Source organism: Talpa europaea (assembly GCF_964194135.1).
Source record: "Talpa europaea genome assembly, chromosome: 7".
In the NCBI taxonomy this organism is placed as follows: Eukaryota; Metazoa; Chordata; class Mammalia; order Eulipotyphla; family Talpidae; genus Talpa; species Talpa europaea.
The window spans coordinates 1,326,000-1,460,864 of NC_140074.1; the positions used below are offsets into that span (position 1 = coordinate 1,326,000).

General features: G+C 66.7%; 2 protein-coding genes across 4 annotated transcripts; both read left to right on the plus strand.

Moving 5' to 3' along the window:
• Nucleotides 1-3,611: 3,611 nt before the first annotated feature.
• VAV2 (vav guanine nucleotide exchange factor 2) lies at nucleotides 3,612-87,714 on the plus strand (the record flags this gene model as incomplete). Of its 3 annotated transcripts, XM_084238800.1 has the most annotated exons (30): nucleotides 3,612-3,815; nucleotides 23,307-23,423; nucleotides 44,691-44,749; nucleotides 50,593-50,661; nucleotides 60,586-60,688; nucleotides 62,304-62,318; nucleotides 63,178-63,276; nucleotides 64,693-64,761; nucleotides 65,553-65,653; nucleotides 66,585-66,684; nucleotides 67,391-67,486; nucleotides 68,161-68,229; nucleotides 69,129-69,215; nucleotides 70,236-70,321; nucleotides 71,071-71,203; nucleotides 72,121-72,135; nucleotides 72,852-72,961; nucleotides 73,611-73,712; nucleotides 74,020-74,108; nucleotides 76,176-76,192; nucleotides 76,578-76,599; nucleotides 77,437-77,564; nucleotides 78,546-78,620; nucleotides 79,673-79,725; nucleotides 80,752-80,868; nucleotides 82,603-82,690; nucleotides 83,660-83,783; nucleotides 84,340-84,426; nucleotides 85,299-85,453; nucleotides 87,667-87,714. In XM_084238800.1, 30 exons carry the CDS (start codon nucleotides 3,612-3,614, stop codon nucleotides 87,712-87,714), a joined length of 2,637 nt encoding a protein of 878 aa, XP_084094926.1. The 3 variants fall into 3 exon arrangements, with proteins under 3 accessions (XP_084094926.1, XP_084094925.1, XP_084094927.1); XM_084238799.1 differs by lacking the exons at nucleotides 62,304-62,318; nucleotides 72,121-72,135; XM_084238801.1 differs by lacking the exons at nucleotides 62,304-62,318; nucleotides 72,121-72,135; nucleotides 84,340-84,426.
• Nucleotides 87,715-97,548: 9,834 nt separating this feature from the next.
• SARDH (sarcosine dehydrogenase) lies at nucleotides 97,549-131,076 on the plus strand. The gene is made up of 20 exons (XM_084238802.1): nucleotides 97,549-97,864; nucleotides 98,695-98,873; nucleotides 100,084-100,263; nucleotides 100,735-100,858; nucleotides 100,994-101,094; nucleotides 102,505-102,609; nucleotides 103,670-103,799; nucleotides 106,111-106,197; nucleotides 106,404-106,494; nucleotides 108,141-108,282; nucleotides 109,182-109,265; nucleotides 111,119-111,232; nucleotides 115,743-115,881; nucleotides 116,186-116,299; nucleotides 117,477-117,624; nucleotides 119,955-120,048; nucleotides 127,056-127,218; nucleotides 127,494-127,662; nucleotides 128,679-128,814; nucleotides 130,707-131,076. The coding sequence occupies exons 1-20, from the start codon at nucleotides 97,552-97,554 to the stop codon at nucleotides 130,830-130,832; spliced, it is 2,739 nt and encodes a 912-aa protein (XP_084094928.1). The 5' UTR covers nucleotides 97,549-97,551; the 3' UTR covers nucleotides 130,833-131,076.
• The last annotated feature ends 3,789 nt before the right edge of the window (nucleotides 131,077-134,865 follow it).

The window sequence follows — 134,865 nt, forward strand, 5'->3', positions numbered from 1 at the left end:
AGCTCCCTGGCTGGGGATCGAACTCGTGCTGCAGCAGCTGCCGACAGCCTCACAGCGCTGCGTCTCAACCCCGTGCGCCCCCAGGGAGGCCCTTTACCAAGTTTCTTTCAGCAACTGTTTTCTGAACCAGGAGGGGGCCAGGGTCTGTCCACGGTTTGAGGGGCTGCTGAGGACAGAGCTGAGGGAACCAGGGCCGGGAAGGTGGGGGTTGTTGAGGGACGGAGGAGAGGGGACCTAGGACCCCCGTCCATACTGCGGGGCGTGTGGCTGGCATCGGCATCCCCACCCTGGGTTTCCTCCATCCCAGTGACTGGGAGGCCCACCGTGCCCCTTCGCCCATCCCTGCCCTGGGCTCAGGGCTTCTCTCGAGGAAGAAGCCTCCACGACTGCTTGTGCCAGAGGTCGCCCCTCTGGAGGGTGCCCTCACTGTCATCTGTAGCCCCCCCAGGGGCCATCTACCTAGAATGAGAGGGGACCCGCGCCCCGGAGGTGTGCAGTGGGCGGTCCCGGAGGACGGGCTGAGTCCGGGGGGACATGGGTGGTGGCAGGACTTTTTGGAAGTTTTGGGTGGATCCTCCCTCCTTCCCTCCCAGCGAGGCGGGCCCCGGGAGGGGCACAGCACGGGATCGAGTCCCGATCAGGAGGCTGGGAGCCAGGCGGTGTTTGGTTCAGGACACACAGTGGCCGAACCTGGGGCTCCTGACTTGCCAGGTCACCGGTGCAGCAGCCCCAGGGCTGCCCGGGCGTCAGTGCCTCTCACCCGCCAGGGGGCAGCAGCCGAGCGCCTGCTGCCGAGTCCCTGCCCTGGGCTCCTGGTCTTGGGCGATTGGCAGGGAGGCGGGATGGTCAAAGGCAGTAGGGGGCAGAGGCCCTTTTCTCGCTGAGGAGCTATCTGTGCCCTGAGACACAGGCGATAACGGGACACCGTGAGCAGAGTGCCCAGAGGGGTGCAGGAGCCCCGCTCTGCCCAGGTGCTGTGCAAAACCTCCGAATGGTCAATTCCATGGTGCCTCCCAGCAATTCCCACAGGCTGCTCGGCCCCAGGCCCCAGGGGCTCTGCCAGGGAGAGGCCACGCAGGCTGGCAGAGTGGGCTGGGGTGCAGGCTCTGTCCCGCTGCCCCGTGGTTTCTCAGTGCCAAGGGGAGGAGACTGCCTGTGCCCTGCAGGGTGTGCGGGTCTGCTAGACTTAAGTGGCCTGTTCAGCCACCAGTATGGTTCCCTGCAGTTCTGCGTTCCCATGCAAAGGTCAGAAGTGTCCAGTCACAGTCACAGGAGCCAAACCTTACGAGGCGCCTCTCCTGTCACTCAAGAGCTGAAAGCGTGATCACTCTGGGAAGGGTGTGCATCAAGAGGTACGACCGGGGCGCCCGGGGGCGCTGAGGACGGGTGCATAAACTTACTTCCGACTCATACATCATGAGGTATGACTGGGAACACCCTGGGGGGGCCGAGGACCGATGTATGACAAGGGACCCCAGAGGCTGACCAGTGGACGCCTTGTTGATAAGGTTAGGACCGTGGCTGGGGGTCCGGGGTCCAGTTTCGATGACGACACTTGGTCATCCAGCTGATAACATGGTCAGCAGACGCGTGTCCCCCAAGCCCTAGATGACATTCCTGAGGTCACCATCCCCTTCTGCTTGTCCCCCTAGCGCGTGGAGCTGATGCGCTATGATTATTCTGTCAACGAAAATGGCCAGGAACTTGCTCTCAGCAGCATCCCGCCCTGTGCGGCCTGCTCCACCACAGCCGGCTCCTGTGACTCAGGGGGTGTGGTGCTGCCCGCAACAAGGATGTCCCTTTGCCCCAGGCAGGGTGTGCTCCATCCCACCCCAACGAGGGTCCCCTCCTGTGTCTGTGCGCTGAGGAGGAGGGACGAGGTGTCCCCCCGCCCCCCTCCCATCCCTGTTTTCCTGGAGGAAGGAGCCTGCCCCACCCCTGGGTCTGGAGCCAGCACTGGGAGGCCAGCTCCTCCCCCCCCTCTCCAGGGGCAGCTCCCGGCCTGTCCCCGCTGCTTCCTCCTCCGCTTGCGAAGGGGCAAGTCTGACTCTTCAGACTTCAGTTCCCAGAACAGGGGCCCAGGGGACCCTCTCTGGTTGGCAAGGGGGTGGGGGTGACACAGGAGCCGCTTGCGAAGGGGCAAGTCTGACTCTTCAGACTTCAGTTCCCAGAACAGGGGCCCAGGGGACCCTCTCTGGTTGGCAAGGGGGTGGGGGTGACACAGGAGCCTCTGGTCCCACCCCACAGGACTCCAAAGGAGGAGGGGACCAGCCCAGGGGCAGCGGCCCAGCGTCTCCCCAGCTAACGCTGGTCCAGTGTCCAGGCTGTTCCTCAGGGTAGGGGACGCTGCCCGGGGTGGAGCGGGTCTTGCAGAGGGACTGAGAAGCGCGCAGGCTGCCCAGCACGTGGGTGGGAGCCCGGATCTCCAAGCTGAGCCGGGAGCGTGTGCATCCACAGCCAGGTCAGCGCGGGTGCTGGACACCCCCTGAGGCTCAGGAGCCAGCTGCAAAGAAGAGTCCGGCTCCCTGGCCCAGGGGGCGGTGGGGCGGGTCAGCGGGCCCTCAGCCGCTGCAGCCGCGGGTCTGGTCACATCTTCCCTCTTTCCCACGCGCTGAGCGTGGTCCTTCTCCACTGGCCCCCGGGACGGGCTGCGGGGGCCAGGCCTCCGGGGCAGAAGGGCGGGGACCCTGGCTCTGCAGAGCGCACGGGTAGCTGGGTGCTCCCTGCAGGTCCACAGCCGGGCGGGGGGCCGGGGGGGCCACGGGGCGTCGGGTGTCTCGGCCCTCAGCCTCCAGCTGTGCCCCTGGGGCGCTCGCCGGGCCGCGGAGGAGCCGTGATCTCGCGCCCGGTGCGCCCCGCTCCTGGGTCTGTCTCTCCCCAGAGCCGCGCGGAGTCGCCCCGCGCGGCAGAAGCCGCCCCCTGTCCCCGCGGGCGGAGCAGCGCGGAGCCCCCCCGTCCGGGGCCCCTGGGAGAGCGTGGACGCCCCCCCCGCCCCCCGCCCCCCGCCCCCCGGGGGCCGCGCCGCAGCCTCCGCAAGTTTCGCGGGCGCCGCGAGGCAGGAAGTGGGGGGGCCGGGGCGGCGCTTGGGGCGCGGGGCGGCGCCTGGCGAGCCCCCGCCCCGCCCCGCCCCGGCGCGCCCCGCCCCCGGCCGCGCCCCCGCGCCCCCGCGCCCGGAGCCGCCGAGGGGAGGAGAGCCGCGGGCCGGGAGCGCGGAGCGGCGGGCGGGGGAACAAAGCGGGGCGCGAGGGCGCGAGGGCGCGAGGGCGCGGGCCGGGCGCGCGGAGCGAGCGACCCTCCGGGCCTTTGTCTCGGGCGGGGCCGGGGCGCGGCCGCGGCGCCCCGAGCGCAGAATGCGGCGCCCGGCGGGGCGGGGCGCGGGGCGCGGCGGCGGCTGGCGGCGCGGAGCCCGGCCCGGGGCCCGGGGGCGCCCGCGCGCGTGAGGGGCCGGCGCGGCCGCACGTGGCGGGGCGGCCCGCGGAGCCCGAGCCGCGCCGGGGCCGCGCAGGCCCCGCCGCCCGCGAGGCCCCGCCCCGCCCCGCCGCCGAGCCCCGCGCGGGCGGGCGGGATGCCCCGCGGCCGCCGCGCTCCGGCCCGGGCGCGGCGCTAGCGCCATGGAGCCGTGGCGGCAGTGCGGCCGCTGGCTCATCGACTGCAGGGTCCTGCCGCCCGGCCACCGCGCCGTGGGGCCCTCGGCCGCGGCCTTCGACCTGGCGCAGGCGCTGCGCGACGGCGTCCTGCTGTGCCAGCTGCTGCACAACCTCGCCCCGGGCTCCGTCGACCTCAAGGACATCAACTTCCGCCCGCAGATGTCCCAGGTGCGGCCGCGGGGCGCGGGCGCGGGCGGGGGGCGGGGGCGCGGGCGGGGGGCGCGGGCGGGGGGCGCGGGGCGCGGGCGGGGGGCGCGGGCGGGGGGCGCGGGGCGCGGGGCGCGGGCGCGGGGCGCGGGCGGGGGGCGCGGGCGGGGGGCGCGGGCGGGGGGCGCGGGGCGCGGGGCGCGGGGCGCGGGGCGCGGGGCGCGGGGCGCGGGCGGGGGGCGCGCCCCGGGGTCCGGAGCCGGCTCCTCGGGGGCGGCCCCGAGGCGCGAAGTTAGCCAAGTCCCCACGCCCGGGCGCGCCCGGCCCCCTGCGCGCCTCGCGGGTGGGGAGGGACCCGAACCGGGCCGGCGGCCGGCCCCGCCGCCCTCTCGCCGGACCTGGCGGCCGAGGCCCCGCGAGCGGCTGCCCTGCCCTCGGGGAGCCCCGCGCGCCCTCCGCCGGGCCGGGCCGGGGCGGGGGCCGGGGCGGGGCGGGGCCGGGGCCGGGCGCGTGGGGGGCCCGCGGGCGCGGCGCGGCGGGGCGGCGGGGCGCGCAGAGCCCGGAGCCCTCCCCGCGGGGGCAGCGGTCGGGAGCGCAGCCCGCGGAGGCAGGAGGCCCCCGGGACGGGCAACTCGGTGCAAGTGGGGAGACCCCCGTGGCTCCCCCGACACACTCCAGCCGGCCTTTGTGGCGGGCGAGCTGGTCGCGGCCGGCGGCAGGAAAATGTCCGCTGCTCGCCCGCGCTGCTGTCCTCGGCCCTTAAAGGGAACTTGGCTGAGACTTGAGCAGAAACCCGGCCCGTCCTGCCCTCCGGGCCGCCACGCACTCACCCCAGGCCCCGGGGAAGGGCCCCGGGCCAAGGACCAGGAGCCCACTCGGGTGGCCAGTGCTGTCCGGGAGTGGCCGCCCTGCCAGCCCGCCCTCCTCGTGCACAGGGGCCACTCGCTCGTGTGACGCTGGAAGCAGCGGGCAGCGTGAGTCACTGCTGGTGGCCCCTGCCCTGGCCTGTGACCCGTTTCCAAGGAGATGGGTCACCCCCTCCAGCGAGGATGGGGTGGCGGCTGGCAGAGGTTGTCCCTGAGGGGCGGGGGACTGTCCTCCCACTCAGTAATAACAGCCCAGGGCGAGGGGTCCAGCTCAGAGGGGCCGGCAGGGCCGGCGAGGCATGCTCTGGGGCCTGCTGGGGAGACTCCAGGCTCCAGGCTCCATCCTCCTGCCTCTGTCCTCACGTGCCCCTCCCCGTGCAGGGGTGCTGGGAAGTGCTTGCTCCGCTTTATGGCTGGAGAAACTGAGGCACGCAGGGTGGCTGTGGGCAGAGCTGGGCCTTGAGCCGGTGCTGGGCTTACTGGCCCCCGCAGGGCTCCTGGCTGGTTGGCAGGGAGGCCGGCCGGGGCCTGGCGAGTGGGCTGGGGCCTGGGCTGCCCCACCCAGCTGCGGCTTGGGCAGGGTGGGGAGGAGGCGCGTTAGCGTGGTAGGTGGCTGGTCTCAGCCCCCACTTTGGACGTGCAGAGACACTTCCTGGGGTCCCTGAAGCCATCGGGGTGCTGGGGAGAGCAACATGACACCCACACAGCCCCCGTGGGCCCCCCAGCTCAGCCCTGGTGATGGGGTGTCAGGCCCGGGTGGTAAGGAGAAAGGACGGCACGTTTCCAACTGAAGCCTGGTGCTGCCACCACCCCGGCGGCGGGCGCCTCTGAGGCCTCAGCTCCCCACCTGTGTTGTGAGGATTCAGTGAGCAGAGGCAGAGCTGCCCCTTCGTGCCACTGGGGACTTTGGGTGCTCTCGGGTCGCCCGAGGGTGCCCCTGGCAGTGCGGCCCCGCGTGGCTGAGGGCTGGGCTCCCACCTCAGCTCCTTGATCTGGGAGGGTGGGGCCAGTCAAACCCATCTCTGGACGCGTCGCTGGCCCCGGGGGCGCTCTGCGGGCCGGGCCGATGGTCTGGCTGTTGGGGGTGGGGAGGCCTTGGCGGCTTCTGTGCTGCTCCTCGCCCTGCGGGAAGCTTTCATCCCCGAGGTGTCGGGTCCCGAGGCGCTGGCCACGGCTCTTTTTTTACTGGTCCTGCCACCCCTAGGTATGGTGAGGCCGGTAAATCTCAGGGAGGGCGAGGGACTTGCCCCTGCCACACGCCCGGTGTGTGGCCAGAGGGATTGGAGCCCCGGTCTCCCTTCCAGGACGCTGGGCCGGGCACCCTTTGGACGGCCTCGCCCTAAGCTTTCTGGTAGATGGGCCTGGCTGCCGCCTGGCTGGGTGCTGTGCGGGACAGATGGGGGGTGCGTGCCCCCTCCACTTGCGGGTGCGTCTCCGTGTCTCCGTGTGTCCGGGCTGGCCGGCTCCGGGGGCCTGCAGCATGCCGCGCTGGCTGTTCTCGGGGACCTCCTGTTGTCACAGGCTCCTCCCCAGCCTCAGCTGGGTCCTCAACCCTCAGAGCATGTGGCTCGAGCATCTCCCGAGCACCTGCTGTGTGCAGAGCCTGGTGCTGGGGTGGCCTCAGGGAGACCCTGGCTGCTCCTGGGGCGCGCCGGAGCTGGCGGGATGCGCCTTATTATTCCGATTTTTTTTTATCCCAAATGCCCGGAGGCCGCCTCGGATTTAATTAAGCTAATCAGGCAAGGCCACAGTCTGCTGGTCCCCGGGAGCCGCGCCTGTCTGGAGCAGCTTCAGTTGTGGGGTCCCAAGGTCGCTGGTGTCCACAGACACCTCGCCTTTGGCTTGAAGCTCTGGGGCACCCCCCACGCCTCCTGGCAGGCCTCCTGCTACGGGGAAAAGACTGGTCCATCCTCGGGATCTGCAGAGAGGACTGGGAACAGGCCTGCCAGGGCCCCCCGCCCACACGCCCCCCTCCCCACCCGGTCCTGGCCTCGTGCCTGCCCGGGCCCAGGCTGGGTGATCTCCCCGCTTTCAGCCTGGCTGTAGTCTTGAGCCCTCCTCCAGGAAGCCTGCTCTGAGTTAGGCCCCATCCCCTGGTGCTGAGAGCCTGGCCCTTGGCCCCAGTGTCCAGGGCTGCTGGGGTGTAGGGGCAGGTCCTTGCACTTCCACACCTTTTTTTTTTTAAAGATTTATTTATTTATATACACAAGAACTGGGGTACAGGCCAGAGGTGTGGATGGTGAGAGGACTCCCTAGAGACAGAGTGGGGAGCGGAACAGGCAGATTGAAATCCACTGCTGAGGGGAGCAGCGGGGAGACAGGAGGGGTCTGCTGCGCCCTGTGGGTAGCCCCCTGGTTGGGGATTGAACTTGTGCTGCAGTGGCTGCAATTGCTTCATAGATTGTGTCTTAACCCCTGCACCACCAGGGAGGCCCCCACTTTCACACTTTTTAAACAGGCGCCTCACTTCGGGAACTTGGGGGCTCTTCAGTTGCCACCCCACACCTGGGGCCTGGATGTATTTTGAGTGAGACGGGCTGCACGTTCCCGTGTGATTGTATGTCCCCCCGGCTCCCAGACGGTGAACCTCAAGTCCTTCATCGTGGGGTCCTGCAGAGCCTTCCCCCTTCCCCCACCCCGTTCCACAGTTGGGGAGCCCACACTGCCAGGCGGCCTCCGTGCTTGCTGGGGCTGGGCGGGCCTGCCCGGCTCTGTTGCCCAGGGCGCCAGCAAGGGCAAGACCCAAAGATCAGGGGGACGAGAGGCCCGGGCCGCATGCGTGGGTGACAAGGCCGGGTCTGGAGAAGCCGCCTGTGGGGGGTCCCCAGGAGGCCCCAGGGTGGGGGCTGGGGGGTAAGACCCCGGGCTGCCGGGGCACAGAGACAGGAGGGCAGATTCCATGTTTTCTTTTCTTGGTGCGTTTGCTTTTTAAATGTTGAGCCCCTCAGGCCTCTGAGGAGCTGCGAAGGGCCCGGCTCTGCAGCATCAGCGAGTGTGGGCGCCCCTCCCCTGGCCTTCCCGCGCGCCCCTGAAGCACCCCGCTCGGCCCGCCCCTGGCTGTGTGCCTGCGCGTGCCTGGCTCTGCCCCTTCTCTTCAGGGTTTTATGATTTTGACCTTGACACGCGGAAGGCTGTGGCTCCTGTGCCTGCAGGCGCCATGCCTCTGGGGTCCTGGGAGGCCTGGCAGGCGAGGTGCAGGTGATGCTTCCGACGCTCGCCGTTAGAAGCGGGTCCCGGGCGGGTTGTAGGGGCCCGGCTCCCGCTTCGCTTCCGGTGCTGGCGGTCGCGTCCTCGCTCCCCTCGGCGCCCAGGCCTGGCGGGTGCCCACTCGAGCTTGTGCTGGCCTCGTGCCGCGTCCTGCGAGGACGTCCTTCCTTTCTGGCCCCGTGTCCCAGGCCGGCCGCGCCTCTGTCCTCGTCCCAGCGCGGCCTCGGCCGTTTCTCCAAGGGGAAGCCGTGCCCTGGTGGAGCGGGGTGCTGGGAAGCCAGAGTTTGGGTGCAGGTGCCCCCGTGCCAGGCCCTCTGGGACTCGGCCGGGGCGGTGCGGTCTCTGCACACAGGACGCCTCGCCCGGGCCAGGGCTGCCACACAGACGCCGTGGGCCCGGGCGGCCCAGGGACACGTGCGTGCCGTCCCTGTAGCGTGCCTTTTGTCTGGTCTGGGAGGGTCACCCCCAGAGGTGCCGAGATCAGATCTTTGGGGAAGCAAATGGTTCTTTTCACCATAAAGCGTAGGTGGGCCCGGGCGGTGGGCCTGGTTCTGGCCGCGCACCCCTCCTCACTGCCCCCCAGGCTTCCTTCTCCCCCAGGCCCTGCCCCCCCGGGCCCCAGCTGGGCCAGCCAGCACTTCCATTAGCAGCCCAGAGGCCTGGGGGCCAGGAGGCCTATGTCCCTGGGGCCCACCCTTGGGGTGCCAGTAACCCCCATGGTCCTGAGGAGCCTGTCGCGCCCTTAATTTAACATTTATTTAGGGAGAATGAGATTTGAATTTCATGAAATTTGATTTTGCCCCAAACATTTGAAAATGTCAGGCTGTCCGGAGCCCAACAGCCGCCTCGTAGCACCAGATGCTGTTCCGGCCGCGGGGCCTTTGCTGGCCGTGAGGCCCCATTGTGCACCCTCAGCCTCCCTTTGCCGCAGACCCTGGCAGCCTCCGTACACAGCACAGAGCAGCCCCCCACCCCCAGCTTTCCTTGGGCCAGGAAAGGGCTCAGGCCCTCCAGGCCTCACCCCAGCTCGGCGCCCGCATGGCTGCAGCCCTGCCCTGGGCCACTGCTCAAGTGAGGCAGCTGCATGCCGTGCCTGGGCCACACTCCGCCGTGCGGCTGCAGCGTGGCTCTGTGGAGGCGGAGGTGGTGTCCCGGCTGGCCAGGCCTCCTGGGCAGCCCCCTTCCCCATCCACCTTGCCTCACCTGTGGCTGCGGCCAGTGCTTGGCGCGTGAACGGGGAGGAGGGGAGGGCCCAGGGCCGGGGGCAGCTGCCCTGCCCCTTCCCTCAGGGTGCCGGGACGCCTGCTAGGAGGGTTCTCAGCCCCTTCTCTGCCGTTTCCATCCACGGAGCTCCTGGGTGGACTGGGCAGGAGAGGGGCCGGTGCAGGCCTTGCCATCTCTTCGGCTGTGGCCGGTGTTTAGCAGATGTGGACGGTGGGGTCCCTGGGGCAGGGCGACCGGGAGGGCTTCTTGGAGGAAGTGGCCTTTGAGCTGGTTTTGAAAATGGTTGCCTTGCACTGACTAAGGCTTGGAGGTGGGTGGTTCTGCAAGAGCAGGGGTCTGTGGCCTCCCACCTTGCCCCCAGATATTCGGTGTCCCCCCTGCCTCGCCACACCCCAACCTGGGATGGTCATTTACTGGCTGTCGGGCTTTGGCGTCTCCCTTGGGCCTCTGGAGACCGAATCTGGTGGGCGGCTGCGCCCGTTTGGTGGAGAGGGTCGCGCCGCCCCAGGCTGCCCAGCTGCCCGGGGGCCCAGGCTCTGTCCACAGGCCTGCGTGGGGACACTGCACCCAGGGAAGACCCGGACTGGTGGACTCTGCCCTCCTGGCCCTGGGGCCTCTGGGTCTCTGAACTTCCTTTCACCCAGAGTCCACCCAGAGCCCTGTCCTATGTCGGTGACCTTTTGGAGGGGCGCAGAAAGGACAACTCCCCGATAAATGAAGGGGCAGAGAGAGAGGGGCCGAGGCTCAGCAGGGCCTTGGGCGGCTACGGGCCTCTGCTGGCCTCGCCCGCCAGGCCGCGCCACCGTCTCCCCGGCCCGCCTGCTCCGGGGCCGTCAGCTCCAGGGTGGTCAGCTGGGCAAACTCACGGCAAAGCGAAGCCTGGTGGTCTCCGGCCCGGGACTCAGGCTGGGGCCCGACCAGCTTGGGCCAGCTCCTTGCTGTCTGCCTGTGAGCCGCCGAGCCCCCTGGCTCGAGTCTCTGCCACCAGGAAGTCTCGTGTCCACTGTCCTCCCCCTTGTCAACATCCTCTGCCTGAGCTCCGGATGGCTGCCCAGCATCCGCTGGGGGCGGGGGCTGCCCGGGGCCGGTCACCTCGCCCTGCGCCTGGCCTCGAGGGCTGCAGGCAGCGGGGCGGCCGCCAGCTTGACTTGGGGTGGGGGGTGGGGGTGGCACCCGGCGTCCTGAGCCTAGCTCACCACCCCCCACCCCACCTGGGGAGCTCCCCCGTCCCTCCGCTCCTGCACGCAGGGCTTGAAGCTCTTTGCAGCCTTGGCCCCTCCGCTGACTCGCCCCCTAACCCGACCGGGGAGAGCGGCCCTCTGCCCCTGCAGACCTGCTGTGCCTGGGCTCAGGACGCACCCACACTTGGGGCCCCACCCTCAGGTGCCCCGGCGCGGCCCTCTGAGAGCCCGTGCTCTCATCTGGGCAGCGTCCTGCAGCCGCGGCGGCTGCCTTTGGCTTCTGAATCCAGAAGATAAACAAGAGGGACGAGGCTTCGGCCGGGAGGGAGGCAGGCGGTGCCCGTGGCCGCAGCGGGGTTGCCTCGGTGCCGGAGACACGTGACGGCTTCTCCCGCGGGGTTTGTTTGTGGGTCTCTGGAGCGTCTCTGTAAGGATGAAAGCGTTGCTCTGCACACCTACTCCTCGTGCCCGAGGCCGCGGGGCGTGGACGCCGCCTGCTGCGCTTCTGTCTTGCCCTGCGTCGGGGCTGCACGTGCGTCTGTCGGGCACAGCCACCTCCGGCTCCCGGGGCCTTCCCAGGAGTGGGCGTCCCGGTGTCCAGGGCCGTCGCCTCCCTCTGAGGCGGGAGGGCTGTGTCCTGCTGTCCCTGCCCCAAGGACCCCCCTCCGCTTTGGCCCCCGGGGGGTGGCCGCCGCACAGATGGTGTCCCCAAGACTTGGGAGGTGGCAGAGTGGGGTGCCAGGAGGGAGTCCCCGGAGGAGCTGTTTTTGCAGGTGGCTGGGTTTGGATTCCAGATGTTTCTCTGCGCGGGGCCTCCCTCCTCCCGCTGTCCCCCATGGCCTGCACACTTGCAGTCGCCGCTTGTCGCACTCGTCCCGCCGGTGCGGCTCGCGCCTGCCAGGGTGGCTGGCCTGGCGGGGCGTGCAGGGCATGCCGGACACCAGGGCGAGGGCCGCTGCAGCCCCATCTGACGGCGAGGCCCTGGGCTCAGCGCCCCGCCCCGGGCAGAGTGCTGGCTGGGCGTGCGGGTGCGCAGCCCCCTCTGGGGCCTGGGATGCTGTCCCCCGCTCTGGCTTGTTTCGGGGCTTCAGTCCACGCCTCCTTGGAATGGCCGAGGGACTGGGGCCCCACATGCTGAAGGACCTTGTTTTGCTGCAGGGCTCTGGGCGCCTTGTCCTAGTGGGAACCCCTGCCCGCCGAGAGTCGGGGTCCTGGCCAAGAGTCGGGGGTCCCAAGGGAGCAGAGGCTCAGGGAGGCCAGTGGGTTCGACTCTGTCACCCCAGGACCCGATCTGGGGCCCTCCCTCTGTCCGGGTCCCCTGCTGGGTCTCTGCAGAATGGGAAGTGAAGCCGGGCAGGCGGCCAGAGCGTCCCCTGTGCTTCACCTGGGCATTCCAGCCGCTGCAGCGTCCGCTCTTCTCGCGCTTTGCCACCTGGTGTCCCCGGAAGGACTGGCCAGTGCCTGGACTGCCGCGTGGTGGTGGGCGGTGGTCAGCCCCTCCCACAGACCTGTCTCAGTGGGGCCACCGGGTGGGCGAGACGGGGCACGATCCTTGGGGGCTCGGCTGTGGGCCCGGCCGGGGCTGGGCAGCCCACGGGTCAGCTCTGCAGGTGGAGGTGCAGGGCTCACGGCAGGGAGGCGGAGGGAGCCGGGCCCTGGGCATCGCCGGCGCCAGGGTCCATGCGTGCCCTGGCACTCCCGCCCTCGCTGCCCTGGCCGCAGCTGCCGTCTCAGCCCGCGTGGGCAGCGCAGCCCCTGCTGGAAGGGAAGGGGCGCCGCAGAAGGACTTGGTCGCATCTCTGAGTGGAGTTTATGGCAGTTCGACTGTCTGAGCAGAGCGTCTGTGAGCCGGGGGGCCGAGGAGGGCAGAGCTGTGCCCTCGCGGGAGTGTGGGACGTGAGCGTGTGTGTGGGGGGCGTGAGCATGCCCTGCAGGAAGTGAGCGTGTCCTCTGCTGGGCATGAATCTCACCGGGTCCTGAGTGGCCCCAGCCCGGCTGCCCGCTGGGGAGGGGCTCCCTGACTGAAGCTCGGACCTGGCCCCTACTACGTGGCTGGGGCGCTGCTGGCCAAGCTTCTTAAACACCCTAGTGGCACCCCATCTGCACCCCGCCGCACCCACCCGGGTCGTAGCTCGTCTGTGAAGGGGCCACGGACTAGGGGAGGCCCGGAGCCCTGGGCTGCAGCACCAGCTCCCAGGGGACCCCGGAACGTGGTGGCAGTTTTCCAGCCTTCCCTCGGGAGAACACGAATGGATGTGAAATGTGGGGCCCTGGGTTCTGAGTGGCAGCGTGTTGTCAGGGCCCCTCTGGGCACAGGCGGCTCCTGCAGGACAGACCCCTGGCCCGAGGCCGCTGTGCCCGTGAAGTGGGTCACAGGCACGTCATTCACGGTCGGATGCCAGGGTGGGCCGACCCTCTCCTCCACGCCTTCCTGACGGGAGCGCGACTTGCCCGGATGTGGCCTCCGCAGGTTCTGCCGTGGCCCCCGTGTGGGGCCTGGGGACACGCAGGGCTGCAGTCTGGAGGCCGGGGAGGATGCGGCCAGGGGCAGCGGGCGCGGGGGGGGGGGGGGGGGGACGGGCGTGTGGCAGTCTGCGGGGGAGTGCGCCGGGCTGGCCTGCGTCGCTGTGGGGTGGTGGACTGCGTGGTGACCCCGCGGTTCGGGGTCTCCCTTGGGCCAGGACCTGGCCGGCCGCCCTGCCGGTGCCTCTCGGGAGCAGCCCTGGCCAGAGCCGGGACGCTCACCCCGCCTGGCCGTGCTCCGCGTGCGCCTGGTGCCTCCTGCTTCTCTTCCGGCCCCGGGGGGCGGGGGGCAGCCTCCAGGTGACTCTGAAGCAGAAAAGGTGACTTCAGTGAAAGGAAAACTGAAGTTGGGATGCCGGCGAGCTGCAGTTTCTAGAACGCGATTCCAGTAATTGTGCAAATGGAGCTGAGGCCAAAGGAGGCTCCGGCTCCCCGGATGCTGGTCCCACCTGCCGCCGCGCACCCGCCCCTTGGGCTCCCTCTCAGGGCCCTGGCGCCCTCCTGGTCCTGCCCCGCTGGTGAGGCCCTGGGCTTTCTAGCACGTCGTGGGACTTCCCGTGGTGCTGCCGCTAAAGGGCGGTCTGGAGGGGGGTGCTGAGGCTGCCCCCAGCCCCCGCTGGGCCCCTCCCCACAGCCCTTCTCCCTGAGCTCTGGACGCTGCCTTTGCCGGGGTCCGGGGCCTTCGGATGACAAAGCACCAGGCTCCCATCCCAGTTCAGGAGGGAAGAAGGACTCAGCCTGATGGGGGAGCCTGTCCTTTGGGGCCGGGGGCAGTGTGGGGGTGACCCTGACCCGCACTCTGGCTCACGCCTGACTTCCTGCTGTGCGGTGGGGGCGGGACTGAGGGGAGCGGTGCAGCGAACCCCACAGCTCACTGGGTGTGGGGGTGGCAGAGCCCCAGGCCAGTGCTCAGGGGGAGCCTCCGGTGAGGGGGTGCGTGTGTCCGAGCGCGCGGCCCTGGCTGTTGGGCCTTGTCCAGGGGTGGAGGCCTGTCCAGGGACGGGCGGGCAGGAAGTAGGCCTGCGTCTTGTGTGAGTTAGAGGTTAGAGGGTGACGTTCCCTGTGGGTCAGAGCTTCTGGGCTCGGCTGGGCCTGGGAGGGGCAGCGCTGACCTCCCCTTGCCCCACTGCAGCAGACGGTGTCTGGGCCCTGCTGACGCAAAGCGCAGGAATGTCAGGCCTCGCGACGGCCGGGGTGGGGGCCCCCGGGCCGGTGGGGGTCCAAGTCTTCCCTGCGGTCGTGACCCCGCCCCGGTGGAGTCTGAAACCCAGAAGTCCAGGTGTGGCCACTGCGCTCTCCGCTGAGGCGGGGGAGGGTCCCCTCGGTCCAGCCTCCGGTGCCCTGGGCGCTGGTGGCCAGGTCCCTCCCCTGTGGCCACTCGCCCCTGCCAGTCTCGCCTCCCTCTGGGCCTGGATGGAGGGCCCAGCCCGGGAGGTCTTTGCGGTGAGAGCTTCACTTTAGCCAAGTCTGCAAAGACCCGTTCTCCAAATAAGGTCACCTCCTGGAATTCTGGAGGTGGCCACGTGGAGACCTTTGTCTTTTTTTTTCTCTTGAGGGGATGGGACCCTTGGACCTGCTACCCCCACTTCCTCTTCGGTTCAGAAGACCCTGTTCAGAGGACCCTGGGCAGTGCTGGCTCCGGGCCTGGACTCCCCGGTGGGGAGGGGGCGGGGCGCAGGCCCTGCCTGGAGCAGCTAGGGCAGCTGGAGAAAGGCCCTGGGGCCAGGCTGAGGGGGGGCAGGACGGGGTGTGTGTGTGGGTGGGGGGGTGCTGAGGGTAGGCGGGCAGGTCTTGGTGGCCTTGAGTGGCCAGCAGGGTGGATGGGGTGAAGAAGCGCCCTGGAGGAAACATGGAGAGGAGCCCCACGGGGCTGGAGGGGGCTGGTGGGGGCTGGTGGGGCCGGGTCTAGACCCAGGCCAGGCCGCGCCCCTCCCTGGGGCTTTCCACCTGCATTTGCCTGAGAGGAGAGGGCGACAGGGCGCGGGGCCTGGTTCTGGAGATTTTGGAGTGCTCCTCCTCGGCGGCACTGGGCTCACGGCGCGTCCCTGCTGCCTTTGGCTGTCGCTTCCGTCTCCCGCCGCACCCAGGAGGCTCCTCCTGGAGCTTCTGGCCTGGGCATTCTGGTCCCTTCTGGCGCCTCGGGCTGTCCTGCCCCCGCAGCTGGTGGGCCCGCTGGTTCTCACCGCCTGGTTCTCACCGCCTGGATTCGGTCTGCTGCCCTCTCGCTTCCTGTGGCCTCCCGCCCCCTTCCCAAAATAGCAGTGGGTGGGAGCACCTTGCTGCTCAGCCTGGGAACCTGCGTTTTACCGGCCGCTGCCGGGATGGGCAGGGCCAGGTGCTGCCTTCTTGGTGTCCCCAAGGCTGGCCCAAGTGGGGTCAGCCGGTCCCTGGGGTGACGGTTGAGAGTGGCTGGATGGTTGAGTGGGCGGGTGGGTGGTGCATGGACGGGTGGGTGATGGATGGGTGGGTGAGGAGCTGTGTCCGGCTTGCCTGGTTCTTGTCGGCTCAGCCATCTTACTTGGGGGGGACCCGTCTCTGTCAGGGCTGCTGGGCAGGAGGGTCAGGTGTGGCCCCACAGCCTCCTGGACGGAGACAGCTGCTGGCTCACTTGGGTGTCTCTCCCGGGGGACAGAGTTGGTCTCTCTTGCAGGGTGAGACGGTGGCCACAACCCGAATGCCCGCGGAGGTGACTGGGTAAACTGGAGGCCTGAGCCCCCCAAGCCCCCCACTCCCAGCTCCTTGGTGCGTGCGGCGGTGGGGGGCTGCCTGTTCTCAGGGTGCGTTCCCAGCAGCCAGTTGTGTGAAATCAAAACAAAGCAGAGCTGAGAGACTGGACAGGGAGGAGCCCGGAATGGCGAGTGGTGTTTCGGGGCGCGAGTCCTGTGGGTTGAGTTTCCCCCATCTTCCCCGTCTGGGGGTGCTTCCTTCCGTACTTGGAGCAAAAGCCGCCGTTTGCTCCCTGGAGTGCGTCTGGCTCCCTCTTGTGAGGACGAGGAGGTCTCCCCAGGGCCAGTCCGGGCCGCAGTTTCCAGCCTGTGAAGTGCTGCTGGCGCCCCAGCCCAGAGGGCACCCCAGGGGCTTGGTCTCCAGAGTGAAACCAGAGATGAGCGGCTGTTGCAGGTGAGCGGCCTGGCAGGTGAGGGCACCTGGCTGGGCAGCCTGCCCGCCTCTGTGCCCGCAGGTGGGCCGCTGGTGCTCTGCTTTCCTTGGCAAGGACACCGTCAGCCGCTGCCCCCCCCCCCCCCCCCCCCGCCTCCCCCCCGCCCCCACCCCAGGGCGAGTCTGCAGCTGTGAGCATTCCTGACCCCAGCTCAGGGGAGAGCCCAGCTGCTTGCCTGGCAAACAATGGCGCCCCCTCCCCCTGCCCTCCCAGTGCTGGGGTGGCTGGAATTTCCAGAAAGTGCAGCCGCCCTTGGGGGCAGGTCTTCACACTTCCGGCTGTCTGGAGGCTGGCTGTGAGGGCCCGGCTGTGTTCTGGACAGGCCGGGAGCGCCTCTGAGCCCAGCCCGAAGTGGAGAAACCCCGAGCGCTGCAGAGAGCGCCTTCTCAGCAGGCAGGACCCTCCTGCCCACAGGCTTCGAGCCCCCTGGCCCGAGGCATCCCCCGGGAGCCAGAGTGTGCTCCCGACCCGGAGGCCCTGGCGCGAGGGGCTCATGGGAGGCCCGGGAGGACTGGAATCCACGCTGGCGGCCACGGGGACCAGCCGTTCCCCAGGCCTCCAAACCCTTTGTTTCCAATTGTGGTGACGTTTATATGACAAGATTTGCTGGCTTCGCCCTCCCCTAGCGCACAGGTGAGAGGCATTGGGTCGGTGCATCCACAGTGGTGTGCAGCCACCCCCCCCATCCGCCCCAGAGCTTTTCCACCTGTGAAACTGAAACTCTACACCCCTGAAATGAAATCTCGCCCCCCCCCCCAGCAGTTTACATCTTTGTGCCTTTGATTTCTTTGCTCTGGAGGGTTGCACAGTAGCTGGTGTCATGACTGGGTTGTTTTGCCGAGCACGGTGCCCTCTGGGTGCACCCACACTGCATCGTGTGCCCACATCCCCCTTTTCATGACCGAGTAATATTCCACCGCAGGCAGGCTGCTGTTGGTTCATCTTCCATCAGTGGCTACTTGGGCTGCTTCCTTTTCGGAACATAGCGGGACAGATATCTCTGGGAGACCCCCTGGCAGGTGTTTGGGTCCATACCCAGAAGAGGGACGGCTGGGTCAGGTGGTAGCTCCCGGTTTAGTTTCTGAGGACCCTCCCCACACTGACATCTGTGTTTTCAGTAGTGGCCTTCCTGATGGCCAGGAGGTGGTATCTTTTAAACCAGTGTGGAGGCCACGGAACCCCTCTTCATGAATGGGGAGAGGCCCACCTGCTCAGAACTCGGGGAGCTGGGGAAACAGGTGCTAGGAGGGGCAGAGTCCAGCCCAAGGTCACTGAGTGGAGCTGTGTCTGGGCCCTGCCCTGCCGTGAGGATGCTAACTGGGGCCACACAGGGGCAGATGGAAGCAGGGCCTGGAATCTAGAGGCCTCCAGGGTGTAGTTGACCCACAACACCTTGCCGCTGGGCCCTGGCCACTGTCCAGAGGAGGGGATGGAGCGGATACCGCGTCCGGGGCAGGGCGCAGGGTGATGGGCGATGAACGGACTCCGAGGCTGCGGAGCCCCGCGTGACAGGTGGGGAGGGGGCACTCCCCCGGGCACCTGAGCTCACTGGGCCTGCGGGGAGGGGCCCGCTGAGGGCTCTCGCTCCAGCAGCAGAGGCCGGCTGGGAAGTGGAGGGAAGCACCAGGAGAGCAGTTTCCTGCGGCTGGTGGCAGCCCTTGGGTGTGACCCGGACCTTGACGTCTGATTCCGGCCTCTCTGGGTCCCCCTGGCTGCCAGCCAGGGCCGGGCCCTTTGAGGATGGCTGGATGCCACTGCCAGCAGGCCGCGGGAGGAAGCCCGGGCCCCCGTGGCCATGCGCTTCTGAGCCTGGCCCTGTCGGCTCCCGTGGACCCGGCTCTGCCCCCGACGCTGCTTCTCCAGAGCTTGCTTTTCTCTCCCTGGAGGGAGCCTTATAAGAGTAAGCTCAGGGCGGACAGGGCCAGCTTGCGGCCGTCACCAGCCTGGCACAGCACCGCTGCCAGCGCGTCTCCCGTTGGCCGGAGAGCCTGACCAGCTCCCTGCGGGGACCGGCTTCCCAGGCCTGGCTTTCTCCCTGCTGGTTCTGGCCGGTGCGTCCAGACCTGGAGCTCGCCCAAGCAGGCCCTTACGTGAGGCCCTGATGCCCCCACAACGGGTGCCTGAGTTTGGGGGCCACTGCACCCTTGCTCTAGTCCTTTTCGGGGAGGCCGTGCAGTCCGGGGCCTGGGGCAGGCTTCCAGCCTCGTGTCAAGCGGACGTCGAGTTCCCCATTTTCCCTGAAGCCCCCCTCCCCTGTTTCACGGCACCAGCTGTCTGTGACATGGAAAGCAGGTGGTCAGCTCCCACGGTGACCCACGGAGGACAGCTGTGGTGAGGGGGAGGTGGGGGGAAGCGACTGGCGGCTCGGAGCCCTGGAGGGCACCGCCTGTCAGCAGTGTGTCCAGTGCCCAGAGGGCCAGGCTGGGGGGCAAAGCACAGGGGGAGTGAGGGGGCACAGGCTGGAGACTGGGGCTCGTGCCGAGTGCTCCCGGGAGTGACCATAGGCACTGGCAGAAGGTCAGGGTGCTCAGGTCTGAGCAGTGGGATGGGGTCAGCCTGTGCTGCCTCGGACGACCCTCTTCCAGTGCCGGACGTCAAGTGTGATTCGGTTGCACTTGGGTCTTCGCTGGGGGATTCCTGGCATCGCCCGGCAGCACCTTCCTCCGGGGAGAGCTGGGACCCCGAGCGACAGAGGAGCTGCCCAAGGAGATGCTGCTCTGTCCCCACCCTGAGGGCTTGACCCCGGCCTCCTCTGATGTCATTCTCAGGGGTGCTCCCCATCGCTTTGGGGGTCCCTCATGGGAGACAAGGAGGACTGACCCAGACTGCCCTCCTGGGCCCTCTGCCCCCACTCGGGGCCGCCAGTCCCTCAGCTGTCTCTCCCCGTGGGGGGGGGGCCTGGATGACCTGGACGGGACGGGATGGGGAGGGGCCTAGTACCGTGACCGCCGCGTGCGGCCCGGGGCTCTGCTATGGGAAAGTCAAAATATCGCCCCCGGTGTCTTAGCGCATGGAGGGGCAGCGGGCTGGAAATGCCAGAGGCCTGGGCCAGGCGGGAGGGAGGCTCGCGCTGCCTCGCTTCTCTGGGTGATCCGGGAGTGGCCGTGGGGCCAGCTGCCTGAGGGGCTGTGGGCCCCGTGCGCCCAGATCGGGGGCGAAGCTGGGAAGACTTCTGCGAGCACAAAGAAAATCCCGTCCTCCTCTGCCAGCGCCCCCTCCCTGAGCAGGGGTGTAGCGGGGCGAGCCAGCCCTGCACAAAGCAGCAGCTCCCTCTCATCCGTCAGCCCCGGCCCTGATGCGTGCGCAGCCGGGGAAATGGCCCGAGCGGGGAAAGTGTTCACGTTAAATCGTCCAGACATAATCGAATCCCCGACGCGCCGCCAATAAATCCCCGCCGGCCTGCGCCTTCCCTGCCGGGAGCTGTGGTGAGCGGCCCCGCGTGGGCGCCTGGCTGGGGCCGGCCGGCTTGGGGCTGCGCGGGGCAGCCCCTCCGGCTCCCACCTCCCGAGCCTCAGTGTCCTCCTCTGTGAAGTGGATGATAAGCGCTCCCTCCCCGGGCTCGCGGGCGGTCTGGCTTCTGGCCACGGTCACCTGCAGGTCACCTGTGCGTTCACGCCAACTTTGAAGGATCCCCTCTGGCGAGCAGCATCGATTAAATAGTCATGAAGCCACTTGTAAATGGCTCCTGGAAGGCGCGCACATGCGTAAAGCAAGAAATTAATTCGTTTTCCCATATTTTATTGATCAAAGGCGCCGTCAGCTGCCAGTCGCAGCCCCTGATCGGCAGCCGGCCCCAGGGGGCTCATGTCATCCTGGCAGCGGCTGTGATGGAGCCCCGGGAAGCGGGGCTCAGTGCCACTTGTTGAGATTATCACAGGAGAACTTGGTGCTGTTGGGGGAAATTTGAATATGGAGCCCCCGCCTCTCAGTGACATCCGCGGCCTTAGAAGGAAAACTCCTGTTCTCTGGACGGCCGGGGGCAGAGTGCTGTCTCTCCGGGGTGCTCTGGCGGCAGGGGGGGCTGGGGAGGACTCCTGGGTGGGCCGTGACCAGACTCCTGTCTCTGGCCCCTGGCAGTGGCTTTGGGGAGTCGGGCTGGTGTGTGGAGCCAGTGGGGGTGTAAAGGGCCCAGGTCCCTGGGGTGCCGCCCCGCTTCAGCTCTAGGTGACAGCCAGGAAGGCTGTAACCCCGAAGAAGGTGGCAGGGCCTGCACGGGCCTTCCTGCCTCACTCTTCAGGGCTGTACAGTGGGTGTGGGGGAGGCTCACGGGGGCGGGGGTGGCCTGAGCCCAGCTGCTTGGGCTGCAGGCCCCTCCTGATGTGGCTGGGGATGGGGCAGTGAGGACCCAGCCCCTTGGCCCCTGTCCTGGGCTGCGGCGGCCTCCCCCTCCCGCCTTGAGGCAGGGGCGCGGCCAGCAGCCGGTCGCACCGATGGCAGAGACTCTGGGGTCAGTCTGTGATGTGACCCCGGAGCCTCACTTTGTCCGTCCGTCCGTGGGGTGCGTGCTGACATTCCGTGCCTCCCGGGGGCGCCTGCCGCCTCGCCGCCCACGTGGCCCTCAGGCCACAGGACCTGGCGCCTGCCTGGGCCTCGGTCCCCCCCTTTGCACTGTCTTAGCTGAGGGCTGTGAGCAGTGGGACTGGGAGGGCCCGTGTGTGTTAGGTGCTGGGGGGTGTGACCTGGGGCCGAGGGTCCTGTGTCTCACCAGCGCGGCCGGGAGCTGCCCGTCCCTGGGGCCGGGTGGTGTCGCAGAGGCCAGAAGGGTGGGGCTGTCCCTGCACGTGCCTCCTCCTCAGGTTGGTTTCGGAGCCACTGGGCGTGTGGCTGCAGGGGAGCCAGGACCTGTCCCCCTCCCCCCCACCTCCTGCCCGATTAGCCGCCCCCCCAGGGCCCTGGGTGGGCCCGACGCTAAGTGACAGCTGACAACGAGCAGAGCTGAGCTGGGCGCCGCAGTGCCAGGGGCCGGGCAGCGGCCGAGCAGTGTCCTCACCTAATCTGATTTCAGCCGGATCTGGTCTCAGGAGCCGCCCACCGCTGCAGACCTGGGGATTGTCTGGGGCGGGAGTCCAGAGCCTTCCCGTGGTCTGGAGTAGGGGGCAGGTGCGGCGTGGTGCCGGGCTGCTGGCCTTGGGGCCCAGCTTCCTGGGACAGACCCGCCGTGGCCGCCGAGTGGGGCTCTGCCATGGAGCGTCCACCTCCAGGTGCTGGGAAGCAGTGGCTGCCCTTTGTGGGGAACCCTCAGGCCAAGAAAACAGGCGAATGCTGCTGGCCTCAGGCCTCTGCTGGCCGCAGGACCCGGCAGCTCTGGGCGCGCACGGGCCCCATTGGGCCCCACCTGCTGTCACTGAGCTGGGGCTAAGAGGTGTCCCCAGCAGATCTGCCATTTCCCGCTCACCTCTGCAGGGTTGCCCCCAGATTCTGAGCCCGCCCAGGTGTGAGCCAGGGACGCAGCCATGTGCCCTGTGCCACCGGCTCAGGGGAGGCGGGGAGGGAGGGGCACGGGCAGCAGGAACAGCGTAAGGGGAAAAAGAAGGGACCGGAATCCTGACGTGACCTGGCCCATGCGTGCTCTGCTCCCTCTCCACCTCCAGGCCTCAGTTTCCCTAATGGTGCAGTGAGAGAGGTCAAGCGACCTGTAACCTGTCCTTTATGAGCGTGGCAGGTGTGTCGCTGGCCCCGCGGGCCAGGACCCTCAGGCCCTGGAGGTGAGCCGCCCTCTCGGGCCTCCGGGCTCTGGAGCCTCAGCTCTGCCACCTTCTGGGGGCCTCTCTGCGCCGAGATGGGGAATAAAGGCATCCGTGGGCCAGGTGCACAGGGTGTGGGGAGGATGTGGTGCTGGGCCGGCCCCTTGGGGTCTGCGCCAGCACGGGGCCCTTTGGCCCCCGAGTCTCTCCCTGCGGCTCAGCTTCCAGAGGCCAGGGGGTGCCTGGTGGGTTCTGCAGGGCCAGGGCTGATGCTCCCTGGGCGCCCAAGTGGCTGCAGGGTGGGGCTGGGCCCGGCAGACGCTGTGGCCACGGGGTAGGGCGCTGGCCCCTCCCCAGCCCCAGAAGGAGGCCCGGCCTGGCTGGCTGCGGTTTTGGTCAGGAGCTGTGTAATTACCTCTAAAACGGGACGCCGAGGAGGAATTAAAATAAACGCTCAGTGGAAATTAGAGACAAACCATGTGCAAAAAATAGTGGGGCCCGCGGGGAGCAGGGTGTCCGTGGGAAGGAGGGCGTCCGAAGGGCCCGGGCGGGCAGCGTCAGACCCCTCACTGCCGGCTGAGGCGGGGCTTCTGAGACCGTGCGTGCGCTCGTGGTCCTGCCGGAGCCCGAGGCTGAGCTGTGGGCAGGCCGCAGGCCTTCATGGGCCCTGGCCCTCCCGTGGCCACTGGTCTGCTGGCCCCATCCCACGTCCGTGGCTCGTGGTGCCGCACCCCGGGCTCTGCCTTCGTGACGTCGTGTGCCGCTGTGCTCTTTGTTTAGATTGAAGTTTTATTATTGTGCTAAAATACACAAAACTCAAATTGCCTGCGCAGTCACTTCCAGGCGCGCAGTGCGGTGGTGGTGAGCGTGACGCCCGTGTTTCTCCCACAGCTCCTCGCCCCGCCTGACAGGGACCCGCCGCGCCGCGCCGGGCCTGCCCACCCCGCCCGCCCTCTCCCTCAGGATCCTTTGCCCCGAGGCCTCGCAGGAGTGAGGTCCCACACTGTCCTCGGGCGTGAGGCCACCCTGCCCGGCCATCTTTGACTGTTACGTGTGGTGAGACCACAGTCAGCGGGTGCCGCGCCCTCGCCTGCCCTGAGCCAGGCCGGCGCTCTCTCCCTGGGGACTGAGCTGGCTGCCCTGTTCACGCCCCCGGCGTGGCCAAGCCCGCTGTGGGCCGGGAGCGCCAGTGTCGGGGTGCCGGGGCACGGAGAAAGCCAGCCTCGTGCTCCCACCGCCCCGGGCCGGCTGGCTGGGTGCTCCAGGATCCCCCGGGGCTTCTGTGGGGCTCCTGGCTTTCGACTCTGTCACGTGAAGTGTTGAGCGTGGGTCTGTCACCAGAAAGTGTGCGTGTACGTGTAGGTGCATGTGGGCGTGTGCAGGAGTGTGCACATGGGTGCGTACAGTGCCAGTGCACACGTGTGTCCCCGTGCACACACCCACGTGCAGTCGTGATCCCGAACATGCAGGTGTTTCCCGTGCAGGCCTCTGTGTTCGTGCATGTGCTTGCGTGTGCGTGTGCGCATGTTCTGTCCACACCGGGCCGGCGTGCTATGCTCAGTCACGACCATCTGAGCCAGGAGCGGGGGGCGCGGGGCGGACCCCACGGGTGGCTGGGGCGATGCCGCTCCAGGTGCTGCCGGCTGACGTGTCCTCCCCTTCTGCAGTTCCTGTGCTTGAAGAACATCCGAACCTTCCTGAAGGTCTGCCACGACAAGTTCGGCTTGAGGAACAGTGAGCTCTTCGACCCCTTCGACCTTTTCGATGTCCGGGACTTCGGGAAGGTGAGTGGCCCGTCCCGGTGTCCCCCAGGCGCGGCGCCCAGGACTCCCCATCGGCCCGTGGTTGTCCTCACAGCGGGTTTGTCGGGCTGGGCACCACTGCCCCTCTCCCCTCAGCCTTTCGGGGAGGTCCGGAGACTCCAGGAGGGTGGAGGGGGGCAGGGCGCTGGGGGCCCCGAGAGCGTTGTCTGGCCCCGAGCCCCCGATGCTTCATCTGGAAGGACCACGTTCGCCCTGGAGCCGCGGGGCTGGCTGGGGCGGTGCGCTCAGCAGCTGCTGGAAGAGCCGCCTTCCTCCCGGTCAGCCGACCCTGCGTAGCTGCACCTGACTCTGAGCGGGCCGGGGGGTGGTCCCCTGTTTCCTGAGCTGCCCGGGGTCCTCTAGTCTGTGGCAGACAACCCTTAGAGTCTGTGCGGTTCTCATCCGTGGGGCTGGGGGCCGTGGCTCACCCTGGGCTCGGGGTACGTGGTGAAGGGTGCCGCTGAAAGCACCGCGGGCCGCGCCCCTCGCTTCCATGGACCGGCTGGGGCGTTGTCAGGAGGGCGGGGGGAGGGCGGCAGCATCCCATGTCCTGGTGCAGCCTGGGGGGGCTGCCGGCAGGCCCCTGCTTCACGCCAGGCCCAGGACCCCCGGGCAGTCCCCCACCTGCCGATGGAGCTCCCGGAAGGTGTTTGTCTGGGGACGTTCCAGGCGTTGGCGGGAAGCTCACCAGCTAGTGGCTTACGGGACGCAGAGGGCGCTTGGCGCCCCGGGCAGTCGCTGAGCAGCCCTTCCCGGGGCGGCCTCCAGTGGCATCCTGAGTGTCAGGTTGCGCCCACGGCCCGGCTTCTCAGCAGCGGCCTGCGCGGGCGCTCCTCCTGGGTCCACCGGGGCCAGCTGCCTCTCTGCGGCCTGTCGTCCTGCGGGCACACGGGGCCGGCTTCCCGCGGGTGCTCGGGCCAGGCCGGCGGGACGGTCTGGGCTTGTGGCTTTGCAGGCGCTGGGGCAGGGCCTGGGGTGAGGGCTCTTCTTCTGCCTCGCCTGGTCTCCCACTTGCTCTTAGAGGGTGCAGGACTGGGGGGGTCTGGGGACGAGCTGGCTGGTGTCTGCCCGGGCGCGGTCTTTCTGGGGTCAGTTTATCGCTGTGATGTCAGGTGTGGAGCTCGCAGGTCCTGGGGCTGGTGGGCTTATGACTCTTTCGGAACAGCCGTCTCTCACCTTCCCAAGTTGACCCTGATGTTGGGGTCCTTTCTTGGGAAGAAAAGGCATTCATTCATTCATTCATTCATTCCTTCCTTCCTTCCTCCACCTACCCACCCCCCACCCCTGCACCCCTCCACCCCCCACCATCCTCCCACGCACCCACCCGTCAAGCATTTAGTTGTCAAGGTGTTTATTAAGCACGCAGCGTGCTAGTGACGTTGTCAGTGATAAACGCAGACAGAGGTTTGCAGGGACCTGCCCCCGGGAGGCCCCGGGCAGCTGCTGTGCGCGGTGGCAGCAGGGAGGCGCGAGCGAGCAGGTGGAAACTCTAGACCCCTTCCAGGCAGGCGGCTCTGCCTGCGTCCAGCTGAGGTTCGTTGAGAGGCCGGTGTGCTAGAGCAGGAGGGCTGCTGTTGGGGGGTGCCGCACCCCCTCCCTGGCAGCCGCAGCGGCCCTTCAGCTGGCCCGGCCCTCGGGCCTCTCCTTCCCGCCCTCCTGCAGGGCAGGTGCAGAGGGGGCTGCTGTGGGGGTGCGCAGCATTCCAGGGAGGATTCCTCGAACCGGGGAGACCCCATGTGTGGCCTCAGGCAGGCCGCGGACAGGTGGACCCCAGGGCCAGCCGCCGAGGGAGCGGCCCCGCTCACGATGCCTCCCTCCCGGCTCCTCCCGTGCCGAGTCTGCCGAGGGGGGCTCCGAGGAGGCGTGTCGGGAGAGGGGTTTCCTGGCTGGATCCAGTGTGACTCGGGCCCTGGAGCTGTGGTTCCCGAACCACGACGGAGACGCTTAGTGGCCTGACGTGTGGCCGTGGTGTGCGCCAGCCGGGACCGTGAGGCCCTGGTCATTTGTGTATCTGGTTTTTCTTCAGCTGACCCACCCAGCGGGCTCCGGCAGGACCTGCGGGAGCCAGAGTCGGTTCCAGAAGGTTCTTTTGTTGGCCGCTGTCCCTGGTATTTTTCCGAAAGATCCGGTGAAAGATCTTAGGTTTCTGCTCAACCAGTCGGGGTAGGCTCCCCTGTGGCTGGCCGCGAAGGGCCGGCGGAGCATGAGCCCGTGGGGCTGGCTGGTGCCTCAGTCTCGCCGAGTGCTGCTCGGGCCCTTCTGGGGTGCCCGGGGGCCCGGGGGAGCATGTGGGGCTGTGTGGGCGCCCACAGAACTGCCTCTTGCAGGGCCCCGTTGCCATGTGCGGAGGCTGCTTGCGGGGCTCCGCGGGAGGGTCCTGGGGGGCGCCGGGCTCCTGGCTTTCTCCCAGAGCTGTTCCCTGGAGACTGGGTGCTGACGCCCACGCAGGAGCCCCGACTCCATGTGGAGCCCGGTCACAGCTCGGACCTGTGGCCTCCCCAGGACCCCCGCTTCCGGGACGGGAGGAGCCCTGAGGAGCGTTGCTCCGGCCCCGGGAGGGTGCGCTCCAGGCCCGCCCGCGTCCGGCCTCCACGGGAGGAAGCTCATGGACCGGCACGGACCGGCCCTGGCAGCTCCCGGGTCTGCCCAGCTCCGAGCAGCACCCGGGCCTGAGTGCCCTCGTCTGGACACGGGGGTCAGTCGCATCAACTCCCCGTGGACCAGAGGCCGGCGGATGGTGGTGTTCGCGAAGCCCTTTGTGAGGACGGGGTCCCCAGGTCGCCGCCGCGTGCCCCTCTGCGTGACCGCCACGTCCAGCTGCCACTTGTTTAACGGGGGTGGGGGGGAGACCGAGACTCTCCTGGGAGGTGGCGCTGTCCTTCTAGGCAGGGGACAAAGGGAAGGCGGGCAGAGGCTCGGAGAAGGGAGGGGCAGGAGGGAGGAGGCTGCGGGGGGAGCGGGGGAGGGGAAGGGCGGGGGTGGGGGTGGGTGGGGAGAAGCCTCTCCTGAGTGGCGGGGGGCTGGCCTGCTGGAGGCCGCTTGTCTTCCCGGCCTGCTGGCCGCTGCGCGCACCCCCGTGCCTGCACGCCCTTGGCACTACCTGCCAGCGTCGCAGCTCTGGCGGTGGGGTGCTGTGCTCTTTTGCGGGTCTCCGGGGGGCCCGGGGCCCCTGTGGTGGCCTGAGGTGGTGCCTCTCGGCCAGGAGCTGTACGGTTTGGTGGGTGCCCTCAGGGTAGGAGGCCCAGGGGCAGCGCCTCTCTGGGGGGGGGGACTCTGTGCAGCCGGTGGCCCCTGGGATCTCCCGGTGTGGCGCCCATCACCGTGTTGGGGACTGACCACCCCGGGCCTGCAGCCTCCACACTGCCCACGGGGGGCGCTCTTGGCGCCTGAGGAGGGTCCTCCATTCTGGCCCAGTTACAAGCACCCCCCGAGTGGCTCGTCCTCCTGTTGATCATTCATGAGGCGCTCGTGGGCTCGCAGCCCCCCAGGCGCACCCATGCTGGCTTCTGCTCTTTCAGGGGACCCCACAGTGAGGAGGGGAGCCCGGCGGGGAGGCAGGCATTTTCTTGCTGGCCCCGACTGCCACGGCAGGCGCCTTCCCCTGCCTGAGAAGGATCCTCTCGCTGCCCGCCGCACCGCCTTTCCGGCTGCGGGCCTCTCCTGCCCACCCGGACTTCCCCCCTCTGGCCCTGGGGCGGGGCTGCCGGCCCTCCTGGCCAGGGGCACGTCCCCATGATTCCAGCACCTTCCATGGGACCTGATAGCGGTGGCCCTGACTGGCTTCTTGCTGGACGCCCCCTCTGCGCCTGCTGGTCTCCACTCCTTCCGCTGCCCCCACCGGGAGTGCCCCAGGAAGCAGGGAGGTGTGGACTCCAGGAGATGCCACTGGGGCTGGGGCTGGGGGGGGCGGTGATGTTGAGGGGCTGCTGTGATGTGGCCCCGGGCCCCAGGCTTGGCCACGACTCCTCACTCCCAGGCTGTCCCGCCCGCCTGTGAAGTGGGTCTGCGGTGGGCTCCGGGATGCGGGAGGGGGGTGTGTGGTTGGCTCCGGGCTGCGGGAGGAAGGTGTGCAGCGAGCCTTGCACGGCTGGCGCGTGGGGGTGCTGTCCGCAGTCAGGGGTGGCGAGCGTGCTGGGTGTCCTTGTGCATCGGGGCGCCTTCCCCAGGCTGGGCTTGCTGGACAAGGGCGTCCTTGGGGCCTGAGCCCACCCTCCCGGCCCAGCCTGAGTGTCCCTGGCCTCCCAGGTGTCTGCTGGGGGGGCCGCGCTCTCGGCGCTGGCTCCGGATGTGGATGCTGAGCTAGCTGCACCCGCTCTTTGCGCTGTCGGGGAGAAGCTCCCGGCTCCTCTCGCATCTCCTCGCTCTAATTGCTTATTAAAATGCAGCCGCGCGGAGCGGGAGCAGCCCCGGCTGGGCGCAGACTGCTCTCCTGCTGGGAACCTCTCCCGCTTCATCTGTCCCTGTTGCCTTCGGGGGCCGCAGGCACCCGCTGTGTGCAGGGGCCTGGAGTGTGGACATGCATGTGCGCACACACACACAGAACACGTGCTCACACACACACAGGACATGTGCTCGCACATGCACACAGGACACGTGCTCACACACACACAAACACAGGACACGTGCTCACATGCACAGTTGGAGCACTGCACTGCTTGCACACACAGGACATGCTTGCACACACACATATACTGGACACGTGCTGCACACATATGCCCTCCCCCCGCAAGCACCCCTGTTTTCAGCGGGGTGCCTCCCTGCGGGGCCGTGGGCATCGTGGCTTGCAGGGCCTGAGGGTGGGAGGGCCGTTCAGTGTCTGGAGCCGAGGGTTGGGGAGCTGCGTGCCAGGAGGTGCTGGTCGGGCCTGGCGCCAGGACCCTGGGACCTCTGGGTCTTGTTTTGATGTCTGAGCCCCTCGGCGGCCTCCAGGGAGGGGGTGACCCCCAGAGGCGAGTTGCGTGCCCTGCTGTAGGTTGGGGAGGTTGGTCCCTGACCCCTGGTTGGTGGGGTGAGTCGGGAGCTTGATCCCTGTTTCAGGGAGCACAGTGCTGACTTGGGGGTCATGGCTGTTGGCCTTCTTTGAGGGGGAGGGTTGGAAACAGTCGGGGGTGCAGAGGAAGGGATTTGCCAATGTCTCTGGGGAAAGGTGGGGGCAGTGGGTGAGAATGGGGGGCAGGGGTGACCTGGACTGGAGGCAGTGTTTCAGCGAGTGCCGGGCTCTGAGGGTGACCCACACTCCAGGGCCCCCGGCCCGACTCCTGGAGGGGCTGCTCTGTCCTGCAGCCCGCGGCGTGGTCCCCAGCAAGCCTGTGCCTGCAGCCTCGGCCCAGTGCAGGACGCAGAGGGGCGCCTCTGCCGGACATCAGGCCCGGGAGGCCCACCACAGCCTGGCCTCTCCAGTGAGACACTGCCCCCTGCCCAGGTTGGCTCTGGAGTGCTGCCCCAGGGGTGCGCCTGAGCCCTTGAGGGGTTTTGAGGCTCTTTGGGGCTGAACAGGGCTGCTAGGCCGGGATGTGGTGGGGCTGCTGGTGTCCAGCTGGTCCAGCCTGACCCGCTGGCCGGGGCCCATTGCTCTGCCTCCTGGTGGTGGCGGGGGTCAGGGAGCAGCTGTGCCTGGACGCTGCTCTGGGTGGGCGGCTGCCGTGAGGGGGCTGTTCTTCCTGGAGCAGACGGTCCCTGTGGCCGGGGGACCTGCCTCGGGTAGAGGCGCCGCAGGTCAGGCGGTCAAGAGAGGCTTCCTGGAGGAGGTGCCGGCCCTTGAGGGCTGAGCCCTAGTTAAGCAGGTGAAGGGGCAGAGCGGGCAGGTCCAGGCAGCAGCGACGCCGAGCACAGGGTGGCCGGTGGGGCCGGTTGGGAGCCAGGGCGAGGGACGGGGCAGCCTGGGCCAGGGTGTCAGTAACTTCAAAAGCCCCGTCAAGGCTGTCTGCAGGCTGGCCCTGGTGGGCCCGGTGTCCACTCACACCCTTTCATTAGGCTTCTGCGCCCACTTCTGGGGGGGGGTCTCTGCCTGTCCGTGGGGCTGTCGTCACACCTGCTGGGGATGCCAGGGCACAGCCCACTGCCCGTGGCCAGTTCCCGTGGCGGATGGAGGTTCCCTGGGCCCTTAGTGGCAGTGGTCAGGGGGCCACTCTGGTCCTCACGTCAGGTTAGCCACACGCGCCTTTGTCACCTCTGTCTCCCGGGGGCCCCACCTAAGTGGCCGGGAGCTTGAATCTTCTCCCCGGGCCCTGTGTGGCTTGTACACACTGTATTTTTTTTTTTTATTGTCTGTGTCCGCAGTTAATTAAATTTTAATTGGCTAATTGTTTCTCCCCAGTGCCCCAAGACATTAATTGTTTTCACTGAAGCCTGACAATTAGATGTTTGCAGTTAAAAAAAAAAAAAAAGCTGAATGATACAAGGAGAAAGGAAAAAAGTCAAAATGTAAATAATTAATTGCAACAAAGTGTCCTTTCTTGGCTCCCTGGAAAGCCTCGCCAGGCTCCCTGGTCCCAGCACAGGGCCTCTGCAGCCTTCTGCGGCCAGTGGGGCGATTGGGTCAGCAGCAGGCAGGTCCCTGGGGTGGGGCAGCCCCTCTGGAGCCCCTGTGTGGCCGTGGCCTTGGGGCCGCCCCTGCAGCCAGGTGACGGGTGTGAGGGCAGAGTCCCAGCCCTGCAGCCACGGCGTGGGTTCCGCGAGCACCGCCCATCTGCTGTCTCTGCAGGGGAGGCGGGCGATCTCCTGTCCCTCTGTGGCTGGACAGGCCGGGCTCTGGTGGGTCCCTGCCTGGTCCATGTCACCTGGCAGGAGGGGGAGCTCAGGTGGGATCCCTGCAGCCACTCCTGCTTGGTCTGTGAAGCTGTGGAGCCTGTGGTCAGGTCCCTATAGTGGGCACAGCTTTCCTGCTGGACATTCAGCGATCTGGAGAAGACCCTCCCTCCCAGCCACGGCCACTCACTGGCTTGTCCATCCATCTGCCCACCCACACACTGAGACATCTGTGGTGTGCCCCCGGGCCAGCCGCAGGGAGATCGCTGGAACAGGTGTGTGCCCCTCCGGGAGGCTGAGCCCGGAGGCTGAGATCTTCAGGGACCCCCGCTCCGTCTGCATCTCTCGCTCTGGCTCCTCCAAGGACCCCTCGGAATCTCCTCCTCTTTCCTTTAGGGGCTGCACAGCTTCACAGATGATGCCTGTGAAACCGACCACTTTATTAATTAGTTTTTGATTTTTTAATTAATCGGAGGCTAACTGTGAGTTACAGCTCCAGAGAGCGAGTCTGATCCACGCCCCTCAGCAGCGGCCCACACGGAGATGTGCCAGCGGGGTGTGCCCAGGACGTGGTAACGGCCTCCAGGGACCCCAGTCAGTCCTTGGACCAGCCTGTTACCTGCAGGCAGCCGTGGCCGCCGGCACCGGGTGAGGATGGGACTGGCCCAGGGCGGCTGATGAAGGGGTGCTCCGTCTGCCTGGTCCGGCCCAGCCCAAGCCTCCAGGCCCGTGGGAAAAGCCCAGCGTGCGGTCACTGACCTGGCCTGCGAGGGGTGGACTTGGAGCAAGCGATGCCGGGCTCCCGGCCTGTGGCAGGTCCTCTGCCCGGCCTGAGGGCAGGCCCCCGGGATCTCTGCGCCAGCGCCTGGCGTGTGGTGCTGGGGTGCATCAGGTGACGCAGGCCTGGGCCCTCAGCCACCTGGGCCGACGAGCGGGCGGCCGTGGCCCTTCACCCTCTGCCTGGGGCGCCAGAGCAGCCGTGGGCTTTGCGTCAGGGACAGACCACGTCCATCTGGCTGCGGCTCCCGTGCTGGTTCCGGTTTGCATTCCTTTTCGATCTGGGACTGAAATATTTTAGCTGGTGGCAAAAATGGCCAAGTGCCCTTCCTCCCTCCCAAAATGAGAGGAATGTTCAAGAAAAATCCGCTCCTGGCATCTTCTCTTGCTAGCGGATGACCTCTGGCCCCTGGGCTACAAAGGCAGGGACGTCAGCCAGCTCCCTTGGCCCCCGGAGACGCCCAAGCCCCGCGGCCAAGACAGGCCCCAAGAGGCTGCTCCCTGATGGCGTGAAGCATGCGGGGTCCTGGAGCCCTGGGGTGCTCAGAGTCTGCTGTCCAGGCCCAGCGGGTGTCCAGGCCCAGGTCACATAACCTCCAGCATGGTGGTGGGGGTTGCTGGGGGACTCTGTGCCCCACCCATGGAAGGTTCCGGAGCAGGCAGTCATGGGTGCCCTTAGCGGGCAGGGACGCGTGGAAGGAGACTGGAGAGGAGGCCGTACCCCACCCTGACCGTGGCTGCGAGGGCCACAGCCGGCCGGCCGCACGGAGGACGTAGCGTGGAGGCAGCTAGCTCTGGTCTTCCGGGCTGCAGGCCGCGGGGTGTGGCGGGGTGCCGTGGACGGAGCCTGAGCGGCGGCCCCCGGAGCTTCCTCCCTGCTGCCTCCCTCTTGGGCGAGCCGTGTGGACTGGGCTGGAGGCCCTCCCTGGCGGGCGTGTGTCTCGAGGCCACACAGACTCCCTGCATCTCTGTCACAAACTCTCTTGAAGCCTGACTCCCAGAGCCAAGATGTTGGGGGGCGCTTAGGCCACAGGGGCGGAGCCCCTTAGGACCAGGGTCCTTTGGACGAGCCCCCAGAGCGCCGGCCCTCCTGCACGTGGGGACACGGCAATCTGGGGGCCCGGCATGGGCCTCAGGCGCCGGGGGCTGTGGCCTCAGGTGTGGGGGGCTCTGCTGGCTGAGCCCTGGCGGCTTGTGCTGCCGTCGCCACCCGCAGGACCGGCGGTGTCCGCCTCGCCCTCCCTGGGCCTCCCGGGCTTGGCTCTGGGGCCTCCGTGGGTGCCGCCGGAGCCGTGTCCTTGTCCAGAGGCGGGTGACCCCGGGCTCGGGGGGCGCGAGGGCCGCGTGGCGGCGGGGCGTGGCTGTGTTGGCCGAGGGCAGAGGCCGCTCCCCCGGGCTGGCCTCGGTGCCTGCGCTGGGTGGCGCGTGGGAGATTCCGTGTCTCTGGGACTTGGTGACAGTGACGGCGCTGCCCTTCTAGCAACCAGGATCGGCTCCCAGAGCTCCCTCCGGCAGGTCATAAAATCCTACTTGACAGTCCAACAGGAGGGTCATTCCTTGGGTCCGGGTGCCGGTGCCCCCTGGGGCTTCGCTTACTTCTCTGTGCTGGAGCGCGTGGGAGTCTCTCGGGTAGGGGCTCTGCTCAGACTTGGCCCGGCGGTGGGGCCCTATGGAGCGAGGGCTTCGGGGCGCAGTGACTAAGTCCTGGGCGGGGAGTGGCGGTGGGGCCTGCTTGGCTTTGGTGGCGAGAGATCGCAGGCCAGGCTGGGAGCCCGGGGGCCGCAGGCACAGGCCCATGGGGGTGCCCCTCGTCCTTCATGACTCCCCTGCCCGCCCGCCCGCCTGGAGCTCAGGGTCAGCTTTGACTCTGGCCCCGGATGGAGGAGGTGAGGCCCAGCGCGGTGGAGAGACTGCCTGGGGTCACACAGCCGCGGCGACTGCCCCCAGAATGCACCCGATGCCGTCAGCGTGACCCCGCCCCGGCGGCCTGTGTGCAGGGGCTCCGCTAAGCTGTGGGCCGCCCTAGGCCTGCTGCGTGAGGCGTGGGGCTGCTGGGGCTTCCTCCAGCCAGATCCCGGGGCCGCCCCTCTCCCTGCTGCCTCCCCTCCCACCCGCCCTCTCCTCCCAGCCCTCTCTGTTGGCTGGATGCTCTGGGGGGCAGGGCCCGAAGAGCGTTGCTGTTTGTTCTGGACTCCAGGCCGCGCCCCACCGGCCCTTCCCTTTCTGCAGAGAGGACTGACCCCAGGGACGTCTCTGTCTGGCCTTCCGCACCAGCGGGCCTGGCTGCCTTCACGTTTCTTCCTTCCACAGACCAGGCCCGGCTCCGCGTGGCCTTATCCTGCTCCCCCCTCATCCTCCCGCACCCCCGACTCCCGTGGCCATTCGGTTGCCACATCTGGTGGCCACAGCTGGCCTCCGTGGCTGTCTCCAGGTCTCAGGTCTGGGATTTGGGCGTCTCTATGGGCTCAGGTGTGGCCCCGCCCCTCTGTCCTGGCTGCTGGGGGTCTGGGGCCTGTGGGCGGGGAGGAAGGGGCCACCCGCGTCTGAGCACACCTGGCTCCATGTCCTGCGCTGCCAGCAAGCGGGGGTGGGGTGGGGTGGGGGGGCAGGCAGGCTCTGGGGGCCCTGAGCGGGGGAGCGCATCCGTGGCCGGTTGGAGCAGGACCGAAGCCAGCAGCCAGGAGACGGGGTGGGGGTGCAGGGCCCCTGGGGTGCGGTGGCCGGCCGGTGGTCGGCTTCCGTCCTTCCTGTCGCCAGAAGCCACCTGGCGGGACGGCCGCGCGCTCGAGGGGCCGGGTGTGCTTGTGAGCCTTGCTGGGGAAATGAATCGCACACCTGCGCCCCCACTACTGATCTGCCAGCTGCCTTTGGAGGGAGGCCCTGGAGGGCCTGCGTGGGGGTGAGGCGTGCTGTGCCTTTGTCTTTCTCCATCAAAAGAACATGCTCCCCACCCCCACCCCGCCGTGAATGTGGCTCCTTTACTACACGTGGGAGACACCTGAGCCCCGCCCGCCCCTCGCCCGCCCCGTCCCAGCCACGGGTCAGCTCAGCCTCCTGGCCTGGCCAGTCCTGGTGCTTGGGGGCCTGGGGTCAGGAGCCAGGGTGGGGACCCCTGGGTGCACTGGGTTCCTGGGGGAGGGTCTTTCCAGGGATTGGAGTCCCTCAGGGTTAAGACTTCCTGGCGTTAGTGGGGCTGACCCTTCCTCCCGCCTCGACCCCTCCAGTCCTGGGTGCTCTTGCTGCCCCCTGGGGTCCCCTTGGGCAGGGCACCGTGGGTGGGTTCTAAGTGCCCCCTCTGCCTGGCACAGCCGCCGTTCGGCTGAGTCCGTGGAGCCTGGGGGCCTGCCCGTGTCCCTCCCACTCCCTCCGCGGCGCCTCCTTGAGGAGCGGCTGTGGCTTGGGCGAGGACAGAGCGGGCGGCTGGTGGGCAGCGGGACAGCCCCTGGCTGCTCGAGGCTGCCCACTTGGGGGTGGCTGCAGGCCGGCGTGGGCAGGCCGGCTGGCCGCGGCGTCATCCCGCTCTCCTGCGTGTGTGTTTACCGGTGGCCCTGCGAGGGCTGGCTGGCGGCGTCCGCTCCCTCTCGGCCTCCTGCTCCTGTTTCCAAAATAAACAGGCCGGAGGCTGGGTGTGCAGGGCTGGCGTCAAGGCCAGGCCCCGGGACCACAGGAGGAAGCCCCGAGCCCGGCCGGGCGCTCAGTTTCACCCCCTCGATCCTCGCTGTGCGTGGGGCTCCTTGTGCCCGGACGTGCCGGGCTGGAGCCTCCCTGCGCTGGTGCCAGCCACCACCCTCGTGGGTCTCTGCTTGCCCCGCGGGGCGTGCACTTGGGGCTGCTAATTCACCCCTCTCCGTGGAGAAGGCCGTCGCGGGGTCGCGCTGGGGGCGGCCCCTTGTGTTGTTCAAGAGGAGTATGGAAGTTGCAGCCCGGTGGGGGCCGAGGCTCCCGGCCTCGTGTCCGTACCAGCACTCCAAGTGCTGATGAAGCACCGTGCTGGGGATCCCCGCTAGTTTAAGGGGTCAGGGAAGAAAGAGGACAGTGCTGTTTCCAGGTGCAGGGTCGCGCAGGCAGCTGAGCGCTGGTGTCTCCGGGCCTGGCCTGGCCCCCTCGCTCTCGGCAGCCTCCCGAGCTTGGCTGCTGCAATTACTCTAATTTCCTGGATGGGACGTGGAGGTGACTGGTCCAGGGCCATGGGCCAGGCTCCGCTTCTGGGCCTCTGTCTCCCAGTGGAGGGCAGGAGAGTGGGTGTGGTTGACACCCCTTCCTGATCCCCATCACCGGGGCTGCTTCCCTTATGCCGCCCACCAGGGACCCTGGGTTGCACCCTCAGGGTGCCCGGTGGGGTGCAGGCCACCAGATGCTTCATTCAAGTGCAGAGACCGCAGCTCCCTCCTGAGTGACTCCCGCGGCCTCTAGTCGGCGGGTGCGTGGGCTCTGCAGAGGATGAACTTGCGAGCCGACGGTCAGTCCCGCCAGCGGCTGCCCCCCCATGAGGAAATTACATGTTAGGAGCTTGAAGCCAGTGGAACGGGTCAGCCAGCTCGGGCTTATGACCCCGCCCCGGTGGGGGTAAAATCACGTTGTCTGGCGCCGGCCTCCAGAGGACAGGGCCCTGTTGTGCTGCGGGGCGGCGGGGGGGGGGCACCCTTGTGGCGTTGGGGGGGGGTCCGCCCTCATCCCGGGCAGACTGACGGGCCCAGTGCCTGTCGGGAGGGGCCGCCCTGACCCAAGGAGCCACTGGCCGTTCACACACCAGGCCCGCTGTCGTCTTTAGGTTGTGTTGATAAACGTAACAGGGTTTGCTTTCTTAAGCAATTTTAAAACAAGATTTATTTATTTATGCACACAAGAACTGGGGTACAGGCCAGAGATGCCAGTGAGTGAGCGGATTCACTGGAGACAGAGTGGGGAGCAGAACAGGCAGACTGAGGAAATCCACTGCTGAGGGGAGCAGTGGGGAGACAGGAGAGGTCTGCTGCGCCCTGTGGGGAGCTCCTTGGCTGGGGATCGAACTCGTGCTGCAGAGGCTGCGGACAGCTTCACAGGCTGCATCTTAACCTCTTGAACCACCAGGGAGGCTCTTCTTAAGCATTTTTAAAAAAAAAAGATTTATTATGCCCACAAGAACTGGGGCACAGGTCAGAGACACGGGGGGGGGGGGTGAGAGGATTCACCAGAGACAGAGCGGGGAGCAGAACAGGCAGATCTACTGAAACACACTGCTGAGGGGACCACGGGCGAGCCAGGAGGGGTCTGCTGCGCCCTGTGGGTAGCTCCCTGGCCAGCTGGGATGGAACTCGTGCTGCAGAGGCTGCGGACAGCTTCAGAGTGCGGTGCTCAACCCCTGGCGCCACCAGGGAGGCCCTTCTTAAGCATTTTTAAAAACTTAATGGAGGTGACGCTGGTTTGCCCGTCACCTACGCTCACTGTTCCCGAGGGAGGGTTCTGGGTGCGGAGCCCGCCCAGGTGGGTGGCGCTGGGGCGCCCTCCCCGCCCCGCCGGGGCCTGAGCTGGACAGCGTCCCGGGGCGGAGCAGCCTGCGCGGCCGGAAGTCGCGGGATGTGTGGGTGGGGGTGGCAGGGGCCAGGGGCTGAGCAGGAGCATGGGGATCCCCCAACCGCTCGTCGGAATCTCATTGGACCTGGGGGGTGCAGGGCACGGGAGGTCAAAGGTCGAGGCCTAACTGAGAAGGAGGCTGGTCAAGGGGGCGTCTGTCACCCCACTTCTCACCTCTCCTCTTCCCACACCCAGACGGGCCCCATTAAAGGCCCTGAGCCTGCGCCCACCACCCGCACCCGCTTTCTCACCTGACCCCGCCCCAGCCCCGCAGCGGCCCCGGCGTCTCCCGGTGACCGCGTCCCTCAGGGCCCGTGTCCAGGCGCCGCGCGGGGCCTCTGTCCTCTGCGGTCGGAGCAACAGCCGCTGGCTGCCCTTGAGGCACCCCAGATGGCGCTTAGGCACCCCAGTTGGCCCTTAGGCACCCCTAGTTGACCTGGAGGACCAGGGTGGGGGGGAGACTGCCCTGTCTGACCAGCGTTTCCTCGGGGACCCCACCCCGACGGGGCCCCGACGCACAGCCCACCTGCAGGCAGCACAGCCAGGACCTGACCCGGGGGTGGCCACTCTCCCCCGGGGCGAGCCTCCAGCACCGTCCCGCTGAGGGGGTTGTGGTGGGCTGGGGTGTTCACCTCGGATTTCCCCTTCAACTGCGGGGCGTGGCTGGGGTGGCTGCTTGTGTTCTGCCTGCCCCGGGCCGGAGACTGAGCCCCAGCAGGCGCCACCCCCCTTCCCCCCAGCCTGGTCTGGAGTCCTGTCGGGGGCGGGGCCCCGGGCTGCTCTGGATGCTCAGGACACGTGGTGGACAGCGGGCCTCTGTCACCCCCACTCCGGGGCTCACTTGGGCAGATGCCCCCTCTGGCCTCCGTCCCTCCTCTTTCAGCAGCGGCTCCCCACCTCCCCAGGGCTTTTGGGGATGTATGGGGACGAAGGTGAGAACAGAGCCGCGGGGGTGTCTGGCGAGCACTGTCACCCCGTTCCGGCCTCTGCGTCCCATGGCTCCACGCCGCCGTCCCTGGGCGCTGGGGGCTGGGAGGGGTCTACCCTGGGCTTTCCCTGGGGGAGGACTCGTGTGGTTGCTCCTGGGATGTGGGGGTCCACAGGGCAGGGGCTGCTGGCTGGTAACGGCTGTTTGCAGAGAGGTGGGTTCACAGCACCCAGAGGGGCCCAGCTGTCCACCTCCTAAGCCTGGCTGTCCCTGGACACACTCCTTGGGGCCCCTGGGTGGGTGGGTCCGGCAGCTGAGGCTTTGTCCCCCATGTGGGGTGCGCGTGTGTGTCTGGGGGCCTCTCTGTCCCCATCACCCCATCTCCAGCTCTGCTAGTTATGCTTCCAGGCAATTAGTTTCTGCAGGAAATCCCCGAGGGCTCCCTGGGGTGAAGAGGTCACTTTCTGCCAAATGGGCCCGCAGACGCCTCTGCCCGCCCCCACGGAGGCCAGGCCGGCTGTGACGCCCTGCTGCCCGGATGCCCCTGGCTCCCCCCCTCAGTGGGCCTGCAGTGGGGCCCTCTGTTGAGAGTCTGAGTCCCCCTGCCTGGGGTCTCAGCACCTGCCATCAACCCCCCTCTGTGACCTGGGAGAGCAGGACTGTCTGGGGTCTGAGAGGTCTCTGGGGGGCTGCATCACCCCAAAGCTGCCTCTGCACTTTGAGAACTCAGCCATGCCCTTCCTCTGCCCCCTGGCCCCAAGCTGGGGACTTAGGGTCTTGCTGGATCTGGGAGGCGGGTTTGCGTGAAGACCGTCCTCAGAGCAGCTGAGCCGAGACGCGCGGAGGGCGTTCTGGGTGGGGCTCCGACAGGCCAGGTTTCCGGAGGTGTCCCCTGCGAGGGCACGGGGGCTGATAGACGCCCTGGGCCAGGTCAGGACGGGCTAGGCTGGATCTGGGCTCCTGCCTGCTGCCCTCCTCCTAGGAGGTTCTGGTCACCGTGGTGTCTGAGCACAGCCCTCAGGCCGGGACTCGGGGGCCTGTGATTTGACCAGTCGAGGTCCCGGGACTGGTCCCGCCTCTCAGTGTCCCTGGGGACTGAGGGAGCACTGCTGAGTCCCTGCATAGCGTCCCCAGCAGCTGCAGTCCAGGCACCCGAGGGAGCCCCGCGTTTCTGGAGGGGGGGTGTTGGGGGCCGGATCTGCTCCTCCCCTACCCGTGCTGCAAGTTGGCGCTGGTGCGGGCAGAACACCTGCCACCTGGGGCACCCGTCGCCCGCCAGGGCAGTGACTCATCACTGCAACCACTCAGAGGAGGTGCCGCCGCTTGCCTGAGTTGGTTCGCCAGGCCCCCACCGTCCTCACACCTTTATCCCACCTTTGACCTGCCAGGGGAGGGCCTGCTCTGTGCTCCCCCGCGGCCCAGCCTCGCGGCTGCGCGTTCCAGCAGGGTGGGAGCGGCGGTGATGACGCGTGTGCATTCACAGACGGTGAGTGGCCATGGCGGCCACCCAGACAGCCGCCCAGAGCCTCCGCTGAGGCCGGGGGTGGGGGGGCCCGCTTGGCAGCCCTGCCCCGATGCCTGCAGGCCGGTCCCTCTGCTCCGCACGCCCCCCACCCCCCCAAACCCGTATCAGCCAATCCTTCGGAAGACGGGAGGAGCAGCAGAGCTGTCGGGTGGGGGTTGCAGGAATAAAATCACCTGGTCGGGACCCCCCTCGTGCTGGCTTTTGGTGACGTGGCCTCAAGGAGCTGGCGCCCAGTGGCACCCCGACGCGGAGGCTGGGTCCTGCCTGGAAGCTGCTGGGTGGCCTCTGCGAATCACTTACATCTTCCTAGCTGGGTTTTAGGTTTCCCGACTGTAAATTGGAGAATTTGGACCAGATGGTACAGGCTGCTTCCACTGAGGACTTTGAGTTTTCTCACCAATCGCTGCAAGCCTTCCCGTCGGGAGCAGCTGAAGCTTGGGTTCTCATCTGGCCCTCTCCCCGCCCCATGAGCACGGAGCTTGGTGGACACTGGGCAGCGCTGCGAGACTTGAGGCCGTCGGCCCGGGTGCTAGGCTGGGCCGGGGCTGTGCCCGCTGGTCGGCTGTGGTGGTGCAGGCTGCTTTGGGCTCGGTGCAGACAGTGGCAGAGGCTGCAACTGACTCCGCATTTGACTAGTGATGCCTGCAGGAGCACAGCAGGGGAGAGTTTGCCATTCTGATGTAATGAGCTTCCCTAATTTCAAAGCCAGGGAAACCCAGCCAGACTGAAGAGGCTGAGGCGCCCTGGCTGGCTTGGGACTCCTGCCCCCTGTCTGGCATGGAGCCCTGCTTGGCTTTTCCATCACCCACTCGCCAGGTCTTGAACAGCTTCTACAGTGCACAGGCACAGGTGGGTGCTTTGTAAACACGGGCTGGGGTGCTGCGGCTTCTCTCCACCCCGCCAGCGCCCTGTCCATGCAGAGGCCTTGGAGCAGCTTCCCAGGGGGGCGTGCGGCTCTGGCTCCCCGCAGCACCTGCCTCTTAGCCATTCCCACTGCGGACGCCCAGCCTCTGCTTCCAGCCTCCTCGCTCCTGGTTGCCACCATATATACCACTGGAACCTGTCCTGGCCACACCTCCTGCCCTGGCTTGGGCCTGGGTTCCTTCCGGAGGTGTCAGGGTGAGGCTCAGGGCTCTCCTACACCGGCCGGGACAGCCAGCCGGCGTCCCTGGTGGAGGCGGAGGGGCTGTGTCAGGTGGTGAGGGCGCCTACCCCCCATACCCACTCAGGGAGGCAGTGATGTCTGCACCCCCCACCTGACACAGCTTCAAAGCCACAGGGACTGGGGGCTGGCTCCCGCCCGTCCCTCCTCTTGGCCTCCATCAGTGATCAGTGGGTCTTACAGGCCCTGGGCTACCTAGAATCTGCCCCCCAACCCCTGACCCTGGGCGGTGTCCAGTCCCAGCGGGGATGTCCCCACCTCTGCTGCTCAGCCTCCTCTGAGGAGCCCACCTTGTGCACTGTGGCCCGGGACTTGTGGGTGTGGTCCTTGCTGGGGGGACTACACACTGGGGCCCAGCGTTTGGTTCCTGGTAGAGAAGTGGGGCTGACCCTCAGAGGAGGGGGTGAATGGGGAGCAAATCAAGGTCCAGTCTGCATCTGTCCTGGAGCTGTCCTGCCTGGGTGGGGAGAGCCAGGGCTGACGCCTAGCCTTTGGCTTCCTGCGTGGCTATGACTGTGCTCAAGCATGGTCTTCTGCCCCAGCCTCTCCAAGCTTCCATTTTCTCCACTGCACAACAGGGCAGTCTGCCCCCGTGGTGGCGGGTGGCCGCGGATACAGGCCAAGGGCATGGTAGCTGCTCAGAGTCCATGCCAGGGGCTGCACTGGACAGAGGGATGTGAAACTGCTGCCAGGGGCGCGTCATACACCCTGTCCTTATCAGGAGCCAGGCTGAGGGATCCCTTTTGTGGGCATTTGTCCATCCATCCGTCCATCATCTGTCCATCATCCGCCCATCATCCGCCCATCATTCCATCCGCCATCTGTGATCCTCTCTCGCTCCCTCCCTCCTGGAACCCCGAGTCGCCTACAGGGTGTAAGACACCACGACGGCGACCATCGGTCCCTGGGGCTCGGGGTGGTCTCTTGGTCTCTGCACTTGAGGGTCCCAGCAGACCCACTGGGAGTGGGCAAATGCAGCTCAATTTTGAGGCATGTTTCAGACACCGCAAAAACTTAGTTCAGGGGCAAGAAGGAGGAGCAGACCCCTTCTCAGCTGTCCAGACCCTCTTCTGCAGGTCGTCTTGTGTTCCCCGCCCCAGAGGCAGGCGCGTACAAGAGGCCGTTCCCCGTTTGTTCTGCATGTCCTGCCTTCTCCTTCCCTCCTCAGTGGCTGTCCAGCTCCGGCCCTCTTTCTAAGGCTCCTTCCCTGCGTGCCCCCCAAAGGGACTGAGTCCCTGCTCCAGCGAGGGGTGTCCATGCGCTGCCTGGCTGTCTTGCAGGTCCCCCCGAGTGCCCATCCTCATGCTGCTGAAGGACGCCCTCCCGCCGCAGGGTGGGGGGAGAGCCCACCTGTCGCGGTCGGGGGAGCCCTCCTGTCCCGGGGGGCGGGGAGCGCGGGGCCGAGAAGCGGCACTTTCTCGGCTTTGTTCTGGGGCCTGCTCGGTGGCAGCGTGATCCCTGCGTTTCATAATTAATCACCCCTCCTGGCGCTTGCCATTCTGCAGCAGCGCCCCCAGCTTCTCCTGGCCTTGCTCTCGGTGGGAGGACGGAGTGAGAAGCGGGTGCGGGCCCAGCTGGAGGAGGCGGCTTGGGCCGGCTGCAGCGCTCGCGGGAGGCGGGGGAGTGTCCGGGCAACGTCCGGAATGAGGGTGGCCCTCTCGCCGCTGGGCGGTGGAGCTGGGCTGGGAGGGCGTCCAGACGTGGGGTCGCAGCTGATACGGAGGGGCTGCGCTGGGCGCCCGGGTCTCCCGTTCACCGAGAGCGAGCAGCGGCCGGGGGCTGGGCCAGGAAGCCTCCTGTCAGCGTGGCCTTTGCGGGCACAGGGCCGAGGGCCCCGCTCACCTCCCAGCCACCACTCACCTGGCCGCCGGTGTGCAGGAGCCCTGGGCCTGGCCGAGCCTCCAGCTGCCCTTTGGGGGGACTCGTGTCCATGTTGTTCTTCCCGGTCTTCCCTGACCGCTTTGGTTCCTGGTGGACAGGACACGTGTGGGCCTCAGGGGGTGGCAGCTGCCTTGTGCTGCCCGCCGGCGGGCTTGTTCCGGCAGAGGGTGCAGGGCACGGACGTGGGGGGCCAGCACAGTGAACCGTGGGCTTTGGGGTGCTGGTGGTGCCCGATGCTCCCCCCCAGGGGCCAGGCCTCTCGAGGTTCCTCCTCCCATCATTTCCCTGCGCTCCCACCTGCACACACTCCTGCCCCCCCAAGCCCCCCCCCAGAGCTCCCTCCTGCAACCCCCCCAGCCCCCACCGTCTGGGGGCCAAGCCAGAAGCGGCTGCTGAGGAGCTGGCCCCGCGGCTGAGCTGCCGTATGTGGAGGGAGAGCTGGGGGAGCAGGTGTGTGTGTTTTCCTTTCACTCGTTAACCAGGACGCAGAGGCCAAGTGGAGATAAAAGTTAGGAAAATGTCATCCCTTGACATTTATGTTTTCAGAGGCCTGGGTGGAGGGTGGAGGCTTTTGATCACGGCCGGAGCACAGCAGCAGGGGGGCCCAGCTCCCCGGTCCCCACAGTGAGCAGACCATGCAGGAGGTGCCCGGGGTGCCCCCGCCCCATAGCTCTCTCGGGGCTGCTCCCAGCAGCCGCTGTCCTGGCTGGGCCCAGTGTGGCATCCCTGGGGGAGTCGGAGGCCGGGCGCCCCATTTAGGGAGCTGCCCCTGTCCGGTGCCGGGATCTGGAGCTGGGCCCTTCACAAACCACCGCGACAGGCCACGCCTGGAGCCCAGTGACCAAGGGTGCGGGGCGGAGGTCACAGGCCAACGCGGCAGGCCTGGTTCTGTGGGGGAGCACGGGACGGGGCCATGGCGGCGTCTGGCCCAGGCCCTAGCTCCCCGGCTCCCCTCTGTCTTGGAGCGCTACGCTCGGGACCAGGTGTGGTTTGCACCAGCTGCAGGTGGCCCTGGTTTCTGTCTCCAGGACCAACACTCACCTCGCTGACTGCGCTGTGGATGGTGCTGGAAAGGTCTGAGTGGCTCAGGGGTGGGGACCGCTTCCTCGGGGGGTGGCTCCAGGACCCAAGGTGGCCCAAAGGTCCAGCGGCGCCTTCGCAGAGCCTACCAGACAGCTCAGGACATGCAACCTCACTGTGACCTCCACCCTCCAGAGCACCTAGGATAACAGCCGGGCTGCTCCCTGTCCAGAGAGGCCCCTGTGGCTCAAGTCCAGGCCCCGGCCCAGCGGAACACGCCCCGAGTCAGGGCTGTGGGGCACAGAGGAGCCCTGTCCCGCCGAGTCCCAGCTCCCGCCCCGCCCAGACATAGAGGCCTGGAGGGCGACGCCCAGCACTGCGTGTGCCTTGGCGGACAGAGACTCTTCCCTGTGGCCCGCGCTCCCCTCCCTTAAGGGTGACTGTGCAGCCCAGCTGGGGCTCTGGCGCGTGTGCTCGGGCAGACTGGCCTGGTTGGGGCGTGGGGGTGCTCCAGGGTGACACTCAGGGAGGCCCATGCGGTGCCTTGGATGGCCAGTGCCCAGGGGTGTCTGTTAATTTCACAAGAGGTCATCACGTCTCGTCCCTGGTCATGCGCAGGCCCCACGTGTCCCCCATGTGCACACGCAGACTGTACCTGCACGTGTGGGGTGCACCTGCCAGCTCACGCACACCCAGCTCACGCACCGCACCCTCACAGGTGTGCATACATGTGTGTCATGCACACATACTGCTCACGTGTGTTCCTGTAGTAGCCTCAAAGTCAAGGCTGGCATGATGTCTAGCCGGGCAGGTGGCCATTATCCCGTGCTGCTGTCAGCAGCTTCCTGCTGCACCTGGGAGCCTGTGCCCTGCCTCGGTTTCCTCACCAGCGCTGCAGAGTCCCAGGCCCACTTGCTGCCTGTGCTTTGGAGATTGTGGAGTGATGGCACTTGGGCTTTGCGGCTGGGGCCCAGAGGTCCTGTGTGTGTCTGGAGGAGGCTGGTGGGGCCATGGGCAGGATTGGGCTGGCAGTGGCCTCTGGGGAAGAGTAGCCACTCGTGGCTGAGCACTTGGCACAGGTCTGCGGTCTGGGAGTGACCCCCAGGGACCCTCGTGCCAACTGTGCCTGGAGCTCTGTGCCCCAGCCCCCCAGGGAGCAGTGGTCAGAGGGAGAGGACTGGGCCCTGCACTTGGACCTCAGGCCACTGTGTGACTTTTCCCAAGTCACTCGGCCTCTCTGGGCCTGTGTCCCCGTCTCTGAAGCGGGTTCACCGACACGGGCAGTCCCTTGTGTCGTAGCTTCCAGGACAGCAGCTGGAGTGATGCTCAGTGAGCGTGGCCCACTAGCAGCCCCACCAGTGCCGTCTTTTTGGTGGGAAAATGAGATTTAGGAGGGGTCTAAGGGCTGGCACTGGAGGCCTGGGCCTAGCCCTGCTCCTCCCAGGCTCTGTGCTGAGCTCCACGGCCCCATGAGTGTCCACGCGCAACTTTGCTCACTTGACAGAGGGCGGGGCATCCGAGCAGTCCACGCCCTGTCGCTGCTGGTCGAGAGGCTGCAGGACTTGGGGGCTGCTCTGTCCGGGCCGGTCTCCTTGCCGCGCGTGGCCTTTCACTGGCCCCCCGTGAGATTACAGAGGCCTCTTTTTGTCTCCCCAGGTCATCTCTGCCGTGTCAAGGCTGTCCCAGCACAACATCGCACAGAACAAAGGGATCAGGTGAGCCCAGCCGTGGGCGCCAGCGCTGGCCAGGGCCGGGTGGAGCAGATGCCCCGGCCTGCATCTTTGTGGTGGATCTGGACGTGCCTTCGGCTGCCTTGCGGTGCTGGAGGGGCGGGAGGAGGGAGCCTGGCATACACCGGGGAGGGCTTGCGGGTGTGTTACTGATGGCTGCAAAATCTCTTTCGATTTAGGTAATAAGATCAGCAAATTAATCCTTTTACAGATCATTGCCCACCTAACTGCCCTCTCCAGGCGCCAGAACCCCTCTTGCCGGCTGCCGGTGCTGCTGTGTGGCCGGGCTGGGCGGCGCCAGGGTGGGTCGCGGTCCGGCTGTGCGGCCCTCTGCGCGGGCTGCTCTGTTCTCTTTCGCTCAGCCTCGATGGCAAAGCTTGGCCTCTGGGACCCCTTGAGGAGGCCCAGCTCTGGCCTCTAACGTGGGGGCGGCAGGCTGCTCCAGATGAGAACTGGCCGTTGCAGAAGCGACCTCGGCTCAGGTGTCCAGAGCCTTAAATGGGAACTGGGCTCCAGATTGGGAGGGTCGAGCCCAGGACCCTACTTTCCTCGACGTCCCTATAGGACTTAGGGGACTCTGGAGGGATCAAGAGGCTTGGGGGCCGAAAGGAGGCCTGCTGGGGTCCTGCTGACGTGCAGCGAGGCGTGAAGGGGGGTGAGGGAGGGACCCCGCCTGTGGGGTGGGCACAGGTGTGGGTACCTAGCCCGGGCGCCCCGTGAGGCTGGCGCCCCTTGGAGTCACTGGCGCAGTTGCGGCGTCCTCTGCGCCGTGTCCCCGATAGCTTGGAAATTCCTTTGAATCGCGTGTTTTGTTTCTTCTGAGGCGAAGTGCAGGCTAGGCTGTCTGCAGAGGCTCCTGAACTACACACTAAGCACGTGAAAGCGTATTTGTACCATGCTCGGGGCGCAAAGAATAAGTAAAACAAAACCCGTCCTCACCACCCGCTCGGTCCTGGAGCACCCGCGGGCCTCGGGCCTCCAGCCCTGGGCCGTTCTGTCTTTCTGGACGCTGTGGGGCAGCTCCGGCGGGGACGGCTCCGTCAGTCCCTCCGGCGTCCTCTGCCCACGAGCCGGGTCCCAGCCGCGCCTCCCCGCTGCGTCCTTCCTGCGCGTGTCCTGCCGCCCAGCCCTGGTGGGAGTGATGGGAGCCCTGAGCGTGGCCGTGAGGAGTGCGAGTCCGTCAGTGTCTCCCCTCATGGGCCCTGGCGCGGGAGCCCAGCCACGGCCCTCGTGGCATGGACACCGGCCTCCAGCAGCCTCGGCCAGTCCGAAGCCGCGCTCCGGCTCTGCAGGCCCATCCACCCCCTGCAGGTGCTGGGGGCCCTGGCCCTCGTTTACAACTGGCCAGGAGACCCTGCCTGTGGCTGGAGGGGACCCTGCCTGTGGCGGTGCCCTCGGGGGCTGGCCCTGTGCCAGGCCATCAGCATCTCCGTCAGCAAGGCTCTTGGGACAGCCGAGACCCCAAGACAGCCACCCCAGGCCCAGGCAGGACGTCCCAGGGCCCGGGGCTCCTCCGGAAGCTGGGCAGGGCCAGGCCTGGCGGGACGTGGGGCTGGGGTGCCCCTTACTGCACTGGAGCCGGGGGGCGGAGGGGAGGGCGAGGAGGAAGGTGTTCGCAGAGACCTCTGAGGTCTGGTCTCAGCGGCGCTTCGCCGCCCTCCGCCCACCCGCCTCTCCCTCTGCTCACTGAGCCCCACGACCTTCCCGGGTCCTCTCCTTCCACGTCCTGGCACAGACCCTCCCATGTCAGCCAGTGCGGCCCCCCGGGTAGCACGCCGAGCTGGGGTCATCTCCTGTGTCCACACCGTGGCTGAGCGGTTGCCGAGGCGCAGACCGCGCCCTTGGAGGGCAGCCCCTCACCTCTGCCCCGCCAAGTGTTTCTCCGTGGTGGCAACTACAGGCGGCTCCGGTTTGGCCCAGCCCTTTCCTTCCCTGAAAGCCCACGGGACACGCCTGCCACCCCAGCTCGTCCATCCTGCCCCCCTGGGTGGGAGCCCAGCGGGCGCCTTTAAAAATGATCATTTTCACAACCTCGCGCTTTGCGTAATGAACCGATTTGCCATAAAAGCCCCAGTTACGCTCCTCAGAGGCTGGAGAATTGGAGACTCGCTCTGAGCCCCCCGCCACCCGGTGCTGGCTGGGGTGGGCCGTGGTGGGCGTGCCGGGGCGGCCCCCAGCTCAGCCTGTGGGGCGCAGCCACGCCGGCCCTGCAGGTTAGGGGCCCTGAGGCTCTGGAAGGTCGGAAGGGAGGAGAGAATGTGGGCGAGTCTCAGCAACTGAGCCGGAGGCGAGGCCCAGGCGCCCTCAGTGCACAGGGGCCTCCGTCGGTCACTCGCCAGCAATGGCCCCTGCGGGGGTACGGGGGGTCGGTCCCGGAGCTGCTGTCCGTCCCTCTGCGCGGGGTGAGCCTGGCCCTGGGCCGTGTGGTTCGACCTGAAGCTTTGTGGGCTCCCCTGGCTGCCAGCCGGGCTGGGGCCGAAGGGTGGCCTCACACCCGGGCTGGTGCCTCTGGAGGGCCGACGTCAGACACCCTGGGGCTCAGTGCGGGGACTGTCCAGGCTTGCCCAGAGCAGCTCAGAGCTGGAACTTGTAGTCCTCCTGTGCTGACCTGCTCCGCCCTCCTGCCCTGGCCTGTCCCTGTTCTCCCGCCCTGACCTGTCCCCGACCTCTAGCCCTGACCTGTCCCTGTCCTCGTGTTCTGGCCTGTCTCAGTCCTCCTGGCCCGGCCTGGCCCCAGTTGGGTGCAGCCACTGTGTGCTGCTGTCCCTCAGGGAATGAGGGGACAGATCTGAGACCGGGGGGCAGACCAGAGGCACCCAGGTGGGTGGTCAGTGTGCCCTGCAGATGAGGAGGAAGGAGCGAGCCTTGTGGCCAGGTCTGGGGCACTGGGCCGAGAGGTGCTGGGGAAGCTCTGGGCTCGTCTGCAGAGAGGGTCAGGCTGGGGCAGCGCAGGCCCCATCTGGGCTCTGGCTGCGAGGGGCAGGCCCACGGTCGCCTAGGGCAGTGTCTCCAGGACGTCGTCCAGGGCACTCTCCGGCCCCAGGTGGACAGTGGGGGCTCCTGGAGGCTGGGGCCAGCGAGGCACTCATGTGGCCATTTCAGGGAGGAAACAGCTGGACACGTAGAAGTGGGGTGCAGGCCAGAGGTGCGGGGGGTGAGAGGGGTCCCAAGAGGCAGAATGGGGGCAGAACAGGCAAATCCACTGAAGCACACTGCTGAGGGGGCAGCAGGGAGTCAGGAGAGGTCTGCTGTGCCCTGTGGGCAGCTCCCTGGCCGGGGATTGAACTCCGTGTTGCAGTGGTGACAGCCTGAGAGTCACCCCCAGGCCACCATGGAGGCCCGGGTGCCTTCTATCCATGTTCAGAGCTGCCCTGGGGAGCAGCTGGGGTGTGGCGAGGCCAGCCAGGAATGTGGGGGGCGCTTGCTCTCCCAGGGGCGGCCTGGGAGAGCTGCAGTGGTTGTCTCCTGTGCCAGTCACCCCAAAGCACCCACAGTCCCAGCACGGTGAGAACCTGACCTGCTCTGTGTCCCAGCGGCCGCAGTGGCTCTTGCCTGCGCAAAGGGCGCCCCTGCCGCGAGGTGGTGGTGGGAGGTGATGGTGGTGCGTCTGGGGCGGCCCCTGGGCCAGCAGCTGGGGCCTGGCAGGGCCATCTGCACACTTGGCGCAGGGACGAGACGGGCACCTGCCATGCTGAGAGGCTTCCTGCTCTGGCAAGAGACGCCCGGGGGAGTAGGTGCGGCCTCGTGCACTAGATCTAGATCTAGTCCTCCCCAGAGGACTGCCCCCTGTGGCACCTGTGTCTGGGGGCCTCTCTGGCTGCTTTGTCCTCTAAGCCAGTCCTGGTTGCCCACTGCTCCAAGCCCGCCAAGAAACAGACTGTTCCCACCCGCTGAGCTCCGGGGTCCCGGCTGGCACGGCCCGTGTCCACCCGTGTCCACTTGCTGGCTTGGAGTGGCTCTGCAGAGGCCAGCACTTCCAGCAGCTTCTGGAAGAAGCCCTGGCAGGGGCCAGAGCCTGGTGTGTTTGCCCCAGAGTGAGCTGCACCCTGCCCCCTCCCCACACAAGAGCACTGCATCGGGGCTGTGCAAAGGCCAGCTCGGGGCAGCCCCCCAGGCTGTGAACAAGGGGACGGGGAGTGCCCTGAAGAAGGAAGCCAGCCCTCTGCTGCCTTTGCTCAGGGGCTGGGCTCAGACCCCTGAGGGTGCCCCGTTTTCTGATCTCTAGCTCTCCCCCCACCCACGGCCACACAGGAGGGCTGGATGCCGAAAGTGACCCCGTGGAGGAAGGAGTACTGTTTGGGGGGCCCTTTGAGAAGCAGAAGTGGGGCCGCGCTGTGTTGTGGGGGCCCTGTGGGGATTTCTGGACAGGCAGCTGCTGCTCTGCTTCCTGCACGGGCATCCCCTGAATTCCCTGGGTGTTGCAAGCAGGAAGCTCACCTCCCGTCCTCAGGAAGCGTCAAGGGTGGGCGGAGCCCAGCAGGGGCCGGCGCTCTGGCGGTTAACCCAGGGTTCAGGGTTCGCTCAGACAGCCCTCTGCTCCGTCCCCGCCCCCCTCTTGTACATCGCAGGTGACCCCAGCAGGTGGCCCCACCCGTCGGCACCTGCAGGTGGGGAGCCATTGCGGGGAGTCAGGGTGGAAGCCGCACCGTGGGGCCAGGACGCCCAGCTGGTGGCGGGACAGGAGGGGGGAGAAGTGGCCGCAGAGCCCCGTGGCCCCAGCCCCTCCTGGGCTTTCCGTGCCGGCTGGACCGGGCCCCAGAGGCGGCTCCGCTGCCCTCTGTGCACGCGTCTCCCGCACTACATCGGGGCCGGTGTTGCCAGTCACAACTGGGGGGACCTGAGTACTTCTGGGTGGTCTCTTGAAAGCTCCCCTTGAGGGTGCCTCCTCGTGTCCAGGGCAGGCTCGCCATCATGTTGTTTGGGGGAGGGAGCGCAGGAACACCTGGCGTGTGTCCCTCTGTCCACCCGCTCCCCTGTCCCGGCCCCCCAGCCCGGCCCTCCTCCCGCCCGGCCCCGTGCGCCCGCTCGCCTCGCTCGCCTCCTGCAGCCCGCAAACCCAGCCCCTCGACCTGCGTGTCCTCTGGACACCGCCGCCCCAGCATCCCCCGCCAGCACCTGCCCACCCGCCCACCCCCCGCCTGTCCATCCCCGTCCACCACTGTCCATCCTCCACCCGTTCCCCGCCCGCCAGCCCCCCAGCCACCCCCCATCCATCCGTCCCCCTGTCTGTCCACCCGTCCCTCTGTTGTGGGTGACGCTGAAGGAGAACCATTGTGCCCCCGGACGTGTCACCGCGTGACCCTGCTCCTGGTCACCTGACCATCTCCCGGGGCAGGTCACTGCCGGGAGGTGGCTGAGACGGGCCAGGCACTTTGGGGCTGCCCCGAGCACCCTGGGCTGGTGGGCTGAGGGTGGGCAGCCGTGGCTGATGCCACCAGCGCCCCCTGCACCCTCTCCTTTGGGTGGGGGCTGGCAGCTGCCCTCCTGGTCTTTGACTCACCTTGGGGAGGTCCGGGGAGCCCCACATTCCTATTTCTGGAATTGCCCCAAAGTCTGGGGGCAGGATTGTCAGCAGGACGCGCACCATCCCCTCCCTTGCCAAGAGGGGCCCTCGGGTGCAGGAGCGGGCATGGGCGCCCCCAGAGCCGGGCACAGGGTCCTTGCTCTGCACCCCCCGGGGCTGGTTCTGTGTGGCAGTTGCGGACCCTGCTCCTTGCTCCCCCGGCAGGGCCTGGGGGCTCTCATCCCAGGGGTCCGTGATGGGGCACGGGGGCGGGGGGCGGCGGCACTGCTACTGAGACCCACTCACCCGCCCTCCTCTCCCGCAGGCCTTTTCCCTCGGAGGAGACGGCAGAGAACGACGAGGATGTCTACCGCAGCCTGGAGGAGCTGGCAGAGTAAGGGGGCAGGCCTGGGCCGGAGGAGGGAGGGCAGGAGAACCTCTCCACGTGGAGGGGGTGTCGGGTCCTTGCTGGGGTACTGGGGCTTCTGCAGCCCCTCTGCCAGATGAGCTCTCGCTTCACACCTGCTCATTTCTAGAAGACTCCCGGCTTGTCCAGTGGCGTGGAGACTCGGGGGGCTCTTGCAGAGCTGCAGGGATGCGGGGGGAAGGGCTGGCCTGTCCCCGGGGCTGGGGTCCAGGCCAGGCTGGCGGGGGTTCGGGTAGCTGGTATCTCCAGAGCCAGCCCGAGCAGAGGATATAGCAGAGGCGGTTTGTGGGTTTGGGGGTCTAGAGCTGAACTTAGGCCTGCCCCTAAGCACAGGCGTCTCCCCTTCTGCACCCCACTTGGCCCTGCCCACTCCTCTAGGAGGGCCCTCCCCCCTGCCTGCCCATCCTGGCGCTTCTCCTCGTGGCTCTGGAGCCCGGTGCCCACTGGCTTCCCTGGGCTGGGGCTCCCCCAAACCCGTCCCGGCCAGTGGGGCCCGACGCTCAAAGGGCGGCCGACAGCTTTCCGGGAGGGCAGGGGGTGAGGAGGCAGGGCCCCAGCCTGCGGGAGGGAAGGCCCGGGGACGTGACCGGCCTGCCAGCCCTGGCCCACTGCCCTTGTGGGCGGGGGATGGGGGGACCTGCTTGGGGCCTGCCGGCCGGCCCGCACTGCTATTGGACAGTTGGACAGCGGGGCCCGGCTCCCCCGTAATGGGCGTGTCCTGGGCGGCCTCCGCCTCTCCCATCATCCTCCAGCCCAGGCGCGGGGTCGGCCACGACGGCCTCACTTGCTGGGGGGGCCCGTGTGCCCCTGCATGCGCGCCCTCTGGACCCCCCTGCAAGCCCGTCTTCTTGGTCTCCCGCCGAGGCGTGACTGGTCTGTGACGTGGCCATAGTTTCGGGTGCACCATGGTCCTTGAGTCGCCTCTGTTTTGAAGGGATCCCCGCAGTCAGCCCGGGTGACCCCCTCACGCCCAGGTGCTCGTTATTGTCCTCATGGTGAGGGTTTGTCAGACCTCCCCTCGGCAGCTGTCCCGCCACCCCGGTGTCCAGGCCACGGCTCCGGGGCCAGCACGCCGGGCCTGTTTGTTCAGGGGCGTCTCACGGCACCGTCAGCCTCCTCTACCCCGCCCCCCCGCCCCCCGAGACCGCCAGTCTGTCCCCGTGTCTGAATGTGATTTATGTGAACAACCCGCGGCCCCCGGGAAGCCCCATCAGCGCCTTGGCCACCTGGAGGGCCCGGGGGTGCTGGGGTGTCCGGTGCACTCCACTTGGGCTCCCGGCTGGAGGGCACCCCGAAGGGCCTGGGGCCTAGCACCCCTCGACTGGCTGCGCCTGCGGCTTAGGCTGTCTGGGTCAGGGGGACTGCAAGTTTCAGGCGGGTGGGCCGAGCTCTGGGGGCTCCTGGGCGCCAGCTGAGTGAGGGGCTGCTCACCCCACTCTAATGGGGACGGGCTCAGGGAGGCGCAGCTGGACATGGGCCCCTGGGGAGGGGACCCGCTGGCCTGGAACCTCCTTAACACAGTGCAGTCTTCTGCCCGTTGCCCGGTCTCCTGGGGGGGTCTGTGCAGCAGGTGCCCCCATTTTACAGGTCAGGAAACTGAGGCACGGGGGGGGGAAGCGGTGCCACATGGCCAGTCATGGCAGAGCCACGGTTTGCCCCCAGTCTAGGCCCTGGCCGCCCCCCGCGCGGCCCTCCTCCCGGCCAGCCAGGCGCCCTCCCCCGCCCAATTCCTGCAACTCGCTGCACCTGGTCCGGCGCGTTCGGGCCTGCGGTCCCGCCTGGAGTCAGCCACCCCGTCCCCTTCCCCTGCTCCGCCGCGGGGCCCGGGTCACCTCCTGTGCCCAGCCCGGAACGCGGCCTCCGGCGCAGCTCAGGAAGACAGGCCCGTGGCAGTTCCGGCGGCCGCATCCCTGCCGGCGCGGGTCGTAAATCACAGGCCGGGGCGCAGCTGAGTCTGGAGCTTGCGGTCGGGTCCCAGAGGCTCCAGCTTAATAAATTTTTCATGGTTCTCCCCCCTTTCCTTGCACTGAAAAGCAAGATTTCCTAGCATCCTGTCCCCACGGACTTGGGGTTGATGCCTAGCGATTACGGCAATTTCCAAGACAAGAGCAGGCGGCCCCCCTTTCCTGGCTGGCCTGGGGGAGCGGGGAGCAGGGGCGGAGCTGAGGCCAGGCTGCATGAGGGGGCCGGCTCGTCCCATCCTCGCCAGGGAGGCCACCTGGTGTGCCCCCGGCCCCTCCTGGACCCCTGACTCTCTGCCGGCGTGTGGCCGCAGGCCAGGGCCAGCGTGGTCCGCATGCGGGGTGTCCCATGTCTTCTCAAGGCCCAGCGAGGGAAATCCAAGTGCGCCGACCTGTGGTCCAGTCTTTCACCCTCTGGCTACTTAGCACTTTTGTGCCATCTCAGCACTGGGAGCGGCTATCAGGAAGGACACCCCTGCCCGGTGCCCTGCGCTATGCGGCCGTGTGGGCAGCTGGGGGGTTGGAGAGGCGGTCAGAGTGTCCCTGGAGATGGGCGAGGGTTGCCGTGTGGGACCCCCAGACTACGCCTTGGGGAGGACGTTCCTACGGCCCATCACTTCAGAGGGCCCGTGGGCCCCACGAGCTGCCGCTGCGCAGGGAAAGACCCTTCCCTACCTGGAGACTGTCCTGCTCCTGCCCTGCTTGTTCCTGATGCCCATCCGGCCCGGGACCCTCAATCCCTGCGCGTGGACAGTGACCCCAGCCTTAGTTTCCCCATGTGCAGCATGAGGAGCCGGCATCTGCGCCGGGCGCTGCTGGGAAGACGGACGGTGCTGCCCGGTGGGCTCTCCATGAGCGCCTGGGGTGGGGGTGCATAGCGTCCGTTTGCCAACCATCCAGTTTCCGGATGGCCGTGTGGCACTGTCCAGGACAAGCCGCCTCAGCCCCGTGTGATGGGCACTTTCTAGTGGCTACACCCCCCCCCCCGCCCCGGGTGCGCCCACCGTTTGTCCATTCCTTCGCTCAGCCAGTCAAGGCTCGCTCACAGGGGGCCTGAGCCGCCCGCCGCAGCGCCCGCCCGCCGTGGGGCCGCGTGCTCAGGCTGGCGTGGGGCTCAGGTTCTGCTCTCTTGGGCTGTGGCTCCCTCCTGGGCCGGTTGAACGCCGTGCAGCGACCTCACAGAGCAGCTGGCGGGGGAAATTAAGACAAAACGTTGCCGCTTGAAAATGCCTCATGAAGCGAACGGGCCCGGCAAGGCCTGGGATCTGCTGCCGTAGCCCCTGCTGCCCTTGTCCCTCTTGCGTGCCTGTGTCCTGGGGTGTTCCTGGGAGCCGGAGGGGTGCTACTCAGGTCTCACACCTGCCCAGATGCTGGGTGGCCCCAGGCCAGGTGCAGCGGCTGGGAGGCAGATTGGCACCCAGAAGAGGGATGAGCCCGGGAGCGCCCCATGGGGGCCTGGATGGGCTGGCCGAGTCCTGGCCTGGAAATCAGGGAAGCCTTCTCAGAAGAGGTGACGGCTGTGTCTTGAAGATCAGTTTCCACCTTCACCTGCACTCCATGCAGCCTGGCTGAATGGAGGGAGGAGGCTGGGCCCAGGGCGCACACGTGTCCCATTCTGGGCCCAGCTGGCCCCCGGCTATCTAGGCAGCATCCACTGGGGTCACACCTGGACAGGCCAGGCTGGGAGGGCTTCTTGTAGGAGGTGTCGCTGGAAGTGCATTTTGCAGGGTGCATAGGATTTGCCAAAGCACTCTTCAGGAATCCTGCCCTGTGCCTGCCAGGCCACTCTTGGCCTTATTTTGGCCTCAGTCCAGGCAGCCTGGGGCTCAACTATGTGTTAGAGTGACCCTGGGGGCAGGCGGCACTGGACTCTGGCCTCTGCTGACTGTGGTCTATACAAGCTGCCCGACACCCTTGCCCTTCCGGATAAGGCTGAGGGTGGGCTGGGCAGAGGGCAGCCCATCTGCACCCCTTCCTGCAAACAGGCCCCTGGCGTCCCCACCGCCCTCCTCATGGAGGCAGCTGGCCTCGGCCGGGGCCCTGACAGCCCCTCGCTCTGCTCCCCGCCACCCGAGACTCCTCGCTGGCCCCTTGGTGTGTGGGCCTGAGCAGAAAGGCCTGGGCCCGCCCAGCCAGCACTGCGGAAAGGCCTGGCTTCTCCATGAGACAAGGACCTTCCACCCACTAAATATGCAAATGTGTGCAGCAGCAGAGACCGCGACTGCACACAGGCTTACTTTCATTTTTAATCCCTACCAAACCGGGTCCACTCCGGGCCCAGCAGCCTGTCACATGATTCTGTGACCTGCAGGCCGGGAGGCTGCGTGGAAGGGGTCACGGATGTGTGGGCATCTTGCCACTGCTCAGGAGGGAGCGGGGCTGAGGACTTGTGGCCAGGGAGGGGGACTTGACTTCTGTCTAGTGAGGCCCCCTCCCAGCGTTTCTTCTGCTGCCGAGAGCACGGAGACCCCCACCCCAAGTTACGTGCTGTGGTCCGCACACACCTGACCCACCTGGCTCTTTAGAGGTCGTGCCAGGGACTGAACAAGCAGCTCATTAGATTTCACTGTAACGTTCCTGTCATCCACGGAACTTCTGCTAGAGTGACTACCAAACTCCTATTCATCCTGCAAAACCCAACCCATGGCTGCTCCCTCCAAGAAGCCATCCTAACCCTGCCCAGAGGCTCAGAAGCACCAGGATTTCCCCAGGCACTGCACTGTCACCATTTTCCTGTGTGTGCTGTGTCCCCACTGGAGATGCGCTCCCCATAAGGGAGGTCCCTAAGGAGATAGCACAGAAGAGCTGTGGCTTAGAGGAAGTGATGGAAGTGGGCAGTGAGGAGCCAAGTGTGCTCCCAGGTGCACTTCAGGGGATCCCCTTGGTGCCCAGGCACTGCCCCATCCGCTCAGGCTTCACAACAGCCCTGCGAGGTGGGAGCTTTTGCTCTTACTTTGCAGTTGAAATCAAGGCTCAGAGAGGGTAACCTGCCTGGGGTCACACAGCACTTTCCGTGGCAAAGGAGGGATGGAAACCCTAAGCTGACTGTCCCTGCGGCTGGCGCCCTGCCCCGTCGTGACTCTCCCTGGCGGTGGGGCTCGCCAGATGCTTGGACAGAAGCTCAGGGGGCCTACAGGCCCCCTGGGACTGGGTTGCTCTGTGCCCAGGGGCACTGGCTTGCCCTCTCCGCGCCGTGGCTTCCCCACCCGTCATAGGCTGGGGCGAGGGCGGGCGAGGCTGGTGTCCAGCAGCGTAGAGAGGCCTTTATCCCTCAGCGTCCACAGATCCCCACCTCACAGACCACAGCCGGCTCCTGAGCTCTGGGAGCCCCACCCTTGCCCCCGCCTGTGGCGTGGGGTTAGGTGTCCATTTGGTTTCCTAGGAACGCGTGAAGGGTGGGCTGTCCGGGGCGGGCGCCAGCCGCCTGTCCACAGTGATATTTTATGTCCGCTGCAGCCACGCGGGCCCGCCCAGGGCAGCAGGCCCAGTGTGTTCATTTGCTTTGGTTTTCTGTGGGTGGCAAGGGCGTGGCGGGCCTCTGCGAGCAGCTGACGGTCTGTAACAAAACTGGGGCGGCGGGCGAGTTCCTGGGCGGCTGGATGTGGGGCGGGGGTGCCGTCGGATCTGGAGGGCGGCAGGCCTGCCGGGGCCCCCCGGGAGATCCAGGCCATTGTGAGCACTGAAATAATTGTGGGGATTTAGCATCTGTCAGCGCAGCTGCCTCCTGGAAATTGCCTGAGTGAAAGGGGGCTGGGGGAGGCGGGAGGGGCTGGAGCGGCAGAGGCGTCCACGCCATGGCCAGCTGTGGTCTCGCGCGATCTGAGTCCAGTCCTGGCTCCTGCCCCAGTCCCAGCTCCTGTCCACATCATCCTCTCAGGCACCTGGACAGAGGGTGAGCGCTGAAACCTGCGAGGCCAGATGGGCTCCGGGGCGCCCACGTTCTGCACTTCCGCCTGGCCGTGTGGCTGGTGCACTGGCCTCTTGAGCTCCTGTGCTGGGGCCTCGCGCTCCCTCTCCGAGCAGGGCCACGCCCTGCGCCTCCTGAGCACCCACTGTGCACGAGGCGTGGGCTACCCGCTCACCTGTGGCCTTCAAGGGTTGGTGCCTCCCACCTTGCAGGTGGGGAACTGGCTTTGTGCATCCTGCCCGGAGGTGCAGAGCAAGCGATGGCAGGTCCATGGCCCTCTCAGACTGACTGATGCTTCCACCTGGGGGCTCACTGGCCAGCGTCCCTGATGGATAGGGGCCGGGCCCCCGGCCCTATGGCCGTTACTGACTGGCTCAGCGCCACTGTTTTCCAGGGAGTGTGGCCTCTGATTGTGTGGAACCTTCAGCTGCTGGAACCCCCACATCCACCTCTGTGGCCCCGATGCGGCTGGGGAAGAGTCAGGATGCAGCGGGGCAGCTCCCAGGGCCCACAGAGGGTGTGCAATTGCACGTGCGTGTGCTCGGCCGCCTGGTGGGCTTTGGGGTTGGCTGGACGTGGCTCAGGTGCACCAGCCTTGTGGGCCTCGAGATAGCCGGTCCTGCTGCGGCTCTGCAGGTCGTAGCTGCTGTCACAGGAGAAAAGACACCACAGCTCCTCTCGAGTTGGGCCCCCGCCTGGTCACTGCATTGTGTTCCAGGCCTGTCACGCGGGGGGCTTCATGGTAGGGTCCCACCCCCACACCTGTCCTGCCCCATCCCCTGTCTGACAGCCACAGGCATCAGGTGCCCTGGGCCCAGCTGGCCATGACATCAACTGACCTGCTTTAGCGGAGGCCTGTGACTTGTCATGCGTCCCTACCCTGCTGGGGACTCACTTTTGCAGACACCCTAGCTGGGACGCCGGTGAGGGCGGATTTCCCTGCCACTGTTGGCCGCCGGCGAGGGTCTCCTGGGGCCAGAGCCTGTCACGCACGTGGGTCTCAGGCAGAACCGACGCCCCCTCCCGCCTCGGCGGCGAGGCCTGAGGAGCAGAGTCCGTGCCTGGTCCTCCGTGGCCCTGGACCTAGCAGGTCATCGGCCTCGGATGCGTCCCGAGTAACCTCCAGCCTGACAGTCCTCGTTTCTTCGTTGCCGAGAAACAACTATGTTTGATTTTACTTTCGCAGTTTTGTTTTCATTAAAAAAAAAGCCGCTGGGTGGTTTATTTCTCCTTCTCCCAAGTGTGCGGTGGTGCCGGCCGCTCCTCTGCACACTTCCAGATGGTACGCGGGCGCCGAGCGGGCTGCTCGTGCTCACCGACCTGAGTCCCGGCGTGCCGGGGGCGCCTCTGCCAACTGCGTGCTCTGGGGCAGAGGGTGGGCTCCGCTGTGCTCCCCGGCGGACCCTGGAGGACGGACCGTGCGGAGCAGCCGGCAGGGTGGCGTCGGCATTTGGAGTTTCCGCCCCCTGGAGACCCCAGAATGCCGCTGTCCCTCTCGTGTCTGTCCCTCTCGTGTCTCTGGTGGCTCATCTGAACCCCAGGGAGTCAGGTGAGAGCAGGGAGAGCAAGGCGTGGGGAGCGTCTTCATTGATTTTGAGAAAGAGAAGCAGCAGCTGAGGACGAGGCAGTGGCTGTATCGGGGGAGCTGCCCGGTGCACCTTGCCAGTGAGTGAGTGTGCAGCGCGGGAGGCGGCTGCGTCGCTCACCCTCACCTGGACGGGAGGTGCTGCGGACGGTGAGGTCCGGACGTCACTGCCTTTGGCCCGAGGGCATCCTCTGTCACACAGAGTCTCCTCTCGCTGGTTCGCAGTGAGAGGAAAGACATGGAGGACTGAACGAGCAGCCAGAAAACGAGGCGGGACATGTGGAAGCTGGGACCCAGAGGAGGCAGGTGTCCTCAAGTCCTCCTAGACCTCACATACCCCGGAGAGACCCCCGGGGTTCCCCGCATAAAATGACAGAGCTTGGGCTCTTGGGGGAGGAGAGGCGTTGCGTCTCAGAGCTGGCTTGGGTGGGTAGTGGGGGCCGGAGAGGACTTGGGGCCGGTGGGGTGTCCGGGGACCCCACCAATGTGGGGTGAGGGAGGGGCCCCTCCAGGCCAGCTCTCATTCACCCCCCCTTCATTGTCGGCTCGTGGCCCACTGAACTGCTGCCAGGCTCCCCTCCTCACAGCCACGGGGCGCAGCCTGAGCCTGCGGAGAGGGTTGTCATCACGCGGCTGGCGCGCCCGTGCCCTCTGCGCCCCCCACCCCTGTGTCAGCGTGCTCGGCGTGGTGCTGGCCTCGCTCTGTTCAGGACAGAAATCTGGAGTGGCCTGGCCCCCCCGTAGTGGATGGAGTCCAGGTGCTGGATTTGTGGGGTTAGCATCTGGAGAGGCAGGGAAAGGTTGGGGTCAACATGAGTGACTGTCCCGGGGCCCACCCAGGGGCCTGGACCTGCGAGACGGTCAGTAAGGGAATCTGGAGTCACAGACGGGCTCCTGGCTGCCTCGCGGGCCCAGCCAGGGCTCTGTTCCCGTCGGACACTACCTTGTGCCAGGTCTGAGCTGTCCAGACACTGATGCCCAGGAGGGCAGCTCGGGGTGGACGCAGCTTGGGGGAGAGAAAGGCTGGGCCAGTGGTGCCCCGCCCTGCCTGCACGGATCTTGGGGGGTCTCTCGGTGATGTGGCCATGGGCTGTCTCCCTCCAGGGGTTCTATGGCTTAGAAAGATGGGGTCTTTCAAGTTTCCCTTGGGGTGGGCCCCTGAGGGCCGCCCCAGGCGCTGGCTCTGGATCGTGGCAACTGTGCCCTTCCCTGGCCTGTCACACAGCGATGGCCTGGCTGGCTGCTCCTCAGCCCTGGAGTGTCCGCAAGACAGGGAGGTGTTCCGGAGCAGCGACATTCTCGCCTTCCATTGCTCCTAGGCTGCTGCGGGCTCTGACCTCATGGGGCCAGGCTGCTGTCTGGGACTCCCCAGAGAAAAGCCCCAATGTGTCACCCGTAGACCCATTGCATCTGGCGCTGCCGGGGAGGTGCTGTCCAGCCTGAGTGTGTTGGAGGGCAGGTGCTCTGCCATCTTCGATGTCTCTGGACTCACACTTGGCCCCTTTGAGCCCCAGCTATGAGACAGCGGGCACAGAGGGTGGCCCCTGGCACTGCCCGCCTCTGGACGGCACCATCGCAGCAGCCAGGCCAGAGTGACTCCAGGGGCCTCTCCCGGGCCCCGGGAGATGGTGGGCGCTTGGGCTGCCCACTGACTGATGGTGGGATAAGTGCCCGCGGCTCTCGGGCTTGGTGCCTGGGGATCCAAAGCTGGGTCTGGGTTTGATCCGGGGAAGAGCTGGGCTCGCCCGCACCTGCAGGTGCCTGGGAGATGCAGCGAGAGGGAGGCCTGTGGCCACATGCTCCTCCCTGGTGGTCTCCAGAGGGATGTGCTTTGGACAGGGGCCCTGGAGAGGCCGGCGCGCCGTCTAGGCAGGGGGTCCGGACCTTGGTGGCTCCCTGACCTGAGTCTCAGGATAGAGGGACAGCGTAGGCCGAATCGAGGCGGGTCACGGCTGCAGAAGGCCTTGCTGTGCGGTGAGCCGTCACGGCCCTCGCAGACTGTGCGCTCCTGCTGCCCTCTGTGTCCTCCTGCCTGGTGGGCCCTGCCTGTGGGCGCTGGCCCTGGCCCTCACTCCTCCCCTGCAGGGGTTGCACGACTGGCTGGGCTGAGCGCTTGGGGCCCTGGGGCTAGGTGAGGGCCGGGAGGCAGGTGTGCAGGCCCAGAGCTAGGCCGTGCTGTCCACCAAGAACCCCGCCAAGCCGGGCGTCACTCCCGCCCCGGCGAGCATCCAGCGCCTGCTGGAGGGCTGGGGTCAGAGCTCAATCGCGTGGCCAGAGCAGGGGGTGACCTCCCCACACAGCCCTGGGAGGGGCTGCAGCCCAGAGGGGAGGTGGGGGTCCCTGCATGCGTCCCCTGGCGGGCTTGCTCTGCACCCCCAGTTCGGGGTGGCTGGACCCCCTCCCCCCCATGCCTTCTGACCCACCTCCTTCCGGTGCAGCGAGCACGACCTGGGGGAGGACATCTATGACTGCGTCCCGTGCGAGGATGAGGGTGATGACGTGTACGAGGACATCATCAAGGTGGAGATGCAGCAGCCCATGGTGAGCCCCCAGCCCTGTACCCCCGGCCTTCTCCTTGGTAGGGCCCCGGCCCTTTCTTTGAAACCCCTGAGCCATCTGCACCACCAAGAGGCACTGGTCCGGAGGAGAGGGCCCAGGGGTGCGCGCTGGTCCTTCCCGGCCCCCATGGGTCTCCTCTGGGCGTGTCCTGGTGACCCCTCTGCGGCCTGTGTGCATGCTCCCATCCTCCCTCCCAAATGGCCGGGGAGACCGGCGGCCACACGGCTGCTGTTGGGCCCTCCGGGTCGTGTTCCATGGCCTTCTCCAGAGGGCCCGCAGGCTCCCCGACCTGCCTGTGCAGGGAGCCTTGAAAGGCCCTTGGGTGCCAGCCCCACGCTGCAGGCGGCGTCCTGCCCCTTTATGCAGAGCGAGGGGACCAACATGGTCTCCATTAGCCAGCTGTGTGTCTTTTTTGTGGCGAGGGTATTTATTTCCAAGCTGGCATTGGCTAATAATCTCTTGGCTGCCACTTTGCTGCAGCGAGTTTATTGACAGCAGCTGCTATGCAGAAGGAGGGGGTCCTGCCAGGCTGGGATGAGGGATGGGGAGGTGGCCACAGCCTCCTGGGCCTCTAGGCCCTGGGGTGACTGAGATGCCCCTTGGCTGTGGTGGCTTCCGGTGCTGTTTGCTCTCGCAGCCGAGGTGGGGGTGCTCTACACGCAGGCTTCCGTGTTCCCCTCCAGACAGGAGCACCAGCTGGTGGTGGACAAGCCAAAAAGCTGGGGGGGCAGGTCCTGCAGGCCTTCCCAAGAGCCTTTCCCATGTGGATGGCACCTGCCCCTCTGCTGGCACCGCCCCCCACCTGCTCCTAGGAACGGCCTTCTCACTGTGTCTCCGAGAGGCTTGGGGGTGCCCCCTGCGTCGAGCAGGGCTCTGGCTTCCAGCAGGGTGTGGTCCAGGTCCGGCCAGGCTCCTCCCGAGCAGCTCCCTTCTAGCTTCCCAGGGCGGCCTTTGGTGGGAGGACGAGCCCCGGCCTGGCTCCTGGGATCCCGCTGAGCCTCCCCTGGGCTGGCCTGGAAGCTGGTGGCTGGGTTTGCCAGCAGATCCTTTGGAAACTGGACCGTCCTGAGGCTTCCTGGGGCAGGGGCTGGTGCTTCTCCAGGGGATGCTCCTGGGCCATAAAGCTGGAGAGACACCCCCCCCCCGCCCCCGCCCCGGCCACTCGGGGCCCGCCGCTGTCCCTGGTCCTGAAGCGCGCAGGCCAGGAGCTGGGCTGCACACAGAGCCCGGGAGCCCCACTCTGCTGGCATCCTGGCGCCTGGCACTGGCCTCACAGCTGTCCTGTCCACTCTGGCGGGCGGGTCTGCCTCCTGCCGGGCCATCTGGTTTATTCCCTCCCTGTCGGGGTGGCTCTGCGGGAACAGAGTGGAGGTAGCGGGTGGTGATGTGGCCAAGGGAAGAGGCCGGGACAGGCGGGGCCGCTGGAGCCGGCTGGGGGAGATGGAGCAGCTCTGGCCGGGCCGGTGCAGGCGGAGGGCCGCAGGGTGGTCTCGGGGCTGCTGGCCAGTGCGAACGAGTGCCCTGACTGCCCCAGCACGGCTGGAAGCGACAGGGCTGACACTGCTAACTGTTCTGTGTTCCCTCCCATGCTCTCCAGATTAGATACCTGCAGGTGAGTGCTAGCGGGGAGGCCCGGGAAGTCCCGCCAGCCCGTCCCGCTCTGCCTTTTGGGGCGGAGTCAGACCTCTGCAAAAGCGGGGGAGCCTGTCCCCAGGGCTGGGCGCCTCATTTACACATTTAGGGGGTCATGGCTCCTCACCCTCTCCACGAGCCCCGAGAGTAAGTGTGCAGCCCTGGCTGGGCAGTGGGGCTCTGCGGAGCCCGGCCCCTGGGCATGTGCCCACACCTTGGGCCTCGGTGACCCTGGCAGCGGTGCTGGGCACACACCCCGGAAGGGGCTTGCTCAGCCTAAGACTTCAGGAGAGCGTCAGAATAGTGCCCACTGCTGCCGCTTCCCCATGGCTTCACAAGCTCATGGTCAGGGTCACCTTCCCCGCAGGCCGGCAGCTGCCCCCTGGCCCTGGGCAGAGGTGGTGGACACTCGGGGAGGCCTGCCCGGGCCATGCTTGGTGTCTGTCTCCCAGGCACTTGCTGGCTGACATATTGGTGGACAGATAAGGGTCCTGAGGGTCTGGGCACGCTCTCCCCTGCCTCCCAGACAGTCTGCACACAGTAGGCACTTTAAGCAAAGTGACACCAGCTGTGTGTGCTGGGAGGGGCCTGCTGAAGGCCTCACCCTGGTCTGCTGAGGACAGACTTGGGAGCCTGGGTTCTAGAAACCTCTGTGCCTCTCTCCCTTATCACCAGGCCTCAAATTTCTTCCTCTACAGAGGGGGGCGGGAGGTGTTGGTCCCCTCCTTCTCCATCTGCCCCCGCCACTGTACACTCAGCGTCCCCAGGCCCCGTGGCCAGGCCCCACGTCAGCAGGCAGTGGCCGGGTGGGCCCTGCCTTACACCCGCCCTCTCTCTAGAAAATGGGCATGACGGAGGATGACAAGAGGAGCTGCTGCCTGCTCGAGATCCAGGAGACCGAGGCCAAGTACTACCGCACCCTGGAGGACATCGAGAAGGTGGGCCAGCGGCCAACGGGCCAGACTCCGGCAGGGCGGGCGATGGGGCGGGCGGGTGCTCTCCGTCAGGTCCCTCCCCAGGAGGAGGCGCCCTCACCTTCCCTCTGCAGCCCTTGCACTCTGCCTCTGCCCCGCCCTGGCTGCGGGCCCTGCTGGGTTGGTCCTTGTCCAGCGCCGTCACCCCGGCCCTCTGCCCCCAGCGCCACGCGGCCTGGCCTGGCTGGTCTCTGCCCCTGCTCCACATCAGCTGTGCTGGTGACGGCTTCTGCCCCGGAGCACATGAGCATCCTGGATGCGCTTTTACCTGGAGCTGAGCGCCTCCTGTGTGCCCTCTCGCCCGCGCCTGAGCGCCTCCTGGACTCTCACCTGGGCAGGCACTGCACTTCCTCCTCTGAGAAATGGGCTAGCAGCTGTGGGGGGCTGTGTGATGAGTCAGTCCCCTGGGCAGGCCTCTGCCCCCCGAGTGGCTGGCCATCTTCTGTCCCGCCCACCTCACCCGGCCTCCTGTGGGCAGCAGCTCGGGGCCATTCCTCAGGCCACTGCCAGGGCTCGCTGGGGAAAAGCCACCAGCATTGTTTTCCGGGGAGCAGCTCCCCAGAGCCCTGCAGGTCTCCCCATGGCCCCGTGCCCTGCTGGCCACACGGGTGTCAGTGAGGGGCTCCCCTCCCCACCCCCCGGGCGCAGCGCACGGGCTGAGAGGGTGTGCTCGGCCGATGTGGCGTGTGCAGCGGCCTTGGGGTGATCCTGCCAATAACCCTCCCCGGCCGTTGTCACCAGAGGGGAGCCGAGTCGCGGGGAGGCCAGTGCCAGCATCTCCTGAGCGGGCGGCTGAGCTGCCACATCCAGCCTCCAGGGCTTGTTCGCCAGCAGGGGTCTCCTGCTCCACGGGTGGCCTAGGAGAGGTCTTGGGCTCGGACACAGACACACTGGGCTGCCGGCCGGGACCCGGGCGAGGAAGGCGCAGGGAGGGGTTGGCCTGGTGGTCGGCCCTGCGGGGGCCTCCAAGACAGGCTGGGGCTGGAGGGCTCGGGCTGGAGATCACCCCTTGGCGCAGGCTCAGGAGTCCACATGTAGGTGGAGCCACGGGCTGCTCGCTGACCGCGGGTGTCCCTTTGGGTGTGGCCCACACCTGCCTCCCAGCCTCACCCCTGAAAAGTCCCAGACAGCGGTGGCAGCTGCAGCTCAGTCCTGTGGCGCGTGCAGTGGCTCCATGCAGTGCCCGCTGCGCTGCCCTTGTCCTGCCGGGTCTCCCCAGAATCCCACATTCTGCAGGATGCACTGGACACCCCATGTGCCAGGCCTGTGCAGCCGCCCCAGGGCGCCATGCGTCGACCCTGGGCCTTGGCGGGGCTTTTGGGGCCCCCGTGGTGGCGGCATCCTGCAGCCTGGGGTGCAGCGAGGGGTCCTCTCTTCCAGAACTACATGGGCCCCCTGAGGTTGGTGCTGAGCCCAGTGGAGATGGCGGCCATCTTCATCAACCTGGAGGTGAGGGTTCCCGCCCCGCCACGGCGCCTGGGTCCTGCCTCCTGCTCGGCCGGCGCCCCGTGGTCCGGAGAGCCTCGTCCCTGCCAGTGCCGCTGACTCTGGCCGTAGGGCTCCCGGCTGCTGGCAGGTGTGGCTCAGACACGCACCCCCGGGGGCGAGGGTTGAAGCAAGCCCCCCTGCTCCGTGGAGGGACTCGGGCAGGCGGGCCGCGGCAGATCACCTGGCATTGCCGGAGGGTCCGGGTGGGGTGATGGGCTCCCCGGATGCTGTCCCCTGCTTCCCGCTTAGCCCTGCCACCGGGGTGCTGAGAGCTGGTGTGATGCTTGCCAGCCCCTGGGCCACCACTGGGTGGGTGCTGGGCACAGGGACTGCCCCAGCTGGGGCTGTATGCAGTGGACAAATGACCAGGAACAGAAGGGAGTCAGGTTAGGGGTTCTGGGGGAGCCCTGGCTGCTGCCCGCTGGTCCCTGCCTGCTCTGAAAAGTGGGGAGACACCTCTGCAGGATAAGGCGCACAGGGCTGGAGTCAGCAGCCCCTGGCCCGTGTCCTGGGCTGCAGGGAGCCCCTGTGCCCTGCTCACCGGGGAGGGTCGCCGGGATGCCCTGGGCCCTGCCCTCGGCCCTTCCTGGCACCACGTCAGGGGCTGTCACGGTCACGGGGGATGAACGTGCACCCCCACAGCGGTGTCTGTCACCTGCGGGAGCGCAGCCGTCGTCATGAGGGTCCTGGGGAGGGGAGACCCACGTGCCGCGAGGGCGGGGCCTGACGTGCCCCCGTGGCCTCTGTGCCAGGAGCTCATCAAGGTGCACCACAGCTTCCTGAGGGCCATCGACGTGGCCATGATGGCGGGCGGCGGCACTCTGGCCAAGGTCTTCCTCGACTTCAAGGAAAGGTGAGTGGCTGGCCTCGTGGCTGCCTGGGGCTGGGCAGCGGGCAGCTCCCAGGCGGGGTCTCGCTGTGTCCTTTGGGCCTGTCCTCCCTTGGAAACTGAGGAAACAGAGCACCCGCCCTACCGTCACCTGGGGGCGCCCAACTCCGGATGGGAGGAGCCTTGCGGGCCCCGTCTGCCCGCGGCCCGGGCGCCTGGGGCTCAGCATTGTGCCTGCAGGAACCAGGCCCGGAAGGGGCACCCGGTGCGTCTGCCCCAGCAGCGCTGCACCAGGGGCAGAGCCCCGCCCTGTGCGGGCCTTTGGGAGGGGGTGGGGTGTGCAGGCAGGAGGCTGTGGCTGAGCCAGGCCCCAGGGCACCTCCCTGCGTGGGGCCAGCCAGCGAGGGGCCATGGGTCCCAGCCCCTGTCCTCTGGGCCACTGGGCTTGCAGGGGTGCTGGGCTCCCGGCCCTGCCCAGGATGCCTGGCGTCCACAGGACAGAGAGGCTCTGAGGCCAGCTTGAGCCCTCTGAGTCGTCCGAGCTGCCTGGATCCAGGCAGGAGGGGTCCTGACTCGGCACTGGGGACCAGGCCCAGCCTCCCCACCAGTGGCTGCAGCCCTTGTAGCTGGTGCCTCGACGGGCCTGGTGTCTGCCCCCTGTGGGCAGCGCCCTCCTCTCTGCTTTGCCTCTTTAGGGGTGGGGTAGGGGTGAGCACCATGTCCTGACCCTGGCCATGCCCTGGAGTAGAAGCTCGGTGGGGAACCTCCTTGGGCCAGGGGAGCAGTGGGGTACCCCTTCTTCCCAACATTTGGGGCCCCTCCTCCTAGCCTGGTGGTGGCTCTGGAAGGGGGAGGAAGCAGCACTGGGAAGGCCAGGCCCGAGCACGGGAGGCGGTGGGGCTGGGTGCTCATGGCTGGGGTGCCCGGCCCGGCTGAGCCCCCCGCGCACCCCCAGGCTCCTGATCTACGGGGAGTACTGCAGCCGCATGGAGCACGCCCAGACCACGCTGAACCAGCTCCTTGCCAGCCGGGAGGATTTCAGACAGAAAGTCGAGGTGACGGGCAGCCCCGCCGGCTGGGGGTCCCCGAGGTGGCAGCCCGTGGCCCCTGTTGTGGGGAGGTCGGGACAGGGCGTTTTTGTAGATGTTTCAGTGGATGGTTTTTCCCCTTTGGATTTTGTTGCACGGGGGTGCCTCTGGGTGCTGAGTCACCCTGGTTCTGGCCTATGTGGATGCCCCAGGGTCCCCGGGTAGCAGGAGCCATGGAGCCCCCCTTCTCCCCTTCGCACCCCAGGCTCTTATTCCCACATGAGCCCCCTCCAGGCCCCGTCCTCATGTCCCTTGTTGGGGCGCCAGGCTGCTCCCTTGGGGCAGGGACCCCATGTTGTTAGGCCTCCAGAGTGAATCCTGTGCAGGTCCCTTTGCCCCAGCAGTGCTGAGGCGGGTGTGCCCTTGGAGATGCAGGGTATCCCCAAGTGTCCGAGCTACCAGAGGGGAGCTGCCTCCTAGGAGCTGGATCCCTGCGGGTCTCTGGCCAGCTCAGGAGGAGCCAGTCCAGGCCCACTCAGAACCCGAGTCTTCTCGTGGTCACTGAGGACCCAAGCCTGCCCACCCTGGGAGCCACTGCCCAGTTCTGGGAGCCGGACTGGAGGCCAGGCCCCCGGGCCCTGGTTCAGAGCTTGGCCTCCCCCTGGCCTGGGCATGGGGTTGGCCTCTGGTGCCTGGGTGGGGTGCTCCCACTGACTGGCCCCCGACACCCCAGGAATGCACCCTGAAGGTCCAGGACGGCAAGTTCAAGCTGCAGGACCTGCTGGTGGTCCCCATGCAGAGGGTGCTGAAGTACCACCTCCTCCTGAAGGTGAGGCCCGGGCCCGGACCCCGGGTTTTGATTAGGCCAGGTGCCCTCCAGGGGACCGGAATGGAGCCCCTACATGAGTGGGGTGAGATGTGAGCCAACAAGCGACGAACCCGCTTAGGCTGTGACTGCTCGGTGTGTACGTGATTTGTGTGTGTGTGTGCATGCACGCGCGTGTGCATTGTAGGGCTCTCTCTCTATATTATGTCATACAAAGGAACACATTAAAACAGTTGCAAGATGTGGAAACCTGACAGAAAAGCTGAGGTCCTCCAGGCCCCGGGAGCACCTGCGGTTGATCACGTAAACCTCTGAGCTTCTTGGTGGCCATGGCAGAAGCGGAAATCAGGCAGACAGACCTGGGGAGGGGCTGGTTTCTGCCAGGTGCCCTGGGGGCCTCTAGTGAGTCAGCCGGTCCTGCTAGCTCAGCACGTTTCTTTGTGTCCCCCTGCGCATCTCCCATCAGCCACATGATTTGGGGATGTCCCTGCCGTGAAGTGGGGGTGGCCTGGAAGAGGGCCTGCTGTCGGTCTCCTGGGCCTAAATCTGGAACCAGAGCCTGGGCAGGCAGGGGGCACCTCTGTCCCTCTCTGTGTGCACCCCCATGCCAGCTGGGGACAAGGGCAGAGGCTGGTACCCCCAAGGAGAGACACATGTCCCCTCTTGCCCACCCCCAGGAACTTCTGAGCCATTCTGCTGACCGGCCCGAGAAGCAGCAGCTCAAAGAAGCACTGGAAGCCATGCAGGTGGGTGGGTAAACTGAGGCAGGGCACAGCTGGGCCAGCGTGAGGCTTGTTGCATGGAGGTCTTCAACTTGAATTGGGCTCTCTGGCAGGCCTGGCCCTGGGATCACTCATCCAGCAGCACTGTGGCAGGGCAGGGGTGACACCCACCCAGCAGCACTGTGGGTGGCGGGGGGAGCTGCAGGCCAGCTGGCCCCCCAGGAGCCCCTGCCACTGGCTGTCCCCGAACAGCCCTCCAGGCCTGGTGTCTTCTTGGGGCACCTCCTGTAGCACCTGTGGCCTGTTCCACCACCGGCAGCCTTGGGGTTTCCTGCCTGCCCGGTGGGTGGGCTCCTGTAGGAACAGGCAGAGGCTTCAGAGTGGAGGCTGGGACTGGCTCCCACCTCGGCCTGGCTTGGGGATCCCGGCCAAGGGCTGGCCTCTGGGGGGTGGGGGTTCCATGTCATGCCACCTGCAAGGCTAAGGCTTCTCTGGAGCCCCCAAAATCTGCGACTTTACAAGCAGACAGCAGTGGGCACTGCCCCCTGGTGGCCAGCAGGAGGGCTGCGGTGTGTGGACAGGCCCGGCCAGCAGTGTGGGGTCATCAAGTCTGTGGGGTGCCCACCCCCCAGAGCTGAGATGCTGGTGGACCCAGGCTTAGGGACCCGGTTTCTTCCAGTCTAACCCAGAAGAACTCCAGCGGAGTTTGGGGCTCCCAGCTCACTGGGGTGCAGCTTTAGGCTGGCTTTGCCTCCCTGCCTCCGTTTCCTCCCTTGTCAAGTGGAAGAGACGATTCTCACCCCTACCCTGGCCACCCCTGGGGACACAGAGGGGCTTTGGGGAGCCCTGGGACTGCGGGGTGGGGTGGACCCTCAAGCCCGCCCAGCAGGGGCTGCTCATCCCCCGTCCTTGTTGTTTCCAAGGACTTGGCGATGTATATAAATGAAGTTAAGCGGGACAAGGAGACCCTCAAGAAGATCAGCGAGTTCCAGAGCTCCATCGACAACCTGGTGCGTGGCGGCCCCCAACTCGCGCCTCCGCCCTGGTCAGGTCTGGCCGCCGCGCAGGCTGGCCCTGCTGCCCCGAGGGCGGCTCCGGGCTGGCTCCCCTCTCCCTGCTTGTCGGTGTCCATGCCTTGCAGCCCACCCAGGCTCGTGCCCTGGGCACGAGGGCAGCCTGCTGGCTGCAGGGCTAGGCCCGGGGGGGGCGGTGTGGCGCCCCGCTGCCTGGCCTCAGGAGGGGAGGGGGCTGCCGGCACGAAGCTCCTTCTGCGTGGACCCCTGGCCCCGCCCTGCTCCCCGCTGTCCCCTGGAGAGCCGCCCTGCTGACACCGGGGCTGCGTCTCCCCGGCTGTGGGGCTGCCCCCAGCACTGCCCGCTAGCACCCCCAGGGATGACCGGGAAACCCGGCTGCAGGACCCCCAGGCCTGCTGGCCGCCGCTCACCCCTGCCGGAGACGGGCAGACGGGGTGCTGTGCTGGGGGTCAGCCGGGGTCCCCGCTCATCACTGACACGCGGGGTTCCCGCCGCGGATGCAGACCTGGCTTCTTTGCCAGGGAGACCCAGGCGTTGGGGTTTTCTTGAGCTTTTCCCCCTGCGTAAGGCTCTTCCATCGGGGAGCAGAGCCACGCAGAGGAGGAAAATGTCTTTCTAGGGCCCCAGAGAGGGGCTCTGCGGCCAGGGCGCCGCTTGTTCTCTGGGGCGGGTTTCTTGGGGCGGGACGTCTGACTTGGCCGCCAGGTCCCTGCTGGGCTGCACACAAGCGCGGCCTGTTAGCCTGGCCCCGGCCCGCCCCGGCCGGCCGTCAATCGCCCCTTGTCCCCGCAGCGCTGGCGGGCGGGGGCAGGGCCGGGAGCCTGCAGGGCCAGAGCTACCCCGGCTCCCGCCCCCGCCCCCAGGAGCCCCAGGCGCTCTGGCTTCCTCCCCCACCCCCACCATGGGCGTGTGCCCGCTGCCCGTTGGGGTGGGGTGCGCGGGCAGTGGGGGCTCCCCTGGTTGGCACAGGGCTCAGGGCCTTTCCCTCTTCCCCAGCAAGTAAAACTGGAGGAGTTTGGGAGGCCCAAGATCGACGGGGAACTGAAAGTCCGGTCCATAGTCAACCACACCAAGCAAGACAGGTGAGTGGGCGGCGGCCAGGCTGGTGGCGCGGGGGTATCCAGGCTCCCGGCTGGGCGCTGCCGCCGCGGGTCTGGAAACAGGGCCTTCCTGTGGAAAGAGCCACTGCCCTCCGGCCTTGTGTTGTTCTGTTAATTGCTTCCTTCCTTCTCTGGGAGAGCGTCTGTGAGCCACGTCAGCCAGTGGCCGGGCTGTCCTGTCCGTGGCCAGCACTGGGCCAGGCTGGGGAGCCACCAGAGGCCCGGCCCGCGAGCTCAGCGCTGTGGCATGCGGAGAGAGGGTCAATGACTCTTTGCGGAACAGCTGCATAGGGTGGGAGCCCGGGCTCCAGATGAGCTGGCTTGAGTCTGTATGCACCTACTGTGTGCAGGGCAGGGGCTGCAGTCCCAGCAGATGTGGGTCCTGTCCTCACGGGGCTCCCAGTCTAGTAGGGGGTGGGCAGGTGAATAGGCAGTGACCCCCAGGGGCCAGTGCTTGGGCTTGGGGAGTCCCCATGAGCCTCGAGCCAGGGGCCCGGAGCCCAGGAGGGCTTCCTGGAGGAGGTGTATTGGAGTGGCCGAGACCTGGCTGAGGGGACAGAGTGAGCCAGGCAGGGGGGCGGGAATGTGGGACAGCAGGTGACGGGCTTGGGGACTCAGCCCTCTGGCTGCCACCCCAAACACCCATGGCTGCCCCGTGGCCTTGGAGGACAGTGTGCGCCTTGGACGCAGAAGCGCCCCATGCTGACGGCCCCTGGCCGCTGTGGGGCCAGGTACTTGTTCCTGTTTGACAAAGTGGTCATCGTCTGCAAGAGGAGGGGCTACAGCTACGAGCTGAAGGAGATCATCGAGCTGCTGTTCCACAAGATGACCGACGACCCCATGAACAACAAGGACATCAAGAAGGTGGGACAGCGGGGCCACAGCCGCCATGGGCGAGGGCTGAGGTGGGGTCAAGGGGTGGCCTCGAGGAAGGGGGTGCTGGTGTGGACTCGGTGCTGGCCAGCCCTGCCGCCTGCTCTCTGTGGGATGGGCTTCCCTCCGTCACCCTCTGTCACTGTGACTTGTGCCGGAGCCAGCCTCCGTGGGGTGACCCCACCTCTCTGGGGAGTCCTCCCTTGAGGACTCTGCAGGCCTGGGAGTTAGCCCTTGGCTGCCCGGCTCTAGCCTGCCTGGCCCCCTGCAGCAGGCAGGCCTTCTCCCTGTGTGGCCTCACCCTCGAGGGGTCAGTGGGGGCCTGGCTATGACCTGTGAGACCGATGTCCAGCCAGGAGGAGGCTGTGGCTGTGGCTGGGACCACAGTGGATGGGCGGGGCCTTGTCTGTGGGGGTGGGGCCATGGCCTTGGGGTCGGGGTCGTGTCCATGGGCAGGGCCAGCTGTGGGGGTGGTGGGGGCGCATCTGGGGATGGGCCGTGGCTGCTGGGTGTGGTGGTGGCCGTGGGCAGTTTGCCACACTTGGTTCAGTTTGGCTTCTGCAGAGCCTTCTGCCCGGGGCCGGCATGGTGGTCAGAGCCAGTGTTAAAAACCCCAGTATCTGCACCCGAGTTTACAGTGTGGGACGCTGGTCCAGGACGTTCCACCTGGGGGAGCTTGGGGGGGGTGATTTGCCTAACCCTGTGTACAGAGACGCTACAGAGCCCCTGGAACAGTGAGCTGAACCCCTCCCAGGCCCCCCGCCCTTCCTCTCCGGGAACGAGGCTGTCGTCCTGGTTCCCACCCCCGGGCAGCCAGCAGCGGCCAGTGTCCCGGGCCGTGGCCCCCAGTGCAGGGCTGGACGGGCCTCTTACTGACCAGTCCCTTTTCTCTTCCTTATGCTTCCTAGTCTCATGGGAAAATGGTAAGCTCCGGCCCCATCACCCCGTTCTGGGGTGAAGGCCTGGGTGGCTTTGCCTCCCGCTCCGCCCCAGCCCTCCCCTGTGTCTCCCCCGTCTTTCTTGGCACAGGGGCGCCGCCTTCCGAACTGCCGCGCTCCTCTGGGAGCCCCGAGGGTGGGCGTCGAGGGAGTCGAGGCGCCCCAGGCCCCTCCCTTCCCAAGCCTTCCCACCCCCATGGGCTCGCTTGAGAGTGAATTTTTTTAGCCTCATATTTAGGAAGTGAAAGTGGGTGCGCCGGGGGCGTGGACGGGCTGGGTGGCCCCTGAACCCTTGCTCCCTGGGGACCCGCCCAAGGGGAGGGGGAGGGGACCCGGGACTTCTTGCTAGAGCGGTGCACACACGCACACACCCACTCGTGTGCACACTCAGACACAGGTGCTTGTGAGTCACACGCTCGAGGCTGTACACACACGTGTGCAAAGCTGGTACAGTGAGCGCACGTGCACCCACACTCCTGTGAGCCGACACCAGTGCAGGTATCCACACACGTGTGCAGAGCAGGGGCACACACGTATCCACACACGTGTGAGCCAACACCAGCGTAGGTACCTACACACATGTGCAGGACAGGGGCACACGAGTACCCACATGCATGTGCGGAGCAGGGGCACACGTGTACCCACACGCAGGTGCCCCTGGCATGCCCCGTGCGGCCAGTCAGCACCTTGCCCCCCTGCAGTGGTCCTACGGCTTCTACCTCATCCACCTGCAAGGGAAGCAGGGCTTCCAGCTCTTCTGCAAGACGGAGGACATGAAGCGGAAGTGGATGGAGCAGTTCGAGATGGCCATGTGAGTGCAGGCCGCGCCCATGCCTGGGTGCGGCCCGGGGCTGCGCCCTCGCAGGGTGCTCCCCACGCCCGAGACTGCGGCCGTCCCACCGGCCCCAGGGGCACCGTGGCTGTCTCCCGGCCCTCTGGCAGGGCCCTTCTTCGGCCACCCCGTTCCATGGCTCTTGCTGCCCCCGCAGTTGAGTCCACTCCTGCCTGGCAGAGCCACAGTGGTCACAGCGGTGCCTGGGGCTCAGGGCTGCCCAGATTCTTGGGGCCTTCTGCCTGCTCCTCCCATCAACACTACACGGCTGCTTTTGCAAAGTCCCCACATGTGGGGACCCCCGATGCATCAGGCCTCGTGGGCCCATGTGGTGGGGTCCTGAGCGTGGGCACCTGGGTTCCGCCCGCGGCAGGGAGTGGGGCCTCCCCAAGTTTGCCCAGGGCTTTGGGCCCCCTTGAGTCTACTTGGGGTACCGGGATGCTCCAAATCATCCAGACTGTCGGGGCCCCTGAGCTTCCTAGGGGAGTTGACCCCCTAGTCTGGCCGGGGTGTCCCGGCAGAGCCAGGCTGCGGGTCCGTGCAGCCCACACCCTGCAGTGGCTCCTTGCCCGCTGGCTGCACGCCCGCCGCTGGGGTGGCTCAGGGGACCGGCTCTCCCTGCACCCAGGTCGAACATCAAGCCGGACAAAGCCAACGCCAACCACCACAGCTTCCAGATGCACTCGTTTGACAAGACCGCCAGCTGCAAAGCCTGTCGGATGTTCCTCAGGTGGGCCGGGCCTCGCTCCGCCCCCCTTGGCCCCCGGCACCCCCAGCCCCAGCCTGGTGCGGGGTCCCAAGGACTGGGGAGGAGCCGTCATGGGCATTCCCGACCTGCTGGGTGTGCGGGCAGGCAGCAGGGCATGGCCATCCTGGGAGTGCCCGGGGCTCCTGTGTGGGGCGGCAGCGCCGGGCGAGGCTGTTCCAGGGCGGAGCTGGGCCCGGCTTCCGAGCGGGGCCCCGGGCTTTGAGGGGCCCGTCCCGTGGCCCTGGGTCCTGCCGAGGTTGTGCTCACCACCTGCCCTCTCCGCCACCAGGGGCACCTTCTACCAGGGTTACCTGTGCACCAAGTGTGGTGTCGGGGCACACAAGGAATGTCTGGAAGTGACGCCTCCCTGCAAGATCAGTGAGTGCCCCCAAGCGTCTCAGGCCCCGCCGGGCTCCCTGTCTCGGGTCTTGAGGCTGCAACTGCTCTTTCCCACCTCCTGGCCCTGGCCCGCCTCAGCGACTTCATGGGTGGGCAGGGCGTTCCCCTGAGGCTCGGAGCGGGAGGACGCCTGCTCCCTGCCCCGAGGGGGCACAAGCGTTCTGAGGTGGCCCGAGAATCAGCACCCGTCCGATCTTCCCACTGGAGGGGCATTGCGTGAGTTCTGGAAGGTTCTGAGCCACCACAGACAGGGATGCCTTGGGGTGGGTCTAAGATGACCCCGGGTTTTCATCCTGAAGGCGCCAGGGCCACGTGCGCCAGGGGGGCAGCCCGACCCTCCGTGTGCCCCTGAGATGGCGCTGTCCCGTGGTGTCCTGGGGGAGGTCAGTGTCTCGGGGCCTGGGCTCGCCCCGGCCGGCTGCACTCGTCGACCCCTGGGCCCCTGGCTGCGGCCGTTGCCTTTAACCTCCGGGCTGGCCCCAGGAGCCTGTGTCCCGTCCGGCCGTACCCCCGCTCAGAGCTGGGGTCAGGCTGCCATGCAGCAGGTCTCGCCTGAGGGCCTGGGGGCCCTGCCTCCCGGCCTCCTGCTGCCCAGAGAGCGTCCTGCAGGCCGCTCAGGCCTGGCCGAGTCCTGCAGGGACGCGTGCGCACCGCCCCCTGGTGGCCGCCGGGCCTCGAGCTGCGCCCACGCCCGAGTCTCCCAGTGACGCGCGTGGGGGTCGGAGGGAGGAAAAAACAAGCAGAAGAAATAGAGTAGCAGACCCCACCCCATAAACTCGCCAAGAAATACCCAGACGCGATATTTTGTTATATTTATTTTCACGTGTTCCTTTCTTCAAAATAAACTCCCCAGGCCTCCCTGTGGCCTAGGACTTAGTCTCGGGCGCGCACCACCACGGCTTGAGGTCGGCCCCTGGCCAGGGAGCTGCCCGCAGGGCGCAGCAGACCCCTCCTGTCCCCCGCTGCTCCCCTCAGCAGTGTGTTCAGTAGATCCTCCTGCTCTGCTCCCCACGCTGTCTCGGGTGAATCCTCTCTCCCCGCATCTCTGACCTGCACCCCAGTTCTATGCAAAAAAGATTAACGATAAAATCAATATACCTGCTCTTTAAAAAAAAAAATAAATAAACTCCCTGCATCGCCCCCCGCTTAGGAAATTCGTGCCTGTCACAGAGACCGCAGGAGATGTGGTGAGGAACGGGGCAGGGGGACGCTGCCCCCCGCCAGCGCCCCGCGCCCGGCTCCTCGGGGGTTGCTTTCGTCGTGATCTGCCGGGGCCTCGGCAGACGGGCGTCTCGTGGCTCTTGAGGCCGAGGTTGTCCCGGGCCTCTCCCTGTCCCGCCAGCCCCGTGGGTCCCATGTTACTGTCCCGGCTCCGCGGCGCTTTCCCGTTGGCGCTGTCCCTCCCTTGGCTGGGCTCCGCCTGGCGCAGTGGCTGCCCAGGCTGAGGGGTCAGGGGTGGCCTGGGCCCGGCTGGCCCGGAGAGATGCAGCTCCTCCCCGGGACGCCCTGGCCCAGGCAAAGCCTTGCAGCCGGGACCGGCCCCCGTCCCGCTGTGACGTCCGTCCCGCCAGCTGCTCCCTCTGAGCCGTCTGCAGCCATCTCCGGGTGACGTGTGGGGTCACGTCGGCCACGGTTGGCCGTGGTGGCCCCGGTGTGGCGGCAGCTGGCTGGGGCCAGCCTGGACCTGGGCCCTCCCCCTGGGGCGTCCCAGGCGCCGCGTCCTTCAGCGGCCACAGCCGTGTGTCTAAGCCCGGCTGGCGTGGTGGCGGCTCCCGTGCCCACGCTCCCTCTCGCCCGCCCGTGGCAGGCGTCACTAATCAACCGTGGGCAGCTCCCTTCCGTGCCGCTGGGGGAGGGGCCCATGCAGGAGAGCCTGCCTCCCGGCCCGGGAACCCCGGGGCAGAACTGGCCGTCGGGGTGGCGAGAGGCTTGTGTGCTGGAGTGTCCGAAACTGCAGCCCGCTCTGACCAGGCCGGCTCCTGCGCGGGTGGGTGGGCCGGGAGCGGGCCGGCGTCCCCCGTCACACCTCCCGTGTTTCCCTTACAGGCTCTCCCGCAGACGTGGTGAGTTCCCCAAACGGCTTACTCCTGCCCCTGCCCCCACTCAGCTGGTGTGCCCGCCCGGCCTTGTGTGGGGGACGGGGCCGGCGCCAGCACGCCCCAGATGGGGACAACAGAGCCCAGGCTCGGGGCGGGGTGGCCAGGGTGGGCTTCCTGGAGGAGCTGGGCATCCCGGGGGGTGGGTGGATGCCCCAGGCTGTGGAGGTGGAGGGCACCTAGTGAATGGTACTCGGGGTCTGATGGGAAAGTGTCCCAAATGCCTGTGGGTGTCCGGCCCCTCCTCCCCAATTCCTGCCCGGACCTGCTGCCTGGGGCGTGGGGAGCAGGGCGTGTTGGCCTGGGCAGCCTCTCGTGCTGCCCCTCGTCACTGTCTGTCCTTGTCCTGCAGGACGCTTCTGGAGCGGGACCAGGTGAGTCTGCGGGACCCGGGCCCTCCCCGCTGCCATCCATGTGGTGCCCCGGGGAGCCCAACCTGGGCCGATGCCCTCCTCACTGCCCCCACCAGTCCTGGCTCCTGGCCCCAGAGCCTGCGCCATCCCTGGCCCCAGGTGCCAGACACTTCTGATGACACGGCCCAGGCTGCGGGCAGAGTCCTCCCTGCCCGGGACGAGCACCGAGCTGCAGCCCGGAGACCCCGAGCAGAGGCCATCCCCGGCCTGCGCCGTCACTGCCCGCCTGGCGCTGAGGCACAGGAGCCAGCTGCGGAAAGTTCAGGGGTGCGGCGGCCTGCCCGGGCCCAGCCCCAGCTGCGCTAAACCTGTACCTCGTCTTGAAAAGCAGCGCGAACAGCCCCTGTGTGGCGGGACCCCGTTGGGAGCTGGCCTGGCATGTGTGGGCCCCCGGAGGCAGCCTGGGTTCCCCTAGGACTGGCCTGAAGACTCTGGGGGTCCCAGCAGGCTCCCCTCTTTCAGCTCTAGGCTGCCCTGATCAGCTGAATGGCCTTGGGAGTTGCTGGGCCTTGCTGGCCCCGGTCTCTCTCCCAGGGGAGGCACAGCCCTCCGCTGCTGCGCCCCCTAGTCTCGGGCAGGAGGGCAGTCAGAGCCCGTGAGTCCAGGCCGGGCCAGGGACGCTGGTTCTGTCCGCAGCTCACTCAGGGACGTGGAGCTGTGGCGTCTCGGGAAGTCCAGGGAGGGGGGCAGGGCACACGGTGTGTCTGTGGCTTGGCAGTGGCCTCGCCCAGTCCCCTGAGGGGTCAGCACTGGGAGGGGAGCCGCCAGGAAGAGTCACCACGGCTCCGTCCTCCGCAGGTCCCAAGATGGTGGCCGTCCAGAATTACCATGGTAACCCCGCGCCCCCTGGGAAGCCGGTCCTGACCTTGCAGACGGGCGACGTGATCGAGCTCCTGAGAGGCGACCCCGAGTCTCAGTGGTGGGAGGTGGGTCCTGGGCCGAGGGCGAGGGCCTGGCTGGACCCCAGGCCGGGGCGGCCTTTGGGGAGAGGCCCCGGGTGGAGAGGAGTTAGCTAGGCCTCGGTTCCACCTGGGTGTGCACGCTGGGGGTCCGAGCCGAGCACTCCTGGGGGTGCTTGCTTTGATGTGATAGGAGCACAGCCCCTGGCATCCCCACCCTGCTGAGATTGCACCCCATGGACCCCAACAGGCTGTGCCACCTCCCCCTGCCCTGCCCTGGCTGAGGCTGCCAGGCCCAAGCTCTACACAGTGACTGGGTCCCAGCACTCCCCAGACCCCCTGGCCAGGGAGGCGGAGGCGGGCGCAGGCCACGTGACGATGGCTCGCGCCTGAGCTGTGAAACTCCCTGTCCAGTTGCGAGGCCCCGAAGCGGAGCCCTTCAGAGCCCACCCCGCCAGCTCTGAGCAGGGAGCGAGGCCACGGGGTTAGCTCAGCGCTGGCCTTGGGAGCGTGGCCAGCAGGGAGCCAGGGCAGCCTCCTGCCAGCGAGGTTGTGTGGGCAGCACCCCCGCCAGGCCCACAGGGTGCCCCAGACAGGGCTTTGTGTGGCTGGAGGTTCTGGGGTGCAGGGGATCTGCCCTTCAGCCTCCCACACACATGACCCCCCACCCCCCTCCCAAGGTATGGTGGGGCTGTCGGTTTTGGGGTGTTGTGGCTTTGCTAGCGTGAGCCCTGCCTGGAGGGCGGGGGTCATCCAGGCAGCGGGGCAGGGATAGCCATGGGGGGCCTGGATGGCCCGGTGCCCTTGCGGTGGGGGACGGCGGCCAGAGAGGCGGTGCCTGGCTCGGCTTTCTCACCCGTGAAGTGGGGGCGCCCTCGCACGGCCTGCCCCAAGGGTTGCGAGGCCCGCAGGGAGGTGATGCTCCTTGTCTTGCCCCTGTCCGTAGGGTAGGCGGGCACACCGCCCTCAGCACCGCCCCGCAGGCCCTGAGCATCTTTCTGCCTCCAGGGTCGGCTGGTGCAGACCAGGAAGTCGGGCTACTTCCCCAGCGCGTCCGTGAAGCCCTGCCCGGCAGATGGACGGGTGAGTGCCTCCCCGCGGGGCTCTGGCGTGGGCCGGGGTCCAGCTCCCAGCCTTGTCCTCCGGCCTGGGGGCCGCTGGTGCCGCCTGGAGTCCCAGGCCCGGCTGTGCCCGGAGGGGCGGGGCCTCCTGCTCCAAGCCCCGCCCGCCGGCTGTGGCTTCATGGGGTTAAAGGCCTGAACCCGGCGTCTCTGCCACGGTGGATGGACTCTGAGTCTTCTCAGACCACTGGACGGCCCCTGGGAGGAGACGCCCCAGACGCCAGGGGTCCTAGCTGGGCCTGCTGGTGTAGGAGGCGCAGGACTCCTGGAACTGAGTGGCGGGGGGCAGAAGGGGTGGGGCCGTCAGCCTAGAATAAGTGGAACCACCCCCCTTACCCCCACCCAAAAAGCACTAAAGGTGAACAAATGAAACTTGCACAGAAGCAGCAGGAGATGTCCCATCCCAGCAGCCCCCATCCCCATCCCCGTCAGACCCTCTCTACCGCCCCTCCCCACACCCCTCGGCCTGGGGGTGGAGCCAGCGTGAGAACACAGGTCTCTGCTCTGGCTCTGCTGACAGGGACCGGCCTGCAGAGGAGGAAGTGCCTCTCTAGCACCCTGTGGGCCTGGGCCTCAGTTTCCCCACCTGCGTGGTGAACGGGGTGGGAGAGACAGCTTGGGGCTCCGTGGCCTGGTCTGAGGAGGCCGGGGGTCTGGAGACTGCATGGCTGGCTTGTGTGTGGCCACCGCCTGGATACCCCGAGGTTGTATGGGCTGGGGGGTGGGGCCCCCAGCTGCGTGCGTGCTCTGGCCATGGCTAAGAAATGCCTGCACGTCTGTCCCCGTCCCTGGGCTCCCGGCCTGCCGGCCGCTGCTCACCATCCACTCAGTCACTGTTCGCCCCACGGAGCGGGCCCGGGCAGTGAATGCACCCGTTGCTCGCAGCTCTGTCCAGCGGCTCCCAGCTGGTCCAGATGTCCCGGGGCTGGTGCTGGCCCCGAGGGTCAGCTCGCTGACGACAGGACCCTCTGTGGCAGCCCCTGGGGGATGTTAACTGGGTTTCTCTCCTGCCAGCCGCCCATCAGCCGGCCGCCATCCCGGGAGATCGACTACACGGCCTACCCGTGGTGAGTGGGGGGCGGCCCCCTCTGCTGCCCCTGGGCCCCCCGGAGCCAGGCCGCCGTGTCCCCGTCCCTAGCGCAGCATCAGGCTGGCACGTTTGGGGTCCTGTCCTGCGTGAGGGCATCATGGCGTGGGTATATAAGGGGGCGTGTTCAAGGCCCTCCTTCGGGGCTCACTGAGCAGCGAGGCTGCCTGGGCTCAGCCTGGGTGGCGTGGTCATGGGTACGTCAGCCTCAGGGCCTGCTCCCAGGCTCTGGCCACCCGGCTGCCTGCAGGAAGGACCGGCGATGGCCCTGGGGACAGTAGCTCCTTGTGAGGGGTAACCGCTTCCCGAGCGCCTTGTGGTTTTCCGCTTGGGGCGCATCCCTGAGGCCGCTCTGGCACCTGCGCCCTTGTGACTGGCGCCCGGGCTCGCCGCTCAGCGGTGCCGTCCCAGCTGGAGGCGCCGGTGCTCGGGTTGGAGGCAGGTCACCAGACCTGCAGCTTTCTGGTGCTGGAGCACCAGCCGGCGCCGGGCCTGCCAGCGTGGACTCCAGCCGGGCCGCCCAGTACTTACAACAGGGGCCTCCGAGCCGATAGGGCAGGGGCGCCCCACTGCCCGGGATGGCTGCGTTTCAGTGGGGTGCCCGGGGAAGCTTGGTCTGCCCGAAAGTCTTCCACGCAGACGCTGGCAGGCTGCAGTTGGGGGGCGCGCCTGCCCACTTTCTAGTTATCCCTGCTTTTCAAATAGCGAAACTATCTTATAAAGGAAATTGGATCAAATGCCCTAAGGACACTGCCTCTTGCGGGCCCAGGGTTCTGGGCACAACACCCCTCCCCTTGACTGGCTGAGGCGTGGCGTCCGTGTCCCTCCTCCACCATCTTACCTGAGGCTCATGGCAGTCCCAGCCCTGGCTCCTCTGCACCTGTGCCCCCCGCCACCCCTTAGGAATAGGCTGTTTTCCTGATTGCCCGTGGTGCAGCTCAGCAGCCTGCATCCAGGGGGTGCCCTGGCCTCGTTCCCCGCCCCTGAAGGGCTGTCCCCGCTGTAGGTTCGCAGGCAGCATGGAGCGGCAGCAGACGGACAACCTGCTCAAGTCCCACGCCAGCGGGACCTACCTGATCCGGGAGCGGCCAGCCGAGGCCGAGCGCTTTGCCATCAGCATCAAGTACGTGGCAGCCTGGGGCTTCAGCTGAGCCCTCCGAAGTGCCCAGCCACCCCTTTCCGGTCCTGGGCTCGTGGGGTTGGAGGTAGCTGTGGGGTGCACTGACCCAACAAGGGCGGCAGTGGGTCCACAGCCCAGGAGAGGTGGGCTTGACCCCAGCCCAGTGGCCCTGCCCCAGCCTCCCGGGACCAGGCCCTGGACATCTGCAGTGTTTCGGCCCTGGAGCTCCTGGCTGTGGGCAACGAGAACCAGTAGATGCTGACAAGGACTTTTCTGTGGGTGCAGGGGCCCCCAGCCCTTAGGGCACAGCATGGGTCTGGCACACAGCCAGCATCCAGCTTCCTCTGCATCTGCACCCCAGCAGCAGGGTGCACACCCGGGCCCAGCATATGCAGTGGACAGCATGCCTGTGCGTGTGTGCCCCTGCCTGGGTGTGCGGGAATCTTCTCCCTTGTTCCAAATCACTGGGGAGAGCTGCAGATGGGCATCCCCTGGCCCCCTGACCCTAGGTCAGGGTTCCACAGTGTGGAATGGCTGCTGAGGGACCCCAGGGTAGCAGTGGTAGAGGTCAGTATCTGCGGAACTAGGAGAGCCCCCAAGTGGACTGCCAGGGCCCCACGGGTGCCTTGGAACAAATGCAACAGCTGCAAAATACAAAGAAGTCCAACAAGACAATGATGAATGTCCAGCAAGAGGTCAGCTAGGCGTGATCCGGTCACCTGGTCCACAGGACCTGCTCTTGTGCCTGCCACGGGTGGCGGGAGCACGTGAGGTGTGTCAGTGGGGGGTGGGCCCTCCACAGTGACAACTTGGGGGAAGAGTGGGGTGCAGAGCATGGAGGCACGTCTGTGGCAGAGACTGGTGGTCAGCGCCATGCAGTGGAGGGACAGAAATGTCGCTGGCCTGATCGGAGCTCACAGATGGCCCCTGTGCCCTGGTCTGCGGGGCTGTCCAGGGAGCTGATGACCTTGCCCCCAAGGGGCTGGGGTGGGGTGAGCACCTTCACAGCTTCTTTAAATCCAGGAGGGACGGAGGTTTCCACAGGCTGACAGGAGTGGAGGCGGCCAGCCAGCTTTCATTTGCTTGTCGACTGCTTTTTCCACTGACTGAGGGCCAGCTGTCAAACCAACCTTGCATTCCAGGAACTTGCCATTAGCCTGGGACGCGAGTCTTTTCACATGTTCAGCTTGCACAGGGGTGTAGGGAAGAGGTGCTGTGTGTGGATACGCTGAGCCCTGTGTCGGTGGCCATGAGGGACCAGGGACTACCCTTTCTCGTGATGTCTTTGGCTTTGGTGTAGGCCGGTGGGGGGTGAGGGGAGGGCAGTATTGAGGAGAACGTGCTTCCCTCAGGTTGCACCAGGATGGAGATTAGCTGGAGACATGAGGACAGGGCGGGTCGTGAGCATGGCGGGAGGGTGGCCTCCTGCGCAGAGGGTCAGCTGGGTGGGCTGTGCTGGGCATGTCTGTGGAGGAGCCGGGCAGCCAGCGGCTGGAACGGAAGGTGCAGAGGCAGGACGCATGTAGGAGCCTGGGTGGGGCCGCTTCCCAGGGCCTGGTGGGCCAGGGCCAGACTCTGCCTCGCCCCGAGCTGTGAAGGCCTCTCCAGTGACGGGGAGACAGGGCAGGCAGATAAGCAGGGGCCGGGGCTTGGCTGGCGTAGCCGCAGGGAGGCGTGGGCCGAGGGGCAGGGGGCAGTGTGGCCGCGTTGTGACCGCTGCCCGTGCGCCCTGCCCAGGTTCAACGATGAGGTGAAGCACATCAAGGTGGTGGAGAAGGACAGCTGGATCCACATCACGGAGGCCAAGAAGTTTGAAAGCCTCTTGGTAGGTGACCCTGTGGCTCAGGCCTCCCCCGGCCACCCTGGGGAGGGGCAGTCCGTGCACCCCACTCCTGGCTGGTGGAGGGTCAAAATCTGGGCAGGGGCCCCTCTCCCCCAGCCTTGGGGAGGTCAGGGCCAGGGGTGCCGCCCTTAGGGCAGGTAGGGCTTCCGTGCTGGCCCCGTCGGGACTTCTGTTCCTCCTCCCTCCCGAAGGGTCAGGTGGACTGGCCGTGGTGGACAGCGAGGGGTGGGCACAGCCCCCAGCCTGACCCCCCAGCCACACTCGCCCTAGTCCTCCTACAGCATCAGAAACAGACCCAAGAGGCCCCGTCGGGCCTGACAGTGTTGCCCCCCCACGCCCCAGCCTCACCAGAGCGGGCGGAAGGCACTGTCCTCCTTAGGGCCATTTTGATTGGACCTGCTGCTCCTCCCCCCTTGCGGGGCTGCCCTGCTCTTCGCCCTTCTGGGCTGTGGCGGTGGAAAGGCACAAAGTAAAACAAAGTGTCCGCAATCCCCAACACCCCTCAAAGAAGACACCCATATTAGCAACTTAGGTGAGTCCTGACCACTGTGGGCGAGGGTAGCCTGCCCAGGCTGCCCTGTCCAGCTGCTGGCGCCTGTCTGGCCACACCCTGTTACTTCTAGAAGCACTTCCCTGGTGTTGGCACGGATCCCTGTTTTCCCCACCATGAGGCGCTTTGCACTGTGCTTCCCTGCCTGTCAGGCTGCCCATCCCTCCGTCTTTTTTCTCTACAAAGGCTGGGGAGCGAAATGACCCGGTCAGAGGTCGTCGTGTTACTGACCACCTACCTGGGGTGGGTGCTTGGAGGGAAGGGGAGATGGAAGAGGGAGGGAGTCTTCGGGGCAAGACAAGTCTCCCAGGTGAACCTGAGGAGGTAGGAGAGGGTGGCCATAGCACCGAAGGCCTGCCTGGAGGTGGTGGCGGTGACCAGCGAGCGCATGCATCCTGCAGGAGTTGGTGGAGTACTACCAGTGCCACTCGCTCAAGGAGAGCTTCAAGCAGCTGGACACCACTCTCAAGTACCCCTACAAGTCCAGGGAGCGTGCAGCCTCCAGGGCCTCCAGCCGGTCCCCAGGTAATGCCCAGCAGTGCTCACCTGGAGGGTCCACTCCCACCTGCTGCCCGCCTGCCCTTGGGAGAGGCTTTCTGTGGGTCGCACATACCTAGGCCCAGAACGCCATCCTGATTCCAGCCACCCCCACCTGCATGGCCCAGCCCCCCAGCCCTCCTAAGCTCCCTCCCAGCCCGGCTGCCGTGGTGGCCCCAGGTGGGGAGTGCCAGCTCTGAATCGCTGCTTCGCGTCTCCCTGGCCGGGAGGTCAGTGTGAGGACAGAACAGGCACCCCTCCCCCACTCCCTCAAGGCTGCCTGGACTTGGGGGCAGGGCCGGGTGGGCTCCAGCCTGCGGGGCTAGCGGCACGGTCCTTGGGCCGGGCGGGCCAGGGGGTGGGTGATGGAGAGTGGAGAGTACCGCGCATGCCCGCGGGAGGAGGTAGCCCATGTGCCGTGGGGAGCCCCAGGCGACACGAGGCCCACAGGTCCCCAGGTGGGCATCTGGCGTGTCCACCCCTCCGCACCGCGAGGCCCGGATGCCCCGCAGCCCCGCTCACTGGCTCTCTCACCTCTTTGCAGCTTCCTGTGCTTCCTACAACTTTTCTTTTCTCAGTCCTCAGGGCCTCAGCTTTGCTCCTCAGGGCTCCTCCGCTCCCTTCTGGTCAGGTACCGCTGCTGCCCAGGGCGTGGGGGGCCTGTGCCGGCCACCTGGCTGGGCCCTGCACGGGCTGCCCACTGGCCCGCGAGCCCTGCCCGGAAGTTTCCCGGCTGCCCGCAGCCTGTGGGGGCTGGGGGAGGAGGTGGCTCCGCGGGCGGGGTGGGGGCTGCTGGCACCAGAGGACACAGCCGCTTGGCACTGCTCTGCCCGCCCCGCTGTGACTGCTCCGACACCTCGCCCGTGGTTGCTCCCCAGCCTCGCCAGCCGCCGTCCCTCGTGGCGCTTGGAGAGCTTTGCCTCTGGCAGTGGCGGCGCCGGGTGGCCGCCCTCAGGGTGAAGGCGGGAGCAAGTTAGGCGGCCCTGCTCGGGACTCCGAGGACGGTCGTGGGCCTCGGGTGCAGGGGACAGGGACGTGGCCTGGCCACACGGCCCCCCACTGCCAGAGCCACAGCCCTGGTGCCGTGTCCCTTCCTCCCCGCCATCGTCCCTGGCCGTTCCGGGCTTCGGGCCGAGCTGGTCCAGGTTTCTGGTTTGGCTTGGGGTGCTGGGATTCGGGCAGAAGGGAAATCGTGTCCTGCAGCCTGGGGTCTGGCGCCAGGCCAGGAGCTGGCCACAGGATGCCTGGGCACCGGCACACGGGGAGGCCCCCAGGAGCTGTGGTGGTCAGAGCCTCCACTGGGAGCCTGGAGAGGTCACATGCCCAGACGGGGGCACCCACAGAGGAGCGAGGGGCCCTGGGACTGGAGCCCGTCGGTCCCTCCGGAACCTATCCGCCGATGGTTCTCCTCGCTGGGCACAGGGCTGGGCACTGGGAAGGGACACGGCTGGGCCTCTGGCCCCTAACCCGGCCTCCGGGTGACGCTGCCCATCTCCCCAGCAGTGTTCACGCCCCGCGTCATCGGCACGGCCGTGGCCAGGTACAACTTTGCCGCCCGGGACATGCGGGAGCTCTCACTGCGGGAGGGGGACGTGGTGAGGATCTACAGCCGCATCGGCGGGGACCAGGGCTGGTGGAAGGGCGAGACGAACGGACGGGTGAGTGGGGGGCCCTGCCCCAACCCTCTGTGCCAGGACCCCTGACCCTGCTCAGGAGGCTGAGTGCCCAGGGAACACTGGCTGCAGGCACTGACCTGGAGCCGAAGGGCACGCAGCAAGGAGACAGCCCCCAGCTGCATCTGCTCCCCTCCCGGCTGACCTGGTGTCCGTGCTCGGTCCCACCCGTGGCCCTTCATGGTCGCTGCAGGGGCAGCTGTTGCTGCTGCCTGCACACTTGCATGGCCCTGAGTCCTCTGCAGCGGGGAGGCTGGAGGACCTGGGTGTCTGCACTAGGCTCCTCTACCATTTCCAAAGACCCCCGCTTATGTCCAACTGTGGGGCTGCAGCCAGCCACAGGTAGGTACCAGGCTGCGCAGGTTCAGCCTTTGGGTCTCTGTGCTGGTGTCCAGCTGTGGCCGGCACTGCTGGCCCCCCACTGCCAGGTGGCAGGAGCCGTGCCGCCTCCAGGTAGCAGCTTGATTGTCCTTGGGTGGCCTCAGGTCTGATCCACTTTCCATCCCACAACCCTTCAGAAGCCTGAGGCCCCTGGGTCCTAGACAGCCATGCTGGAGGGCCCAGACCACTAGCACTAAGTGTTCTGGGGGCTCTAGCTCTGGGGGCACCGGGCATGCTGAATCAGCACAGCCCTGGCCCCTGTCTGTGTCCTGAGATCAGCTGGTTTCCCAAGGGATTCCCACACAGTGCTCAGCATTGGAGCATCTCTGGCTGCTCCTGCTGCCTTGACTGTGTTATCTTCTGAAACGTCTTTCTCTGGCAGCCATAAAGCCGACTTTACCAGTTATCAGAACGCCACTAGGGCTTTTTGGTTAGGGTAGTGTTTTGTGTGGTGTGTGTTTTTCCTCTCGTATTTCAGCTTTTCTTTGTTCTTATATTTAATGTAGGTGTAAGACAAAATCTTAAGAGGCAGATTTTGCAAGTCCATCTACCTGACAGGCTTTGCCATTTTAAGGGCGTTTGTAGTCCATTTACGTTTAATGAAATGACTGAGCTTTTCTTGGTGCATGTTTACTTTCTTTTTGTCACATCTATTTTTCTTTTTTTTTACCTTTGTTGCTTCCTTTTGGATTAATCAATATTTTTTTCCATTCCGCTTCCCCCCTCCCTCCCTGCCTGATCGATTTGTTAGTGACTTGTGTTATCTGTTGTTTAACGGTGGCCTCAGAGGTGACAATGTGGCCTTGACTTCTGGGAAATCACCTTGAATTAGTACTTTTTCGCTGCTGCTCAGACAAGGCAAGGACCTTACAGCCTGGGATTCGGTTTATTTATCTCCCAACTTTTGTCGTGGATCTTAATTCTACAAAATTTTTCACCTTATTAGATGTTGTTTGTCCTCAGTTTCACTCTAACGTGCTTGGGTGTGGTTTGTCCTGACTTCATTCTTCCCGAGACATTGGAATCTCTGGACCTGTGGCCTCATGTCCTTTGTCAGCCAGTGCTTGTGGCAGCTCCCCTGCTCCATCCGGGCTCCATCCGCATGCTGGCGGGCCTCTTCCCTGGGGCCGGCCTTATGTTTTCCACGCATCCCCTCTGTCCGTTGGCCTGCCTGCCGGCTTCGCAATCTCGAATGCTCTTTCCAGTCTGCTGTTAAGTCTTCGGAGTTGATTTCAGTTCTCTGGCAAAATATTCTGCCTTCCTCACTTTTCTGAAACATACAAATTAGAGTTTATAATTCCTGACGGGTGACAGGAATCTGGAGCAACAAGGCTGGCTTCTGTTGTCTGTTTTCTCTTAGTCTCTGTCCCTTGGTCCTGACTGAAGGTCGAGCTTGAGTGGGAAACACCACAGAAGCCCTGGGTGATGTTATTTTCTGCTGATGGCTGTTGGGTGGGGGAGGGGTCGTCTTAAATTGCTCAGGGCTGGTGCACTGGGGATTGCTCCGCTGGGGCCCCCTGGCCTCCACAGCCTCAGTAGGGCAGGCCTGGCATGGAATTTCGGACTTGCCAAGCCTCCCCCATTGCCACAAGCCTCTGCTTATCCTCATAGGTGCACATACGCACACAGATGTATACACACTCGCACATGTACACATGCATGCACACAGATGACACACACTGATGTACACAGGTGTGTGCACTCAGCCTGCACACATGTGCACAGGTGTGTACACACATGTGCCTGCACACACAGAAGCGTGCACACACGCACAGGCACACCCACTTGCACCCACATGACCCTGCCTTCTTTTTCAGATCGGCTGGTTTCCTTCCACGTATGTAGAAGAGGAGGGCGTCCAGTGACCGTGTGGACTGGCCCCGGCTCACTCCCGCCCTGGAGCCTGTGCTCCACACCTCAGAGGGACATGCCCACCAGCCTCATCACGGCAGCCGTGGGGGTGGAAGGGCGTTCAGAACCCTGCGGCTCGCCCCCGTAGCCCGTCCCGGGCCTGTCCTGGGCACGCTGCTTGTACATAGAGGGACGCTCAGCCAGCCCGGCCGCCGGTCCAAGCCAGGCCCTGGGTGGGGCTGAGGCAGGAGCTCACTGCCCTTGGAGCCTCACCTGACGGCAGATGCCGTCCCGGGGAGGGCTGGGAAGCAGCGGGGCCACCCCCGCCTTTTCTGCTCAGCTCTGGACTCTCAGCTACCGGCTTCCTGCTGCTCCCGGGGGAGGCCGTCTGTGCCCTCTGCTGCCTGGCCGAGCTCGGCCAGCGCAGAGGGGAGCGTTGCCAGGTCCTGCCAGGCCCCTCGGCTCCCTCCAGCCTCCACACGGGGCTGTGAAGCCACCCAGGGCAGGGCCGCTCCCTTGGGAGCCTTAGGAACCATGAAGCTGCCGCCCTGCCCGTCGATGGTACTGTCTTTGCCCTGTGTCCAGAGCGTGTCTGTCCTGCCTGCTGCAGTCAATGCATCGTGTCTACGCCCTGATCCCGGTGGGTGGGAGGAAAACAGGGCTCCCCTCACTGGATCCCTGCTGCTCACACCGTCTCCTGAGGAGGCCCCGGTGCTGCACCCAGGTGGCGCCCCGGGTCTCCTGTGTCCTGGGGGCCCCTGCGGGGTCTCCGAGACCACCTTTGCACAGAAGGTCGGTGCCAGGTCTCTGTCCGTGGCTCTTGCAGCCAGCTGGAAACAAGAGTTCTTGAGGGAGCCCTCCGCCCCCTGGGGGCCCTCCGGCCTTGCCTCCGCCTGCCGTGGCCAGTCCTGCCTCGGCCTGACGCGGCATGAGAGCCGGTGGCGCCGTCTCCCTCCAAGCTCGTGCCAAAGCTACTGCTGACACGGGGGCTTCTTGCGCCCTCGCCCGGGCAGCCCCGTGCAGGAGGTGGCCGGGGGCCTCAGAGGTCCGCGTTTCGCTTCCATGCTCGCTCGTGCTCCCGGCGTCCGGCCAGGGAGGACCTTGTTGGGGGCCCAGGAGGCTGGAGAAGTGAGGCTGGGCAGGGCCACGTTTGGGGGCGGTGGGCCACGGGGGAGTGCAGAGGTGTCTGGAGAGAGCCCGGAGCCCCGCTTGGAGGGAGACCCCGCCCTGCCGTCCGCCTGGTTTTGTTTCTGTTCTTGTTGGGGGTTTTGTCTTGGGTTTGGCGCGTTTGCTTTTTCAGGGGAGAAAAGCGCGTCGTCGCTTCACCCCAAGCTCCCGCTGCCTGTGCACAAGGAGGGCGAGGCTCGTGCCGGCCAAGCAGGGTGCGCAGCGGGGGCCTCGCGGGGCGAGCGCCAACGCTACCGGGACAGGCAGGGACGTGGCGGGCTGTGAATGTTTTGCTTTCCTTCTGTTTGTTTTGAAACTCCCATTCGGTTGGGTTTGTTTGCACTGCACGAGCAGGAGGGAGGAGCTGGGTGGGGGTGGTTCGCAGGAGGAGGGGCGCCCACTGGGCGGGCTTCCTGGCGAGATTAGCTGTGAACACTTGGGAGCCGCGGCATGCGGGTCGGGGGATCCGAGGGTCCCGCCGCGGTGGCGACCCCAGTGGGACACAAACTGTACATTAGCCAATGGGTTTTTCAGACCATGGTTTCTACTGCAAATAAACCTGAGTTCTTTTCTGCAGGAGTCTCTGGCCCTTCCTGCCGGGGAGGCGCGGGCAGGAGGGGAGCGGAGTCCTGTCTGTAAAGCACCGTCCACCCCACCGGGAAGGCTGGCGGGCCGGGGGTGGTGAGCTGGTCGGACACAGGCCTTGGCGTGGCCCGGCCTCGGGAGGGGGCCGAGGGCCTGGAGGAGATCCTGAGGGGGAGGTCGCGGCAGCTGGTACCCACGCAGGACCCTCCAGCAGCCCCGGCGGGAGTCGGGCCTCAGCCTCCTGTGGGCTCACCGCCGTCACCAGAAATGGCTCACTAAAATTTCCTAACGTTTCTAGAATGGGCCTCCACGCGTTGGGAAGATTTGGTTGTTCACATCAGGGCTCGTGGCCCATCAGGGGCCCAAGAGGAGGGCTCCGTTTCCCAAGGTGCTGCTCTCTGGATTGTCTAAATTTGCAGAGGCGACGCTTGTGGCCACAGAGAGGAAGGGCCCGGCGAGCCAGGTGTTCAGCTGCACATACAGCAGGTCACTGGCACCCCCGGCCAGGGCTGTTTGATCCTGAAACCACCAGTTGATACTGGGAGTGAAGTTTCCTTGTGGGGGGCAGAAGCAAACGTGTCAAAACAAGTAGGAAACGGTGGGAGAGAACAGCTTTATGGGGGGGAGCACCCCCACTCTGAGTGGGACGTGCTGATGACCCAGGGTGGCCAGACAAGTGGCCGGATCAGTGGCTTCCATGTGGAATGTTAGGTTAGAAAACTAGAGTAATTCAGCATCACTCGTGAGAATATATGCACGACACCCCAAAACTTAGGCCATTTTAATTATGTTCATGATAGGAACAGCTAAGTGATAAAACCTTTATGCCCAATATTATGATCAGAAGGTTGTTCTTCTGCCAATTTCTAATTAAAGAATCTGCTACAAGTTCAGGCAAAAGAGCCTGGTTCATTTGAGTTCCCCACAGTTACACACTTACGTTTCTGAGTGCACCAACATAAATGTCTTCTGCAAAATGCTAACTTCAGCAAAAATGCGAAATACTCTATCTTTCAGAAATGGAATCTCCAAAGCAAGGGGTTCCCCTCCCCTGCCCAATTTTTTCTCAGGGTTATTTTCTCATAGCCCTTTTGTAGCAAGGAAGTTGAAATCACAATGGATGGTTGAGCCTCAGATGAGACACAGAGAAGGACTTTGGGAACTGGAAGACAGCTCTGCTGACACCCCCCAGGATGTGGAGTTTAGACATGGGGGTGGGTGAGAAGGTGCCACATGCATGCGTTCAAGTCCAGACAGATCGCAGGAGGAGAGGATGTCGGGAGGGAAGAGGCACCGTGTGACGAAATCTGGCTGGCCTTCCAGAGCTAATAAGATCACAGTCCAGAGGGCCACGATCCCAAAGAGTCCCTGAGGGTAAAGAAATGCAAGTCTGGAACCACCGTAGTGAAGCCTGATGCTGAAGTAATGAGATCTTGGAAACAACCAGCGGGAACAGAAAGGTGCTTTTTAATGACACTGCAACTGTGGAATGGTTTTGTAGCAGCAATAATGGGGTCCAGAGACAGCAGAATAGTATCTAATGTGTCAGCACTCCCAAACCGTATTTCAAAAATAAGGACAATATGGAGGCATTTTTAGACCAAAAAAAAAAAAAAAAAAAAAAGGAATACTTAAATTCTCACAGGAGAGGGGGCCTCCCTGGTGGCGCAAGGGGTTAAGACGCAACCTATGAAGCTGTCCACAGCCACTGCAGCACCAGTTTGATCCCCAGCCAGCTAGGGAGCTACCCACATGGCGAGGCAGACCTCTCCTGTCTCCCTGCTGCTCCGCTCAGCAGTGGATTTCAGTGGATCTGCCTGTTCTGTTCCCCACTTTGTCTCTGGTGAATCCTCTCACCCCCCACACCTCTGGCCTGTACCCCAGCTCTTGTATAAATAAATCTTAAAAAAATTCTGGGCCTCCCCTGGTGGCACAGGTGGTTGAGCGCAGGGCTGTGGAGCTGTTCGCAGCCTCTGCAGCGCCGGTTCAATCCCGGCCAGTGAGGGTCCCACATGACGCGCAGACCTCTCCAGTCTCGCCCGCTGCTCCCCTCAGCAGTGTGTTTCGTCAGTCTGCCTGTTCTGTTCCCCGCTCTGGCTCTGGTGAATCCTCTCACCCTCCCGCGTGTCTGGCCTGTACCCCAGCTCTTGTATAAATAAATAAATCTTTAAAAAAAAATTCTCACAGAACTTTTTAAACTTTCTATAGGAAATTCTAAAGGTATGTCAGACCAGAAGAAAATGGTCACCATGTGGCTGTATCACACCAGACACAATGGAAGACAGAAATAGGCTGGTACTGGACGGCAGCCACTCCCACGGCCTGGGGGAGAGGCGGGCTGTGTTCTCAGGCCTTCCAACACTGGGTGTCTTGGAAGGAAAGGAAAGGAAAAAACTAGCTTTGACACCCCTATTAGTTTTCCATCGTTGCCCAACAAATGGCCACACGCTGAGAGGACACCTTGGTTAACCGACCTTTTCTGTGGGCCAGGAGGCCGGCCGTGGCGGGCTGGGTCTGCTCTGTGACTCCCACACGGGAGTCCGGGCCAGCAGGCCACATTCTTTTTTTTTTTTTTTTTTTAAGAGGCAAGCTTTATTTATTTATTTGTTTATTTGTTTATTAGTTATTTATACATACAAGCACTGTGTACGGTCAGAAGCGCGGGAGGATGAGAGAATCCGCCAGAGCCAGAGCGGGGAGCAGAGCAGGCAGAAGGACCGAAGTGCACTGCTGAGGGGAGCAGCGGGCGGCAGGAGAGGTCTGCGCGCCATGTGGGACCCTCCTCCGGGGGCCGGGGAGCAGCCGGGGATCGAACCGGCGCTGCAGAGGCTGCGGGCAGCTTTGTAACCCAGCGCTCAACCGCTGCGCCACCGGGGAGGCCCCAGCAGGCCACATTCTTATCTGAAGGCTTAACTGCGGAAGGGCCTTTCCACCCTGGCCGAGGCTGTCGGCAGAGTCCATGGCCTCGCAGTGGCACGGCCAAGACTGTTCCCTGCTGATTATCCGTCAAGGGCCACACTCGCCACAGCCAGCCAGTGACTTGGTGGGTAGCCCTGGCTGCATGGCCACTTCTTCATGGCCAGTGGGGAGTCTTCAGACTGCTGGGATGGAGCTTCAGTCTCCATCCAGGCAAGGATCCATGCATGCAGAGGGGGCTGAGAAGTATGCTTTGGGGGTCTGATTACCATGAAAGAAGAAAAGATGGGGTGGGGTGGGAGGAGGCTGTCAGGCCCTCGCAGTGTGACTGGCCATTGCTACTAGGACCAACGTGAAGGGTGCAGACAAGGGCAACCCTGGGGGCCCATTCTGTCTGGAGCCCCCCACATGGAGCCCCCACTTGCTGTCAGCAGGAGCCCCTTAGCTGGTTAGATTCTAGGTCACCCGGGGGGATGCCACATGCTCTCAGGGAAGGCCAGGTCCCACTTCACCTGCCCTGACAGCTTTTGTCTGATACCCTTTGTTTCTCAGAAGAAAAAAATCCTCCCGCTGACCCATCTGTCAGCCAGCAAGGAGGGGTGAGTTGAGGTCACAGGACTGGAGGGCACCTGCAGGTGTGCCCTGCCCAGCTGTCCCCCTGTGACGGGCAGCAGCCGGCTCATTCCCCAGAGAGGACTCTCAGAGGCATGGCTGGGCAGGCAGGGGAGGGTCAGCAGCGGCCTGGCTCCAGGGTGCCCCAGCCCATCACCACTCAAAGGCCGTGGCGTTGGTCTCCTGGGGTTGCTGCGTGGCTATTTAGGCTCATTCCTCAGGGCCATATGCCCGGCCCCTCCCTAGGCGCCCGCAGACACCCCCGGCCGTGGTCTGGCCGGCAGGTGTGGGTGGAGGGCTGGGGGCGCGTGCAGAGCGCTGGCCCGGCAGGGAGGAGGTGTCTCGGGTGCCCAGGTATGTCCGGGCCATGTGGGCAGGGGTCAGGCCCGTGGCCCGCCTGTCTGTAAGTCCCGTGGGGGGCATTTGTGGGCTGGGGCCGGCTGTGACTTGGCTGCCCCTGGCTGCCCCGCAGTGCACTCAGGTGAGAGGGTCGTGCTGGGCAGGGGCTCATAAGACTCCCTGAGGCTGACACCGCAGGGGTCAGCGTCCTGCCTGCCAGATGGGGACACAGACTCGCTGGAGAGACCAAGGGGAGTCCAAGATGGGCCAGCAGCTTGCCAGGGGGCCCACCTCCGTGTCCCCGGCTGGAGCTGGTCACCTCCAGGAGTGCCCTGCAGCCCAGGATGGACGCTTCAAAGCCCCAAACTGGACTAAGGAGGTGTTTACCCGGTCACGGCCCCACCCCCGCCAAATGCAGCTCCTGTCCCAGGCTGCCCGCGACTACGCAGGGGTCTTTTTCCTAATAAACCTGCCCTTTGACAACGCAGCCTCGCCTGTTCTCTCACGAAGGCCTCCTCCTCCGCGACCTCGCCGGTGCCGCTGGGAGGGAGCTGTGGAACTTTCCTCAGAGGGAGCCCCAGGACCTGCTCTCTGCACCCAGCATCTCACCCCACCCTGCTGCCAGCCCCGGCGAGATCTGAGCAGGGGCTGGTCGATGACAAGTCACAGAGCTGACCTATAGCCGGGCCTGGCCTCCTGGTCACCTCCCCCTGTCCAAAGTCCAGGGCGGCCGTGCTGTCCACTTGGCTGGGGACGGCGTTGCAACAGCGGTTGATTTCGTGTGTGAGGCCGGGAGAGGGCTGGCCACAGGGCCGTCACCCTGAGAGGGAGCCCAGCCCTGCCTCGGGCTGCTGGGCCAGGTTGGCCATCCACAGAGTGACCAGGCTGTGCACTGCTGCCTGGACCCCTGAACGCCCAGGGAAGCCTTCCGCTGGAGGGACGGGAGCGACAGCATGTATCCACATATAAGGGACTGATGGTGGCAGCACTGGTCAGGCTAGAGTCCCAGTTACCTCCTCCAAGATGCCCTCCTGGGTTCCCGCTAGAGAAGGAGAGGTTGCTCGGTAGGGCTCGCGCACAGCAGCCCCGCGGTCACTGGCCCCTCCCCTTACCTGTCTCCCTGGACCCCAAGCCCTTTGCAGGCAAGGAGAGGGCTTGGCTATCTCTGGGCTCCAGAAGTGCTTTCCCCGTGGGGCCTGGTGGGTGGCGAGGCCAGGCTGGCTGGAATGATAAGGACACGCAGTGTTGCTGGTGAGCTCACCTGCGCTCCCGGCCAATGGGCGGCAGCTGAGCCCCGCTGCTGGCCCAGCAGGAGGAGGAGGGCTGCTCTGACTCGAGGCGTCCTTCTCGACTTCCTCTGGTCGTCCCTGTGGCATCTTCTGCTGGACAGAGGCCCAAGAGCCAGCTCAGACAGGCTCTGCTCGGCACCCCCCATCTGTGCTTGCTGCAGGCCCCGGCAGGCTGCCTGGCTCTCCAGAGAGAGCCCTGGGCCCACCATCAGCTGGAGGCCACATCCCAGGGGGCTGCCTCGGGCTCCCTGACCCGCCGGTCCCCCCCGGGGCTGAGCCAGCCAAGGTAGACTGGATGGGCAGGCCGGCGCTGAGGCCTGGATCGCTGCACGTACGTGGGCCCGTACGTGGCCTTGTCCTGGCCTGGCTGCTGGCCCAGCACCTTCTGCTCGCTGCCCCAGGCTGCACAGGCCGGGGCAGGCAGGGAGCACGGGTTCATCTGCAGCAGAGGCAAATGTTCCAGAGACAAGGAAGTGAGGTCGCCTGCCCGTTACCCAGGTTAATGAGGCCTTGGGGTTCACAGCCCCGCTCTGGCTCGGAGCTGCAGAGCTGGCAGAGCTGCAGAGCTGCCCCTTGCCGTCGGCCTGGCAGGCTGCCCGGGAGCCCCGGGAGGGCGGTGCGGCCCGCCCCCGAGGTGGGCGGCGACTTGGCTGGCCCGTGGCTGGGGCGGGGGCCCGACGGCCCAGGTTCCGGCTCAGCCACTGCTCCAGCAGAGGAACAGCAGCCACCACAGCAGCAGTCCAGGCGGTGGCCGGCCTCTTCGGGCCCAGGGGTGCTCAGCTGCCCAGAGGTACCCCGCAAAAGGCAGGGCTCCAGCCCTCCCCTGAATGGGTGGGATCGAGGCAGGCGGGGGCAGGCGGGGCTTTGCCTCTGGCTGCAGCCGCTGGGCTGGGTGGGCACGGCCAGGAGCGCTCACTGTGTGGAGGCTGGGCCTGGGCCTCCCTGGCCCGTGCACTGGGTGGGGGTGGGGAGGCTCACCCAGATCTTCATCCCCTGGGCTCCACACTAGACAGCTCAGGTGGATGCTACGAGTCTCAGCCCTGTGTCTGAGCCCCGGCCCCTTCCCAGCTCACGTCGTGTGTCCTGTGCCCTTGGTGGCAGCGACGCCAGTGCTGTGGACAGGGGGCGCTGGGGGTGGGGGCTGGAGAGCACCCTGGTGTTGAGCAGCTGCTGCTTCTGGCCCGAGGGACACGGATGGTCCCGGGGCAGCGGCCAGCTCCACCCTGGTTCGCTGGAGAGCGGGGAAGGGGCACGTGGCCGCCTTCCGGGCCAGCAGTGCTCCCGTTGGCATAGCCGGAGGGTGGAAGGAGGCCGGGTCAGGCGGGCAGGTGTGTTGGGCAGCGCCACACGGGTGGGGGTAGAGGTCTAGCCTTGAAACAGCTTCCTGGGCAGTGTGTCTTGCCAGCCTCCCGCCAGGGGACAGGCACCATGCCTGGGGCTGCGGAGCTGGGCCCTGCCAGGGCTGAGGTAGGTGCAGGTGTGCCGGGCCCCGCGGTGCACGGCGGGTGGGCTGTGAGGCTCTGGGCTAAGGGCAATGGAGAGGGCACTGAGATGCCCCCAGCCCCGAGGCCCCCTCCTGGACACCACTTGGTTCAGACTCCCTGCTCTCTCCCCTGGCCGCCGCCCTCTGGGAGGGTGCAGGTGGCCAGCACCGCCGGAGAACCACCCTTCACCACAGCCCCTGGTGCCCCTGGTGTGAGGGAGCAACCCCTGAGGGCAGGGCTTAGGGTGGCGGTGGGTCAGGTGTCTCCCCCAGCTACCCCCAAAACACAAGGCTGGGTGTTGTCTGCAGGCCAGCAGGGAGGCCGGGAGTCGGGAGAGCCTGCAGGCCTGGCCCCATGCCCCTGACCGGCCTCCATGAGCCTGGGTCTCCTTCCCTGCCACGGGGGACGCGGCCCGACCCCAGAGCACTTAGCGATTGTGCGAGCGCGGGCGACAGGCGGGCGTGGGGCGCAGGAAGCTCTGTGGGTGCGCTCCTTGCCGTCCACCACGCCCCGCGCCGCGATCGCTGCCCTGTCCCTGCGCGCCTCGTCGGGTCCCAAAGCAGGCCCCGGAGCCCCGTCCTCCCCCGCTGAGCAGGACGCTTCACCCCGGGAGACGCCTCTCGGGGAACCTGTCTCTTAGAGGGTCGACTCCGTTGCCTTCTCGCTGGGTGTGAGATTTTTCTGGCTGGGAGGTCTGGGAGGGCTTCCTGAGGAGGCTCTGGGAGGACGCAGGAGGGGCGCAGAGAGGAGGGGGGAGCCTGGCCGCCCAGTCTCTGCGCCGAAGGCCCCGGCCGGAGCTCTTGCCACCTTCTCCCTCGGGTCCAATAGGGCACGGAGGCAAAGGCTGAAGTAAAAGGCATCTGCATCGAGCGTGGCTCCAGGGGGCCTGCTGGAGCAGGGGGGTGTCCCAGTCTCGGGGCTGTGCCTTCCCGCCCCACCCTGCCCCGCAGCACCGGCTCCTGGGCTTGCACCACCTCCTCTCCCCCACACCCAGCGGGCATCAGGCACCAGAGCCCCTCCTGCAGCCTCTGGGGGCTCCCGCCTCCCTGTCTCCCCGGCCCATCCCCAGCCTGCAGCCAGGGGTCTCCTCCTCAAACGCAGGGGCTGCTTGTGCCCCTTCAAGGGCCCCCGCCCTCAGGAAGTGTCCTGTGCCCTGATGCGGAGGGGTCTGAGGGGGCTGGGTAGGTCCCGTCCCTGCTCCAGTGCTGAGGGGGCCAACGCCCCCTGCAGAGCTGTCGTGCTGTCGGCCCCATGCATGCCCCCCTGAACTGGCCAGGAATCTTTGGTCTCCTTCCAAGGTCCGCTGGGCCCAGCCAACCTGATGCCAGGTCTACCCTTCTGTCCACCGCCACCGGACAGACGTGGGGGGGGAGGGGAATGGCCACAGCCTGGGTCTCACTTCTCCCCACCCCCAGCCCAACTCTCCTCAGCCCCTGCGGCGCTTGCAGCAGGAGTCACCATGGCCTCGCTGAGCCGGGCCTTGCGGGTGGCGGCCACACGTCCCCGCCGGAGCCCTGCCCTGCGCCCCCTGACCAGCGCGGCCGGCCCCACCGCCGAGAAGAGCGTGCCCTACCAGCGGACCCTGAAGGAGGGCTCCTCGGAGGTGGCCTCGGGCCCAAGCCGGCCCCTGCCCAGCACGGCCAACGTGGTGGTCATCGGCGGGGGCAGCTTGGGCTGCCAGACGCTGTACCACCTGGCCAAGCTGGGGGTGAGCGGGGCGGTGCTGCTGGAGCGCGACCGCCTCACCTCCGGGACCACCTGGCACACGGCAGGTAGGAGAGCGCCGAGGGCGGCGGGGACCCGCTGGTCAGGGGCCGGGTCTGGGTTGGCGGTTGGGCCTGTGTCGGGGGGGCCTGAAGAGAGGGTGGTCAGCGAGCGGGCCCTGAGATTTGAGGGGCTGTGGTGGGGAGCAGAGCAGATGACCTGTGGGGCCCTGCAGGGCGGAGCTGAGACAGGAGCTGGAGCCCCTGCTGCCTCCCAGAGCAGAGCGCCAGGGAGGACGGGAGGCCTCGGGGCCATGCAGCGTCGTGTCCTTCCTGGGCCTCTGAGGGAGCTGGTGGGCAGGTTTATGCACCAAGTGTGTGCTTATATTAAGCACCTACAGAGAGCATGTAGTAAGCACCTACTGCGTGCACTTCCTCAGGGCAGCAGACCTTCTGTCTTAACCCAGAGAGCGGACTCCCTGGTCTGGCCACCGTCACGCTGTCCCATCTCAGGGGACCTGCACGTCTCCCCTCAATGCCATGCTACCCCCCACTCTCCACACTGCAGCTTTTGTGGGCGAAGTGCTGCATTTGGGCTTCAGTCAACCCGGAGGCAGCTGCCTCGTCTCTTGTACTGTGACCTTGGGCGCCCTTGGTGCCCCTGACCTTCACTATAAAGTACTTGAGCCCATTTCATGGTGCCTCTAGTCACCCCCCACAGACACAGCCCAGGGCTCAGCACACAGTAGGTGGTCAGGACACAGCGGCCCAGAGAGGGCTGGGAGGCCTGTCCAAAGTCAGCCTCCGGCTCCCACAGGCTGCAGGGGAAGGCGGGGGCGGGGACACCTGGAGAGGCAGGAGGGTGCCCACCTGCAGGGACCCACGCTGCCCGCCCCCAGGCCTGCTGTGGCAGCTGCGGCCCAGTGACGTGGAGGTCGAGCTTCTGGCCCACACGCGGCGCGTGGTCAGCCGGGACCTGGAGCAGGAGACGGGGCTGCACACGGGCTGGATCCAGAACGGCGGCCTGTTCATCGCGTCCAACCGGCAGCGCCTGGATGAGTACAAGAGGCTCATGTCGGTGGGCACGGCTCTGTGGGGCGGAGCGGGCTGGTGCGGCGGGCGCGCCCCCCGGCAGGCAGGGCTTGAGTTAGGGTTCGGGGTCCCACTGGGATTCAAACCCTGGGCTGCCCTCGCTGGCTCGGCCCCTGAGACCGGTGGCCTTGCCTGCGGGAGTGTCAGTGTCCTCCCCTTTAGACGGGGGCGCGGCGCGGCCCAGGAAGGCCCAGGAACCCCGGCTGTTCTCATCGCGCAGGGGCTCCCGCGAGAGGGGTCAGAGGCAGCAGCCCCCTCCCTGCCCGCCGACAGGCCTAGGCACCTCGGAGCCAGGGAGAAAGCCTGGTGCCGCGGAGGGCCCTATGTTGGGCTGGGGGTTAATTGCTCCCTCAAAGCAGCAGGTCTGCACCCCAAATTCCTGGGCCTGGTGGACTCGCTCCTCTAGCAGTTCGCCGCTTGTTGGCACTGGCCCCGGCCACAGCCACTGAGTGCCTAGTGGACACCAGGGCTGCTGGCTCCTGGGTGCCCAGGCCTCAAGCAAGGGGGTGCTTCTTCAGAAAGGCCCGGTCTCTGGGGTCAATGGTGGCCCCGTTCAGCCTCCTCCTCGCCTCCCCTTTCCCTACTCACTCCTCAGCTGGGATGGAGGTGCCCACCGAAGCCCCCAGCTCCAACCTTTCAGCTCAATTCCCACAAGGTTGCCGCCGCCCACTGACAGTCGCAGAGACTCTGACTGGCTCAGTCCCCCCAGCCGGGCGGAGTCTGTCCTCTGGCCCCGCCTGGGGACGCCTGATTGCTGCGCTCAGGGACCACATGCGACGGCGTGGCCTTCGCACAGCTCCTGGACCTGGTCCACCTGAGGGTCTCCTTGCTGGGGAGCTAGTCCGTGGGGTCCTGGTGATCAAGTTCCAAATATTAGACCTGGGGGGCTGTTTAACCTGCCTTATAGGATGAGCCCTAATGGGGCGCTGCTGGTCTTAGTGGGGTCCGCTCTGCAAACTGTGATGCCCCATTCATGCCCAGGCCACCTGGCCAATCTGTGCTAGAGCCTCCCTGAGCACAGAGCAAGCCCCTCGCCCTGGGTGGAGCTGACTCCAGGGACAGGGCCGCTGAGGCACGGTGACCCCCCAAGTGTCCTGGAGTGGGGTGTGGGAAGCAGAGACTTAGGACCCCGGCAGGGGGCACTGTGGCAGGGCCCGCTGCTCTCCAGGCTCAATCAGTCCCCCTGGCCCCCCTAGCTGGGCAAGGCCTACGGCGTGGAGTCCCATGTGCTGGGCCCGGAGGAGACCAAGGCGCTGTACCCGCTGATGAACGTGGACGACCTCTACGGGACCCTGTACGTGCCGCACGATGGGACCATGGACCCCGCGGGCACCTGCACCACCCTCACCCGGGCCGCCACCGCTCGGGGGGCGCAGGTACCTGCTCTGGCCTGGGCTGGCCCCGCTCCAGCCACCCTGCTGCCTAGGAGCCCGTGCAGGCCCGGGCCGGGTGACCTCGCCCTGGCACGACCTTCCTGAGGCTCGGGTGGCTTCCGCGAGGGCTGCTCTGCCGTGGCCAGTGAAGGCCCTCAGACCCCCTCGTGGTTGCCGTCCCTGTTTGTCTTGAATACACACAGGCAGAAAAACCAGAAAAGACAAATAAGCAAAAACAAAGGACTGGAGCCGCCAGAGGGCCCAAATACCCAGACACACGCGCACGGCGGGGCGGGGTGGCTCCAGGGCGTCTTCCCACGGGACACCCCGCTTGTGGCAAGCTCCCTGAGCTGAGACTCACAGGCTGTTCTGGTCTGCGGTCCCCGGCCCCCAGAGCGTTGGCCGAGGCCGAGCGGGGCTGAGCAGGCGGGGCCGGCGCCTTCGGGACCCCACCCGGTGCCTGTCTCTCCCCAGGTCATCGAGAACTGCCCGGTGACCGGCATCCGTGTGCGGACAGACGACTTTGGGGTGCGGCGGGTGGCGGCCGTGGAGACGGAGCATGGCACCATCCAGACGCCCTGTGTGGTCAACTGCGCCGGTAGGGGTGTTTCTCTGGCTCCCAGGGCCAGGCTGCTGCCCCCTAACCTGGGAGCTGGGGGGCGCGGGGGGCAGGCCTGCATGACACCGTGGCCTCCCGGTGTCCCCCGCTGAGCCAGCCTTGCTCTGCCCACAGGGGTGTGGGCAGGCGCCGTGGGCCGGATGGCCGGGGTCAAGGTGCCCCTGGTGGCCATGCACCACGCCTACGTGGTCACTGAACGCATCGAGGGCATCCAGGTGAGTGGGGACCCCGGGCCGCGGGACACTGGCCTAGCGGGCGGCATGGAGACCCGACTCCCGGCCTGCTTGGCCACTACAGGCGCTGTGACCCTCGTGGGCACCTCAGCCTCCCACCTGAGCCTCAGTCGCCGTGTCTGAGGAATGGGCGGCCCGTGGTGTGGGAGTTGAGCCAGGTCGTGTAGGTGTCATCCCAGCGCCACCCCCTTGGCCTCCAGGGCACGGCTTCTCGTTGCTACTCAAGCCAGGTCCAGGCCTCTCTGGCGTGGGAAGCCTGTCCTGCCGCCTGATTGCCAAGCTCAGTGCCCCAGGTGTCAGGGAGCCCCAGGCATTTGCATGCCCCCAAATGTGCCCAGTGCTGGTTTCGGGGGGGTGCTGGTTTCAGCCCACAGAACCTCTCGGGAGCCCTGAGAAGCCTCTGCCCAGGGAGGGGCTGGGTGAGCTGCGGCCTGCCTGGTGGTGGTGGCTGGTGGCTTCCTGCCCCCCGGCCTCTCTCCCTCCCCGCCCTCCTACCTACTCAGCAATCCCTTCACCCACCCGCTGCCACCCACCCACCCATCCTGATCTGGTCCCTGCCCCCCACCCCATGAGCTCTGTTCCCGGCCGTGTTCTAGAAACCAGGGCTAATAGAGCAAGGACCAGTGGCTGCCCACTAGGGGCTGCCTGGGCTAGGGGCACGGGACAGTCAGGCTGAGCGTTCGAGGCAGAGCAGGCTGGTGAGGGCTCCGTGCTCCCGGGCATGGAGCAGGGACTCGTCCCCAGGGCACCACATCCCAAGGAAGGGGAGGGGCGAGGTGAGCAAGGCGTGCAGGGATCCTGGCGCCTGGGCACCGCAGGCAACCGGGAGCTGGGCAGGAGGGTGAGCGAGAGGGCCTGCCCGGTTAGGGCCAGGCCCCGCCCAGAGCTTGCCGGAGCCTCCTCCCTGCCTGCGCTCAGGCTGAGGCTCCGGGTGCTGCTGGAGCCAAAGCCAGGGCCCTCCCTGGCCACCAGGGGGCACCGCCGTCCCGCGGCCTGGCCTCGGCTCTGTCGGGGCGAAGCTAGCAGGAAAGACAGGATCTCCGTGAGCTGGGAGGTGCCCAGCGCCCCTGAAGGTCCCTCCGGGAAGATCTTCCAGTTCTGCAGAGGAGCAGAGGGACACGCGGGGCTGGACAAAGAGGGGTCTCCCTGGGCGGCCTCCCTCCTGCCCGCCTCGCCTCGCCCCTTCCCCGGCCCTTCCCACTCACTGCGCTGTTACTCTGGGGTTTGGGGCAGGAGAGACGGGGATGGGTGGGCTGTGTGCCCTGCAGCCCAGGCCCTGGTCCGCGGGCCCTGCAGGGAAGGGCGCCATGGACCCTCCTTGCGACCCTTGGCGGGCGCTGGGCCCAGCTTGGCACGCAGGGCTGAGCGAGGCCACCCTGCTCTGCCTCCCAGAACATGCCCAACGTCCGCGACCACGATGCCTCGGTTTACCTGCGCCTCCAAGGGGACGCCTTGTCTGTGGGCGGCTACGAGAACAACCCCATCTTCTGGGAGGAGGTGAGACCCAGGGCCTGGGGGCCAGACAGGACTTGGGGGCTCCGTTTCAGAGTGGAGAATCCTTTTCTGGAGAGCTCCCCCAGGCTGAGGTTCTCACCTGAGAAATGGTGGGTCCCTGGCCCCACAGGGGTCAAACCCTTGTGCTCCCAGCCCAAAGGACCCAGTCCCCGGGACCGAGGGGTGCTGGCCTTGCCCCACATCCAGCCTGAGGCTGCAGACGTGTGAGATGCCGACTCCAGAGGGTCGCGAGGACAGTGAAATCCTTTGTCCGTCAGCACACAGCAGTGTAGCACCCGCCCCCGCCCCCGGCCCCGGCTGCTCTCCTGGCAGCTTCTGGGGCCAAATGCAAGCCTGGAGGGCCCCCTAGGCCCCTGAAGTGGGTGTAGGTCACCCCTACTCCTATCTTCATGTATTTTTTAGCCCAAGGATTGACTGACAAGTGTCCTACGTACTGTTTTATTTTCTGGGGAAAGAGGGAGACTTAGATAAAAGTCCCTGCCCCAGAGTGCCTGTATTTTGGTGGGGAGACATACCATAAAAAAGATGTGATGCATTCTGGGTGGCGAGTGCACCTGGATCCAGTCCTCTGGCTCAGGGTAATCTCGGGGCGGGGCGAAGGACATCTCCAAGCGGAAGCCGGAGGTCCCCAGGATGTGGCCTCTACCTAGCAGCCCCACAGGGACAGCGGCCAGCAAGGACAGAGGGCGGGGCTGCCCCAGCCAAGGCCAAGGCCCTGAGGTCAGATGGACCAGCGCACGGAAGGATGGGCTGGCCTCAGGGGTCCCAGGGCGCTGTGGGGGCTGAGAGCAGAGGGTGACCTGACTCGGAGGACGGCCAGGAGGAGGGAGAGCAGGGCGACCGGGCAGGCCTGGGCCAGGGCGCGGAGGGGGCAGTTGGGCTGTGCTGACAGCCTGGGGCAGGGGCAGGGGCACAGTCGAGGGCACCTGGAGGGACTGGCCCGCCCCCGCCCCCGCCCCGTCGGCCTCTGCTGGCTCCCTCGGGCGCTGTCGCCGGGCGCTGGCCAGGACGCCGCCGCCCACCCGCCTATGCCGCCTCCCAGGTGTCGGACAAGTTTGCCTTTGGCCTCTTCGACCTGGACTGGGACGTGTTCACCCAGCACATCGAAGGCGCCATCAACAGGGTCCCGGTGCTGGAGAAGACGGGCATCAAGTCCACTGTCTGCGGCCCAGGTGAGGGGCCTGGGTCGGCGGGCTCGGCTGGCCTCCTGGATCCCCGAGATGACAGGCGGGGGCCTGGGGCCACCCCCTCCCCGCAGCCGGGCGCGAGGGCCTTAGCCTCCCCGCGGGCCAGAGGCTGAGCGTGGCGGGCAGAGGCGCAGGGGCGGAGGGCCAGGCTGCTCTGCCCTTGGACCCCGGGCCCCTCGTCCTCACTCACCTCGTCCCTGGACACCTCCGTGTTTTCTTCAGCAGGCGCGGGGTGAGCCGCAGCCCGGCGTCCCGCGAGGCTGGGCGAGACCCTAGACCCCAGCCTCGCCCCCTGTCTCCCCACTTCCTGGAGGGCTCGGTCCTGGCTGGGACCTGTGGGCCCCGCCGACCCCCCCCCCACCCCGCCGTCCCTGGACCGTCAGCAGGGACTCACGGTGGGGACGGCCCTGGTGCTGAGCCCCAACCCCCGGCTCCGGGAGAGCTGCAGGGGCAGAGAGGCCAGGGCTAGCTCCACAGGTCAGGGCTAGCCCCACCGTGGGGGAGCAGAGGGCAGCCCTGACCCCCACAGCGGGTTGGGGGGAGAGTGAGCCACAGAACTGGGGGGGCTCGTCCTGGGCGGCTATCCCGGGAGAGGCAGGTAGGGCGCCCTGGCCGGCTGCTTTGGGCAGGGAGGGAGCGCCCCGGCCCCGCTGGATGGGAGGCTGGTCACTCCCCCTGCCGCGCTCCCCAGGCGCAGGCGCTGGCAGTGATGGAGGCCCGAGAGCAGCCCCAGGGCCGCAGCGACCCGAGGGGCTTGTTTTAGTCAGGCGGGGAGGCCTGGCGCCCAGGAGCCGTTTTGGGGTCTGTGTGTGTGAGGACAGCTGTCTGGCTTCCCGGCCGTGGGGACATCAGCACGGCTGCGCCGGGCCAGGCGTGGACACGGCCTCTGGCCTCAGAAGGGGACGGGGCCGTCCCAGGCGCCCCTGACGTGGGGACGTGGGGGGAGGCAGAGAGCCCGCTCCGGGGCCAGGAGGGGTCAGAGCCGGGCGGGGTGCTGTCTGCTCCGCATCCCCCAACATCCAGTGCTCAGCCTGAGTCATTCGTCCAACCCCCAGTGACCTTGGCTCCCCCAGTCCCGGCCACCAGCTCGCGCCGCAGATTCTCCGGGAGGCTGCGCGGACCCCCCTGCCTGCCGGGGAACCTTCCCCGTTCCCAGGGCGCTGCCTGGGCGTCCCCGCCCGCCCACCCCAGAGCACCGGCCCCGGCCCCAGCTCGCCCCCTGCAGCCCTGGGGCCCAGTTTCCGCATAGGGGTGCTGTCACCAGGTCCCCCAAGCTACCGGCCCCCCCAGCACGGGTGGGATGCTGACCCGCGGGGCCGGGACAGCGCTGTGACGGGGGTAAGGCTCGCGCAGACGCTGCCCGTGTCCTCGTCGCCCCCGGGGGCGGGTCCGCCTGCCGCTGAGGGCCGTTAGGAGAGCCAGCTCCCCGTTGCTTGCGACCCCCACGGTGTTTTCCTGCCGTAACTCTCTTCTTTCTTCTCTCCGCGCGGATCCCGGCTCTCTCGCCTTGTCAGCTCCCGGAGGCCGGGGCCGGTCGTGTCCCGATCTGCCTCCTGGGGTGGAGCCCGGGACACTTGTGAGTGGGTCGCAAATATTTGTGCATGGACGAACTCAGGGCGCTGTGGAGGAGGGGCAGGGCCTGCGCCTGGCTTTACGGGGGGTGGCTACTAAGGCTCAGAGAGGCCCAGCGGCTTGCCCCGAGGTCACACAGCCAGGAAGGGGAAAAGCGGGTTTGAACCCAGGACTGTGGCTGCCCGGTGTGGCTTGTCGTGAACGCGCCAGGCCCCTTTCCCCCAGGCCAGCCTCCCTGAGGGCAGAAGGAGCAGCAGGAAGCTCTGCCCCTCGCTCATTCAACAAGCATTTATCAAGCACCTACTGTTTGCTGAGCCCCATACCATGTCTTGGGACTTAGCAGTGAGCAGAGCCCTCGAGGGGTCCATTCTCCACCAAGCAAGAGTGGCCAGCAATGACACAGCAGGAGGGTGACCAGTGAGGGGGAGCCACACTCTGGGTGTTGGGGGTTGGCCAGGGAAGGACCCCTTCACCAGTCCGAGAATGGTGACAACCGCAAGACAAACCTGGACCCTGAAAGGCAGAACACGATCCTGGCCAGAACTAGGAGCTCTGTGGAATGTGACAGGAGCAATCAGGAAGGCTGTCTGGAGGAAGTTGCATTGAGCCAGGGAGGGTCTGGATAGAGAGGGGATCTGCAGACCCCAATCTCAATCACTGCCCTCCTGGGAGACCCCGCCCCAGGTGTGGCCTGGAGGGACTTCTGGCCTCCCCTCTGTTCCAGAGTCCTTCACACCGGACCACAAGCCCCTGATGGGAGAAGCGCCTGAACTCCGGGGGTTCTTCCTGGGCTGCGGCTTCAACAGCGCAGGTGAGTGCAGCCGCAGCCCACTGGCACCCCAGGCCTGAAGTCTCAGTGGCCCCTGGGTGGGGGTTGCATCCTGGCAGGGGTGGGGTTGGGACAGATCTCGCTTTGCAATTCCCTCCCGGTGTGAGATCCAGGGTGTGGGGCCACGGAGTTGGGGCTCGGGGCCAGGGGTGACTGCAGACCAGTGACTGGGCACCCCTTTGCGCCAGGAATGATGCTGGGTGGAGGCTGCGGGCAGGAGCTGGCCCACTGGATCATCCACGGGCGCCCGGAGAAGGACATGTATGGCTACGACATCAGGTGGGTGTGGGCGGACCCCCGATGGGCTGGGTGGGTGGGAGGAGGCTTCCTGAAATCCAGAGGGCTCCCTGGAAGGGGTGGCAGCCAGGGAAGACGGGGTGGCTGCTCGGGTCAGTGTGCAGGATGCAGGTCCGTGGCCTTTACAGCTTCCGGTCCCATGTCCTATCTGACCCACTGGACAGTCCCGGGTCAGCTACAGGGTTTCATGTCCCATTTTTTCAGGAGGGGAGGCTGGGAGCTGGGAGCAGGAGAACCTTCCCAGTGCCTGGGAGCGGGGCTGGGCCGGGATCAATGTTCAGTGTGCAGCGGGGGGCAGCGGGGTGGGGGGAAGCCAGTGGCGTCCTTCACTCGCTGGTGGTCGGCCTCAGCCAGACCCCACGGCCGGCCATTTCACCTCCTCAAGGACCGAGGCTCATGCGTGGGGGGCGGCGATGCCGTCTGGGAGCGCATCAGTGAGTCTCTCTGGGCGCCCTCGAGGGGCGCCTCCGGGCCAGAGCTGGGAGGCATCCCGGATGCCCTCCCCCACCGCTCTGTTGAGTCATGATGGGGGCGCCCAGCAGGGAGGGGCCTGACAGGCAGGGCCCCAAGGTGGGAGAGTGGGCAGCAGGCCTCACTCCGGCAGGGCTGCCCTGCCCTGCAGGCGGCTGTCCTGGGCCTGTCTCTAGGGGGCGGTCAGCTCCTGCTCCTGGCGGTGACCTCTGGGGGAGACCCCAGCTGCCCAGTAGCGAAGAGGGGGTGATGGCTCAGCTCAGTGTGCCCCCAGCCTCTGCTAACCTTGTCTCTCTCTGGTCTAAAGGCGGTACACCAGAGGGGGCGTCTGGCCCCCCACAGACACCGAGATCCCCCATGTCCCCCCACCCCCCAGTGTGCCTGGCACAGCGTGGTCCACTCTGAGGCCGCCTTTAGAGCCGTCTGGAGCAGCACCCACGTGTTCTCCCTAGAGATGAATGTTCCAGAAATGATAAGGCTGCTTGGGGCCTCAGGGACGGGCGGGCCCAGCCCGTCCCGCCTCAAACTGCAAGCAGAGGCGCTGACGGGGAGGGTGGCTGCCTGGGGCCTCGCCATGGCAGCTGGCGTGGGCTGGGGCCAGCTTCCTGCCTGGCAGAGGGTGCAGGCAGGGCCAGGGGCAGCCGGGGGAGCTCGGGGTCTGTGCGAGGGAGGGGGCTGCGGGCCTGAATCCAGTCCAGCCCCACTGCTCTGCGGCCTGGCTTGGGCAGCTGGCGCAGGGGCCTGGCGGAGACGGTGGGGCTGTTAGCTCAGCTAGAAATCACGGGGGGGAGGGGCTGCCAGGTTGGATTAGACACCCCCGGCCCTGCAATGGCTGCACTTGGGTCCCACAAAGGCACAAACCGCAGCCTGGTCGCCCTGTCCCCGGCGTCCCCAGCTGCCCGCAGGCTCGGCCTGATGAAGAGAATCGGCTCAGCGTTGGAGCCACGGACTTTGGGGTGGCTGGCCAGAGACTGTGGTCTCCACTGAGAAGGGCCCCCCTAAATTCTAAAATTCCTTCACAGCAACGTTGAGATGATCTGGGTTTCAGGGCCCCTGTGCCAGGGTCCCTGGCCCCGACAGCCTTGCAGGGGGTCTCTCGCGGGCCTGGGGGCTGCTGCCCCTCCCGGCCAGGCGTTGACCGCGCCCCTCGCACGCAGGCGCTTCCATCACTCGCTCACCGACCACCGCCGCTGGGTGCGGGAGCGCAGCCACGAGTCCTACGCCAAGAACTACTCGGTGGTCTTCCCCCACGACGAGCCTCTGGCGGGGCGCAACATGAGGACGGACGCCCTGCACCAGGTACCTCTGCCGGCCGCCCTCACGGGCCAGCCCAGAGTGGGGTGCGGGCGAGGGGGCGGGGAGCTGGCACATCCTCCCCAGGAGGGCCAGGCTGGGCGGCCACCTGCTGAAGACACACGCTCCGTTGGGACTTGCATGGGATGTCTCGGCTCCCGGCGGGCTCCTACTCATGCGACAGAACCCACTGTGGGGTGTGCCTCCTGCGAGCCACCTCTGCCCATCTTGTGCTGTGCTTTACTGACCCACGACAGGGGCTCCTGCGCTGGGCAGGAGCCCACGATTCGGAGGTGCTTAGGGAACGGCGTTGGATGGCAGGGAGGGAGGCTCAGGGAGCAGGTAGCATTTACACAAGGAGCCTCCTTCATCCAAGACTCGGGTGACCAGGTCCCCAAGGGAGACCAGTGTCCCTGCTCCTCGTGGGGACAGAGCTGGAAGATGAGGGGCTCTGGGGCTGCCCTGCCCTGGCTGGGCCTAGCAGGCTAGCTGGGGTCTCAGGCCGCCCCGGCCTCCGGGTCCCCGCCGGCCCCTCCTTTTCACGGAGGCTGTGTCTGCACGAGGTAGAGAGCCCCAGCGTCTCCTCCTGCCTACAAGGGCTCTCCCCATGACCCGGCTTCTCCCCACCGCTCCTTGGGTCCTGCCCCCAAATACAGTCACACTGGGGGGCTAAGGACCGAACCCAGGAAATGGGGGGCCATTCAGTCGCAGCAGAAGGGGACTCTACATAGGGGCTCTTGAGGCAAGCAGGGTGGAGGGGGAGCCCCGGGGTTGGAACCCCTGGGGCGGTTCTGGGGCTGGTGCGGGCCCCTGTGCCTGCTGCTCCTCGGGCGAGACGTGCGAGTCTGGTCACTCTCCCGCCTCGGGGGCAGACTGGACGTGACGGGGCGCTCCCCTCCCCGCAGGAGCTCCTGGCGCGGGGCTGCGTGTTTCAGGAGCGGCACGGCTGGGAGCGCCCGGGATGGTTTAGCCCCAGAGGCACAGCTCCGGTGAGTAGGCCCCGATCCCAGCCCCACACGGGCACTGCCCGCTCCCACCCCTGCCTCCCCGCCCAGCCTGACGTGGCCCCGTGGGGGCAGGCGAGTTTGCGGGTACGGGGAGCCGAGCCTCACGGATCCACCGTAAACCGCCCCCCGCAGATGTCCCCGCGGCGTCACTCGCCCACGGCGGCCGTGGCTTTCACAGCCAAAATGGGCTCAGGGCCCTTGGGAAAGCTGGGGTTCCACTGAGAGGCGGCAGCGTGCAAGACTCCCCCAGCTGGCTGCAGAAATGAGAGCATCTCCTCATAATTTTGTTCCTGTATTTTTGGCAACTGTAACTGTTGCTGTTAGTGGGCGGCCAGGCACAGAATTATGCCTGCGTGTCGGTTTGTAAGCTAGGGCTTCGCAGCGTCCTGCACTCGGGGTGCCCTCTTGGGGCTCCCCAGCTCCCCCTGCCTCCTAGGAACTCAGAGAAGCAAAACCGGAGGCCGGTGAGGGTCTGGGGCCGTCCCCTGGGGCAGGCCAGGTGAAGCTCTCAGCCCCCCGCGGGGTCTTTACGCCCAGAGCCGAGCAGATGCCAGCCCCTGCCCAGGCCTGTCTTGCCATCCCTCTGGGGGATGGCATCTCCATAGCAACCTGCATCCCCAGGCAGCGGCGCTAAAGCTCGCCTGAGCGGCCTCTGCTCTGGGGAGGGGGTGTCCGTGGCCACCATTGCTTCTCCTGCTGGCCCGGGGTCCCAGGGCCCCCACCCAGGAGCACAGGACTTCCCTGAGGTGCGGATCACCAGGTGAGGGACACCTGACGTGGGGAGTCCTGCGGTCCTGGCGGCAGGGAGGAGGCAGGGCTCCGGGCGGCCGCCAGGTGGAGCCATGGCCCCCAAGCCTGGGGGTTCCGCCTGGGAAGACCCCCCCCACCCAGTGCTCCCTGCACAGCCCCCACCTCCAGCTGATCTGTCCAGGAGGGAAGCCTCTTGCCCGGAATCTGCGGGGGAGGGAGGAGACCGAGGGGGCTTGGGTGCGCCCTGGTCCTGGCACCCCTTCCAGGGCTGTCGGGGAACCCAGGGCACTGGGTGACAAGATGTCGCCCCAGCGGCAGAGGGCGGGGAGTCCCTGCTGGGGCCAAGGGGCGAGGGGGGCTGCACCTGGCCGGGCCAGGGATATGGCCCCAGAGTCGAGGCCCCGAACGCCGGCTGGGGCTGGGGCTCGGGAGCAGGGAGGTGACTCAGAACCCCACACGAAGGAGCCGCTCGCCATGAGACGGGGGCGGGATGTGGTGGGGCGTCTCAGAGCAGCTGGCAGAGCGCAGAGAGGCCAGGGCCCCTCCGCGCCCACGCCAGGTCCCGACAGGCACCAGCCTGTCACCCGCACCTCAGTTTCCCCCTGTAGACAGGCTCTCCCTCCCGGCCTGGGGGCGCTGGGAGCTGGCAGGGCCCGCGCAGCACTGGGCTCCCCGCAACCCCCGGCCGGAGCCCTGCTGTGGCCTCTCACCCCGGGCTCCCTCTCCTGGGGGCTGTCCCCCCGGGCGGCCTAGGCCCCGAACCCTGCCCTACGTCCCCTCAACCCCATCGTTCCCCTGAGTTCACCCAGTTTCCTCTCCCGCCACCCCCCGGCTCCCTGTGGGCCCCGTCACCCCCTCAGCCCTCAGCCCCTCCTCGGCGACGGAGTCCTGCCCGTGGGAGACCTGAACCCCCGCCAGCCGCTCTGCCTGCCCCACCGCACCCCGCCCCCGCCCGGAGCGGAGCCAGGGGAGGGACGGGCCTGGCCCCTCTGTCCCGTCTGTGGGTCCCCAGGGCCTGCGAGAACGGGCCAGCCAGCCGTGGGTGCCGGAGGGAGCGGGGGGACCGTGCCCGTCTCTCCGCCCAGGTGCTGGACTACGACTACTACGGGGCCTACGGCAACCAGCGGCGCGGGGGCGACGCCTACAGCCAGCTGCTGGGGGAGGAGTACACCTTCGACTTCCCGCCGCACCACGACGTGGTGGGTGCCCTCCCCGCCGGGTCCCGGGGGCTGCCCCCAGCGCGGACCCCTCATTTGCACCCCCTTGCCTGCCTGCTTCTGCCCTCGCCCCCCACCTCTGCGTCGTGACTGCTGCGGGGGGGCTCTGGCTCGGCTGTGTGGCCTCGGAACCAGGCCTGCGCCCCTCTGAGCCTGCAGGGTCCAGTGAGCCCAATTCCTCCGGCCCAGGGGCTCTGCAGCCCCCCGCAGATGGGGCAGGAGCAGCCGTTCCGGGGGCCCCTCCAGGAATCTCCTGGGGCGGGGGTGGGGGAGGCCTGGGCCTGCTCGCTGCCCCTCCTGAAGTGGGAGGGTGAGGCAGGGCGGACAGGCCCCCTGGGGGTTCCTCACCCCGTGCTGGCTCCCCTCCTGGTGATGCCCCACACAGAAGTGCCCTCGGGGGGAGCTTGCGCCCTTGTCTGCCCTTGTCTGCTGGCCGGGTGGAGAGGGGCCCCACCTAGACCTTCGCTGCCGCGCAGGTGCCAGGAGGGGCGGGCTTGCTGCTCCTCGGACACGGGAAGAGCCAAGGTGTGTGCCGGGGCCCCCGCCCAGGCGGCCTACGTGGGCTGCAGCCTGAGCAAAGTCACGGGGCCCCGCGGGTGGTCTCCGTGGCTCGGTGGCCCACCCAGCTGCCACGCTGGAATCGCCCAGCCGGTTCTGAACAAGCACCCACAGTTCATCTTGCGCTGGGCCCCCCCAATCCTGTAGCTGGTCCCAGGAGCCCCCAGCAGGCTCTGCGGCAGAGGCGCCCCAGGAGGCGCTCAGGAGAGGGACGGAGGCACGCGTGCCGGAGCCTGCGGCGGGGCGGGCTCCGTCTGGCACCCCGCATCCCTGGGCCCGCGGGAACCTGGCCCCAGGCTCGGGCGCGGGAGGGGTGCCGGCTCGGCTCTGAGGCTCCATCCGGCCTCCGCAGCCGCCCGAGTGGTCCCGAAGTGTGAAACACGCGCCTGTTCTCCGCTCTGGCCGCTTCCCCAGCCCGCGCGCCAGCCCGGAGCAGCTGGGCTTGGCTCTGCACCCCACAGCGTGAGCGAGGGGGCTGCCGTGCTGGGCGGGAGCAGCTGGCGCCCCAGAAAGGCCTCGGTGCCTGGAGAGACCGGAGAGGCAGCGTCTGGCTTAGGACCTCCCTGACCCCAGGGTTGTGCGCCGCCCGCTTCCCTGTGCAGACCTCTCCCCCCAGGGCCCTCGGGTTCAGCCCCCCATCACGAGGCGAGTCTGGAGAGGCCTCTCCCGACCCCCCCGCGCCACTGGCTGGCCACCGTTTCCAAACATCCAGCCCCCACAGGCCCCGGGGCCTCCGGGGCAGGCGAGTGTGAGCTTTGCTAATCAGCTGCGTCCTTGGGGGGGCGGGGTGCCTTCTGCGGGAGGGGCGCAGGCCTTGGCACAGGCCGGGGGCAGGGACAGGAGACCTGGAAGCCTGCCTTGGGACACCCCATGGAGGGAAGGAGGAGAGAGGGGTGCCCTTGGCTTCCGAGTTTTACCGAGACATGCAGACACAATCCTCACTGAAGGCGCCGGGCGCTGCCTGTCAGCCGGTGCGGGGACACGAGCGGTCACGCCAGACTCTGGTTTTAGAAGGTTCTGTCTCCTCCCCAAAGAAGCCCCCGCCCTTCTCAGTTGCTCCATGCCCTCCCCAGCCCCCCACGCCCAGCCTTTCCCCCATCGCGGCCCTAGTCTGGAGTCACACAGCGTGCGGCTTCTCTGACTGGCCTCTGCTGGCGCCCATGTTTGCCCTGCCCTGCGCCGGGGCCCGGCCTGCACCCGTCGGCGTTTCCACCTCTGTGATACCCGGGGCCGGCTCTGAGCTGCTCCCCAGCGTTGTGGGAGGTGGTGCTGGGTGGTCTCCGCTGGGGCTGTGATGAACACGGCCGCTGTGTGTGTTCACACGCGAGCTTTCGTGTGGACAGAGCGCGTCGTTTCTCTGGGGCAGACGTGGGCGGTGTGGCTGCGCCGAGACCTCCCAAGTGGCTGCTCCACTCAACGGTCCGCCGGCAGTGAGCGGCCCGATCCTGCACCACCCAGCCCCTCCGGCCGCAGCCCCTCCTGCCTGGCTCTTGGATTCGAGTCCTCGGGGGTCAGCTCCCTGGCCAGGGATCGGGCTCAGGCCGCAGCGGTGACAGCCTGAGGCTAACCCCTAGGGAAGCCTGGCATCGCTCCCTTTTAATTGGGGTTGCCTTTTTACTTGACTTATGAGAGTGCTGCGTATATTCGGGTGCTGGTCCCTGATCGGATTTATGATTGGCAAATATTCCCCCTATTTTGAGGTGGCTCTTTCACCTTCTCGACAGTATTGTTGCAGCAGGAAAGTCTTCCGTTTTGATGAAGAGCGACACAGGTGTCCTTTCTCCTGTTGCTTGTGCTTCGGTGACCCCAGGCCCTAAAGACTCACTGTGTTTTCTCCGAAGGATGTGACAGTTCTCAGTTCTTCGCGGTCTGCGATCTGTGCCCATCAAGCCGTCTGTGTGGCGTGAGGAAGGGCTCCGGCTTCATCCTGCCTGTGACGTCCTGTCCCTGAACCATTGTGGAAGATTGTTCTTTTCCCCCGAATGGCCTCGGGGCCTGCATCATTTGAGCATCCCAGGGAAGGGTCATTTCAGGGCTCTCGACTGGACGCAGCCCGTGTCTCCACCCACTCTGGCATAATCGCTGTCGCTGTGTGGGCTTGGAAATCACCAAGCGTGAGCCCTTGTTCCTTTCAGAGACTGTTCTGAGGATTCCGGGTCCCTTGCATGCACCTTCATGTGGGTTTTAGGATCAGCTGGTCAATTTCTGCCGAGAAGTCAGCCAGGGTCCCGACGGGGGCTGGGGTGACTCTGGAGATGAGTTCGGGGCGTATTTTTGTCTGATAGTTGGCCCTGGGCTTTGTAAGCCGGAGGTGGCTTCTTTCCATTTACTGACGACTTTCATTTCTTCACAGAAACATGTTCTCATTTTTAGGGCTCAAGTTGCAGTCTTCTAGTGTGCGATTTATTTGTGAACATGTGATTATTTGGGATGATATGGTCCCTGGACTTCCCATTTCATTTTTGCATGAACTGTTGGTGGCTGGCGGATAGAAACGCGGCTTTGCTTGCCGTGCCGGCCTCGCGCCCTGCAGCCCGGCTGACGTACCTCCTTAGTTCTTGTCACTCTGCAGAGGCCGATTGACCGTCTTCCGCGCGCCGGGTGACAGCATTGGCGCAGACGTAGCTTTGCTTCTTTCCAGCCTGGAAGCCTGTTTCTTTTCCCCGCCCGGCTGCCCCGGCCAGGACCAGTGGTGCAAGTGATGACAGCAGAGCAGGCAGCTTGGCCTCCTCCCGCTTTATTGCTGGTCTTGGGGGGCCGTCTCCCCCATTTAAGTGTGATGTCGGCGGTGGGGTTTTCACGGCCTGCATCAGGCTGAGGAGGCTTTTGCTGCTAGATACCCAGCGCCGCAGCCGTCAGGTGTGGGACGTTGTTCTAACGAGCGAGCTGGCCGTCCGGTTTGCTCTGACCGTGCGGTGCCCCCAACCTCCATTCCGGGGCTAATCCGGCTTCATCGGGTGTGTAAACCTTCGTCTATGTGGTTGGATGTGGGGTGCTACTGTTTCGTCGGGGTTTGCGCTCTGTTCACGAGGGACAACGGCCTGCGGCGCCTGGGAGCCTGGCCTCTGCTGCGGTCCCGGTGACCGGCGCCTGCCGGAGGGGTTTGTGAAGAGCGGGTGCTCCTCTGGGAGCGCCCTGTCCCCGCGGGGCAGCTCGGCCGGGGCCTTTCCATAGCTTTAGCGGCCCGTGTCCCCCCACGCCCAGCTGGGAGGGTGTCGCGCGGGGTGTCCCGAGTCTCCTGTGTGTGAGGGGGGGTCGCCGCCCCGGTGCCGCCGAGCCCGTTTGGCCTCTCAGGCGTCCCTGTCTCTCCCTTCGGCGGTTCAAGGTTTGCAGCTTTCCTTGGTCTTTACAAAGAACCAGCTTTTGATGTTGCCGACTTTCTCTTCTCGATTTCATTAATTTCTACCTAATCTCTATCCTTTCCTTCCTTCTGGGCTGGGTTTGCTTCGCCTTCTTTTTCCCGGTGGGGCTAGTCCCTGGGCCGCGGCCCCCTCTGCCCCCCTCCAGGGAATTGGGGCGCTCTCGGGTGCGGGCCGCGCATGCCTCCCCCTGCCGTCGCTTCCTTTCACTCACCTCAAAGCTTTTCTGACACCCCTTGTGATTTTGTTGTGATTTGGCCCATTGGTTACATAAGTGTGCCCTGGAGTCCCGCCTGTTTGTGAGTTTTCTGATCTCCCCACTGTGACGATCGCCCCTTTAACGCCTCCGTGGTGAGAGAACACAGCTGCGGCCCCGCCCTTTGGAGGCGCTGCGGCCTGGTCCTTGCTCAGCGGGCGCTGGCCTGCAGGTGCCCCAGAGCTGGAGAAGACCCTCACGGGGTTCCTGGGAGGGGCGGGGCCTGGGCAAGGGTGTGGCAGCGAGCCCCGCACCCCTGTTCTTGAGGAGGGGCACAACTCACAGGCCACTGGCTTCCCACCTCCCTGGAACTTTCCAGATCAGGAAGGAGTGTCTGACCTGCCGGGGGGCCGCTGCCGTGTTCGACATGTCCTACTTCGGGAAGTTCTACCTGGTGGGCTTGGACGCGCGGAAGGCAGCCGACTGGCTCTTCTCTGCAGATGTCAGTCGGCCTCCAGGTAGGGCGCGCACTGCTCGTGCTCTGGGCCGTGGGCTCAGGGGCGCAGCCGGGCACTGAGGTCTGACGGCCAGCTGAGCTTGACCTGCCCACCTTGACCTGCCCACCCGCTGGGTCACTCAGTCCCAGGGCCTGCGGGAGTGGGGGCCCCACAGGGGATCCCGCCGAGTGGTGACTGGGCCTGGCGGACACCTATGCTGACAGCTCACGGGCCCCTCCTGCCCCAGGCCCCCGGCTGGGCCTCCCCCTGCCCCAGCCCCGGCCTCCCCCTGCCCCAGCCCCTGACCTGGCCTCCCCCGTCCCAGGCTCCACGGTGTACACCTGCATGTTGAACCACCGTGGGGGCACGGAGAGCGACCTGACCGTCAGCCGCCTGGCCCCCGGCCCCCAGGGTTCCCCCCTCGTCCCGGCCTTTGAAGGTGAGAGCTGCCGGCGGGAGCAGCGGCGCTGCCCACGCGGTGTCTCCTGAGACCGCGGCACTGGCGCGGGGTGGGCTGCGGGCAGCTGTCATGACCTGCAGCGCCGCCCTGGCAGGGCCCGGGGGAGAGGCCTCGCTCTGGGCTGCGGCCCACGCGGTGACCGTGCCTGGAGCGGCCCTGGGGCCCCGGCTGCCTGCGGGACGTGACCCCGCAGGGATGGCGGCTTCCTGCCACCGACACCCGTGCTGACGGCAGTCTGGACCCGCGTAGCCGCCCTCCTGGGCCCGGCAAGGAGAGACCCCAGTCCTGGACTGTCCTGGACTGCCCCGGCGGCCCCTCCGCCGCTGCGCGCAGGCTGTGCGGGGGCTCAGCTCCGGCTTCGCTCCGGCTTCCCTCCCGCCTGCGGCTCCTGAGCTGCCTCCTTCCCCAACTGGCGAGGTGTGCAGGGAGTGGGGAGCCTTCTCTTCCCCAGGAAGGGCCCCTGGGTGTCCCCGTGCTCGCGTGGGGGCCACCGGGGGAGGGTCACAGGCAGCCCGCTCAGAAGACCCGGCGGCCCCACGGCCCCCAGCCCCGGCTCGTCTGCAGCAGTTCAGTTGCCTCCTCAGCGGGACTCAGTTGCCCCAGGAGGGGGGCTGAGCTCTGCCTGGGCGGGGAGGGATGGAAGGAGAAAGCGGGGATCATTAGTTAACCAGGGCAGCCCCGCAGCAGTCCCCGAGCTCCCGCTGCGGCGTGCAGGCTCCGAGGCTCCGGGAAGCAGCCGGGGCCCAGCAGGGGGTCCTGGCTGTGGGGGGCCTGTCTTGGGGGCCCAGGCAGTGGGCACGTGGCTTATATTCAAGGCCCTTCAGGGTGGATTTGGGGGCCGGGGGCTGGTGGGGACTCTGGGCCGCTGGCTTCTGGAAGCAGAGGGTGCTTAGCGAGCGAATGTTCGTTCTTTGCCTGTTCCTTCCGTCGCCATTTGCTGAGCCTCCGCCTTACGGTGGCGAGGGTGGGTCGGGCCATCCAGGCCGGGACCCTGCAGCACCGGTGAGGCCCCGGTGGGAGGTGGCACGGGGAGTGCCCACCCTCGCCACACTAGGACCCTCTGAAGAGGGCCCCAGACAGGGCTCCCTTGGGTGGGGGCCCTCGGGCGCCTGCCTGTCTGCCCCCCTGCCCCGCTCAGTGGGTGCCTCTCTTCCAGGGGACGCCTACTACCTGGCCGTGGGCGGCGCCGTGGCCCAGCACAACTGGTCCCACATCTCCACGGTGCTGCAGGACCAGCGGCTGCGCTGCCAGCTCATCGACAGCTCTGAGGACCTGGGCATGATCAGCATCCAGGGCCCGGCCAGGTGAACGGGGACTGGACACAGCAGGGCCCAGGCCGGGCGCTCCAGCTGGGACCCCGGGGGCAAAGCCACTTCCTGGTCCAAACAGTGCACTGCCGTGGACGGGCGCTGCCCAGACAACAGTGCTTGGAAGCTTTTCGGCCAGGTCACCCCACGCCCCACCCCTGTCAGAGCACACGTGTCTGCCCGCCTTGCTGTATCCCTGGTCCGTGTGCGCAGACCCTGGCGGGGCCTGTTACCCTGTGTCTTGGAGCAGGCCACGCAGCAGCTCCCGGCCGGTCCTGGACCGGCCGACCCCCTCCCAGGGGAGGGGTAGCTGTCTTCGTCATGTGGTCCTGGGCCAGGAAAACCAGTGCTATCGAGGGACATTTGGGGGAGGCACGAGGGCTGCAGTCTGGGAGCTCTCTGGAAGGGCGGTGCGCCGGGCAGCAGAAACGACACCCGCAAGGCCCTGTGGCAGGAGTGTGCCGGGTGTGGCGGGAGAAGCAGCAAGGTCTGTGGAGAGGGGTGGCAGGAGGTGTGCTCAGAGGGTCGCAGACAAACGATTTGGGTTTTACTGGGGTCCCTGATGCTGGCCAGCAGGCGTGTGAGGAGCCTTGGGGGCCAGGTGAAGCAGGCACTTCCAGGAGGGGCAGAGGCCGGGCCTGGATAGTCCACAGCCCAGTGGGACGAGGACTGCGAGTTGGGTTTGGCGAGCTGGCAGTGCCCGTGGCCTTGGCGGGAGGCCGGCTGGCTGGGCGGGGCTGAGAAGGGGGCAGGAGTAGAACGAGGCAGGGAGCACCGTGAGATTTCGAAGGCGAGGGGCTGGGTGAGCCCCACCTCCACATCTTGGGGTGCAGGCAGCCTCGGGCAGGGAGTGGGGTTTTTTGTGTGTGGGAGGCTGCTGGGCAGGGGAGGGGGCGCCAGCCAGGCAGGTCAAGGCGTGGCCCCGGGGACGCCGGCCTCCTCCGGCCTCATTAAGGGCTGCTCCAGGCGGGCGGACAGGGCCGCTCCTGGAAATCTTAACTCTCTCCTTCAGAGTGTCCTCTCTCCCTTTCAAAAATAACCCACGTCTCTCGGGGGCCCAGTGATGCGGCCACGTCGCAGATAAGGGCGGCACTTCCTGAGCTCTGGCCGGGGGCTCTTAGCCTGACACCTGGGCCGCATCGGGTGGCCCTCGAGGGTGCCCCCGGGCCCGGCGGCTGGACGCCTCCGCCTCCTCTGCGTGACTCAAACCCAGGAGGCCGCGTGAGGCTGACGAGCCCTGGGGCGCCGGCTCCGGCCCCCACTGGCCAGCCCACACCCTGGGAGGCCTCCTCACTGTTGGGGAGCGCCAGGGCGCTGAGGCTGGGTGGGGGTGAGGGCTGAGTGGGGATGTCGATCTTGAACCTGGGTCTCTGATCAGGGGCCCGTGGCCACCAGCACCTCCACTGGCCCCTTGGGGCGGGTCGGCCACCCTCCCGGGACCTGGGGTTCCCCTTAGCCTTCCCACCCTGGCTGAGCGGGCCTGGCCCGGAGCCCCTGGGGCGTGGGAGGACGTGCTCTTGAGGCTGGGCTGGGCTCTGTGGGGGCCGGCTCCGCGTGGTGTGGTGGGGGGCGGGGGCTACATGGGGTCCTGGCAATCACAGGCGCTGGGTCTGCTGGCGTGGGCGGGAGCTCCTGGCACCTGGTGGGGTCGGCAGGCGAGAGCAGCGGTCACCCTGCAGCCCCAGCACCCGCAGGCCCCGCGGGTAGAGGCGGGGGAGCTGTCTCTCCCCACGGGAGCTCACCCACAGGGCCAAGCCAGGCTGTTCTCAAGCAGCCCTGCTTACTGCGTGCCCTCCTGTGTCAGGCACGTCGGGATGGGGGCCCTTGGCACGAGCTCCTCGTTTCCTAGGGGGCTTCCTGGGGCGGAGATGTCTCCAGACAAGGGGCCCCTGACCCAGACTTGGGGAGTCACGGAAGACTTCCTGGAGGGGTGGGAACCTGGGCAGGAATGCAGGGAGCCCCTCTCCTTCCTGGGTGGGGGTGCAAGGTGCCTCAGGAGTGCAGGTCTCCGCCACACAGAGGCCAGGCTCCGGGTCTGTGGGTGGTTAGACACCTGCCCCAGCCTCGGTTTACCTGGCTGAGCAGGGGTGAGCTGCCCAGGGCTCTGGGTCTTGCCGTGGTTCCCGCGGAAGGCTGTTTCCTATCTGCCCGTGTTGGGAGTCTTCGTCGTGGTGTGCTCTTATTATACTTGTTCTCGGTCTGCCCCTCGAAGGCAGGCGCTGTCCTGCTCACGGCCATATCTGCAGCGTCTCCCCAACCTGGGGCTGCACTAGGAGGGCTTGGCGTTTGTTGACTGACTGACTGATGGACTTTGTTCTTGCTCACAGCCGGGCCATTCTGCAGGAGGTGCTGGATACAGACCTGAGCAACGAGGCTTTCCCTTTCTCCACCCACAAGCTGGTGAAGGCCGCTGGGCACCTGGTAGGAGGCGCTGCCCCTGGGCTGTGGTGGCAGGAGCACGCAGTGAGGGAACACGCCCAGGGCTGGGACTGGAGCTGGGACATCCTGGGGCACGTTTGCTTCCCTGGGCCTCGTTCCCCATTGTGAAATGGGGACCGGATGGCCTTGCCTTGCAGACGGCTTGGACCCCTGCGGGGTGACGGACGAGGTCAGCCTCCCTGTGCTCCGCCCAGGATCTGGCACCGCTGGGGGCCCAATCTCCCCTGCCAGGCGGGCCAGCCTCGGCCTTGCTGTGGCACAGCCGCCGCTACGTCCCCTGCTCACTCTGTGGGGCGCGTCCCCTCAAGTCAGGGTGACTGGTGGGCCCCTCCTGGATGTGACAAGGCTGGGGCCCGGGCAGCCTGCTGCTCCCCAGCTGTCCCTGTCCTCTGAAGTGACCGCTTATCCTTCCCTGGCAAGGGAGGGTGGAAGGGAGCTGGCTGCTCTGGGGGTGCTCCCCTTCCCAGCCCCAGCCCTACAAAGTCTGGGTCCCAAGAACTGGGTCCCCTGCTGAGCCCAGGTGGTGTCAGAGCTCCATGGGACCCAGCTTCGCAGTGACCCTTGGCCAGGACCCCGGCTGCCCTCAGCGTCCTTGCTGGGACATAAGCCCCGTGACGCCGCAGCCGGGAGCCGGTGGTGAGGTAGGGTCACCAGTGGGCGCCCCCGCTGGCCGGGTACTACCGGCACTTGGCAGATCTCTGGGGGGCATCTTGTGCTTTTTAGGGTGTTAGCAATGTCCCCGGCTTTACCCACCTGAGGCCAGGAGCGCCACCAGCTGTGGCAAAAACATGTCCCAGTTGTCCAGGGGCTACAGGACCAGAGCTGTCCCCAGGAAGGCAGGCGTGTGGCTGTCCCCGCAGTCAGCAGGGCCCATCACGCCCAAAGCAGGATGGCCAGTGTGGTGAGCCAGGCCCTGCACCACCTATGACCCCCCAATGGAGCTCAGAGAGAGGCTGGCAGACTGCGGGTCCCCAGCTAGTGAAACAAAAGACAGCCAGCGGCTGAGGGCGTGGACAGTGGCTAGGTAGGGGTGTGGACAGCGGGGGCGGGGGGGAAGCGTGGACTGAGGCCTGGAGCGTGGACAGCTGCAGGTGGGGCATGGACAGTGACTGGGGGTGTGGACCGAGGCCTGGGGGGCGTGCACAGCGACCTGGGGGTGTGGACAGCGGCCTGAGGCGTGGACAGCAGCCGGGGGGCGTGGACGGAGGCCTGGGGGTGTGCCCAGTGGCCTGGAGGCGTGGGGGGGACCGCGGTGGGGGGGCATGGGCAGGGGCCTGGGGGTGTGGACAGAGGCTTGGGGGCGTGCCTTGCCTCCCCTACTTCCTGTGCGCGATGGGGGTGGGGACAGTGCGGGGGCGCTGGAAGGGGACAGGACCTTGGCCTGCGAGGGGCTGGAGGTCCAGGGCCGAATCTGCCCTGTTAGCAAATAAACAACGTGGTGAGGATGGGCAGAGGCTGCGGGCTGCGGAGACGCTGATACAGGCGCTGCCGAGGCTGCGGGCGCGGGCAGCCAGGGTCTGTCCAGTTTGCTTCCTGCCCCTGGCGCCGGGCTGCCTGCGGGGGCCGACGAGGGGGGCGCTTGGGAGCGCAGCACAGGGGGACCCCAGCCCGCCGTCCTCCTGCCCGGGGTCGTGCTGGGTCCTGCCTCCTCAGGCGCGGGATTCTGACCGGTGGACGCGGGAGAGGGGCGCAGAGGCTGGCAGGGCTCAGCCCGTGTGAGGTTTGGGGGTGGGAGGGGAAGACCAGGGGGCTCTTCCCTCCAATCCGGGCACCTGGCACTTGGGCTTGTGAGGTCCCTCCAGCTGCCTCCCCTCCAGGCTGGACGTCCTGGCCAGATTTCCAGGATGGGCCTCTCCCCGGGTGAGGGCGGCCAGACCAGGTGGGAGGCCCTGAGGGGCCGGGCGGGCGCGGTGGAGTGTGGGCTGCCCAGGCCGCCTCTCCTCCTGGCCGCTGCTGGGCGCCTGCCGCTTTGGGAGAGGGGGTGTGGCTGCTTGCTGAGCCTCGGCTGGTGATGGCGGCCCGGGCGGCCGGTGCAGACCTCACTGCTGGCGTCACCCTGGTGGGCCCTGGGCCGCCTCAGACTTCTTGTTCGCCGCCTGACAAGGTGGCCTGGCCCGCGGGAAGCCCAGCCGTCTCAGGACACGCAGACCTCCCGGCACGGGCTGAGCCGTCGCAGACAGTGTCGCCCCTTTCTCCCCCTGCTGTCCCAGGAGCAGCCTGGGGAGGGGGCGTGGGGCTGGCGGGCAAGTCCAGTAACCCAGAGGTCAGGTCACTGCCCCTGCCTGTGGCCTGCTGGGAGCTCCTTGTCCTGCCCCAAGGGGACTCGAGTCTCTGCTGGGCCAGGGGATAAGCGCTGAGGGCGGAGGAGTCAAGGGTGGGCCTTGGCGGAGGGGGGATGGGAAGGTCTTGCCCTGCCGGGGTGACCCGCATCTTTTCCCCAAGGCTTCGGGGGGTGTTCACTGAAAATTAGGCCTCGAGATAGGCAGATCAAGTGCTTATTCGAACCGGAAAAGCAGCTTGAATTCAGCTGTCATAGGTGGGAACAGAATGTAACTGTTCTTGGCAGGAGGGGCCCCAAGTTCTCAGTCGCCCCGACCTTATGCTATTCTGATGCGGAGCTGCCTGGGCAGGATTCAGCCCGCCTGGCCCGGTGGTCAGCAGCAGGGTGGCCGGCAGCAGGGGGGTCAGCAGCAGGGATGGAAGATCGGCCTTACCTTGGGGCAGCGATCTCTGCACTGCACGGTGGTGGTCGTGGGAGGCCTCCCAGAAAATTTGATGATATGTTCGCGGGGCGTGAGCCAAACGCACCGCCACTGGCTCCTTGGGGCCGATGTTAGAGTTTAGCTGACTTTGAGTGGCCCAGGCCACCCTTCCCGGATGGCCCAGGCCCAGGGCTGGGTGGTCTCCCCTTCACTGGCCAGCAGGGGCGTGGGCAGGCCGGCTGCCAGCAGGACCTCAGCTGCAGGTGGGAGCTGGGTCAGTACAGAGCCTGAGGGTCTTGGGTGCAGCAGAGCAGGGAGCCCACGGGCTGGCGCCTATAGGTCAGTGGTCAGTCTAGGCCTCAGCCTCCCCCTTGGCAGCACAAAGGCTCAGCAAGGCATCCTCTCTGGGCTGCCCCATCGGCCTGCAGACATCCTGCGTCCCCAGTCAGGGGAGTTTTGGATTCCCCTGACCACACCCTTCCTGGCTCCTTAGTCCTGACACCACCCCCTGTGGCAAGGATTCGTCCATATGCCGGGTCCAGAGGGCGCTGGTATTTATAGGTGATCTTGGGGAGAGGGTGGGTCTGGGTGGCTCCAATGCCCAGAACACAGCCTGGGCTCACGGCAGGGCAGCAGGACCCTGCTGGTGCCCACTGTGACCCACGGTGAGGGGGGAGGCGCCCCCAGCCGAGCACCCCCAACTGAGAGGAGTGGTGGTTTTGCAATCAGTCCTCTGAGACGGGCGTGTGGCCCAGACTCCGTGATGCCTGCATTCCTTGAGGGAGGGGGCGGTGCAGCCAGCGGGCGGGATGTCCTCCAGGCCAGCGAGGGTCCCGGGGGGCGCGCTCCTGGCCAGGTTACGGGGAGACGCGATGTTCTCGGGGCCTCAGCCTGGGACAGCGCAGGCCGCAGACTCGAGCTCATCATGAGCACAGCGGTAAAGTGATTTTCTCCCGAAAATTAATTTTAGGTCAAAAGGAAATTGAATTTCCTTTCCTGATGGTGAGAAGGCCTGGCCGTGGCCGTCAGGACTGGATTAGCTCAGGATGGAGCGTGCGCCCAGCCCGCGCCCAGAGGCAGCCGGAACCTTGGCGGCCCTGCCCGGAGCCTGCAGTGGGAGCCGCTGCCTGACACTCACTTTGCAAAACCTGCAAATTCAGGGCAGCCTCAGGGATGCAGGGCCTGATGGAGCCGTGGGTGCCTCAAGGAAGATGTGCTGGCCACGGCTACCACCCAGGGCACACGGGTCCCGCTAGGAGACGAGCCGTAACTCTGCCAGCGGCAGGACAGCGGCAGCTCCAGCTGGCGGGGTGCGGTGCCTCTGTGCACGCCCCCAGTCTGTGCCCCCCGGGGTTGGGAGACGGGAGCAGTGGTCAGGCAGTCTCTGCAGTTGGTGGATCCTCAGACAGGGTCATGCGTGTGCGGTGCGGTGGGAGCCTCACGTCTTTGGTTTGATGGCTGGAAAACCGGGTATGGGGTGGGGGGACAAAGATAAAAATTAGTTTCCAATCCCATCCCCACCACACCGGTGGTTCAGGGAGCTTCGTGGTGGGTTTGGAAACCAGGAAATGCAAGTAAGTGCCTTGACTTTGTTCCTTGCAAGGTTATTTTGGTCTCGTGAGAGTCCACGTGAAATGTTTCTGTGTCTGCTTCACGCTGCTGGGATTTCGTAAAGGTTGTACCGACTCCGTGATCACTGGGGGCCGCAGGGACCCCGATGTTAGGCCTCCGTGAGCACAGGTGTCCCCCGTCTGCAGGTGTCCCCGGTCTGCCGTCTGCACTTGCGGCCTGCAGTCCCTTCGCAGAGCTGCAGTCCCTTCGCAGAGCCTCCCCTCCGTGGTTGCTCCTAAGTGTTTTGTTCCTTTTGATGCTTTTGTTTTTCAAATTTCCTCATTGGATTGTTAGTGTGAGAAATGCAACTGGTTGTTATCTGTTGCTCCTGCCCCCTGCGGCATTGCTGAGTTTGCTTATTAGTTCCAACAGTATTTGGGGAGTCACTGGGTGAGAAGAGGGGTTTAAATGGAACCCGGCTGAGGTCCTTGCTATAACCTCTCGCTGCTGCCTGCGGGTCCCAGGAGAGTGAGGGGCTCTGCTTACAAGGGGCCCCTCCTTTTCAAGTCCATCTAAGCCAGCATTCCCTGGCAGGGGCTGTGTGCAGGCCCTGACTCCTGTGAACGTGGTGCTCACGGGCACAGTTATCAGAGGGGGGCACTGAGGCTGGGAGAGCCAACCCCCTCACTTCATACCCCTCATACAGAGGAAATGAGTCCTCCTCACTGCTTCAGTGGAGAAGAACATGGCCCCTTGGGGGGCAGGGGCTGTGGGCGCCTGGAAGCTTCCTCATCTGTCCTGTCCAGCTACCCCTTCCAGGGGCCCACTAGGCTCAGGCATCAGGAGGGAGCCAGACACAGTCAACCTGCCCCAGCGGGGCTCCTTCCCACCCACGCGCCACCCCCCCCCCCCAAGCTGGGCACATGTGTCCGAGGCCCCTGCAACCCGCACCCTTGAAGGGGGAGCACGGGTGATGCTTCCCGTCTCCAAATGAGTTGGCTTGGAGCCCCAACCCAGCTCCCCCGCAGGCTGTCTAAAATTAGCACCCCATTGACAGGCGTCTTTGTCAGGGGCCTACAGCTCAGCTCCGCTTGCACCAAGGAGGCAGGCAAATGTCAACAGTGTGTTTTTGGTGTCAACTTTGAGGCTTTTGAGAGGCCCCGAGGATGGCAGCTCAGCGCAGATCTGCACTCTCCCAGGCCTCCCTGGGTCCAGCGCTGGCCCTGGCGTGGCACCAGTGTGGGCCTGGTGAGCGCCGCTCCCTCGTGGGGAGAGTGGCCTGTCCCCCTGCTGCCCAGCGGGGATGGAGCCGCTCCGTGGGCTCGGCGGCCCATTGTGGACTCCCTTCTCTGCGCGGGTGTACCCCCAGGGTGCTGTGGGCTCGAGGGTGCGCCTGGGTCCGGCAGGCTGCACCAGCTGCTGGGCATAAGCCTCCTGTGGGCACAGGTGCCCTCCCGCAGCCAGCAGCCCCAGTGCACAGGTGTGCAGGGCGCACGCACCGGGCCCTGCTGACCCAAGCAGGGTGTGGAGCTGGTATCGGCATCACCCAGAACACAGCACTGCACGGAGCCCTGAGTGGCCAATGAGCTCAGCCCAGAGGCACCCCCAAACCAGAGGGTCTGACACCTTCAGTCCCCTTCTGGCCTTCAGTGCTCGAACCTGTGGTTTTCAGTCACATCTGCACCGGACGGCAGACTGTCCCGCCGCCAAGGACCTTGCTGGCCGCTCTCCCCGCCCGCCAGCCCTGCCCTGCTCCTCTGGCTGCCCAGACTCACCCAGCCTTGCAGCCGCCACCCCCGCCAGCCCCGCACTGCACTGCCCGCCCAGGGGTGCCTCCTGGGCTGCCTTGTCCTCTGGCTGAGTCCTGCTAAGACTGGAGTCCAGGTGCAGAGGCTGGGCGGGGTGGGGGCAGTGAGGACAGACTCGGGGCTGGCTGCCTGCTCCCCAAGCCTCTGAACTCCCCACAGCTGCCGCTTCCCAGCTCAGCGCAAACCACAGAGCAGCTCGGAACAAACAAACCCAAGGTCCCACATACAGGCTGTCCAGGGCGACGGGGGGTAAGAGGTGGCCAAGGTCCCTGCACTGGGGTGAATGGGGCCCCTCCAAAAAGAGATGCCCTTTCCTGACCCCCAGAACTTGTGGAGAGACCTGATTTGGAATCGGATGTTTGCAGAGGTAGTTAAGGCGCTTGAGCAAGATCACCCAGGCCTGGGGAACCTGAACCCAAAGCCGATGCCCTGAGGACAGAGCCAGACCCAAGGCGGCTGGGAGGACTGAGCGGGGGCTGAGGGGACCAGCCGCAGCCGTGGGCACTGGCAGCTGGCTCCTGAGGCAGGAGGGGCCTTCCTGGATACAGGACCCCGGAACCAGGAGAAAAGGCATTTCTGTGGTTTCAAGCCGCCAGCCGTCCTGGTGGCCCCGGGACACACGCAGAGCCTGGAAGCCGCCTGTCCACTTCACCCCTCCATGGGACACCCCTTCCTCCCTTCAGAGGTTTCTAGCACGATCCTGAGAACTCCCCTCGGGAGACCCCGTCTTGGTGGCCACCTCGGGGCCAGGCCAGCTGGCACTCACGTGGCAGCAGACACTGCCTGCTAGCAAGCGGCCACCCTGCACCATGCTGGACCCCCTGGCCGTGCTGGCCCCCACCCGGCCGTGCTGGCCCCCCCCAGCCATGCTGGCTCCCCCCACCCCCGGCCATGCTGGCCGCCCGCTGAGCCGCACCCTTCTCTCCAGGTGCGGGCCATGAGGCTGTCCTTCGTGGGGGAGCTGGGCTGGGAGCTGCACATCCCGGGGCCGTCCTGCGTGCCCGTGTACCAGGCCGTGATGGCAGCGGGCGCCAAGCACGGCCTCGTCAACGCAGGCTACCGGGCCATCGACTCCCTGAGCATCGAGAAAGGTGCGTGGGATGGGCGGCTGGGCCTCCAGAGCGACGCGGGGACAGGGGCCACAGCCCCCACTGCCTCCCCAGGAAGACCCCGAGATGTGGGCATTGTTCCAGATAAAGCCTGCTCCCTCTGCAGAGAGTGGGGGCCCAGAACCCTTTGGGGGGCCCTCTCTGAGGCCTCAGGCTGGTGGGACCGAGGCTGGAGTGTTGGGGGCTTCCGGCCAGCGGGCGTCTCCTGGAGGGCTCGTCTCCAGCCCCGCTAGGCGCTGACCCCGGCCGCCCCGCAGGCTACCGGCACTGGCACGCGGACCTGCGCTCGGACGACAGCCCCCTGGAGGCGGGCTTGGCCTTCACCTGCAAGCTCAAGTCGGCTGTGCCCTTCCTGGGGCGCGAAGCCCTGGAGCAGCAGCGGGCCGAGGGCCTCCGCCGGCGCCTGGTGTGCTTCACGGTGGACGAGTGAGTACCGGCCATGGCAGCCTCCAGCTCTGACCGCCCACCTCCGCACCCGTGGGATGCCCTCGGGACGCCTGCACCGCCGGTTCCGTCCCGCAGGCCACCTGTGCATCTCTGGAGCAGCTCAGCTCTGCTCGGGGCTCCGAGGGCGGCAGGCAGACAGCGCTGAGGTCCACAGAGCCCCTCTGCAGCCTGGCCCTCCAGGAGGTGCCCGCTGACCGCCTCAGATCTCACCTGCCACGCCCCATCCCCTCGGCGTCCCCCAAGCCACCGCGGCCCTGGCCCACAGTCTGGGCGTTGACCCCCAGGGCACAGCCGGGCACCGGCTCAAAGGGCAGGGTCAGCCGACCTGCACTCGGGGCCGGCGAGGCAGGTGACCTGCTCGTGTGGAGGCCACAGGACACAGTCTACTTGCAGACCCCGCGTCGCCGGGATGGTGAGCTCTGGTCCCAGAACAGGGGCCCCCAGGCCTGTCCAGACCCTCCCTGAGTGCAGGGGGCCGGCCAGCCTCGCCTCTCCCCACCGGCTTGGCCCTGGCACCTGGGGGCCCGCGGGGAGAGAGGTGGCACCCAGCACCCAGACCAGCCCGTCCTGGGCCCTGGCACGCGACGGGCAGCAGGAGTGAAGCCAGGGACGAGCCGCTGAGGGCAGCCTCGGCCCCAGCACCGGCCCCACGACCCGCCGGCCTCCCGCCACTCTCGAAGCTTTCCTTGTTTTCTGTTCCGAATTTTCAAAATTTAACCGTGAGCATCCCCGCCTCACAGGACTCAGGAAAAGCACTTCTGCAAAAAAGTTCTTCTGTGAAAGGGGCCAGACAGCAGGCGGCCGCCTCAGGGCCATGTTTCAAACCACGCACAAGTTAAAAGGCAAAGCAAGGGGCGCGTGCCCTGGGCTCCAGGGCCAGGCCCTGGCTGGAGGGTCCTGCTCATTCATGGCCATGCCCAGAGCTGGGCCCTGGGTCCCGCCGGGCCGGGCGCCTGCTGGCTCTGGGGTCCAGCTGCCTCTCCTGCTTCTTCCAGGAAAGTTCCCATGTTTGGGCTGGAGGCCATCTGGAGAAACGGGCAGGTGGTGGGCCACGTCCGCAGGGCAGACTTCGGCTTCACCCTGGACAAGACCGTTGCCTACGGCTACATCCGGGACCCCAGCGGTGGGCCGGTGAGTCCCCCTCCCCGGCTCCGCCACGGGGAGCCCCTGACGCCCCCAGGCCTCACACCAGCACCCCATGCTGTACCCCGAGTGCGGCCAGGGCTGCGGGAGGTGACTGAGTGATGGGGCCGGGGTGCTTCTGAGAGATTCGGACTTTGGAAGCTCCAGGCTCCCGTTGGTCAGACAGGCGAACACCCCCTTCCCCAGCCTGAGACCCAACCTCCACCCGCTGCGTCCAGGGGTGGCCTCTGGGGTGAGACAACTCTCACCTCCCTCCCTTCCTCCCTCACTAGAGATGCCCGAGGCTGGGGTGGGGCGGGGGCCGAGGCTCGGGCAGGGACTCCTCTCTGAGCCTCAGTTTCCGCGCCTGCGCCAGGGCCAGCCCTCAGGCCACCCTCGGAGTGGGGGCGGGTGACGAGGCCCTGCGGGCCACACTGCCCGGGTGTGGGCCAAGGCACAGCTCCTGTCAAAGAGCAGTAGCTCCTGCCACTCTGCTGGCTCAGGGTTTTGTCAGTGCGACCAGAAAGGAAAACCGGCTCATCGCAGGCCGTGCGGGGCGCCTTCGGGACGGCCAGGGCAGGGCGGCCGGCTCAGCTGAGGCCCGGGATGTTCAGGTCTAGTTACTAGAACGGTTCTCCTCGACGGCGGGGCGAGGGGCGGCTGGACCATCACCGAGAGGCTGCAGCTGGGCACGGGTGTTCCTCTGTGAGGGCAGAGCCTCCGCACTCCGGCTTGAGCTCAGGTTGCAAAGGGAGGGGCAGCGAGTCCACACAAGAGATGATAATATTCCTGACGGGGGCTGGGCAGGAGCGGGCAAGTCCTGGCCCAAGTTACCGGGCCCAAGACATGCTGATGCCGTCAGGGCGGGGCAGGGGTTGGGGGGCAGGCGGCCCTGGGTTCCGCTCCCACCTGCGAGGCTGCCAGGCTGGTGCCCGTGTTAATCCCCCTTGTTGCGGGACCGAGGACTCGCAGGTCCTCAGTGGGGTGAAAGGCTGGTCCCTGCTGTGCACAGCAGCTCCACAGACTCCCAGTCCGCAGATGGCTCTGCTCTGTCTGCTGGGGTGCAGGGGGCCGGGGGAGAAGGGGGCCAGGACACCCTACAGGATGCTCCCAGTATTTACACCATGGAAATGGGCAATCGCTGCCAATTAGACCCCCCCAAGATGGCTGTTAACCACTCTCCAGCACCCCTTAAGGTTGGAGCCCTGTTCCTTGCGTGGGAAGGCTCTCAAGGGGGCAGCTGAAGTTGGGGTGCTTATTAGCGAGGACCCCAAGAATCCCCCCTCCTGCGGGCATGGGGAGGCCCCATTGGCCTGTGCCACCAAGGGGGCAGCACTGCACCTGCCCACCTAGTCCCAAGCCCCTCTCTCCTAGCTCTGCGGTCCCACAGGAAGCCTTTATATTTGGGGAGGGTCCAGTCTGGGTTGCCAGGGGCCCCAAGGAGTCCTCTAATTCCCAGAGCAGAGGCTGAGACCCCTCCTTAGCAGCCCAAGGCGCCCCCTGGCTGCAGCCCCCTACCAAGGCTGACCTCAAGGTTGCCCAGGCCGAGGGGGGCCGGAGGGAGGACACAGGAAAGCGTCTGGCTGCTCGCGCGGCCACCCGCCCCACAGGACCGGAGGGGCCTCTGCCTGCAGCCGCTCGTGGCCAGGGACAGGGCCGCGGGTGGGTTTCTGCCCCTGCTCTATCCCAGGGGCCTGCCGCTGCTGGGCCAGGAGGGTGCTGCCCTGTCGGGGTGCTAGAGCTCGGGACACTGGCTCCACCAGACCTCCGCCACCCCAGCCCCCTCAGGGGCACAGGACGGGCCTGCTGGCCGCCCTCCATGGCTCCCTGTGGGAGGCACGGGAGGCCTGCAGGGGACGCGGCCGCGCGAGCCCAGCACTACTGAGCCCCCTTTGCTGCAGGTCTCCCCAGACTTCGTGAAGAGCGGAGACTACGCTCTGGAGAGGATGGGGGTGACCTACCCTGCCCAGGCGCACCTGAAATCTCCCTTCGACCCGGACAACAAACGAGTGAAGGGGCTCTACTGAGGGGGCCCAGCTCAGGACCCGCTACCACCCCCCACACCTGCAGGGGAGCCCAGGGCCTGGGCCCGGACCTCGGCCTGGCCACCACCTGGGTCCTCCGTGCCTCGGTCCAGGCCGGCCGACCCAAGCAGACGCGGACAGAGCGAGTCAGAGGACCCGGGCCGCCCATCCTGCAGGCGCTGACGAAGGCTGGTCTGCAGCGCACCCCCCAACCCGGACAGCTCGCCTCAGGGACTGCTATGTAACCCTCCCCGCCCCGGGAGGGGGCTCAGTAAACACGGGCACCCCGAGTGCAGCCAGCACGGCCGGCTCCATTGCTCTGTGGGCTGCTGGCCCCGGGTCAGGGCCCCGCGGGGCCAGGGGTGCCGTCTGCTCTGGCTCAGCTGCGCGCCTGGAGGGGAAGCTGTGTGCACTGCAGGAGGGAGGGGAATCCAGAAAGTTCTTCCTGCTGGGACCACTCATCTCTGCCCGGGGAAGGCCTCTGAGCTTTCAGTGGGAAACATGTGAGCAGCAGGGGGTGGGTGGCCTCTCGGCCAGTGACCCCGGGTGGGCAGAAGCCCCGTCTCCTGCCTCGGTTTCCCTGAGAACCCCTCACGCACTACTGCTGTGGCAAAAGCATTTCAGAAAGAGCCTCTGGCTTTTGGGGAAGTCTTGCACAGCACCCCAAGAGGGAGATGCCCCTGTTCCCTCTGCTGGGCCTCTTCTGCCTCTTCTGCCAGGGGTCTGGCCGGCCAAGTGTCGGGGTCCCTCCCTTCACCTCACCCCTGCCCAGGGCCTGCTCCCCAATGCAGCGCCCCATGCCCAGGCATGCCCGGCCTCTGGGCAGCGGAGGAGGCAGGAGTCAGGAACAGGGGCGGGCAGGACGGGGTGTGGGCTGGGGCGCTGGCAGGCCCCCACTCCTCTGCTCACACCGGTGGCCACTGTTGCTGCGGGGCAGCAGGCAGGCTGGTGAAGGAAGTTGGCTGTCCTGCTTCTCCAGGCTTGTGGTCTGGCCACGCGCACACTGGGGGGGCCCGTGAACACATCCCTTCCAGCCAGGCCTCTGGGGCCCAGGTTTCCCATGGCCTGGTCTCAGAGACACCCCTTCCCCCGGGCCTGCTGCCCACACGCTCATCCTTTGCCCCTGGGGAGGGGCCTCGAGCCACCACTGTGAGTGGGAGCCCCGAGCTGCGCCCCAGCTCACTGCTCCACCCACTGGCTGCGGGGTGCTGGGTAGCCCTGTGGCCCCTTCCTGTCACTGGTCACCGCCCCCCACCGCCCCCCGTAGCGGCAGGATGGCACAGGGCGGGATCTCTATGGCCCGAGCAGACTGGGGAAAGGAGAGAGTCCTGGAGTCCTGAGTGGCTTTTCAGGCTTTTATTGGGATTTACCAGGCACACGGCAGGCAGAGGTGCCGGGGGGCTGGGGGCTGGCAGCCTCCCAGCCCCCAGCAAGTCTCTCCCTCTGGGCTCCCCGGCCTTCTCTCGGTGCCCTCTCCTCTCTCGTGCTTCTCCCATTCGCTCTGTTCTCGTGGTTCTCCTGGCGTCCCCGTGACGCCGCCCTTAGAGGCCCCGTCTCAGCCCAGGTGAAGCCCATCCACACCCGCCCGCCCCCCAGCCCAGGTGCCGCCATCAGGCATCACTCAGGACCGCAGGGTCCATCATCCCTCCCAATGGCGGGAGGGCAGAAAAGCCTGACGCTTTCCCTTACCCTGCTCCCCCCGCTTACCCTGAACCCGGAGTGGCCCCGAGGCATGTCCAGAAGGACCGCAGGCACCACGCTGTGTCAGGGATCAGGGCGCCCCGGCAGGGCTGGGTGGGCTAGGAGAGGGTCCTCGGTGCCCTCAGCCGCAGCCGGTGTGAGGCCAGCAGCACCTGGGCAGGTGCTGGTGGGGCCCTGGGGCGAGCAGGGGCCAGCCCCATCCCCAGCCCCGCTCTCCCACCAGCTCCTGTCTGCCCGAGCAGGCGGGCGCCCCTGGCTTCACCAGGAGGTCAGAGTAGGGGCCCAGATCAAGCCTCCACTGGTCAGAGCGAGCCCGGGATGACCACGAGTCCAGCGTGGTCATCCCGTGAACTGGGGCCCTGGTGTAGAAAGTCAGCTCCGTGTAGCCCCCTTGCACCTGGCCACGGGGGCCCGGCTCCCCCCCAGCATAGCTGAGAAAAGTGGCAAGAGCGTGCTGGGCAAAGGAGAGGCCCCGGGGCAGGCAGGAGCCCAGCACGTGCTAAGGTCCTGGGGGCCTGACCCCCGTGTGACCTGGGCTTTAGCCACCCCATCTGCAAAGTGGGATTCGGGGGCACAATCCTCAGCTTGGGGACACTTTCCGGGGGGCTTCTGCCTGCCAAGGACCCTCCCTGTCCCCTGGAAGTGCTGTCCAGCCTGGATGGGCCCAAGTGCTCCTCTCGCCCCCAGGAAGAGGCCAGAGGGCAGCCCGGGGACAGCCGCCTGGCCCTTCCCGGTCAGCGCAGGAGAGGCGGAGGCCGGGCCCCGCTCTGGCTCCCTAGGAACGAGCTTGCGCGGGGGGCCCTGGCCAGGTTCTCGGGCTCCCGGGTCCTCACCAGGCACCGCGTGGGATAGAAAAGCACCGTGGGCCTGGGGGGGCCGCAGGGGGCTGCAGGGGCGGGGTGCACTGCCAGGCCCCGTCAGGCCCGACACGTCAGACACGTCACCACCGATGACTTCCCGCCGGGGACAGGCTGACGGGGCCTGCTGGGCCTAGTTTCCTCAGGCCCAGCTGCAGCCCCTGGCTGGCTGGCAGCTCCTGCAGCCTCCAAAGTGTGCTGGGCCTCGGGGGCCCCCCCAGAGCCAGGTCTGCCTTTGTCCCCTCTCAGCTCTGCTCTTCAGTCTCCCCAAATTAAAGGCTGAAAGCCCAACAGGCCCCTCTCCCCGCCCAGAACGGGCTAATCCTGTACATGCTGGCACACTCAGAGCCCTCCAGCCTCCAGGCTGCCCCGCGGGCAGCTCCCCCAAGCCTAGCCCGGGGCCCCTTCCTCCCACGGCAGCGCACTGGAGGCAGCGCCTAGCAACTGCGCGGTGGGCCCTAAATCCTCCCTCCCTCTGCGCCCGCCCTCCTCTGCTCCGTCCTCCCCACGCCTCCCCTCCCCTCCCCTCCTCTGCTCTGCTCCCTCCTCCCGTCCCCTCCTCCCGCCCCCCCTCCAGGCCCTTCCCCCCGCCCCCATCCCATGCAGGGGCTCTTGCGAAGGAGCTTGTCTCCGGGGAGGAAGGGGCAGGGGCAGAGCCCAGCGCAGACTGTGCTTTCTGGCAGGGAGGGGCAGAGGGCGAGGGGCAGGGACCAGCGTCCTGGGCACAGAGGGGCGGAGCTCCCTGCATCAGCCCCCTGAGGGAGGCCGTGCGAGGGCCCCTCATCTTCTCCCCCCAGTTTCTAGAACTTGCCAGCATCTTCTTTCCCCAGCTCCTCACTGCCCGGCTGGCCCATCGCTGTCCCCTCTGCTTCCCCTGCGTCTGTCCATCTCCCCACCGCACGCACCCCCACAAGGCAGGGCTGCCCCCTGGCCACAGCCTGGGGCTGGTCCAGTGCCGCCACCACACACAGGCTGGACCAAGGAGAGGTGCGGGGGAGACTAGGCCAACCCGGCTGCTGGGGAGCCCCGGGTCCATCGTCCTGCCTGGGAACCCACGTCTGTGGGAAGCTTCTAGACCCCATTTTATAGGGCTCCCTAGGTGTCCCCTGCCCCCCTGAAACTCAGAAACAGAACGCGCCTGCTGGGCCAGGTTGGAATCTTCCCGAAGGCTCCCTAAGTTGCCATTCAGAATCTTCCACTCGACCAGAAGCTTCTGGCCTGGAATTCACCAGACAGGAGGGCTGCCCTCCCCCGCAAGGGCCTCCTGAACACTTGGGCAAAGGTGGGGTGTGCGGGAGGGTGGGGGCGGGGAAGGGATCTAAAGAGACAGGAGAGCACCCAGCCCTGTGTCCCAGGGAGCCCGAGCCCTCAGGTTAGGGCACGCGTGCAGGGCTGGGGTGTGCGTGCAGGGCTGAGGCGTGTGTGCAGGGCTGGGGCATGTGTGCAGGTTAGGGCATGCATGCGTGATCAGGGCGTGT

Coding starts and splice junctions, on each gene's coding strand:
- SARDH (XM_084238802.1), top strand. CDS start 97,552: ATGGCCTCGCTGAGCCGGGCCTTGCGGGTGGCGGCCACACGTCCCCGC. Junction 103,800..106,110: donor GTCCACTGTCTGCGGCCCAG/GTGAGGGGCCTG, acceptor CCTCTGTTCCAG/AGTCCTTCACACCGGACCAC. Junction 115,882..116,185: donor AGATGTCAGTCGGCCTCCAG/GTAGGGCGCGCA, acceptor CCCCCGTCCCAG/GCTCCACGGTGTACACCTGC.